At 42.0% G+C, this 144,179-nt stretch overlaps 1 protein-coding gene across 1 annotated transcript; it reads right to left on the bottom strand.

Annotated features, from left to right (window-relative positions):
- Positions 1-29,239: 29,239 nt before the first annotated feature.
- LOC126484206 (sex peptide receptor) lies at positions 29,240-133,623 on the bottom strand. The gene is made up of 4 exons (XM_050107619.1): positions 133,578-133,623; positions 96,110-96,558; positions 79,663-80,079; positions 29,240-36,109 (listed from the first exon to the last, which is right to left on the bottom strand). The coding sequence occupies exons 2-4, from the start codon at positions 96,527-96,529 to the stop codon at positions 35,735-35,737; spliced, it is 1,212 nt and encodes a 403-aa protein (XP_049963576.1). The 5' UTR covers positions 96,530-96,558; positions 133,578-133,623; the 3' UTR covers positions 29,240-35,734.
- Between the last annotated feature and the right edge of the window lie 10,556 nt (positions 133,624-144,179).

Raw genomic sequence — 144,179 nt, 5'->3', positions numbered from 1 at the left:
TTGGTCTCACTCTCGATTTTTACTCCCCCCCCCCCCCCTCCCCGCGCTTCTCACCAGTACTAAGTTGGGCGATCCCTTGACGCCTCAGACACCTCGGAATGCGTCCTACCAACCGATCTCATCTTTTAGTCAGGTTGTAACACAAATTTCTCTTCCCCTCTGTTCTGTTCAGTTCCTCATCATTAGTTACGTGACCTACCCATCTAATCTTCAGAAGTCTTCTGCAGAACTGCTTTACAAAAGCTTATATTCTCCTCTTGTCCTTCAGCCTCACTTGATTTAATTTGACTACATTCCATTATCCTCGTTTTGCTTTTGTTGATATTCATCTTATATCCTCCATTCAACGTTCTGTTAAACTGCTCTTTCAAGTCCTTTACTGTCTCTGACAGAATTACAATCTTATCGGCAAAACTATAAGTTTTTATTTCCTCTCTCTGTACCTTAATTTCTGCTCCAAATATTTCTTTTGTTTCCTTTATTGCTTGCTTAGTATACAGAGTGAATAACATCAGGGATATGCTACAGCCCTGTCTAACTCTCTTCACAACCACTGCTTCCCTTTCGTGCCCCTCGACTCTTGTAACTGCCATCTGGTTTCTGTACAAATTATAAATAACTTTTCGCTTCCTGTATTTTTCCCCTGCCCCCTTCAGAATTTGAAAGAAAGTATCCCAGTCAACATTGTGAAAAGCTTTCTCGAAGTCTACAAACGCTAGAAACGTAGGTTTGCCTTTCCTTAACGTATCTTCTATGAGAAGTCGTAGGGTCAGTATTGCCTCGCGTGTTCCTACATTTCTCCAGAATGCAAACTGATCTTCCCAGAGGTCGGCTTCTACCAGTTTTTCCATTCTTTTGTAAAGGATTCCTGTTAGTATTTTGCAGCCGTAACTTGTTAAACTGATAGTTAGGTAATTTTCATACCTGTGTGCACATGCTATCTCTGGAATTGGGATTATTATATTCTTCTTGAAATCTATGGGTATTTCGCCTGTCTCATACATCTTGCTCATCAGATGGAAGAGTTTTGTAGTGGCTGGCTCTTTCAAGACTATCGGTACCTCTAACGGAATGTGATCTACTCCCGGGGCCCCGTTTCGACTTAAGTCTTTCAGTGCTTTGTCAGATTCTTGACGCAGTATTATACCTACCGTCTCATCTTCCAATACGACCTTTTCCTTTTCCATAATATAGCCCTCAAGCATGTTTTCCCTGCACAGACCCTCTATTTACTCCTTCCATCTTGCCGCGCGGGATTAGCCTAGCGGTCTAGGCGCTGCAGTCATGGACTGTGCGGCTCGTCCCGGCGGAGGTTCGAGTCCTCCCTCGGGCATGGCTGTGTGTCTTTGTCCTTAGGATAATTTAGGTTAAGTAATGTGTAAGCTTGGGGACTGATGACCTTAGCAGTTAAGTCCCATCAGCTTTCACACACATTTGAACATTTTTTTCCTTCCATCTTTCTGGTTTCCCTTCTTTGCTTAGCCCTGCTTTTCCATCTGAGCTCTTGATAATCATATAGGTGGTTCTCTTTTCTCCACAGGTCTCTTTAATTTTCCTGCAGGTAGTATCTACCATACCCCTAGTGATATATGCTTCTGCATCCTTACATTTGCCCTCTAGCCATTCCTGGATATCCATTTTGCACTTCCTGTCAATGTCATTATTTAGACGTTTGTATTCGCCTCCTTCATATACCGCATTTTTATATTTTCTTCTTTCCTCGATTAAATTCAATATCACTTTTTCCCTAGGATTTCTACTAGCGCTCGTCTTTCTACGTACTTCATCCTCCGTTGCCTTTACTGTTTCATCTCTCAAAGCTACCCATACTTCTACTACTGTATTCCCTTTTCCCTGTTCTTGTCGTTCCCTAACGCTCCTTCTCATACTAACTATATCCTCTGCCACTTACAGTTTATACAGATCCCAACTCGTTAAATTCCTGCCTTTTGCAGTTTCTTCAGTTGTATTCTGCAGTTCATAACCAATAAATTGTGGTCAGAGTCCACATCTGCCCCTGTAAATGTCTTACAATTTAAAATCCGGTTCCTAAATTTCTGTCTTACCATTATACAGTCAATCCGAAAGTTTTTGGTGTCTGCAGGTCTGTTCAACGTATACAACCTTCTCTCATGGTTCTTAAACCAAGTGTTATCTATGATTAAATTATGCTGTGTGCAGTATTCTACCAGGTAACTTTCTCTTTGATTCCTTTCCCCGAGTCAATGCTCACCTACTTCTATTCCTTAACGATCTGAATAATTTCTCTTATCTCATCATACATTTCCTCAATCTCCTCCTCATCTGCAGAGCTCGTAGGCACATAAACGCGTATTACTGTGGTGGGTGTGGGGCTTCGTATCAACTTGGCTACAATAATGTGTCGTCTATGCTGTTCATAGCAGTTTATCCACATTCCTATTTTTTACTCATTATTAAACCTACTCCTGAATTACCGTTATTTGATTTTGTATTTGTTATCCTGTATTCAAATGACCTGAAGTTCTGTTCTTCCTGCCACCAAACTTCACTAATTCTCAATATATCTAACTTTCCTATCCATTTCCGTTTTTAAATTTTCTAACCTACCTGCCCTATTAAGGGATCTGATATTCCACACTCAAATCCATAGAACGCCAATTTTCTTTCTCCTGATAACGACGCTATCCTGAGTAGCCCCCGGGACTATTTTACCTGCAGAATGTTTTACCCAAGAGGTTGTCATCATCGTTTAACCATACAGAAGAGCTTCAGGCCCTCGGGAAATATTACAGCTATAGTTTATCCTTGATTTGAGCCGTATGCAGATGTTACAATGACAGATCAGTCTGTCATCCATACTTTTGCTCCTGCAACTACTGAAAAGGCTGGTGCCCCTCTTCAGGAACCACACTTTAGTCTGGCCTCTCAACATGTACTCCTGCATTGTGGTTGCACCTACCGTATGGCCATCTGTATTGCTGAGGCACACAAGCCTCCCCACCAATGGCAAGGTCCATGGTTCATGGTTTATGGGTGGTAGGGGGTGCAGAATAGTATTTAATGTAAAACAACAATAATTTGTTATTTTTATTTTGCAAGCAAATGTTGATTTTTAATTATTTATAGAGAAATATGCTATCTACTCGCTTCAATATTACATAGCAAATGGCATATAGCTTTACTGATGTGACTGGTGAGCCATCTCAAAAAAAAAAAAAAAATCCTCCAAAACCCAAGCAATAATTATTGAACGAATCACCAGAAACTTCGGCCTTAATGACTTTAACCTTAACACATGTGACATTTCCATCCAGTTAACTGACACAATAAAATACACTCCTGGAAATGGAAAAAAGAACACATTGACACCGGTGTGTCAGACCCACCAAACTTGCTCCGGACACTGCGAGAGGGCTGTACAAGCAATGATCACACGCACGGCACAGCGGACACACCAGGAACCGCGGTGTTGGCCGTCGAATGGCGCTAGCTGCGCAGCATTTGTGCACTGCCGCCGTCAGTGTCAGCCAGTTTGCCGTGGCATACGGAGCTCCATCGCAGTCTTTAACACTGGTAGCATGCCGCGACAGCGTGGACGTGAACCGTATGTGCAGTTGACGGACTTTGAGCGAGGGCGTATAGTGGGCATGCGGGAGGCCGGGTGGACGTACCGCCGAATTGCTCAACACGTAGGGCGTGAGGTCTCCACAGTATGTCGATGTTGTCGCCAGTGGTCGGCGGAAGGTGCACGTGCCCGGCGACCTGGGACCGGACCGCAGCGACGCACGGATGCACGCCAAGACCGTAGGATCCTACGCAGTGCCGTAGGGGACCGCATCGCCACTTCCCAGCAAATTAGGGACACTGTTGCTCCTGGGGTATCGGCGAGGACCATTCGCAACCGTCTCCATGAAGCTGGGCTACGGTCCCGCACACCGTTAGGCCGTCTTCCGCTCACGCCCCAACATCGTGCAGCCCGCCTCCAGTGGTGTCGCGACAGGCGTGAATGGAGGGACGAATGGAGACGTGTCGTCTTCAGCGATGAGAGTCGCTTCTGCCTTGGTGCCAATGATGGTCGTATGCGTGTTTGGCGCCGTGCAGGTGAGCGCCACAATCAGGACTGCATACGACCGAGGCACACAGGGCCAACACCCGGCATCATGGTGTGGGGAGCGATCTCCTACACTGGCCGTACACCACTGGTGATCGTCGAGGGGACACTGAATAGTGCACGGTACATCCAAACCGTCATCGAACCCATCATTCCACCATTCCTAGACCGGCAAGGGAACTTGCTGTTCCAACAGGACAATGCACGTCCGCATGTATCCCGTGCCACCCAACGTGCTCTAGAAGGTGTAAGTCAACTACCCTGGCCAGCAAGATCTCCGGATCTGTCCCCCATTGAGCATGTTTGGGACTGGATGAAGCGTCGTCTCACGCGGTCTGCACGTCCAGCACGAACGCTGGTCCAACTGAGGCGCCAGGTGGAAATGGCATGGCAAGCCGTTCCACAGGACTACATCCAGCATCTCTACGATCGTCTCCTTGGGAGAATAGCAGCCTGCATTGCTGCGAAAGGTGGATATACACTGTACTAGTGCCGACATTGTGCATGCTCTGTTGCCTGTGTCTATGTGCCTGTGGTTCTGTCAGTGTGATCATGTGATGTATCTGACCCCAGGAATGTGTCAGTAAAGTTTCCCCTTCCTGGGACAATGAATTCACGGTGTTCTTATTTCAATTTCCAGGAGTGTATCTTGGACTAACCCTCGACTGGCAAATAATGTATAAACGTCACCTTCTAACCATCCAACAGAAAGTCCTCGACAGACTAAAACTGGTAAAACTAGTAACAGGCTAAACTTGTGGATTACACGACTCTAGTATTCTTCACACCAAAAAAATCCTGATCTGATCCATCCTCTGCTATGACAATGTTGTATGGGTGTCTGTTCTACCGAAGTTCTATTAGTCCTTCCTGATCCTCGAACGCCATATTTTCTGTCCCACTTTCTGCATCTGTTTACCTTCCCCTGCGTGGATCCTCTCCCATCACCAACCCTGGTATGCCACTGCAACTTCACAAATGCATCACTCCATCCGTATACCTACACACACTCCACATCATAACCCTAAGCAACAATAAACAGCACCTTTCCCATACAATGAGATCCACCCAGATATTTACCCTACTACTAACTTTAACTCTTCCCCACTTATCCCACTCCACATCAAGGCTCCTCTCTCCCATTCCCCCTACAACCATGCCTCCCCATTATTTCTTGTACCACTACCCTGCCTACATGGTATTACTCCTCTACACCCTCTGTGCTTCCCACCATCTATATTCCTACTATTTGCTACACCTCCTACCTGTATCCTGCATAGTTTGCCCACCTGACAGATCTCTATATCTCTCCACAATCCCCCATCCCCCAATCTCTACAGAAGACATCCTCTCCTCCTACAGTACTACTCATCCAGTTCAGGTCCTTACGATGTTAAGAGAAAGTGCAGTGCTCCACAGACACCTCATCAAATGGTTTTTTTTTTAGTTGCATATTTTTTCATCCTTGTGACTGTCCCTCACTAATTTTTTTTTTAATTTTAATTGCAAACAGTCTTCGTATTTTTATTATTACATTATCTCTGTTATCTCTTAATGAATGCTCTGTACTGAAGAGCGAAGTATTGTACGACTGGCAGCCTACTCCCTCCTGCCCCATATGGGGTTTGGGGGATGAAATAATAATAAAGAGGAAAAAACAGGCGAGCCATACGTTAAACGAGTTTTTGAATGTCAGTAATGCAAACATATTTGACAAAAGAGCAAAATATAACAAGCACAAATGCTTTAGAATCAGTAGCCGCACTGCACACAAATTAAAACTGCTCGAATTGTGGGGGGGATAAAATGAATTCGGCTGACTCCATTACGATGGGTGGGTGTGCTGGGGCATGGGGGCGCTGGGGCTCCGCCCCCTCCTCTCCATAAACTTTTCATGTGTTTTTCATGTGTTGCAGGAATTTATAATGTCACAAAAATAACAAGCACAGTTAACTTATAACTGCAGATGCTGAGTCTTGCTTCCTATCGTTGACATGAACTTTGTTTATGAAATGTGTAGCTGTGTCAGCTGCAATATGAAACGCAGATAAGAAAGCGCGGATGTTAATGTCAGCATATTTTCCACCTGTACTTGCACTGACTCGATGCTGACGTCATCGACAGTGATGGGTCACCCAACGCTTATTCCCACTCATTCTCCCCATAACCCACAACTCACTGCGGCCCTCTCAGGTAATGGATGTTTAAATACATAACTACTTAGAATTCTCTTAACAGTTCTAATTATTCTAGGAAATTACTGTATATAGGATTACTGAAGGGTTGGTGTTGATGTGAGTAGAAAGTAGATGTGTTACCTTCATTTAGTTTAAATCACATAGATTACAGGTAATGAAATTTTTGGCGACATAGCAAAAGAAGCTACTGCGAAGGATAGCATAAGTTAGTCTAAAATTTCTTGTACAGGTTATAGACATCTACTATTGGTAGCAGAGCCAGGCATGGTGTACCAGACTTCACGGGTGCAGGGTGCGCTTGCCACACGCATGCCAAGACTGTGCATGCATCAACTTTGCTCCTTCCTTTCCGGAAGTACTCGGTACATCGCGACATTTCTTTTAGTATCACTGTCACAATGTTTTGGTTGGCACAACTTCAGTTCATCAGAATTAAAGTGTCAGCGCGGTTTACGACTGCTATTTTTCGTGTTAGGACGTTCACACCTCTGGCTATTTGATATAAAAATAGGCCAGTGCTCTATCGCCTCATGCCCGTAAAATGGAAGTGTGGGAAAGGAAATCTCAGTATCTATTATGCAACCACATAAGTGATGGTAATTGCAGATTTGCTATGAAACGATATTACAGTACCATGCAGAAAGAATTTAAAGATTTAGTTGACAATGAAAGAGCAAAAAAGAAAAAAAAAGATAAATAAAACACTTAACAGACAGAATTCATTATACAGTACTTCAAGAAGCACTTTCGGTAAATTATCAGGCATGTAGCACGTGAATAAACTGGATGTAAGAAATAGCAAAACTTCTAAAGTCACACGCATTATTGCACTGTAAGTTGCAATAGTTTTCGATGGAAAATATCGATGAATATGGAGGCTTTATAGAAAGCTGCTGTAACGTTACACTTACCCCAGGCGAGCTCAGGTCCAGAGAGAATGAGCGAAGCGCCGGAAAAAGGTAAATCCCAGAGCTTGGAATCTGGACAGCTGATGCTCGCATTGCCTAAGTAAAGAATATTCTGCAGGAAATCGCGAATGTCAGACACTCTTGGAGATGAACAAGTTTCAGTTATTTGAGATTCGAAAACTCTCGTCAGATATAAATTCAGATCCGAATACATTTACCATCTCAGAAAGATGAGGCGCATCCACTCACACAACAGGATATCAATATCTTCAAAACTGCATAAAGTTAATATCTCACAGCGACTAGGCATTTTCGTAATGACCCTCTGAATATACAACTTTAAATCGCTTCATGCGATTTCTACAAACGTTGTCGTAGATGATAGAATTGCGCTATAGCCATAATCTCTTATATATACGTATCTATATCTATTTTATTTATTGACTTACGAAGTATTTAAGTCCATTTCATCATGCAAATATTTGTCAGAACATCGTATTCTCCACATTTACACGACCAATGAACAGGACACCAATAAGCCACATTTTGTCATATTGGCATTTTTACTTAATGAAAAGTTAACTGTTGTGTCAGTATCTCTATTTCAATGTCGATTGCAAGTGCTTTACAAACCACTGTAATTTAAAAGTGGTCAATCACTTGTGTTAATAGACACCACTGTTGCAAATAGTGCCAAAAGACGCTTCTGCCAAGCAAGCACAAATAACTATTATTAACAATGCTCAAAAACAATCTGTTGTCATTTATCGTGAGCACACTTGCTCAATGCTGCTGGTTTATTTATTCATGAACCACTGATAGTTATATATACTGTAAATGATGTGAGTGTGCCGAATGCTTATGACGTTTCTTTATTTAAATACTGTTGTAGTATATTAGTTTAGTCCGGGGAGTTATATGTGCTTGCTTCAGAGAAGCGTCTTTTGGGACTTTTTACAATAGTGGTGTGATCTACCACAAGCGATTAACCACTTTTAAATTACCGCTTTTTTAAATAGCACTCGCAGTCAATACCTAAATGAAATTACTGGCGCAATAGTAAACTACTCATTAAATAAAAACACAAGTGTGAAAAAAATATGAGGCATTGGTGGTCTGTTCATTTGTTGCGTGAATGTAGAGAATACAATCTTCTGACAAAAATATGCATAATGAAACGCATTTAAATACGTCGTAAATCAATAAAAAAAAACTGATACAGTGCAATGCTATGATCTGTGATAACGTTTGAAGAAATATCAAGAAGCGGTTACACGTTATTAATTCAGAGGGTCATTGTGAAAATGTTTTCTCGCAGTCCGATATTAACTTATGTAGTTTTGAATTTATTGAGATGCTATTGCGTCGCTATGTGCGCCTCATTTTGCTGAGATCGCTGATGTATTCAGCTTTGCATTAATATTTGATGTGAGTTATTTTCGAATCTCAAAGAGCTGCAACTTGTCCATCTTTAAGACTGACACTCTGACATTTCCTGGAGCATACTCTGCACAAAGGCAATGCGAACATCAGCCGTGCAAATTCCCAACTCTGGGAATTGCCCTTTTCCGGTGACGCGCTCATTGTCTCTGCACCTGAGCTCGCTTGGGGCGGAATCGGTCAACGAACCAGACTGCGCGCGGCGAGCCCTGTACCCTTCGTCCGTGTAACGTTACAGCAGCAATCTATAACGTTCCCATATTCTTCCTTGTTTTCCATTTAAAATTGTTGCAGCTCACAGTAGAATTATGCGTGTGGTATTCGAAATTGTACTGTTCATACAACCAGTTTATTCAAGTGCCGCATGCTTGGAAATTTAGCCAAAGTTCTCCTAGATGTGCTGAACAATGAATCATGTCTGTTGATCGTTTATTTATTTTTTGCTCTTTCATTGTCAACTAAATCTTTAAATTTTTTTCTGCATGGTACTGCAATATCGTTTCATAGGTGATTTGCAGTTCCCATCGCTTACGTCACTGCATAATAGATGTTGACAATTCTCATCCCTCTCTTCCATGGTTCCCATTCATTTTGGGGTTGTGACGGTAGAGCGAGCACTAGGCTGTCTCTATCTCTTTTTTTTTTTTTTTTTTTTTACACAGTATTTGTAAACTTACTTCACAACACGCAAAAACGGCAAGGGTAAACAGCGCTGACGGTATGATTCTGTCGAATTGAAGGGCGTTGTGCCAGCCGAAAAATGCCGTACAATGATACTAAATGGAATGTTCGCTGTATCTAGTTCTTCCGGGAAGGAAGGAGCAAACCTGATGGAAGCCAAGTCTTGGCTCGCATGTAGAAGGCACACCCTGCATGCTTGAAGTTTGACACGCCATGTCAGGTACTGCTCTGAATAGCACATGGTAGAATAGACGACAGCTACCAAAACTACTAACAGGCCGAACATAGGAACTACACTCCTCTACTCTTCTTTATCCTTCACACAAACATATCCATAATCCGCCCCATTCTTTGTTATGTAAATGTTGCATGGATATCTCCATCTCCTAGGTTTTGTAAGTCCCTCCAGATACTCGAACGCCATGCAATCCGTCTTGCTTTCCTCATTCGTTTACCTTCCCCCACAAGGACCCTTTACCAACTCATTACATTGTCGCCTCTCCCCACCCACGTTGTACAACCCCATACAATCTACAGCATCCGCAAACTCAACTTCAATAATCCTGTCGTTTCCACTTTACTTTCCTATCCTCATATGCTGCCGCGCCTTCACCAACACATTCCACTAACTCTACAGCTATACACCCTCCACATGCTCTCCCAAAGAAAACTCAACCGTCTCCCCGTCTCAGATCATGAACTCTGCCCCAATACTTACGCCTCCTAACAGCTACTGGTCCACCCCACCCGATCCACCTAACAAGGGCTTCCTTTCCATCCCCTACACCATACCCTTACCGCCTATTTTTTCTTTCTGCCTTTCTTTCTCCATACCCTGTTCTCAACAACTATTACTGTCACCAGACCCCCGCTCTACATCATTCCCTCTTCTGTTCACACAATCACTTATACCCCACCGCTGCAATGCACCATTCCACCATCGTTATACCCGCACATCCCTCCCCTCTTCACCAGACATCCTCTCCCCTTCAAAAATTGTCTCCTTATCCATTGTCAGGTAGTTCTAATTTGTAGTGAGACGATTGTGCTTCTTTTACATATCAGTGTTTCGAAAACATTATTGAAATATTTTAAATGTGGCCTTATTCTATTCATTTTACCTTTTATTATTATAGTTTTTAACTACCAGTGCACAAGGTTACCCACAGTGTATCTCCAAATTTCCATTCTGTTTTCCACCTTTAAAAAGTTTGAAATTCAGTGTATACAGTATTTCTCCGCTATCTGTTTCTTGTTTTTATATCTACTTTAGTACCTTACTGTCCATTGGCTGAAGAGTGGGTTGCCTGCAACACTGAACTCCCGCCCCCCCCCCACCCCCCCCCCCCACCCCTAGCGCATAAGGGGCACTGGGGAAAGTAACAATAAAAGAAGAAAGTCTACCATATGTAAAAAGAAATTCTGTTTAATAAGTCATCAGATGACGGGATAATACCGAAATGCATGGTCGCAAGAGACAATAAAGAAATTCACAAAAAATGGATGATTTTGAGTAACCTTATTGCATTTTTAAAGTTTATTTCATAAAAATGTTTCTAAATACTTATGGATCATGAACAAGAAGGAGAAGGTATTTATTGACTGAGTTAATGAAACCGCGATGGCTATCGGTGGAATAACCTACGACCGTGCGTGAAGATACACCTAGATAATCAAGCGTAAACAGAGCAGCGACGCACCCCTCTGCATCGTACTACGTCCCACACTTTCCATTTTCCCTATAGATGTTGCCGCGGCGTATTATAATCTGATGACTCCATCCCGTTTGAAACGTAATATGATTAAAAGAGAAGATTATTTTCATGAACTTTTAGTGAATTTCGAATGTTATTGGTTTGGTTGCTAATTTTTACTACCACAAATAATATTACGTTTATAATTAATAACAACTAAACGACAAAAACGTATGCGTCAAAGAGGCGACTTACGCAACCGTTCTATAGAAGTGGAGAATCCGAGTTCCAGTTTACCCTTCGACACAAAAGTTTCACTCTCGCCGTTGCATTGCCGCAGTGCCCTGTTCGACTGGAAGTCATGATTCCCTCCTTATCTCTTTCCCATCCAGTTTTCTTTCCATTCCTTTCACCAGAATTACTAAAGTATTTTAAGAACAATTTTGTTTTTAAAATGTATTTTAAGAAAAGGATGTGCTGTCAAAGTTGAACTACTCTTTAAAGAATAGATGTCGTCTCCTACCTCTTGAAAACGCTCTAATAGGCCGTTACCGTTATCATGGTGAATAAATAAATTTAGTAATAGTCCAAGTGGTCATTTTTTTCTAAAATATTGTAGGACAGTGGCTACTGCTAACAGGAAATGACGTTTCTCTAGATTTAGTATTTCGATTACAGTATGAATTTCAGGTTAACTCCCCCGTAGTCGTTTCGTAACTTAACGGCCGGAACTACTCTTCAGCGACAAAAAGTACCATTTACTGCTCGACTGTATTTTCTTTTATTACCTGCTTTAACAATCGTTGGCCTAGTCAGTCCGAATTGCACTGTACGGTTGTATGCAGTCATCTTCGTCTTCCACAGTGGGACCTCCTTCTGCTATTTCTCTCGTAAATTTCAAGCAATTTGGAAGTGATGTGGCTACGAGAGTATCTCGAAGTCATTCTTGGTTGTCCACAGGACTTTTCTTCGATCCGTAGGGCTCTGATGAATATCTAAGTACCTATTTCCTTTTTATGTAATTTTCGTTCTTTTTGTAGTTTTCTACATAAATCATGGCATTTTGAGTCTGAAAATGTTACTTCCATTTTCCATATTTTTCCGTATGTCAAAGTGTAGTCCATATTTTTCCGTATTTCAAAGATAAGTCCGCATTTTTATATCAAAATTCCATAAAAAAGTTTACAACACATCTTCATGTAAAGGTGTTCTTTTTAAAGCGTAACAGCAGTAAATAAACATTAAATAACACTTCAAAGGGCGATTCCTGACCTCGGAATGGACGAGTCGAAAACACAAATCGCACAATCTGAAGCAACCTAGCGTTTCAGATGGCCTCCAGGCTTTTTAGTGTTTCTTCCCATGGATTTTTGAAGAGACAAGGAAGCAAAATCTCTTCCGTGGAGTGAAGCATCGAAATGCCACTGCTGTCAACCTACCCTTTCCTACCAGTCACCTTTTGTAGTGAAAATGTCTCACCAAAGTTACAAGCTTTTGTGAAAGCACATTTATAAACACGTTATTATCAGATGTTGTATTTATTTGTAATAATGAACATGACGTCAAATTATGGCAGCTAAAACGCAATTTCTCTCCATGGCAAAGGTTATCGGTAGCCTCGACGTCCTTGAAATGTACCGTTCGAAACTAGGGTACAAGGGCTCACTAAGAAGCTTACAGACGGTACCTTATACACCGTCTTCGTTGTTAATCTGCTACATGATTTCTGTTCGTCCACGGTTTCTGTTTCGTCATTCGATTGTCTTTCCCGTCAATCACAAAATAGGCCTTATAATCAAGGGGAGTAGTTCATCCCAGCTATGCGAACAAGAAGACTGCGGCATTAAACGTTTCCTCACTGTTATACTCGAGTGTTTCTTTCAACCGTCTGAGGGTCTGACACGCACCTCCCCAAGCAGTACGCTAACCGTATGTATAACTTCATGTCCGTCTCATTTAGTGTTAATAAACACTAGGTTTGCCGCTACTCGTCGTCGTTTTATTTACGCATCTACTTTCTTTCACGTACTGTGCCTTTGGTTTTTTATACATACGTAAAAATGTCTAAGGATAAGCAAACGTTGTGTTTCAAACTGCAAAAATGCACAGATTTTCCAAACTTTACAGATGGTAAAGTACTGTTTTGTAATTCTTGTGAAATCCGTGTCGACAGAGCAATGGTTTCTACTATCTACAATACATATCTACCACAAAAAATAAGGTAAATATTACAAGGAAGGATAAATTCCAACAAAAACTTTTTTTCTTATGTAACAGCAAATAGCTCCCAAAGTTCTTCCTTCTGGAAAGATTTGTGTCGTTCCATGGTTTATGCAGATATATCTTAATGGAAATTAAATAATCCAATGTTTAAAAGCTTCCTAGAGAAGTATTCAGGCAAACATATTCCTGAGGAACCTACACTTACAAAGGGAGCTACGTCATCAGCATTGACGAGGATAGTTGCCGTTGATTGAAAACGTGATTAAAGGTAGCTCTACATGGGGCCGGAATCGACGAGACTACGGACACTCAAGGGGAGGGGGGGGGGGGGGGGGTACATTGGCAATGTCGAAACTGACCGACTACTTGAACCTAAATCCAGCAAATCCTTTTTTTTTTCGTGTGTGAAGAACTTTATAAATGTAACCACCAGACATCAGCAAACCTCTTTAAAGATGTTATGACTGTTTTATGGCCTAATGGCGTAAAATACGAACAAGTTTTCTTTTAGTTGCCGATTCTGCTCCTCATGCGGTTAAAGCTGCTGATGTCCTTAATGTTTAGCTGATTGCATAAGGATACATTACAAGAATAAGAGTAGTTTGACATTAAACGTGAAAAAAATATTTTTGAAAGGTCCCAGCAGGATCTTAAAATTTAAAGAGGCGTATCCTGATATTATTTTGCCACCAGAACCGCTAACGCCATGTCGGGGTAAACAGGGTAAGAGCAGTTAAATGCTGCGTTGAGCATTTCAGTGACATTAAAGCAATTATTTTTCAATTTGAAGATGATTCTGCTTGTATTTCGAATGAAAAAGAACTTTCTGAAAATGATACTCTACAGAGTGATTTATTGTACATAAAAAGCAATTATCGTTTCTTATCGCGTCAGATTAAGCCACTGGAGAAACGTTTAACGTAATTGAAAGAAAAATTAGCGAAGCGAAGGTACCCGTTGCTGAATTGTTCAAGCAAAAATTGAAGTATGTACTCCAGAAAAAATTATTTTAATCTGCTGACAAAAATTAACGGTATGCTGTGCGTAAGAATAGGTAACATATTAGACGTCTCATACTCACTTCCACGATTGTGCAAATTTAAGTTTGCTCCTATCACAACCTGCGACGCTGCAAGATCTTTCAGTCAGTACACAGAAATAGTTTTACCTTTGAGAAGTTAAAAAAAAACTCTGACTTTGTACCGTAACAATACAAATAACGCTAATGAGACTGAAGGAGCATCAAATTGTTTGCTTCTAGTATAATAAAATGGGCTGATAAGGTAAGGAATGATGAGGCTCTGCGCAGAATCGGAGAGGAAAGGAACATGTGGAAAACACTGATAAGGCAAAGGGACAAGATGATTGGACATCTGTTAAGACATGAGGGAATGACTTCCATGGTACTAGAGAGAGCTGTAGAGGGCAAAAAATGTAGAGGAGGACAGAGATTGGAATACATCCAGCAAATAATTGAGGACGTCGGCTGCAAGGTCTACTCTGAGATGAAGAGGTTAGCACAAGAGACGAACTCGTGGCGGGCCGCATCAAACCAGTCAGAAGAATGATGAGTAAAAAATAGAAAATAAAATGTGGTTTATTTGCAAATAGTTATTTGATTTTTAAGCCCATATTGTATCTTCATATTTCGTCATTTCTAATACATATTTATCCGAACTCTATTGATGAGTGTTGAAGATGCTAAAGGTTGCGATATTTTAATTCATAATCTTCTGGTTACATTTAAGTAAGATGAAGTTGTAGGTCACTTCCTAATATTTAATCACTTAGCACATTGAAAACGATACTAGAGATGCGTATCCCTTAATACTGTGCAATTATTTCACCCCAACAGGTTTGGTAGGTCTGCTTATGGGCTCTTATTTATTGGGTACGTACCTCGCTGTATCTTCTGAGATATCGGTCTGTTGTCAGTATTGCTGAGTTTGCTGTATCTTTCTTAAATATTAATGTTGTACGCCTCTTTCTCTCACTGCTAGGTCTACTGTCATCATACGTTGCTCAGTATGTGAATTTCTGTGTGCACCAATGACCCATATGACTATGACCCAATTCGCTCGTAGATGAGCTCCTACAGTATGCACTTTCCTGTTCTGTGGATCCACATACTTATCCCCAATTCCACTTAGGTTTAGGGAATCATACATTCATAAGACAAATGCAGATGATGTTTTGTGAATAATTTAATGGTATTAAGTATTAGTAATGTTGTTTTGTGGAAGAATACTATTTTTACAAAGGAAGCAGTCCCTCGTTAATGTCTATGCCCAGATACTCCCTTAGTTCATTATTGCTCAAAGACACGTGATATTCTCTAATTGCTGCCTCCTTCTGCAGAGTGGGCAAATAAAAGTGGCCAGGAGAACAGAGTGCCAGAGTATAAAGGAACCCAATAGAGGAAAGAAAATACAGTACTAACATGACTGTAGCAGATATTGAAAGTGTCCGTCAGTCATCTCTTGGCACTTTTGGATCCCGGTCAGCAAGTGGCTGAAGGCGTATCGATGCTTGACTGATGGAATTGCTGCAGTCTCATACGAAATGTTCTGCTGCAGTTCTTGAAGATATGGGGGTTGTTGCAGTACATCTTAAACTTGAGGGGTCTCCAAATAAAGAAATCGCAAACCGACAGATCAGGGGACCTGGGTGGCCAGCTAGGGCTGCAAGCAGACTGGCTTCTGCTAACAATTCTGTAGGGCGTGAGTACTGCAAACGTGCTCTACTATTCGGTCGACTGTATGGGCAGTTGCTACATGCTATTCGAAGCAGCTGTAGGTTTTTTCCTCCTTCGTTAATTCTGTTGAAAATGGTTTCTAAATGTTGGCAGCGTAACGCGCCGAAGTCAGCGTCTGATAAAGGAAGATGGGGCCAATAATTTGGCGTGCAGACACTGTACACCAAACCCTAACCTTCTGAACATGCGAAGGTGTTTCGTGGAAGTTATGCGAAGCCTCTGCTGTCCAAAACTTGTGGTTCTGTGAGTTGACGCAACCATTCAGGTGAAACCAGGCTTCATCAGACATAAAGAACAGATCCATGCCGACGCCATTAACTAGTATCTCAGTGAAAAGACACTCACAAAATTCTAGGAGGCCAATACCATCTGTTGGTTTTTATGCATAAACAACAGACATTTGGCAGGGTATTCGTCCGCATGATCGACGTGATATACCGATCTCTTGCGACAGGCATTGGGCTGATTTGATAAGACTCTGAAACATTTTCTGGTAAATTGCAGTCACATTTTATGGTGTGCGGGCACGTTTCGGAATGTTTTATGACATCATTTTCAGACTAATCGTGGCATGGCACTGTTTGCTGGTACTTTGACACCATTACACTTCTCAGTAAACTACTGACCGCACCTACGTCTTGGTAGTCGGGTGTTCTGCCGAATATCGTGTCGTACTTGCAGGAAAAATGGTTCAAATGGCTCTGAGCAGTATGGGACTTAACGGCTGAGGTCATCAGTCCTCTAGAACTTAGAACTACTTAAACCTAACTAACCTAAGGACATCACACACATCCATGCCCGAGGCAGGATTCGAACCTGCGACCGTAGCAGTCACGCGGTTCCAGACTGAAGCGCCTAGAACCGCACGGCCACACCGGCCGGCGTACTGGCACGACATTTCGGTAACATAGATGGTAACTTCCATCACGTCAACGGGCTACGTTACCGAAATATTGTGCAAGTACGACACTGATACCCGGCAGAACACCCGACAACCCAAGATGTCATTAGATCGCCGGGAAAGCCTGAAGAGTTACAACTGACGATACCGGTTCCGAGAGCTTGTCACGCTCCTCCACTGTGAATGCCACCGTCCCCTTTGCACCGCAACACTCACATTGACATTCCACACACTACTCTCTGAACCGCTGTGGATCACGCGCAGGTGTACACGTGATGTGCGCAACATGGGGTGATGTTATATACATACATTAACGTCCAGTCTTATCCAATCGCCTGGGCCATGTATACTGATAATATGCCGTTTAAAAGTGTATTTATACTGTTATATTTGATTGTACCTTGCTGTGCACTACAATCTCTCAGTATTGATAGAAGTTCAGTGCGGTTCTGTGATTTTCATACTAAAAGGCCTCAGAATAACAATGGTGAATACAACATTGAGAAGATGAAATATTCCCTTTTTCTTTAAGGATATAATTGTTAAATGCTTTTGTTACAGCTCGCGGTAAACTAAATACATTTTTTTACTGTTAACTATTATATATTTTGCTCTGACGGAAAAGGTATTAATGCCAAAAGAAGAACTGTGGACGACGATGTGGTGGAGCTTATTATTGTGGTAGTAGATGAGCCATTATTGGTCCACAACTATTTACTTTGAAATTATTAACATGATGTATCAAGTTAATTTTATATAACTGGTTGCTGAAAATGTATGTATTCGTTTTGTTGGTCTTTCAAAACTCAGAAAAGTAGAAAACGCCTTTATATCCGTTAGTGAAGCTGTGCGAAGTGTTTCAAGTTGATGCAAAGGTGGCGGAGAGCTAATGGGAGTTTATAACAAGCAGAGGAGATCGGTGGAGTGCTGTTATAAGTGACCATTAGTTCAATGGTGGGCACACCTGTTAGGATCTAACTGTATTCATACGACTGTTATTCATTTTTCTTTTTATCCTTTTTGTGTAAACCGCATATTAATGGAAATATGTCCATATTTCATTAATTCCGGTTACAAAAAATTAACTTATCTTGCTCTCTCTGCAGGTCTTGCAACAAAGTTAAGTGCAGTGCTATGTGGTATTAAATAATGTAAAGGGCATTTCAGGGTTTTCAACGGCTGGACAACCTCAATCTCGCCGTTCATTTTCAAAACTACGTTCGTCGTTGCAACAAAAAATCCAGCATACCTCAAAGTGACCCTGAACAGGTCGTTCACCGAAAACCGCGCCGCGTCTCGTGGTCGTGCGGTAGCGTTCTCGCTTCCCACGCCCGGGTACCCGGGTTCGATTCCCGGCGGGGTCAGGGATTTTCTCTGCCTGGGTGTTGTGTGCTGTCCTTAGGTTAGTTAGGTTTAAGTAGTTCTAAGTACTAGGGGACCGATGACCATAGATGTTAAGTCCCATAGTGCTCAGAGCCATTTTTAAAACCGCAGTGAAACTTTCAAATATGAACACCCTCCACACATAATCAGTGCTAATTTGGGATCCTTAGCCTCTACTCTCAGAATTTCAGCTCGGAGTATTGTGTACTCTGTTGCCGAGTACAGTAGATAACCAATTCGGTTGACGTATTCCTCAGAAAAATCTTCACTCCTCCCAAACTAATAACGTAAGTGTACATCAGATGTGGCATGAATTCAAAGAAACAGCATCAGCAGCAATTGATGGAATTGACACCTTCCTGAGACACTTTCCAGTCTTTCCACATTAACAATGTAAGTGTAAACGAGACGCAGCATCAATTAAGAAAGCATGCCAGATTTAAATGAACGCTAAGTCCCCAAGACTGATTATCTTTTACAGATGCTTGAACTATAACGTGGACTTCACCGCGAGATGCCTATAATAGTTTCCGCAACAATACTTTGCCTCGAAACATGGCCAAAATTATCTAAAGATATTCTGGTCGTATGTAAAGTATGATAGCGGCAAAACAAAATCAATTTCTTCTCTACGCAATAGCCATGGAAATCCTAACAATGCCAGTGCTTCTACAGCAGAGTTATTAAAGAAAGCCTTCCGAAATTCCTTCAACAAAGAACACGAAGTAAATATTCCAGAATTCGAAACAAGAACAGCAGCCAACGTAACTTAGAAGTAGATACCCTCGGAGTAATGAGGTGGGTTAAATCATTTAATAAAACAAGTCTTCCGGTACATACTGCATACAAATTAGGTTCCTTTCAGAATAGGCTGATACAATAGCTCCGATTCATATACAACCGCTCGCTCGGCGAAAAATCTGTACCCAAACTGGAAAGCTGGAAGTCACCAATATTCAAGGAAGACAATAGGAGTAATCCACTCAATTATACGCCCATATCATTAACGTGACAGGGGTAAAATATAGGGAGTGAACTTGTATAGAAACCAAATGGCAGTTACAAGAGTTGAGGGGCAGCAGTGGTTGGGAAGGGAGTGAGACAGGGTTGTAGCCTCTCCCCGATGTTATTCAATCTGTATATTGAGCAAACAGTGAAGGAAACAAAAGAAAAATTCGGAGTAGGTATTAAAATCCATGGAGAAGTAATAAAAACTTTGAGGTTCGCCGATGACATTGTAATTCTGTCAGAGACAGCAAAGGACTTGGAAGAGCAGTTGAACGGAATGGATAGTGCCTTGAAAGGAAGATATAAGATGAACATCAACAAAAGAAAAACAAGGATAATGGAATGTAGTCGAATTAAGTCGGGTGATTCTGAGGGTATTAGATTAAGAAATGAGACACTTAAAGTAGTAAAGGAGTTTTGCTATTTGGGGAGCAAAATAACTGATGATGGTCGAAGTAGAGAGGATATAAAATGTAGACTGGCAATGGGGAGGAAAGCGTTTCTGAAGAAGAGAAATTTGTTAACATCGAGTATAGATTTAAGTGTCAGGAAGTCGTTTCTGAAAGTATTTGTATGGAGTGTAGCCATGTATGGAAGTGAAACATGGACGATAAATGGTTTAGACAAGAAGAGAATAGAAGCTTTCGAAATGTGGTGCTACGGAAGAATGCTGAAGATTAGAGGGGTAGATCACATAATTAATGAGGAGGTGTTGAATAGAATTGGAGAGAAGAGAAGTTTGTGGCACAACTTGACGAGAAGAAGGCATCAGATGGTAGGACATGTTCTGAGGCATCAAGGGGTCACCAATTTAGTATTGGAGGGCAGCGTGGAGGGTAAAAATCGTAGAGGGAGACCAAGAGATGAATACACTAAGCAGATTCAGAAGGATGTAGGTTGCAGTGGTTACTGGGAGATGAAGAAGCTTGCACAGGATACAGTAGCATGGAGAGCTGCATCAAACCAATCTCAGTACTGAAGACCACAAAAACAGCAACACCATTAACGTGAATACTGAGCAGGATTTTGGAACACATATGGCGTTCGAACATCATGAATTACCTTGAAGTGAACGATCTACTGACAAATAGTCAACATCGTTCCTGTGAAACACAACCTGCTCTTTACTCACACGAAATGTTGAATGCTATCGACCAGGGCTTTCAGATTGATTCCGTATTTCCAGATTTCCAGTAGGCCTTTGACACCGTACTTCACAAGCGGCTTGTAACCAGCATGCGACTGGATTCATGATTTCCTGTCAGAGAGGTCACAGTTCGTAGTAGTTGACGAAAGGGTCATCGGGTAAAGATAAATTATTTCTGGTACTGCCCAAGGTAGTGCTATAGGCCCTCTGCTGTTTCTTATCCATACAAACGATTTAGGAAACAATTTGAGCAGCCATTTTAGGTTATTTCTGAAAACGCCCTAGTTCGATCAAAAGACCAGGACCAATTGCTAAACGAGTTAGGTAAGATATCTGTATGGTGCGAAAAATGGTAATTGGCCCTAAATAACGTATAGAGTAAGGTCATCCACAAGAGTGCTACAAAGAATCTGATGAACCTCGATTACATGATAAATCAATGAAATCTAAAGGTCGTAAATTCAACTGAATACCTAGGCATTACAATTGCGAACAATTTAAATTGAAAAGAACACATAGAAAATGTTGTGGGGAAGGCAAACTAAAGACTGCGTTTAATTGGCAGAACATTTAGAAGATGCTACAGATCTAAAGAGACTGCCGACACTAGGCTAGTCCAACCTCTTTTGGAGTGCTCCTGTTCTGTGTGCGATCCTTACCCGATGCGAATAACGGAGAACATGGAGAAATTTCAGAGAAGGTAGCCGTTTTGTACTACAGAGAAACTGGAGAGAGAAGTTTTCCGACATGATCTGTGCTGGATATAATTAAAACAAAGGGGTTCTCGTTGCGCGGTATATTCTCGTAAAATTTTAATCACCAACTTTTCCTCCGAATGCGAAAATATTTTTCTGCAGCCAACCCACACAGGGGCAAACGACCATCATAATAAAATAAGGGAAGTGAGAGCTCGCACGGGAAGATATAGGTGTTGGTTTTTCTGCACGCTATTTGAGAGTGGGGTTAACAGCGAATGACCTTCTTCTGTGCAGATGCACACATATTCCCCGACCCCCTTACGGGACTGGTAAGAATGTCTTCCACGAGTAATGAGTGTGTTGGGGTGGGACACTACGAATGTAGTGTGTGGACATAGAAGGTGACAATGTGGGTCTCGCGGGAGGCGTGCGCGAGATACTCCCTGCAGTCGCGCTATCCTCTGTGCCCTCGGTGGCTCAGATGGATAGAGCGTCTGCCATGTAAGCAGGAGCTCCCGCGTTCGAGTACCGGTCGGGGCACACATTTTCACCTGTCCCCGTTGATATATATCAACGCCCGTTAGCAGCTGAGGGGATTAATATAATTCTAATTTCGTAACAGAGAAAGTTTGAAGGTGGTTCGATGAACGCTCTGTCAGGCACTTATGTATGTTTATCAGAGTAGTCACGTAGATGTAGATGCAGATAGTGCACAAGTTTGGCTCAATAGGACTCAAAGACGATGAACCATAAATGAAATATGTTGACGACAATTCCTAAGTCCATTTGAACTGCTAGCTACAAAAACAGAACAAGTCTACTTTCACAGATTTTACTGCAGAGACGAAAAACTATTTAATACAAAACACTTGAGCGACGTTATTCTTTGTTCTTGTAAAATATATGTGTTTAGATGATGCCATTTTATTCAACTTTCTTTCACCGGTAGCTTAGATATTTTGGTTTGAAGCTGGACATGTTTCCTTTGTGCAGTAAACAATGTGAAACGTAAATTAAAACTCTTAGAATTGGAGAATACAGATATTGTACTCGTATTTTTCCTCAAACTAAACATATTTAGAACATTATTACATCAACATAAGTTCATGGACGTAAACAATCTTGACCGTTTCATCTCTCTTTGAGGTCAGATTTTTTTTATAAAATTACACATTTCTTCCAGAACGTAAATTAAACTTTATTTAATGCCATCTGTTTTTAAGATGACTTTGTGTAGTTTTGCTTTGTAGGCCGATTCTTTGGAAAGTACTAGTCATCTGAGCATTTCTCAAATAAAAGCTATTAGCTCTCAGCATATTGATGTTTATCTTATATTGAGCTACCTATGGTGTGTCTTTGCGGAAATCAAATTAATTATTGATACGGAAAAAATATTTGGTCCTTTGGAACTCGTATTCTATAACAATCATTACTAATGCAAGTTTTTTGTAGACTCTTGGGCATCAAGTATCGCACGCTGTAAAGTCATATGTTTTCATGAGAACTACACTATTTTTTTCTGAAAAGAGCCCAATATGAGATCTACCACCTCGCTAACAGTGTAATATCGATCCTCGTTTCCCATTCTTCTCTAGATAATTCCAACATCCTTATATTGTTTAGAGCAGAAGGGGAACACGCCAAAGACATGTTCCCTTTCTGCAGTAATTGGTGAATTACACCTGTTGATGGAGGCTCTTTATCGACTGTGGAAAAATTCCTTATCTGGAGCAGACTATGCACCTACCCACTTAAACTTCTATGATACAATAAAGCCAATTTTGAAAATTTGTGATGTGTTTCTTTTCAGCAGTTAGCGATTCAGTTTTATTTGTTCATTATGTTAAGTCACATTTAGTCACCCTATAGAAGGCCAGGCCATATTACCTTCGCAGGATACAAGAAAATCTGACGTAATCTTCTTCTCTCAATTCACCAACTCTGTGAAGGAGTGGAAATCGACAGACTGCGCTCCAGAGCTGCGCTGCTTGAAAGCTAGGAATTTACTTGCTGGCGATTTTAATACTACCGAAGACAGACAAAATCAATGGGAAGAGGCATCACCAGTGTGTGCCCAAGAACTCCCTGGTTCACAGGAAAAGCACTGAACTTCGACTTGGACCTAGTAATGTGGAGCAGCCTCAACAAGATGCGAACAAAACACCGATGAAGGGTGGACGTCCTGTAACGATGGGAACAGGCATCATTTACAGACCGTCAGTGTAATGCCAATGGACTTACATTTCAGCGAACGCTCCTTATAGTCATGCTATGGAATTAAGATGAAGCTGCTGAGAAGAAACACAACGCATTCGTACTTTACACCTGAAAATGGATTAACTGTAATACTAAAATGAAAATAACAATTAATTTAGTACACCATTAAAGCTCCTAAAGCTATGACACGACGATTTTTTTTTGTTAAGAAACAAAGTAAAATTCAGTGCAAAACACTTGTCCAAAATTTGTATACCTACGACCAGCTACTGCGGAAAAGTAGCGGAAATAGTGGCATTTTAACACTAGCAATGATAACGCATGTCATTGTATGTATGTATGAGGCGTGAGAAGCAACACTAGCAGTACAGCTAAATAATAATTGTTTCTATGTCAGTAAAACTGACAAATACCTAATCTAATAAAAGGTGTTGCATGAGAGGAAAGAAGATTAGACTGTGAACGAGACTGGATAGAGGAAACATTAGAAAAGGAGAAAAATTACACGTCCCTCAGTGTAACAGTGTCTGTGTCAACGTTAAGAAATTAATGACACTAGTAGGTTGACAGTAAATCTAAGATCCTCGATAAATATATCAGCTACAAACTGTTAATTGAATTTGCAGAAACTACAATATCGAGGTAAACAAAAAATAACAGTGAATATACAAAACGTCCATTTAGGAGGGCAACGAATTACATAATGTATATTTAGCAGTTAGGTGGTAGAAAATTTCTTACTAAAGGTGGCGATAGTGATTAATGTCGAAATCCAAGACTGTCGGAGAGAATGAGTGGTCATGCATTTGGTCTAATCAGCACGATCATAGTATATGTATATTGACTCAGTCTTTCTTGCACCAGTGGCTGATATGTCAGTTTATTGTGGATATATAAGTTTTGTTTTGTGGTCATTGATTCATATGGCTCAACCAAAGTATAATGCTAATGTGACTCTGTGCAACACAAGACGTAAATTGGGAGATTGTACATGATAATTTTCGGCAGTATATGAACTTATGAATACTACACTAACAGAGGTTAGGAAGATATAGGTAACTTTTAACTTCTTCGTCAACATTATATGTGTAAATGGTTAATCTGGCACACAGGAACAAACCAAATAAATGATGGAATTTCGTACGGCAACGGGTGGTATAAATCTAATCTTAAAAATATTATTTATAATGAAAATTAATCGTTAATTTTACTCATATAAATAAAATAACGCGAAAACGGTTTTTCTGATATCTCCAGTTGAAGAGAATATGAAAGTAAGGGACATCAGTAACTGACTATATCTAGTTTTGGTAATATAATGGAAAATGTTATAATTACTTTAGTGTTTAAATAACACGTTGTATGTGTAGGTGTGTTATTCTTTTGATTTCTCATTTTATTGCATGGAATATTTTCCATGTGGACACAAAACTGGCTACAAAGTGTATAAATTTCTCCTGTTTACTGTCTGTATTCGTGTGTATTCTTGTTGTGTTTCTTTGTAAAGTGTGATGTAAAAACTGTACTTTGTATTAAAACATAATACAATGATCGAGTTAGGCGCATTAATAATATCTGTGAAATATTTATTAAAGTCGAAAGATTAATCTGTTAATGAAAAAGACGGTAATTAGCCAGAGTGGAGTGTGGATACAAAATTGAAGCAGAGAATGTGAATTTCGGCTGCGGAGTAATTTAGCGCCAAGGCTTAATTTTAACTGTGCATTACATTCAGAGCGATGGAGGAGAGGGGTTTGATAATTTCTCCGTGATGTGTGTCAACTCGGAGTTTTGAAATATAATTGAATGTACCGACCTGTTCCGTTATTGAGAGAGACGCGCGTTAGAAAACCGCAACTGCGGCCAAGGAAAGTGTGGGAGGAGGTGGATTAAATAGTTGAAGGGCCAAATGAAAATGTCAGCGATGTTGTAACCTTACGGAAAGGTGTTCGGCTGTAAACTGTTAGTAGAACAGGGAGACCGCTTGACAAATGACTGCATGCTGTAGATAAACGTTAGAGATTAACTGTAAAGACCATTTTCGAGTTTTACAAGTTACCAGCAGGAAGCTAGAATAAATGCCCTCGTTCCGGAATAATAAACTTGAACTGGTTGAGTGCATTACGCTCAGATCCCCAGTGATTTACCTGACTTCCAAACCTACAAAATAACGTTCTGACATATACCATGACTACGATAACCTTAAACATCTTGGGAGCACAGTCATTATCAGCATTACAGCACTGACTTAGTATGAATCAGTATTTAAAAGTAACAAAATTTAATATAGCAAGAGGCGGTCTGCCACTTCGGCATACATTAACTCCAAAACTATTATATTTAATGAAATGGTAGGTGAAATTGTTTCGCTGTAGGCATTTAAGCTATAAACAAAATAACCCGTTACTTAACTGGTTACTGCACTAGTCACAATTTTACTAAAGACTGTAACTTACCCAACCATCACAATACCATTGTCTCCGGTTTAGTCCTCTTGCAGTACTGCTTTTGGAACTCCTTCAAGTGTAGTGCACGAAGCTGTGCATCAGATTGACTGCTTGCAACTGCTTGGGACTTCGTGGGATGCTTTGGCACGTACAAGACATTTTCAGTAGCATGTAACCCCATGTTAAAGTTCCATCAACTGTGAATTCGTTACAACATAATGGTTCAATGTCAATCCGAAGTGAGCTGACTGTTCGTCCTGAGAGCCACAAGCAAGCGACGTACGACAACTCATACCGAAACACTGATTCAGCCAATAGTGGAAAATCGAGGTGGCCTCGTAGTACCACTCGGCTAGTTTGATAGCTACATACACTAATATGCGTCTATATTACGCTGTGCTACAGGTCAGACGATGATTTTCGAATAATGCAACCGGTCGTGAATGTTAAAGTACATCTAACTACAGGTAACGTTGTGTGTTGTATGTATCTTAAACAGCGTAGGTTGCGGTATCATTGCATTTACCGCAAATAATACGTGGTAACTTAACAAAGTGAACTATAATTAAATCTCTTAGTTAGCAGCAGATAACAATTGTACAATCAGGAGGGTAAACTCTGGCTGAATAATTAGCGTGTGCAAGAAAACAGAAATTTGTTGAACTCATACTTGCTTATGGAGTAGTCGAAATGAGGAGCGAGTGTTGAGAACCTCTATTTCCAATGGTCGTATCTGAATAAAATACAATTTACAGTAGGAAGAGGAACACAAAGGCAGATATGAGTTTAACTAAAAATGGTAGATCCATATTTTTTAATGAAACTAAGAAGAAAAAGAGTCACATCGGGATTTGAAGTCGCAGTGTTGTAAATCTCTGTAGGTGTTGTCGTACACCATTTTCGTATGTTGAATTAGTGGTATATGAAATATTAAGTTGGGCATGCTTTTTACAGTATTATTACACAAAAAACTGAAAACAAAGTGAGCTAGAATACTCCCGGCGACCGTTTGACGAATGTTCAGAGAGGTTTGCTAGCTACAGCGTGTTTATAAATGAATATCGGGGTTTTAACGCTTTATAATATTTATTACAGTAAACGTAAAATTATAAATGATATGTCAAGTGAAAGGGAATTCAGACAGTTTTACCAAGAGCCTTATAAATGTTCAATGTGAGAACGATTTGTCACATGGCACACATGAAGTACATAGCCGAGTTCTTCCCCAACTTTGATAAGTGTGTCTTCAGTGATTGCAGCAACAGCTGTTTCAATCCGGTTTCTTAATTCAGGGAGGTCTGCTGGTAGCGGAGGCACATACACACGATCCTAGAGAAGGCCCCAAAGGAAAAAATCGCATGGCGTTAGGTCGAGTGAACTAGGAGGCCATGCATAGCAAGCCCTGTCATTGGGCCCCTTGCGACCTATCCAGCGCTTGGGTACAGTGAAGTTCAACCAATCGCGTACTGCACTACGCCAGTGATGTGGCGCACCATCTTGCTGGAAAATGAAGTTCTCTGGCTCATCTTCTTCCAACTGTGGGAAGAGCCATTGCTTTAGTGTATCAAGGTAAGATGTGCCTGATACAGTAGGTTCACCAGTAAAGAAGCTACTACCGCTGTCTAGCTGATTGCGGTGGAAACATATCACGCTGCGCATGCGCACTGGTGCCAAACAAAACTGTTTGAGTTACTCTTTCATTTGACATATCATTTATAACTGTACGTTTAATGTAATAAATATTATAAAGCGTTAAAGCCCCAATATTCATTTATAAACACCCTGTGTTTTGGTAACCCGAGATCTCCTGTCACTAACTGTTTAAATCTCCAACATGTCTTTCCAGACTTCACAGCGGCTCTCTTCCTTACCTTGCTTGACTTACACTCCTGCAAGCAAGGTTGTAGTGGTGAAATAATAAAGCAACAGATCACCAGTATCATGAGCACATGAGTTGATTTTAAATTTCTGCCCGTCCTCCTGTGATAGATTCGAGGGCCCTGTCAGTATAGTTTCCTTTAATACCTCGCGGCTGGTACTTCAGAGAGCAGCTAACCCTCTGACTGACCACACTGAGCTACCATGTCAGCACCATTTGACTATCCGTCCACAACTCACGCCCGGACGCTCAGACCCAAACTTCCGTATGTCGTCAACCATGCATCTATGACGTGAAATTGTATATCCATTATCTATATTCCCGTACAGGTTAGACGTTGTGCCTGAAAGTCGTTTGCCCGGTTTCGGCAGATAAATACGATATTGCAGTGGCTGTGTTATTCTGTTTACGATGCAAAGTTCCTTTGGACATGCACTGCAGTATGGTACTTTTGTGATCAGGCTCTCCCTCCACTCTCTGTCTGTTGCAAATCCAATTCTGGTGTAGATCATCAGGGGCACTTCCCCATTATTCTATTGTGTACACTGAAAGTGCACCGATATGAGAGCCACAGTTGAGTTAGCGTAAGTTGGTCCTTGACAACTCTAGTATGTTGGTTGTGACAGCTTCGCGCCTCAGCCTGATCCAAAAACGTGACGCTACTTAGTAAACGTCTCTATGGCTACGCCTCACTGTTGTCACATGTCTTTAGACGGCTACTGTTTTCGCCTGCAGCCGTTTCGCAGTTCAAAGCTTGCAACAGCGCTGCTAGCTGTCATGGACCTTCTTACAACGTCTCGACTATAAAAGTCGGTCAAAGAGGGCTGCTAAGTGTTTGTATTGCGACTCACTCACCCACGTCAAGTGGTGTATACATCGTTGCTTTACTTTACGTACAGAAATTAGCAAATACTGACATAGGCGAAACCAGAGAGTGTTTTCCCACAGGCGGCGTGCTGAATGTTCCGTGCGTATTTCAGCCCATTGTAACTAAAGAAGCTAATGGTTTATAAATGTAGGTCCATTTCATTTAGAAACATTCTGTCTGTACAACATGTAAAATTATAAGGAAGAAAGTAACTACATTACCAAATTACAAAAATCTAACTTGCTATCTCTAAGGATAATCTTTGGAGACCCGCAATTACACACACGCACAATCGCACAAACCCATAAGAAGGAGTCTGAGCTACAGATAATGTAAGTAGACAATTCGTAGTCGACATCTTCAAAATGTGGGATAGGTGTACTGGAATAAAGGCACAGTAGCCATTATATTGAGAATAGAACTGTTTAGGTATTCGACATGGATCAAATCACGTTCAAAGATATCTGATATTACATACTGAGCTTAAAGTAAGTGGGGCACAAGACCTAGATGCGTAACGTTTGTCTGGATTGTTACTGTGTACTCTACAGTTTTGCCCCTTAATGACATGTTAGATGGACAGTGAGATTTCACGCAAAACACCATTACACTTAGAGAGCATCTCCAGAGCAGGTGTATTCGATTTTTGCCGGATAAGGAACGTTTTGAGTCAGGGTGAGGAGCACAACAAAGAATAAATTGACAATTTAAAAGGGAATTTATTATATTTAGTGTATTCTGCAGGCCACACAGTAGCATGGTGAACAGGACATGCTTCATAAACAGGAATTGGCTACAGAAGACAGCAACAGGGCTGCCCAGTCTCAACCAGAGAAGTACAGGTTTATTATTACACCACACTTACAAAAGCTCTCGAGAAGACCATGATTCTTTTTACAGCCATATTACTACTTCGCAGTAAATCCTTAAAATTTTTTCGAATGACACTTTTAACACACTTGTAATTAATATTTTTGTACATGAACAAACATTTAGCTCCAGTCAGTTAACACAGTCCAAAATATCTGTCTATTATTATGTTTTATACAAATTTAAGCGTCGTTCGTAAGAGATATATACAGATTTACAAACATAAAGACTCACACACTGTGCCTCCGAGGCGCAGGGCGGTCAGGGGCGACTGGCGACCGCGAAGGGGCTCATCTCGGGGCGCAGCTGCCGCTGACCGCGCGTCTGACGTCGCCACACACTGAGGACGCCGCTCCAGGACCGAAACTTGGGACGAACTTACACGGCGGAATCGCTTCACAGTAAAATGCTGAAATAACTCTTCCAGTACCCTGTCTACATCACTCTTGTCGTAATAAAAACTGTATTAGCGGGGGACTGCTCGTGAATTCCTTGCATCTGTAGATGTTGGATGCTGCTGGTAGCAGCGGACGGCTGTAATCGTATATTAGCGGTAGTCGTAATTTACTTCTTGCCTGATCGGGTACTGTTAATACAGTTTTGGGTTACAGCTCCTCTTAAAATTCCTGGCAGATTAAAACAGCGTCCCTGAGGGAGAGTTGAAAAACGAACCTCGCCTTATTCGGGCAATGCTCCTCCTGGGATATCCATGCGTGATTCAAGACCTGTCCTTAGGGTCTGACTTCCGACAGAACCTCTCCCGTACCCTCCAAACTTCACAGAAGTCTGGTGCACGACTAGCGGAACTAGCACTCCTGGATGAAAGGACATTGCGGAGAAGTTTAATCGTCGCCTCAAAGGCTATTGCACCACTGCCCAATCTTATGTAAACATTTTTTCGTAAATTGTCCCGTAAGTCATATAAAACCAGAATTAAAAAGGTAAGTCAGATCTGAATAATTAATCCCAATCAATGACTGAAGTGTGTATTAGTAGCAGTGTTTGCCAATGCTTAACTAACATAGATTAATTTTTTTTACTGGACTACATGTTCTCCCACATAAGATGCCACTATGACAGTATATTGCACTGGGCTGTAAGCAAGTGGACCTGCAGAAGGCCATGTTGATTGGGCGGGTGTACCACCCTAGGAGAATGAATGGAGGGGACTCGTAGAGAACTGCAGGGTCAGTATCACACAGTCAGACCCACTAAGACTTTGAGGAAGCTGCCATTGGGTGCCAAATAACACGAGAAAAAATGCAATTACTATCTGCTGTGGTACTGGCAAACCAGCAGAGTATTTTTAACAACCTGCATATAGAAGGGGGTGATGTACTCTTCTTGGCAAGATCAGGAAGAACACTTTCGTGAACAGAACCATAAAAAGCTGGCTTCTTCAAAATACATCAACCGTTATTCCACATTCGAAAGTGGACTGAGGACCAAGGTAGTTAGGAGACCTTAGAGGACATGGGACACAACACTCAGCTTAGACGCTGCTTGACAGAAATATTTAACTCACTGCAAGAGCTGTAACGAATGTGCAACGTAAATAAGTTGGAAGTTAAAGAGAGCAGCGCAGCTGTGCTACAGAGGTTCATCCTCATTGGCCATAGACAGAGACAGAAAGAGAGGAGGACACGGTTTTTCAGCATCAAGTGTCATGGAGCATGTTACTGGTTAACCACCTGAAATCACAGCCAGGAAAAGAAACCACCATCTCATAAGACATCTTTGCGCTGGCTGGCACTCGAAATATCCATACTTCAGTCAGGCAAAATGATGTGATGAACGAAAAATGCAGAGTCATGGATTTCAGTTTCAGGAGTCATCATTGCGGAGCATCTCTGTAGCCTGACAGCTCTCCCATCGTGGGTGACTTAGAAATTTATCTGGTTGGTTGGAATTTAGCCGCAGAGGTAAACTGTTAGTAGAAGCTTAATGACTTCAGCCTCCACCTGCAGGTTAACGTGGTGAGTCCTATCCACACCAGCGAGGCGAACTGTGCGGACATGTGTGGCATTTTTACTGAGTTTCAGTAATTCAAGCTTCATTCTGAAGCATGACATGCGGATTGACGGTCGACGCTGTTCCAGGTCCAGCCATAGTTCGAAACGCATACGCTGCTGTTGCACTATTCGCCATTTAGTACTAATCTTTCGGCAAGAATTTTATCGTTTCTTGCCGATACATGTTGATTAGTATCAGACCAATGAATTAGCTTAACACTATTAATATTTGTCAGAAAATGCATGTTATACTATACTGTAAAAAACCAAACTAATTGTGTCTCCTGTTGAAATTTGTAGCTAAAAAATCCTTGATAATAATTTGGGGTGCCACATCTTTATTATGTCAGATCAGTAGTGTCACTATGCATGTCTATTTAACATCCTCCCTCCATTCCCCTTACATTCATTGAGTGCCGGCACTGCCAAGTGCCCTTCAGTTCGCTCATTGTATGGTGATGAGTTTCAGTTTTAGGAAAGATGGCGCTGTTACACATTTACATGTGCAAACCACTTGGCCAACCCGGTCTGCATGCTGCCCCGTACACTACACCTAGGGAGCCTTACTCATTACACAACAACTGTTACCCATTTTCCGTGAATATAGGCGCTTTGCCGCCCACCAGTGGGCAAGCAAGATGGAACAGTGTATGTGACTACTTCCCGAATAACACTTTAACTCTTTATTGGAGAGTACTCTGCTACTTTGAATGTGCCAAATGAGTGCACGCTCTGCTACACAATGAAAGTTTCATTGTGTAAAATATCCCATAATCTGTGCTTAAGCAATGTCTGCAAAGTATCTTTTATTCCAGGAGTGTCAGTACTGCCAGCTATGCAGAACAATATCTTTGGTATTTAGAAGGTAGGAGAGAGGTACTGTTCGAGATAAAACGGTGAGCGCAGGTCGTGGGCCATGCCTAGATATCTCGGTTGGTAACAGCATCGACAATCAAGGGCAGGTTTTTAGGTTTGTGTCCCTGACAGGCATACAGCTTTTATCTGTCGTTAAGTTTCAAAACATTTCACACTCTGACTCAGAGTGTTATTTTAATCATACTGCGTGTTTGCTTCTTTATTCTGCTTGTAAAGTTAGTTTCCATTTAATCGATTAGGTAATATCAGTAATAACCATGCCTAACATTTAGATCTTACTTAGCGATAAAACTGTTATTAAAGAATGACATGTAGCATATTCCAAACTAGGTCAAATAGAAACATCCCCATTCAGTATATGTGATTATCCTTCTCTCCTGCAGTGGGTATAAGCTGAATGAAAATCAGATTTTTAAGGTTATTCAGCTCATCGACGCCAGTGCTTCTCTCTAAAATGACCCAATCCTCCACAATACAAAATGGTGATCACTACCATGACGAAAAATGTAATTTTGTTTTCATGTACCTCAAGAAAATAGTACCACCCTAATGGTGTAGCAAATTATTAACATCATTTTGACTAGTCCTCTTCAGCTTCGAATATATCACACCAGTAGCAGTTTGGGAAAAATACGATTGCAAACAAGATGCACGTATGTGGGGTTGCCATAAACTCAGTATAAAGCTATAAACACAAATTTTACAGCAAATGCCTGAGATGTTCAGTCGAGAGGCTTTAGCTCTGGACTGAATAAACAGCCCAAAGTGAGGGTCGAAACTGGTCTTTTGTTCACTGGCTGGACAAGCATCATGGAAAAGCTCACATTCACGCATCGCAAAGAGTACAAGATCAGTTTCGAGTATTTGCTTCTTAGTGGGCCACAGTTATTTGTACAGTAGTTCAGTACTTAAGTGGTCTAGTGCAGGTTAGTGATTCCTTGACTCCCCACATCAGACATATAACCAGCTTCGCTTCAGTCCTTTCTGAATTAATTCCTCAGGCAGATGGTGAATGAAGGAACCATATCGCTTACCCAGTAACACTCAATACAGATATCTCTGTTTACATTGATCAATTAATGTTCGGCATTTTCTGTATCCTTATGATAAATTTTTTAGCTTCATATTTAAACACATAGATATTTACAGTCACATAGCAAAATTTACCCAACCACATTATTATGTACAGAGCACACACTTGACAGACACATAGCACCAGTTTAAACATTTAACTGAAGGAATTTACTGACCTCATACAATGCAATGTTAAATTAAAAATATGATTTACAAATATTTACAAGTATTATGGATTATACAGTCGACATGTAGTTACGTAACTGAGAGTAAAAACTTTTCGAAGACACTAATTAACTCTTTGTTCAGTCTCTAACACGCAAACACAAGTTGAAGTCTTCTTTCTTATTACAAAATGTGTATCATGTTGACATGCTTTCAGTGAGATTGTTCTTAAGGTAACTCATATTAGTCACTGCACTCAGTTTGAAGTGGGAAATTCTGTTATATTGTTGGTCAGTAGATACTGCGTGACTCTGTTATCTGCAGTCCACGTTGTAACACATGAGTGACTTTCCCCCAAGTTCGCTGGTGACAAATTTGTTTCTTACAGCAACAAAATCCCGTTGCGCAAACGTCCAAATAATTGTGCAGCTGACACCTTACGTTTATGGACAAAGACGAAAACACCATTATATCTTATGAGCGAACATGTGAATGACATTCAAAGCTGAATCAAATATTGAAACTACTGGAAAATGGTGTTGAGATTCCAGATCAGCGGAAAACGCGATTTGTAAGTTATTTTAGCAGATGAGTTGAAAATGAGGCCTTTGTGGATTGCGTCAATCCTGTTCTACAAGTAACGCTATGCACGTACCTGTGACACTTTTTTCTGTACGAAATTAATTTCTCATCTGCTGGACATACATTGTACTATGGCGCATGTTACGCTATAAAGAGGAATTACACGTTTCACTCTTTTTAAATTTAGACGCCTGTCCGATTTCCTGCTTTTGTGAAGGTCGGTATTTTAACAGTTGAATCAGGCTGCATGATCGTCTCTGAACTGGCTGTAAGCTACAAGCAGTTTCCCACTACGTAAAGCATGAGTCAGGTTCTGTCAAAATAAGACCACAAGGACAGGTAAATGACATGAGAATGATGGTGGTGATCCTATAGACCTTGAACCCTGGTAAAGAGTTCTTGGAGGGAAATAGTGTAAACCAATCCCTCTCTAAATGTGATACGAACGTGACTGAAAAATAATGGAGTCCATGCCGGAATATAGAACCAAAAACGGTTCTTTACATGAAATTCATGTGGTCGAAGGTCTCTTAAGAAATGAAACGTTCGCTCTTCTCTATGACCTTTTCCTTGCGTTTAAAGGGTTTAAAAAAATGGATTGGGAACATTATTGCAGAATTAAACCTGTGTTGCAACACCTGAAAGATAAATATCAAACTACAGTTGTCTACCTGACTGCTTAACAGAAACTGGTCCAGAACCATCCAAAGCATCATCTGATAAACTAAAAGTGAAAAACCGCTAACGGCATTTAATTCAAAATCGAGGATGTGTGTTTGTAGACACCACCAAATGGATTTTGGTCGATAGGATTATTTATCCGCGTAATACAGAAAATTATGAATTTCTTGTTGAACAAAATTTGGGGCATGTTACTAACTTTTATGGCTGTGTACGTATAATGTCAAGAGTACCTTGTGTTAAAGTCGATAACTGCGTTCGTTTTATGGAATTTTTTTTTTTTTACTTGCAGCCACACTCATCTTCTTCTCCTGGTGAGGAAAGATGAACATTTGAATCTTGGTCTGAAGTACACGGTCGCTTGATGTGACTCAGACATGTTTGGTTGGCAACGTTGTGTTTCAGTGTAATTAGGACATGAAAATTGGGGAGAGCTCTTGTTAATAATATTGACTAAGGTAAAAAATGTAAGTTACACTGTTGGACTGTTGCGATTGAAGTTGTCAGTACAGTAAGACGGCGGTGCCTACGTTCTGAACCGTCTTCTGCTGATATTGTGAATTACGATGTATGTGGAAGTCAACGGTGCAGTCACAGAAGAAACTGCTGTGCGTTAGAATGACACTCGCTCGTCAACGTCTAGCCGAGGAGATCCATCTTAGTACGTTACAGTACAACAGGACCCTCTCTTTGACGAAACTAGCGTCTGAGAGCAACAAATAAAACTCCAACAGATGAGAAATATCATCAGAGTACCATGGATACCCCAATCCGACCAGATGTTGGATAGAGGGGAAACGAAGACGAAGAGTTAATGTGATGTTGCGGGGGTTATGCTGAAACGCGTTCCAATGACGCCACAGAAGAAGGTACGAGGAAGAGCCGACGCGTCGCATGGACCGTTCACTTGAAGTATGGTTCAACTGCCTCGTCGTTACAACACCGTCTCGTTGGTACACGTACGCGGTCCGTTGACGAGCGAGTATTTGGAACTTCCGCCGTTCCGGTGGGCCACCACAGCCCCACGCACGAACAGCTCCTTGAAGGTCTCTCGGAATTGCCGCGACATGCCGCAGTAGATGGCGAAGTTGATGGGGTAGCTGACGATGATGAAGAAGTTGGTGAAGAGCACCAGCACGTTGGCGACGTAGTAGTCGAGAATCTCGGTGACGCTGCTCGAGATGATGTGGAGGATGGTGACGATTGCCAGCGGGATCTCGACGAGCAGGAAGACCGTCACCACGACGATCAGCATCAGCGTCGTGCAGTTGGAGTCCCGAAGTTTCCTGCACTCGCTCTTGCGGTTCTCCTGCAACAGTCAGCAGCGGTTCGTCAGATATTAAGGTAAGGTTTCATCTGAAAATAACTACCAACCAACGAATGGATACAGCCAAGGTTCATAAAAACGTAGTACAAGACCTTTTGTTCCGGCTCTATGTTTATAAATGAGATGAGAGCTTCATTGTTACCGCTAAAAGCATCGGTTTAGGACAAATTAGGTGCACAGTGCCGAATTCGTCCTAAACGGATGCCGTTAGCGGAAACAGTGGTACGAAAGTAAGACTGTACACGCCTGCGACATCTATTTGCTAGATACGGAAATGCCTCAAAGATAATACAAAAACTTTGCAGTTGATGTGCCAGCTACAGTGTATATCTAGAAATAAATAGATAATGTACACGATAAGGTAACTAGATTAATTAGTAATAAATGAATTTCTTTAACGTCATTTTATTTTGTGGGTATCATTTGTTATAAATCTTGATTCAAATAACCATTCGAATTAACGATAATAAATGCAGAGTGAGCCAAAAGTCTACCGACAAACTGTCTGCGGTGAAAGTATCGACCAAACCACGAAAAACTGTCTATTGAAGATGGGCTCTAAAATGTACACTTGAGGAGTACTTATCCATCTTCGTTACTGTCAAACGCATCTCTTCTATTGAGAAAGTTTTCATAGCCCGTAAAGCATGCATTTTTGCCCCCTTCTTTACTGGACTTTCTTTTGTTTTGATTCACACTACCACCTCCTAAAATATAAAAATTTAACATCCTATAGTAGAAGAAATATGTTTCAAAGTATCGAAGGTGAACAACTACTCATAGCTCTTTAGGTATACGTTTGGTCCATACTACTACACCTGAATGTATGTCGATGGCGTTCAGGTTCTCGCAGAAGATAATGTTTAAATATTTAATAACATTATCCTTTTCGGGCAGCCATCTGTCTTCGGGCTGTAGTTGGTAATGTGAATGTTAATCTACGGAGGATTGGCACAACTAAGATAAATACACGTGAAAATTCCAGAGTGACGTTGAACTGTGTTAATGACGAGAAAGTTATTTACATCTGGATTCCTGTCTCGCAAAAATGATTGGATAGTATGAACACGTACAATAAGGTTCGTGGTACTGTGTTATATGGTGTTATATGCGAACAAAATGGCTCTGAACACTATGGGAATTAACATCTGAAGTCGTCAGTCCCCTAGAACTTAGAACTACTTACACCTAACTAACTTAAGGACATCGCACACATCCATGCCCGAGACAGGATTCGAACCTGCGACCGCAGTGGTCGCGCGGTTCCAGACTGAAGCTCCTAGAACCGCTCAGCCGCACCGGCCGGCCATTATGCGGACAACTCGTTGTAAACGACTTTTGAGCTCCCATAGTAAGGCCAAAACCGTTGCTCCAGGATACACATTTTTAGAACTCTATAGCCACTTGCAGCATATAACATGTAAAAGTACTCCTATGTGAATATTATCACGTGCACAATATATCTATACACTTTTGTCACACGTATTTAAGTGATGTAACACGTCTATTCAAAAGCGACTATCCAGGGACATGCAACCCAGTTCTCGTTGCAGGTTGTCTTCCACAAAGCTTCCAGAGGAAGCACAAATTTGATTTTCAGTACTTCTCGTAGTTATTTACCGAATTTCAAAATTAAAATAGTTATCATAAATTACTCATTACTTACTTTAAGATCTTAAACTTTTCCACTCTGACACCATTCCCCCCCCCCCCCCCTGCCCCCTCCCTCCACACACACACACACACATTAAACGGAAAGTTATCGCGTACTACATTTTAGCTGTTCATGGAGTTAAACTTTAGCATAAACGTTTTAATTTATTACTCATTTACTAACAACGATACTCTCAGCACAGTTTGCATACGCTACCCACGAATACAACTGAATACAACTACAAAATTAACTAATGTCGCGACACACACTTCACGAGATATGTCATAGAAATTTAGCTGCATGAAAACCCAACTTCTGCTTAAAATGATGTGCAGTCAAACTTTATTATCAAGATTGATGTTTTAATTTACCACTGCTTTACATGTAACTCTGTCCTCAGTTCATTTTTTAGGCAGCACGTACGTATCTATCTCAAAGTACCTGAAAAATTATATCAATGTACAACGCATAGACCAAGAGATATGACGTCGTAAACGTTGAGATGCGCGGAAAAACTAGCCTTTGGTTTAAATGGAGCGCAAATTATATTCATCCAGTGTTTCATATTTATGGCATATAGTGACTTCCAACAAACTTTTACCACAAATTCAAACCTCTTCTAAGCTTTCTCTCGCTTACATTTTTAACGTCAAACATCTAAAGCTTAACTCACTTGTAAAGTAGTCAAACGTTTGAAGCTGTTTTATACATTTGAGTTTGATTCTTTAAAGAAACGAAGGGTTACTGGTTCAATATTAGTTCGCTCTTTGGGTTGACAGCAACACTGCAGCTGATATTAGAGGGGGAGCCTCTGCATTAACCAGTGCTCGGATAAAAGTCTTTGCTTCCGTCTTGTATCTTGTAAACGGAAATAGAACATTGTTTAAGTTTCCTTCTTTATCACATAAATCGTATAATTGAGATTCCTTCAATCTTGATCAGAATGGGTGGGTTGCTAACTTACCATGGTTTAAACGCTTGTGTGCGGCTGTTATAATGAATCGTCTGCTTCTGTCGCAATCGGTAGACCATCGACATAATACCATTTCAGCATGCAGCCGGCCATAATGCTCTCCTTTTGAAATCTTGGTTGAATCCCATTGGGTCTGCCAGTCGTTTCTCATTTTTCGATTGATTAAGCTCAGCATTTATTCACAAGAAAGTCTATAATTTAGGATTTCGCCTAATCTGTAATATAGGATTCTGCCGAAGTTAATTGCTAGCTTCGCTAAGCTGTCTAGTTTTTCTTTATGAAAGAAGCCACTGTGTCCTGGAATCCACAAAAACAGTTGCTATTTCTGTTTGCTTCTTTGTGGCGAATTCCTTAGTAATGTCAATAATTATTGGCAACACCTCTTTTGTTCAGTTTTGGTTTTTGACGCTCTTCACTGCGACTACACTTTGGGAATCTGTTAACGTTACCACACAGATTTGGGTGCAAGATCTGGTATACTTCCCTGCTTGCTAATTGCGATGGGTTCTACATACTAGATTACTGCCTTCTTAGGTAGGAAACATTTGATCTGATAAAATTCTGCAGGATTTTATGGTTCAAAATGGCTCTGAGCACTATGGGACTCAACTGCTGAGGTCATTAGTCCCCTAGAACTTAGAACTAGTTAAACCTAACTAACCTAAGGACATCACAAACATCCATGCCCGAGGCAGGATTCGAACCTGCGACCGTAGCGGTCTTGCGGTTCCAGACTGCAGCGCCTTTAACCGCACGGCCACTTCGGCCGGCCAGGATTTTATTTAACATCTCTTAGTTTGTTGGCATCACCCGTCTTCGATCCATCCGTTTTAATCTTCACCAAACTGATGAAGATAGTATTGGGCAGTACGCTATTCTAGTTTGGAAAATCTTTCTGTTACGTGGTATTACGGTAGATTTTGTAGGCCTACGTTTTCACCTCTGTAGCTGACTGGAGCTTCGAAATTTGGTAACATTTCGTATTTCTATGTTTTATTTTCGCACAAGCTCCATCGTTCACGAGATGTCATAATCAGTGGCTGTCCTCTGTTTGCAGTGACACATGAGAGAAGATCAAAGCGTTTCCAGTTAAGGACGTTGCTCCATCGTGTATGTAACAAAGCGCGTGTCGGATGCGGGTACATAAGCACCGACATGCAGCCAAGTGATTAGTGTATCATTCGTGTCTTTCTGATGTGCGTACGGTAAACGTGGAAACATGAACTAGGGCGACATTATTAGCAATTGCGTCCAGACAGGACTTTTCTAGGCTGCCGCAGGACAAACACCTGTAGGTGTCATCGGAGAATGAAGAATGTGTATGGGACAGCATGTTTGCCGAAATCCACAGTTGTGAAATGGTGCGCCTCGTTCCGTGCCGATCGCAGTTCGATACAACTCGTCGTTCGATTTGGGAGGCCAGATCCATCCAATGGGAGACACTGGAGCACCTACCTCACGATCCTAATGTCTCCCCTTAGAAAGCGCCTAAAAGTGTCGACGATTACTGTCAGGCGAGGATGTGCAGCAAGCAGATACGGATTTCTTCACGCGGCAGGACCCTCGTATCTTCGACTGGGAGCGTCGTTGGGATAAATTTACTCAGTGCTCATGACGATATTGCCTGTTCGACCTACCGATTCTGAACTATCCGGCATTCGAAGGGAATAGTTTTGGTCGTCCCTTATCGCTACATGTTTCGATGTCTGGCGAATAATTACGAGGGTGAGTCAAACGGAAACCTTAAATTTGTAATAACAAATTGAAATTTCGTGCCGTTACGCTGTAAGTTGGTAAGCGTGCTACAAACAGCATGCAGAATGGCCTGTAGGTGGCCGTATAGTGCAGATGCACACGTACCGTCGCAGTATCAGTATAAAGATGGTCGCCCCAGTTGCGACTTGCACCAGGGAAGAACAGCGTTCTGTTATTCGGTTTTTGCGTAGTGAAGGTGTGAAACCTATTGAAATTCATCTACGAATGAAGGTTCAGTACGGTGATGCATGTTTCTCACAGCAACAAGTCTACGAATGGAGTAGGAAGTTCGCAAATGGTGTGACTTCAGTGAAAGATGCTCTTCGTTCAGGTCAGGCACAACGAGTTGTGACTCCACAGAACTTGGCAGCAGTTGCAGCCATAGTGAAGGAAAACCGACGAGAGACACTGACATTAAAGCATATTTACAGATTAATCATAGGTCAGCACACCACATTGTGTATGATGTGCTCCAGTTTCACAAAGTGTCTGCAACATGGGTGCCACGGCAGCTGGCTCCTGAAATGGGAGAACGAGGGTTGATAATTGTGAAGAACTTCTTCGGCGCTTTGAACGAGAAGGTGATGGCTTCATTGCAAGAATCGTTACTGGGGACGAAACCTGGGTTCACTTCCACCAACCGGAAACGAAGAGAGCGAGCAAGGAATGGCGCCATTCCTCATCACCAAAACCAAAGAAGTTTCGAACAGAACCATCAGCAGGGAACGTTATGCTGACTCTCTTCAGGGACAAAAAGGCGTCATTTTGAAGCATCACATGCCTAGAGGGACCACTGTCACCAGTGGATCATACACAGAACTCCTAAAAAATCATCTGCGGCCTGCAATCAAATCAAAGCGTCGTGGATTGTTGTCAGCAGGTGTCGTTTTGCAACATGACAATTCAAGCCCCACACTGCCCGTGCAACAATTGTAACATTCACAGACCTGCATTTTGAGTGTCTTCCTCATCCACCGTACTCCCCAGACCTCGCCCCAAGTGATTTCCGTATGTTTGAACCACTCAAAGACGCAATGGGAGGAAAGAAGTTCCGTTCTGACGAAGAGGTACGCCACGCGATGCATGAGCGGTTGCGCGGACTACCAAAAGAATTTTTTTCTCAAGGAATTTATGCCCTTTGCAAGCGCTGGAGGACTTGCATTGAGCGTGGGGGAGATTATGTTGAAAAGTGATACAGCTTTGTACCACTTCTGCACAATAAATAATATTTAAATAAATATTAAAGGTTTTCATTTGACTCACTAAACGGCTACTATGGGGCACGGTCCTACTTGCAGATTTTCTGAATTTACGGCTTCCAGGAGCTGCCAAACTTTGATTTGCAGTATTTCATGCAGTAACTGGACGGACTTAAAAACTTACATGCTGTAATAATCTACTCATTAAGACTTATAATCTTATGTTAACGGTTTAATAAGTACCTGGACTACATCTGTAGGAGATGGGTAGCAGCTTCTTCTGTAGTTGCAGAGGCTATAGTCTGGATCATTGACTAAGCTGATCTTGTAACAATTGTAAGTAGGCTGTTTATGTTTTCTTATTGGCAACGTTACGTAGCGCTCTGTATGAAAATCACTGGCTGGGCTGTGTGCAGTCTGTGGCTAGTTTGCATTGTTGTCTGCCATTGTAGTGTTGGGCAGCGGCAGCTGGATGTGAACAGCGCGTAGCGTTGCGCAGTTGGAGGTGAGCCGCCAGCAGTGGTAGATGTGGGGAGAGAGATGGCGGAGTTTTGAAATTTGTAATACTGGATATCATGAATTGCTATATACACTCCTGGAAATGGAAAAAAGAACACATTGACACCGGTGTGTCAGACCCACCATACTTGCTCCGGACACTGCGAGAGGGCTGTACAAGCAATGATCACACGCACGGCACAGCGGACACACCAGGAACCGCGGTGTTGGCCGTCGAATGGCGCTAGCTGCGCAGCATTTGTGCACCGCCGTCGTCAGTGTCAGCCAGTTTGCCGTGGCATACGGAGCTCCATCGCAGTCTTTAACACTGGTAGCATGCCGCGACAGCGTGGACGTGAACCGTATGTGCAGTTGACGGACTTTGAGCGAGGGCATATAGTGGGCATGCAGGAGGCCGGGTCGACGTACCGCCGAATTGCTTTAACACGTGGGGCGTGAGGTCTCCACAGTACATCGATGTTGTCGCCAGTGGTCAGCGGAAGGTGCACGTGCCCGTCGACCTGGGACCGGACCGCAGCGACGCATGGATGCACGCCAAGACCGTAGGATCCTACGCAGTGCCGTAGGGGACCGCACCGCCACTTCCCAGCAAATTAATGACACTGTTGCTCCTGGGGTATCGGCGAGGACCATTCGCAACCGTCTCCATGAAGCTGGGCTATGGTACCGCACACCGTTAGGCCGTCTTCCGCTCACGCCCCAACATCGTGCAGCCCGCCTCCAGTGGTGTCGCGACAGGCGTGAATGGAGGGACGAATGGAGACGTGTCGTCTTCAGCGATGAGAGTCGCTTCTGCCTTGGTGCCAATGATGGTCGTATGCTTGTTTGGCGCCGTGCAGGTGAGCGCCACAATCAGGACTGCATACGACCGAGGCACACAGGGCCAACACCTGGCATCATGGAGCGGCGAGCGATCTCCTACACTGGCCGTACACCACTGGTGATCGTCGAGGGGACACTGAATAGTGCACGGTACATCCAAACCGTCATCGAACCCATCGTTCTACCATCCCTAGACCGGCAAGGGAACTTGCTGTTCCAACAGGACAATGCACGTCCGCATGTATCCCGTGCCACCCAACGTGCTCTAGAAGGTGTAAGTCAACTACCCTGGACAGCAAGATCTCCGGATCTGTCCCCCATTGAGCATGTTTGGGACTGGATGAAGCGTCGTCTCACGCGGTCTGCACGTCCAGCACGAACGCTGGTCCAACTGAGGCGCCAGGTGGAAATGGCATGGCAAGCCGTTCCACAGGACTACATCCAGCATCTCTACGATCGTCTCCATGGGAGAATAGCAGCCTGCATTGCTGCGAAAGGTGGATATACACTGTACTAGTGCCGACATTGTGCATGCTCTGTTGCCTGTGTCTATGTGCCTGTGGTTCTGTCAGTGTGATCATGTGATGTATCTGACCCCAGGAATGTGTCAATAAAGTTTCCCCTTCCTGGGACAATGAATTCACGGTGTTCTTATTTCAATTTCCAGGAGTGTATATTTGACTTTTAAGGTAAATACATTGTTTGTTCTCTATTAAAATTTTTCATTTGCTATCTATGCCTATCAGTAGTTAGTGCCTTCCGTAGTTTGAATCTTTTATTTAGCTGGCAGTAGTGGCGCTCGCTATATTGCAGTAGTTCGAGTAACGAAGATTATTGTGAGGTAAGTGATTTGTGAAAGGTGGAGGTTAATGTTAGTCAGGGCCATTTTTTTGTAGGGATTTTTGAAAGTCAGATTGCATTGCGCTAAAAACATTGTGTGTCAGTTTAAGCCCAGTCACGTATATAATTTTTCATAAGGGGACGTTTCATATGTCGACCCTTAGCCGAGGATACCTGACTGGAATCTTCTGATTTTTTCTTGTAGTTCGTGTAATTAGTGTAGCTATTGTTTACTGCTAGCGCGTAATTATACAGAGAATTTCCTTTGTAGTAGCAGTCTTTCATTGTTGTACAGTAAAACAAGTGTGGCACGCATGTAAATTTGCACCAAGTATTTCGCAGTTGCGCTTGCAATTAATTAGATATTATTTTCAGTGCTTTGTTAATGTGTTCTCTTATTTTTGCTCTTCAAATTGTGTTTTTCTGTGTTGTCGTGTGAAATATTGTGACAATAATGGCGTGTGAAAAACGTAATACTAGGCTCCAAAGTAAACTGAGAAATGACAGTGAAGACGAAAGCAGTGTGTTAGCGCCACTGTGTAAAGAATTAACTAATGTTCAACATAATAAATTGGTAATTGTGCATAGGGAAATGGAGCGGGAGGCAAACAATGGCGTAGGCAGTGAAACAATTAGTGAACAGGGAAGCATTATCGATCGATCGGTCGGCAATAGCTCGCCTCAGGAATCCAAAACGACAGTTCACAATTTTGCAAATACTGTAGATTCAGGTTTTGCGTCCTCACTGTTTTCTCAAATAAGTCAAGACACATTTTCTCCTTGTCAAAATGTGAATGTTGCCGGTGCAAATGCACTGCCGAAAAGCGTAGAGAAACAGATTCCAGACACTAATGCATTGTTATTACAGCTAATGCAACAAATGGAACAACATCAGAGACAAACAAATCAAAAGCTTCAAAAGTTAGACACACTGGAACAACACCAGAGACAAACACAGCAACAGTTAGACGCAATGGAACAAAATCTTCACACCACGCTTGAACAAAAACGTGAAGATTTAACTACTGAGTTACATAAAATCGAATCGAAATGTCAAAAAGTCTGTAACGACGTAAAAACACAAATTTGTGAGCATTTTCAACCTATTTTTTCGCGGCATGAAAATGCATTACAGAATCACGAAGCAGCCATAAAAGAACTGCAAATTATTGTTCATGAAAATCATGAGACCTTGCAAGCTAAAATTGACTCAGTTGCATCTACCGATTCGGTTACGCAACTTGCAAAAACTCAGGAAAACTTAAAGGACACAGTAGAAAGAGACATGGAGGAAATTAGTTCATTATCAGGAAAGTAGTTGAACTTTCGGATCAGCTAAATAATTTATCTACGAAGGTAGATGATAATCTGAATGACACAAAACTGGTAGTCTTTAATGACACAGAAGAGTGTGAACAAATTAGGAAATTCAAACAAAATCAGAATCAAATTAATACGCAACACCAAAGAGAAATCCGGGAAGTACAACATCAGCTGACACAAGTAATACAAAAATTACATATTTCAGAGGACACTCGCGCTCCAACACGGGAAGAGGGACTTAGAAATACAGAACAACCACAAAATAATAACACAGGACACTTCGGAAATTGTGAAAGAAGTTGGCAAGGTGCACCGAATTTTGAGATGGAACCGCCGAAACGACGTAACAGTGACCGACATGTGACTCGCCAACATGATGATTTTGACTATAAGCTGTTCATTACTACACGTAAATTCAAAACATTTAAGAATTCTGGCAACGACATTCGTCCACAAGCTTGGCTCCATCAATTCTCTCGTTGTTTTCCTCCCAACTGGTCATTAGAGCACAGATTAGAATTTATGTGTGGCTACTTTGAGAATGAACCAGCTGTAAGAATGCGATCGGTCATTCACGATTGTCACAGTGAAGGAGAATTTTACCATGCCTTCCTCTCAGCATATTGGTCTCAAGCTACAGAAGACCGAGTAAAACATAGCATTATAATTATGAAACATTTCGAACAATCTGAATTTTCCAGTCTTGTGAAATATTTTGAAGACATGTTGCACAAGAATCAGTACCTGTCAAACCCATACAGCCCCTCAGAACTCATCCGCATTTGCTTAATCAAATTACCTGAACATTTACGACATATTATTTTGGCAGGACGTTGCAAAGACAACATTGAAGCTTTTCAGGGACTCTTACAAGAATTAGAAATTGACACTGATAATCGCGGAATGCCAAAACAGGAATACAACAATTACAGGTCACATCCGTCGCAATTCCGCGATGAAAGAAGTAATAACTGGACACGACAAGGCTAGTTTCACAACACAAATCGTGACTAAAACAGACACCACCCGTATGACAACCGTTGGCAGAGTAGTAATAACTACAGGGAAAGATCACCTCTCCGCAGTAATGACTATCACAGAGACAATCAGAGAAACAGACAATATGGGAACCAAAATAAATATTATCAAGGGAGACAGAATAACTTAAGACGCAACGGACCAGCGCGCAGTTACGATTCAGGGAGAAGTTCTCCACCACGTGACCGACAAGAAAGAAACTATGGAATCTACCGACATGACGACAGACGATATGATCGTAACGACAGACCTGAATTGCATCAGAACTGGCGGGATTCAAACAGAGCAAGGCCCTCTCGACAAGGTGAGTTTGTAGAAGTTAGGTCTCCTAATCCCAATAACGACGCGCCAACAAAGGAACAGACAATGACTCGCACCGCAGGCAGACGCGTGCGCTGGCTGGCTCAGAGAAAAATAACATAGACGCTAAAATTAGCATTCCTCACCGACGTATACCACGTGATGATTCAGTTCAAGTTGAACCTCTGAGTACTATGAAGAGTAAAGGATTGCACCACATTTCATATGTAAAACCGTTTATTGACAGATAATCTGCTTTTTATCTTTGTCTTTGCCATATAACTTTTCACTTTACATTACCAGTATGCTTTGTCAGACTTAGAATATGTTAACATGCAACAATGTTTGAAGTTAAATATCCAGTCAAGAACCAATAGAAATTATTTAAACAGAAATTACGAATGCATTGTTATTGTGAACAGACGACACAGTGTTATTGTGTGTGTACATTCTTGCAACAAGTTGCACGATTACATAATGACTATCAGGCTTACTTACTTAGAACTTATACTGGTAATGAGATATTAATGCAACATTTTGGTTTACATGAAAAGATACTCTTTATTTGAAGTACATTCAGTGAGATTAAAGATGACATAGCATTTGGTTTCTTTCATAGCTACATGATTATATCACGACGCTATTAATATGTGACACAATTTTGAATGTTGCTTTTGCGGTGTATCTGTTTTATATCTGCACAGTTTTTCTGAATTATTCTGGAAAGTAAAACATGTTTCAGTAGTAACTTTTGTGGTATAGCTACAAGGAGACAGCCTTTTCTGTAGCACAACAATACGTTACAGCACAGTACTTTCTTCATCACGGCAATAAGCGTAATAACTAAGATATCTATACGCAAAGCATTTCACTTTTGTTTATCATGAGGTAAGGACATTGACTTCTGCAGAACTTAGCTTTCGGAGGACGATAACTACGACACTTCCACAGAGATTATCTTACAACAAGACGCACAGTTTAGCGCTACAGTACACGTATTTGAGTGATTAATTTTGTACTTAAAACATTTATTTTTAAAGATATTTGAAGTACAATGATACAAAGGTTTTCCGAGATTCATTTCATTCCATTGCTGTAATCTGTAACACCTGAGGGTATAATTACATTAATCCTCAGGATAGTACACGCCTACTTTGTGTACCATGTGTTTGGCAAGAACAAGGAGCCCTATTAATATGGTATTTGCTTATACAACTTTACACATCGGTACCATATTTCTCTAACACAGAATTACACAGCTATCTGATCATTTAACTGAGAGAGACAAATATTTATTTTACTACATTAGTGACAGATGTTTACGTAATTACACAGTTGGGTAACTTCACACTAATGAAATTGTATTTTGTCTGTACTTTGTGAACTGTTCATATTATTTTGGAACCATTGTGATACTATGAGAGCTTTGAATGATGTATTTGGTATGGGATCATGATTTTAAAGTACGTTTGAGGTAAATGACACTATTGAAATGAGCAGAGAATTTTTTTTAGGTTTTGAAATTATTGGAGGAAGCTACGACGATTTTGAGAGTTGACTGAGGTGTTATGATGTTATTATTATGATGATTATGTGTATTATGCTGTTGCAGTATGTTTATGGTCAATAAGCTGATGCTATATGAGTTTTTTGAGTATGCTACGTATCTGTTATGATGAAATATTTAAGAAGTGTCGACGAATAAGGTAAGGTATAATGAGTAGTGGTTAGGGACTCTGGTTTGTGAAAAAGGTTGTTGGAAACCAAGAATCGTTCTTTAAGAATTATGAAATGTATGTAAATGCGTGAATGTGTTACAATGCCGACGAAAATTTTTTGGACTGTGTTATATCAATAGGATTTTGTTTCTACAGATTTGTAACGCAAATTCTTGACCTGTGAAATATTTTTATATGAGACTGTCACTGTAGCGGAAACTGCTGTCATAAATATTTCCATAAGAAAGTTAAGTGACCACCTGCATGATATGCGTTGTGGGCAGCTGCGTAACAGTCGCCTGGAAAAAAGCCATTAGTGTGTGCCTTTTCAGACGCACAGGTAGAAAAAAAAAGGGAGGCCATTATCCTCGCTATTGACATTTCATTGTCGAAAGCATCGCAAATACGACACGCTCAAACTTGAAAACGTATAATTACACTGTGGAGCTCTTAATTTATGATATTTACTAAAATGCCTAATGAAATGATGAGAAACATTTTACATCTATTGTCTTTCTAGTTGAGAGATTTGCTCATTTTGTTTAATATCTAGTCTCTAGCTGCACTGCAGCATTGGTTAAAATAGAATTTTATAGATGTACTAATATAATTATTTTCTGTCTACAGATCCAGTAAATACTAATTTTGTAATACACTTCCCAAAAAATGAGGGAGCACAAAGACATTTCCCTTCACAGGAACTGCATACATAATTTACTTTTCAAGTACTTGGTAATTTTTATGGTAGAATAAGTTGTGGTGCACCACTTTAATTACATAGACATTAAGATGTGAATAGACATTTCCCTTATCTGCATTGTTGACTTTAGTGCAATATTTTTACTGCTTGAGCTATGTCATATTTAGGTATAAGTTATTGCATTTGCTGCTGCTGTTTGCCAGGCATAGTGCTACTAAATTTCACTTTGTATTACTCTGTTAAGCTGGATTTACTACTGATTTATTTTTCTTGCTGCTGCACATTGGCTCATATTAGTTGTAATGTTGCATTGCTTGGTAATTTAGATTTACTGTAGCTTGCTTTGCAATTTTCCATTTTTTTGTCATTGCTGTTTGTGTTAATTGTTTTGTGCTGCTGCATTGCCTCGTCCCTTAGTTTAGTATCTGAGCTCAGTAGATTTAAGTTAGCTTAAGAGGGGGTAGCCTATAAGAGAATGCGTTGCGATGAATTTGAAGAAATGCACTGAGAGGCTGTACGAGAAAAGTACAGAAAGCAGGTATAGATAGGACTTTTTGGAAATAATGAAGAACAAAGGGAGATCTCAGAGATGTAAAGAAAGTTTTTTTTGCAAAATACTGCAGTAAAACAAACCCTGTCCTTTCCTTGTGTTGTCCCACTATGTGTTTGTGTACCCTTGTGTATTTACGTTCTTCCGGTCTTTATATGTTTATCTGATGAGACTTATGTTGTAGAATTTTTCTAATACTCAGCTACATGAACTATGATGAGGAATACTGTTATCCTCAAATATAATTTGCATTAATAATATGTTATTTACTTTGTAAAGATGTTAGACATTATTAATTCTGTTTTGTTTAAATGCTCATGTGTGAAGTTGATGTTTCTATAATTATTCTGATCTTTTACGTATTTACTTATGTCATAATTGCTGTAACACTGATGTATATGTTTATTTCCATTCCTTTGTAAAGCCCCTATTACTACAAATGTTATCTGTATTATTATGTTTTTAATGCTATATTTTGTACCGTTGTTATTGTATTCTTATGTTATAAAATTGTAATTGATACCAGTTCATCATATTATTAACTTGTAAGTTACATTTCACTGCACACGTTTCTGTTGGTCATAGTATATGGACAATATGAGAGAAGTAGGGACTGTTAGTGTTTGCACGTGTGTTAATAATTCAGCAAGGGACTGGATGACAGCATTGCTGGTTCTAAGGACAATTCCAAAAACTTTGTGAGTGCACAAGTGGTGGTTATGGACTTGCTATATTATCCGCAAGACTCTTCAATGGTGATTGTGCACCTGCACAGTCACAACAGATGGCTGCTGGCCATTTCTACAAGAACTACAGTGGGTCTACACCTTTGCTGACTCACCAGTACCATTATTTCTTCAAGGACTGCAGTGGGTTTGGACCTCTGGTGGCCCACCAATACCGTAATCTCTACCAGGACTATAGTGGGTCTGCTCTGTGATGACCTACGTACCAATATTCTTCAAATCGTCGAATGACTCTGCTGTGGGTTTGCTCTGTTGTGGCCCAATACCTGTCTGCATGTCGAGAGTCAGCACTGTCTTTCCGTTGGAAGGACAACACTACTTCTTCAAAACTGCATGGAAATCCACTACTTCTGTGTGCATTTTCTTTTACTGCTCAGCCTTTCAGAAAAACACTGCAATTTTACTGTGATGAATGATCAGGACTGTCTTTATGGGCTGTGAGAAAATTTTAGCTTTAGACCAACATTGTATCAATAAGTGTGTGCATTTGATTTCTTTGTTATTGTAATTATGAAAAATGTTATCAAATCATTATTGGCCACTGCCCAAAACAATTTGTAAAATTTTTTGTGGGGAGCATGGGGGCTATGTAAGTAGGCCGTTTATGTTTTTTTATTGGCAACGTTACGTAGCGCTCTGTATGAAAATCACTGGCTGCGCTGTGTGCAGTCTGTGGCTAGTTTGCATTGTTGTCTGCCATTGTTGTCAGTTGCAGCTGGATGTGAACAGCGCGTAGCGTTGTGCAGTTGGAGGTGAGCCGCCAGCAGTGGTGGATGTGGGGAGAGAGATGGCGGAGTTTTGAAATTTGTAATACTGGATATCATGAACTGCTATATATATTATGACTATTAAGTTAAATACATTGTTTGTTCTCTATTAAAATCTTTCATTTGCTATCTATGCCTATCAGTAGTTAGTGCCTTCTGTAGTTTGAATCTTTTATTTAGATGGCAGTAGTGGCGCTCGCTATATTGCAGTAGTTCGAGTAACGAAGATTTTTGTGAGGTAAGTGATTTGTGAAAGGTATAGGTTAATGTTAGTCAGGGCCATTTTTTTGTAGGGATTTTTGAAAGTCAGATTGCGTTGCGCTAAAAACATTGTGTGTCAGTTTAAGCCCAGTCACGTGTATAATTTTTCAAAAGGGGACGTTTCATACAATCAACCAACATAGTCTTGATGAGCTGGCACTACTAACGGCTCAATGCAAGGTGCAGTTATAGCCGTTATTTTACCGGAGGTGATGCAACTCCACTATATTGTTACATGATACTGGAATCGTCTTGGGTGAAACATTCCTGTGGTATACTTGGTCCGCCATTCGGATCTCCTGTGGGGTGTACTAAGGAGGGTGCCGTCATCAGGAAAGTAAAACGCAATCTACGAGTGGGAGTATGTAATGCTGTATCTGTTAATTGGGCAGGTAGCTTATAAAATTTAAAAAGATAGATTTTTAGTTTGAAACTATAGTGGAGATTAGTGAAGTTCGGTGGAGGGTGAACAATATTCCTGATCAGCTAGCTGCACGGTTACAAATACAAAATGAAGTACAGATAATGCAGGATTAGGTCTAATACTGAAGAAGAAAACAGGAAAGTAGTTAAGCTACTACGAACATCATATGAGAGAATACAGTAGCCAAGATAGACACAAAGTAAAAAAACTAGCACAGTAGTACAAGTCAATTAGCTCCGCAGCTGAGGAAGAGATTGAAATAATGTATGCTTAAATAAAAGAAATTATTCAGACTATGGAGAGAGAGTAAAATTCAATTGTGATGTGTGACTCGAATTCAATAGTAAGAAGAGGCGAGAAGAAAAATTGGTAGGAGGATACAGACTAAGGAGAGAAGTAAAAGGAGAAGCTGCCTGGTAGAATTTTGCACAGAGCATAATCTGATCGTCGCTAACACTTGGTTTAAAAATCATGAAAAACGTTGTACACGTGGAAGAGGCCTGTAGCCACTGGAAGGTATCAGATTAATTATTTAACGGTATGATAGAGTTTCCAGAACCATAATTTAAGTTTTTAAGATATTTCGGGAAGCCTGATGAGGAGTCTGATCATAATTTACTTGTTAATTGTAGAATAAAACTGGAGAAACTGCAAAATGGGAAGGAAATTAAGGGTATGGGACCTGGATAAGTTGAAAGAATCATAGGTTGTTGATGGTTTCAGAGTGACCACTTGGAAACGTTAGATTAAACAGGTGAAATGAATGCAGTAGAAGACGAATGGATAGCTTGGAGAGATGAAATAGTGGAAGCAACACAGGATCAAATAAGTAAAAAGACAAGGCCTAGTAGATACCCTTGGATATCAATGGGAATTCTGAATTAAGTTGATGAAAGTAGCAAAATACAAAAATACAGCAAATAAAGTAGGCGAAAGGGTATAGAAACGTCTAAAAAATAAGACCAACAGGAGATGCAAAATGCCTAAGCAGTAACGATCAGAGAAGGATATAAAAGTGTATATGACTAGGGAGAAGATTGCTACTGCCTGAATGAATTTAAAGAGATGTTTGGAACAAAGAAAAGCAACTCGATCAATACCAAGAGCTTAGAAAAAACACCAGTGAGGAATTTGACAGAGCACTGAAAGATCTAAGTCGAAACGAGGCCCTCTGAGAAAACAGCAATTACTCAGAACTATTGATATCCTTGAGAGAGCCTACCATATCAAAACTATTTCAACTGGAATGAGATTTTCATTCTGCAACGAAGTGTGCACTGATATGAAACCTTCTGGCAGATTGAAACGTTGTGCCGAGCCGACATCCGAGCTCGGGATTTTTGCCTTTCGCGGGAAATTGCTCTACCATCCTTTTTTAATCTCATTTTGATGGTTATTGATCGTTGCATGTGTTCGAGGCGGACGTCGCATGACACTTCTTCAATTTCATCGTTGGTTGGTCCGGTTACTCACTTTCTTTTTATTACAGAGGGCAGTTAGCCGAGCCACCGTGCCGGCAGCATCCGAGCTACCCAAGAACGACTCTCTCCCCATCTTAACAGCTTTATTTCTGCCAGTACCTCGTCTCCTACCTTCCGAACTTGACAGCTCTCCTGAGGACCTAGCAGAACTAGCACTCCTGGAAGAAAGGATCTTGCGGAGACATGGCTTATGTTAAGTTTGGAAGGTAGAAGACGAGATACTGTCAGAAATAAAGCTGTCAGGACGGTGCGTGAGTCGTGCCTGAGTAGCTCAGATGGTTGCCGGCACGGTAGCTCAGCGTGTTCGTTCAGAGTTCTGAGTGGTCTCTGTAATAAAAAAAAAATTAAGTGCACGGATCAACAACGAACTTCAACGGATGTCATATGACGTCAGCTACGACCAAACACAATGAACAATACCGAACGAAACGAGGAAAAAATGGTAGAGAACTTGCCCGCAAAAGCCAAAGGTCCCGAGTTAGATTCTCGGTCTGACACACAGTTTTAATCTGCCAGGAAGTTTTCTATTCCAATTGATGTGCAAGATTCATGAGACAAGCGACATACCTTTATCTTTCAAGAGGAAATATAGTCTTCCAGTTCCAAAGAAAGCGGTACAAGTGTGAACATCACCGAACTATCATGTTAAGAAGTCACAGCTGTCGAATAATGACATGAAACATTTACAGAAAAATGGAAAAACTGGTGGAAACCGATGACGGTAAACATCTGTCTGGATACCGGAGAAATGTAGAAACACGAGAGAAAATACTGACCTTAAGACTTAAGTTAGAAGATAGGTCAAGAAAAGGCAAATGTACGTTTATGGCTTTTGTAGATTTAGAGAAAGCTCTTGACAAGGTCAACTGGAATACAATCTTTGACATGCTGAATGTAGTAGGGGCAACACAGAGGGAGCGAAACTTTATATACAACTTGTTCGGAAACAAAACTACAGATGGAAGCGTGCAGAAACGTGGAAGGAATGTAGTGGTTGAGAAGAGAGCGACACAGGATTATCACCTTACCCTAAAGTTATTAAATCTGTACACTGAACAAGAACAATAATTTCGAGAAGGAGTTACACTTCACTGAGAAGTCATAAGAGCTTTGAGGTCGGTAAATGACGCCGTCATTCTGTTAGAAACTGCCAAAGGGCTAGGAAGGGCAGCTGAATGGTATGGACAGCATCTTGAAAGGATGATATAAAATGAGCATCAACAAAAGCAAAACAAGGGTAATGTAAATGCAGTTGAATTACATCAGGTAATACTGACAGAATAAGAGGAAGAAACAAGAACTAAGAGTAGTTTATGAGCTTTCCTATTTGGCCAGTAAAATAACTGATGAAGGCTGAAATAGAGAGAAAATAAAATACTGACTGCCTAGAGCATGAAGATCTTTCCTGGAGAAAAGCAGCTTGTTAACATCGAATATTGTTTTAAGTGATAGGAATTCATTTCTGAGTGTGTTGGTCTTGTACGGAAGTGAAAAGTGGACGAAAAATAGTTGAGACAAAAAGAAAATTTATGCTTGGGATACGTGGTGCAATACAAGAACGATGAAGACTAGACTGGCTTTTGAGAAGCTGAATACGATTGGGAGAAAAAGGAATGGTGTGGCTCAATTTCGTAAGAAGGATGTTGTGATCCTTTTTACATATATTTTTTGTTATTAGTTTCTGCAATATTGTAACGTGAACAATATTTTCTACACTTTGAGGCTCTGTTAGTGTCTGCACACAGTAGGAAAGATTGCAGGCTAGTTCTTTTTTATTTCTATTATTTATATGTTTCTTTTATTGGTCTTATGGCGGGCATCCAGAGGAGTTCCGTCATGGGTGCCTTTTCCCGACCTTTTATTTGCAGTGGTAACGCGAGTTTAGCTTCAAATTTATTCCATCAACCAGAGAGCATCTTTTTCCGGCTCTTCTATGTACACTCCTGGAAATTGAAATAAGAACACCGTGAATTCATTGTCCCAGGAAGGGGAAACTTTATTGACACATTCCTGGGGTCAGATACATCACATGATCACACTGACAGAACCACAGGCACATAGACACAGGCAACAGAGCATGCACAATGTCGGCACTAGTACAGTGTATATCCACCTTTCGCAGCAATGCAGGCTGCTATTCTCCCATGGAGACGATCGTAGAGATGCTGGATGTAGTCCTGTGGAACGGCTTGCCATGCCATTTCCACCTGGCGCCTCAGTTGGACCAGCGTTCGTGTTGGACGTGCAGACCGCGTGTGACGACGCTTCATCCAGTCCCAAACATGCTCAATGGGGGACAGATCCGGAGATCTTGCTGGCCAGGGTAGTTGACTTACACCTTCTAGAGCACGTTGGGTGGCACGGGATACATGCGGACGTGCAATGTCCTGTTGGAACAGAAAGTTCCCTTGCCGGTCTAAGAATGGTAGAACGATGGGTTCGATGACGGTTTGGATGTACCGTACACTATTCAGTGTCCCCTCAACGATCACCAGTGGTGTACGGCGAGTGTAGGAGATCGCTCCCCACACCATGATGCCGGGTGTTGGCCCTGTGTGCCTCGGTCGTATGCAGTCCTGATTGTGGCGCTCACCTGCACGGCGCCAAACACGCATACGACCATCATTGGCACCAAGGCAGAAGCGACTCTCATTGCTGAAGACGACACGTCTCCATTCGTCCCTCCATTCACGCCTGTCGCGACACCACTGGAGGCGGGCTGCACGATGTTGGGGCGTGAGCGGAAGACGGCCTAACGGTGTGCGGGACCATAGCCCAGCTTCATGGAGACGGTTGCGAATGGTCCTCGCCGATACCCCAGGAGCAACAGTGTCATTAATTTGCTGGGAAGTGGCGGTGCGGTCCCCTACGGCACTGCGTAGGATCCTACGGTCTTGGCGTGCATCCATGCGTCGCTGCGGTCCGGTCCCAGGTCGACGGGCACGTGCACCTTCCGCCGACCACTGGCGACAACATCGATGTACTGTGGAGACCTCACGCCCCACGTGTTAAAGCAATTCGGCGGTACGTCGACCCGGCCTCCTGCATGCCCACTATATGCCCTCGCTCAAAGTCCGTCAGCTGCACATACGGTTCACGTCCACGCTGTCGCGGCATGCTACCAGTGTTAAAGACTGCGATGGAGCTCCGTATGCCACGGCAAACTGGCTGACACTGACGGCGGCGGTGCACAAATGCTGCGCAGCTAGCGCCATTCGACGGCCAACACCGCGGTTCCTGGTGTGTCCGCTGTGCCGTGCGTGTGATCATTGCTTGTACAGCCCTCTCGCAGTGTCCGGAGCAAGTATGGTGGGTCTGACACACCGCTGTCAATGTGTTCTTTTTTCCATTTCCAGGAGTGTAGATTGTCAACCTGGTTTTCCTTCCGTTTCCTGACACTTTACTTCTGTTAGATTGCATGTTCAAACAGAACTAGAGAATCACATACCGTGTTGGACTAGCGGTTGTGGTAAAAATTTGGTTTCCTGTTTCCTAGTCCCGGGCACGTCAATGATTGGTTTTCAGCGACCTCTCTTCGCAGCGTAGGTGGAAGACAAGGCCTTGTGGAGACCAAGAAATAGGTAGTTTAGACAATTTGCTATGCGGTTTGAGTTGATGGTAACATCATCATTAACTGCCCCTTTTTACGATAAATCGTGTCGTGTTAATTTTGAGTGCAAAGTTTTGATGAGAATTCCAGGAAGCAGTTCATAAATCGAGGCCTTGTTCGTTGGACCATGCTGTACACCCCGTGTTAATGGCGGGAATCAATATTAATCTCAACGCTCAGATGTAGCTTCTTCCTTTCTTTCAATTTATCGGTCACGTGTAATTCACATGTATTTAAAATTTATGACAATTGTGTAAACCGATTAACAAGCGTCCGCGGTTTGAGTGTTCATCATAAGCTTAATCTCTTTCCTTCTTGCTGCTTGTTCGTAATTCATTCCGTTTACCGTAACGACAAAGCGTCTGGTGATATTTCTTAACGTGTGTGCTTTACCTAAGTCAGGAGGAGCTCCTATCTCTTTTCTCCTTGTCTCCCGACTTCTTCATAATTGTTGCCGTTAAAGTGGTGTGTGGTATATTCTCGGAAATCCCCATTTTCTCCGAGTTTATTCTCAGCGCTACGATAGCCATCTTACCGAACTAGGTACAGCGTGTGGCTGCGTATTCCGTGCAATCGTGTGCAAAAAAAAAAAAAAGACTGTTTTGCGAGCGTTAATTTGCTAGCCCCTCTTCGTACATTTTTTTCGCGTTCCAGTAAACGAATAATAAAGTTTATGGTGATGCTCATTCCTCTCTTTTTCAATTCAGAAAATTTAGCTCTTAATTCTTGAGTTGATCAATGCTGCAGATAAAATCTCAAACCCTTGTGGTTCCCTAGATGATTATCCCTTACATGAATAAACTCTCCGCCGGGACAAAAGAAGAAATGTTTCTTTTATGCAGGTGTTGTGGATGAAAGTTAGTCTCAATCAATGCCTCATCCCCTTTGTTCATTCCATGTGCGAGAGACTAAATAAGATTTTCTACAACTCCCCATATGCGGAGTGCGGACGTCTCTATCACACATCACGCGTACATAACTCCGTTTAATACGGTGTACGTTAGGTGCACTTCCACATGATTTCACTATAGCTCCGTCGCGGATCGATTAGGTATAGGATAGCAGCTACGACAGATATCATGTGCCCCCAATCTATTTCACAGAGTCAAGTGCACCTCTCATAACCTGACTAGAAGCAGGGAGCATTTAATAGAACACATTCAAAGACAGCAAGGTATCACTAATTTAGCATTGGAGGTAAGCGTGAGGAGTTAAAAGCATGAAGGGGACCAAGAGATGAATACAGTAAGGAGATTCAGAACGACGTAAATTGTATTAGTTACTCTGCGATGAAGAGGTTTTCGGACTGAAGACCACGACAACATGTCTTGTGGCGACAAATTACCCAGATTATACTCATCCGGTATTCGAGAACGACAGTACCTAGCCACCTCCAAGAAACTTCGCAAATAATTAACAACCTTCATCAAACATTTTCGGACAGCACCCAAAGACTGGTAAAAGGAGGGAGTTTATCGGTTACTATATTTTCGACGTTCATCTAGTAAAACTGAAGCACAAGGCACGACGTTTTAATTTGTTGCTTCTTTACTGCTAACACTATTCCCAGCTCAACTTGCAGAGACTATCCGCATGTACCAGTATATGTAACGGCAAAATTTCTTTCCTACACCTACGGCTACCCCGTGCAGCGTGATTATAAGTATCTGATAGCTTACAATAGTGTTCGCTTTTTGCTACTTAAATGAGGGAAAGGCTATTCCTATCGGAACTCCCTGACCCTGGTGGTGGTATGCAAGCTGCTACTGCATGCAAATGATCTTCCGTAATATATTGCGGTTCTTCATAGTCACTGTAATTCGGAAGTCACAGGAACCAAAATTTTCGAGGTTATGAAGGAGCTTACCAGTTACAGAGGTAACGAGGGTTGAGTACATGGACAATTGACAGATTGTGATGTAACATTTACTGTCAGAGAAGTGCTGATTACGTAATTCAATTGGATTGGAAAATCAGGACGACGGAAGCTGAGGACATGTATGCTGTAACCAAAAGTAATATCCACTAGTAGGTGTGTGGATACTTTTCAACAGACAGTGTTACAGACACATCCATTGATTTCGTCCATGTGTTTTAATTCCATCTACGAGGTTCAATCCATTTGAAACTTTGACATGAAACTCGATTTTTTGTTCGCAAAATGAATCTTCCTCTGAATGGCGTGCAGGTCTACACCAAAATGACCGTCGTCTCCGCCCACATCGTAAGCCTGATATACTCTCATCCACTTCACGATGGTAAAAAAATGAGCTGCCCTTCTTTGTGACTTTTCAATGATATCATCCTTCAATACCACTTGCTAACGATCTCACACTGCACAACAGTTTTCGAAAACTGGTTGAAGAAACATGGTGTAGGTAATCTCTTTTACTATAGATCTCCTGCATCTTAGAAGTGTTGTGGCAATAAAATGCAGTATTTTCTCACCCTGCCACACTGTTGTGGATGACACATTATTTCGCCCATTTCTGTGTAAGTAGAGCTACAATTATAGCAAGAACCACACTAAGAAATTACAGAATGGAATAGTACTGTTGCAAAGTGCTGGGAATCCGAGTCAATCACTGAGAACTTTACGCTACAACAGCGCGAAACCAAGCCCTTAAAATGTATCACAAATCCTGTTGCCATGTCTCAGCTTTCCCAAGCGTGATTTTCTTTTCAAGCATGGCATGCCTTTCGATAAGTAGATGTTCAAAATGGTTCAAATGGCTCTGCGCACTATGGGACTCAACTGATGTGGTCATAAGTCCCCTAGAACTTAGAACTACTTAAATCTAACTAACCTAAGGACATCACACACAGCCATGACCGAGGCAGGATTCGAACCTGCGACCGTAGCGGTCGTGCGGTTCCAGACCGTAGCGCCTTTAACCGCTGGCCACTCTGGCCGGCTAAGTAGATGTAACTCGAATCAATGTGCACAAATATCTGTCCAGGTTATGTTTATCAGAAAATTTAGGCGGAATGTAGGCTGTAGATAGTTAAGATGATTGCAATTTCGCGCACGTGCAGTTCTCGTTTTGTAATTAGACTAGCGATTACTGCATCCCTACAGTTGCCTCTTGTGGTGGGCACGCAGACAGACGCGTATCTGTTCCTGTTGATGAAGGGCAGGGTGACCTGTTTATCCAGGTGTCTCTTTGTAAAGCAATGAACCGATTTTTCGGTGTCGTTTATCGCAGGGTGAATAGCGCCTGGTCTAAAATGCTGTAAGAGAGTTCCTTATTGGTAAATCTAAGGAAATAGTAGAATAAAAGAATTTGGGATGCCAATTCCGGGAAATGCGTTTGTGGAACCAAGTGCATTTGCTGAAGTGCAAACCATAGCCGAGGAGAGCGAGAGTAGCTCACAGTTGTTTAAGAACCGCGCTCAAGGATGTGTAACGATTTGTTAATCTTGTAAAACTTTTGCCTTTATGGGAGATATTGGTCTCGCTGATAAAACTGTCCTTGGCCAACATTTTGTATTTTGCCTTTTACACTGTGCAGACATGTGGAAAGGAGGAAGCACTCATTGTTGATGGCGAATGCTTTTCGGTTTGGTGGAGAGCACTTCTGGGGTTCGTGGGGAGAGCGCTTCAGCCCAGAGCATTAGAGAGAACGCGTGTCTGCAGATCTAATAGAGAGCTAATGTGTTTCAGTCTGCATCAGAACAGGGCACTCGCTACTGTCCGCACAAATGAGTGCTGACTACGGGAGAGATCGCGGTTTGGATGTGCAATGTATGAACATTACCGTGTGACTGTAAGCACGTTGCTGGGATTTCGTAAATTTCACGAATCTAATACTTTTCTCTAGTGACTGAAGACTCAGTCATGGTTTAATCAGCAAAGTAAGTTGCATGTGTAATTTTTCATTCTTCTGGCGGATTCAATAACTGCATAACCACTGATGATTTACCGTTCCATATTTCACATGTAGGTTATGTTTTTACTCCACTCACCTAAGTTATCCAGTCTTCACCGGAATATTCAAGTGTTAGAGTAGTACTGTCCCATGTCAACAACTGTTAATTTTGCTATACCCAGCATTTTTTGTGATGGAACAGCTGCTGTAACTTTCATCAAATTTGGCTGTGAATAATATGGGCTCCTGTTTCATTCCATAGTTAGTTGATCACTCTGTTTGCCATGTTTTGTGAGTTTTAACTTCAACGTCTCACATTTCGTGGGACCAATACTGTCCTCCTAGTTATTGGTTGCATGGCACCTTTTATTAAAAGACTATGAGCCCATGAATAGCGATCTGGCTATTGGCCAGTCCACTTGAAGCGGGTCAGTCTAACATCCACAGTTGTATGTTGAAATCTCTGCTGTAACCTCACAGGATCTCAGTCTCACTGAGTTTCTTATTGACAGAAAATCAACCCCGATAACCACAGTTCAGATATACAGGCCGTCGTCGCAAGCAGAAAATGGAGAGACACAGAAAGTGTACGAGGAAACTGAACAGGTACATCTGAACGTAAAGCGAAATGAAAATCTAATTGTCATGGTGAAGCGGATTGCGGTTGTTGGAGAAAGTGTAGAAGAAAGGGTTACGGCAGAATATGTGCTTGGTAGTAGGAATGAGGGAGGAGGAAGATTAATTTAACTCTGCAACAAAAATTTCAGATGTTAACGGTGAATATTCAAGAATCACAAGAGGAGGAGGTATACTTCGAAATGGCCATGATATACGGGGTTACGTCATGGTCAGGCAGAGATTCCGAACTCAGATACTAAATTGTACGGCGTACCCAGGGGCAGATATAGAATGAGACCACAATTGGTAATGGTGAAGATCAGGCCGAAGTTGAAGAGGCTTCTTAGGAAGAATCGATGCGCAAATAGATGGGATACAGAAGTACTAAGGAATGAAGAGGTACGCTTCATTGAGGCGACAGATACTGCGATAATGAGTAGCTCAGTAGGCAGTCCAACTGAAGAGGAATGGGCATCTCTAAATCGGACAATCACAAAAGTTGGAGAGAAAAACGTAAGTACGCGGATGGTAACAGCGAAGATACCGTGGGTAACAAAAGAAATATTTCAGTTGATCGACGAAAGAAGGAAGTACAAAAATGTTCAGGGAAATTCAAAAATACATAAATAGAAGTCACATAAGAATGAAATAAATAGGAAGTGCAGGGATTCTATGGCGAAATGGCTTCATGAAAAATTTTAAGAAATCGAAAAAAAAAATGATTTTCGGAAGGACAGACTTACCATGAACAAAAGTCAGCTGGCCGGTGTGGCCGAGTGGTTCTAGGAGCTTCATTCTGAAACAGCGCGACCGCTACTGTCGCATGCCTCGGGCATGGATGTTTGTGATGTCCTTAGGTTAGTTACGTTTACGTAGTTCTAAGTTCTATGGGACTGACGACCTCAGCTGCTAAGCCCCATAGTGCTCAGAGCCATTTGAACCATTAGGAGAAAAGTCGACACATCCTTCGGTGAAACTAAAGGGAAGGCAGTAACATTAAGGTTGCAATGGGAATGCCATTGTTGAATGCAGAGGAGAGAGCGGATAGGTGGTAAAAGTAGATTGAGGGCCTCTGTGAAGGGGAGGATTTCTCTGACGACGTGGTAGAGGAAGAAACAGGAGTCTATGTAGAAGAGGCAGGGAATCCAGTATTAGAAACGGAATTTTGAAGTGTTTTGGAAGACTTAAAGTCAAATAACGGGGAAGGGATAGATAAGACCGAGGGAAGTGGCAACAAAATGATTACACACGTAAGTGAGTAGAATGTATAAGACTGGCAATACACCATCAGATTTTCGGAAAAACATTCACATAATTCCCATGATTGCAAGAGTTGACAAGAGAAAAAATTACCGCAATGTCATCTTAATATGTCATGCATCCATGTTGGCGACAAGAGAAATATGCAGAAGAATGGGAAAGAAAAACTGAGTATCTGTTGGATGACTATCAGTTTGGCTTAGGAAAGGTAAAGACACCAGAAAGACAGTTCTGACGTTGCGGTTTATAATGGAAGCAAAACTGAAGAAAAATCAAGACACGTCCATAGGGTTTGTCGGGCTGGATAGAGCATTAGACAGTTTAAAATGGCGCAACATGTTAAAAATCCTGAGAAAATTAGGGATAAGCCGAAGGGACGAATGGGTAATATATGAAAAGTACAAGGACCAAGACGGAACGGAGAGGGTGGAAGACCAAACTGAAGTGAACGCATTAAAAAGGGTGTAAGACATACGTGTAGTCAATCGCCCCTGGTGTTCAATCTATAAATCTAAGAAGCAATTATAGAAATAAAAGAAAGGTTCAAGAATGGGAATAAAATTCAAGGCGAAACGGTACCAATATCAACATATGCTGATGACATTGCTATCCTGAGTGAAATTAAAGGGGAATTACAGCACCTGTTAAATGGAGTGAACAATTCCATGAGTACAGAATAGTAAGAGGAGGTGAAGCAAAGAAAGACGAAAATAAAATGGAGCAGCAGCTGTGAGAATAGTGGGATGGGTAGCATCAATATTGTTGATCACGTCGTAAATGAATTTAAAGACTTCTGCTACCTGGGCAACAAAGTACCACACGATGGACGGAGCAGGGAGGACACAAAAAGCAGACTAAAACCTACCAAAAGGGGATTCCTGGTCAACAGGAGTCTACCAGTATCAAACATAGGTCTCGACTTGACAAAGAAATTTCTGAGAATGTGCGTTTGGAGCACAGCATTGTACGGCAGTGAGACATGGTCTGTGCGAAAATCGGAACAGAAGAGAATAGCAGTATCTGAGATGTGGTGCTACAGAAGAATGTTTGAGGGAAGGTATGAGTAGGTTCTCCAGAGACTGTAAATTCATCGGCTGCAGTTATAATCAACTGTTAAGATGCAGCTGTCAGTATCAGTAAAATGAGCAACACGAATATGAGCCTATGGCTCTAGTCAGCTTTCGTCAGACAGTCTGTCTGTATGTAACAATCTTCTAAAACGACACTGGAAGTTTCTGTGCCATTCAGTAACGTACAGTGCACAGTCGGTAGCAAACATGTAATTTATAAGATTTGGATTGATCTTTTTCAACACTGGACTTAGCGCTTTATTTCTGTAGTTTGTATTCATATGTTGTGTCTTTAGATTAAGCGTAATTTGAATTACTTAGTGCGTTAAAACAAAATGAAATTCTGAAGAAAACCGAAAAGCAGAAAGCTGAGTACCGTACATTTTGTCATTTCACCCCACTTGAGACGTCATTTTTACGCCATTTTGGGGTAAAATAGTGAAATGCAAATATTAATAGTTGTACTATCTTACACAAATTAATCATCAAATAGTCATACTGTCGCAGCATCGAGATATAGGCACATCGTTGCATGTTTAAGAACAAATTCCATCAATTTATGTATACAACACGATAATACGTCAAAAGCGCAATATTATGCATGTTGTGCAGGAAATATTTATTTAGTTATCCGGATTTCTGCTTACAGGACAACAATCAGACTAACTATTACCGTCAGACAAGTTACAGTACAGGTGAGCCGAGCGGTCTTAGGCGCTGCAGTCATGGACTGTGCTGACTGTGCTGTTTATAGCGATAAGAAGTGCAATAGTATCGAAGGAAATTGACGGAGATCCGAAATGTGAAATAATTTGGGTGAAGGTCACGATTGAAGCAGGCTCAGACATGGTAATTGGATGTCTTTATAGGCCCCCTGGCTCAGCAGCTGTTGTGGCTGAGCACCTGAAGGACAATTTGGAAAATATTTCGAGTAGATTTCCCCACCATGTTATAGTTCTTGGTGGAGATTTTAATTTTCCGGATACAGACTGGGAGACTCAAACGTTCATAACGGGTGGCAGGGACAAGGAATCAAGTGAAATTTTTTAAGTGGTTTATCTGAAAACTACGTTGAGCAGTTAAACAGAGAACCGACTCGTGGTGATAACATAGTAGACCTTCTGGTGACAAACAGACCCGAACTATTTGAAACAGTTAACGCAGAACAGGGAATCAGCGATCATAAAGCGGTTACTGCATAGATGATTTCAGCCGTAAATAGAAATATTAAAAATGGTGGGAAGATTTTTCTGTTTAGCAAAAGTGACAACGAGCAGATTACAGAGTACCTGACGGCTCAACACAAAAGTTTTGTCTCAAGTACAGATAGAGTTGAGGATCAGTAGACAAAGTTCAGAACTATCGTACAATATGCATTAGATGAGTATGTGCCAAGCAAGATCGTAAGAGATGGAAAAGAGCCACCGTGGTACAACAACCGAGTTAGAAAACTGCTGCGGAAGCAAATGGAACTTCACAGAAAACATAAACATAGCCAAAGCCTTGCAGACAAACAAAAATTACGGGAATCTAAATGTAGTGTGATGAGGGATATGCGAGAGGCGTTCAATGAATTCGAAAGTAAAGTTCTATGTACTGACTTGGCAGAAAATCCTAAGAAATTTTGGTCTTATGCCAAAGCGGTAGGTGGATCAAAACATAATGTCCAGACACTCTGTGACCAAAATTGTACTGAAACAGAGGCTGACAGACTAAAGGCCGAAATACTAAATGTCTTTTTCCGAAGTTGTTTCACAGAGGAAGACTGCACTGTAGTTCCTTCTATAGTTTGTCGCACAGATGACAAAATGATAGATGTCGAAATAGACGACAGAGGGACAGAGAAACAATTAAAATCTCTCAAAATAGGAAAGGCCGCTGGACCTGATGGGAAACCAGATCCATTTTACACAGAGTACGCGAAGGAATTTGCCCCCCTTCTTGCAGCGGTGTACCGTAGGTCTCTAGAAGAGCGTAGCGTTCCAGAGGATTGGAAAAGGGCACAGGTCATCCCCGTTTTCAAGAAGTGACGTCGAACAGATGTGCACAACTATAGACCTACATCTCTAACGTCGATCAGTTGTAGAATTTTGGAACACGTATTATGTTCGAGTATAATGACTTTTCTGGAGACTAGAAATCTGCTCTGTAGGAATCAGCATGGGTTTCGAAAAAGACGGTCGTGTGAAACCCAGCTCGCGCTATTCGTCCACGAGACTCAGGGGGCAATAGACACGGGTTCACAGGTAGATGCCGTGTTTTTTGACTTCCGCAAGGCGTTCGATACAGTTCCCCACAGTCGTTTAATGAACAAAGTAAGAGCATATGGACTATCAGACCAATTGTGTAATTGGATTGAAGAGATCCTAGACAACAGAACGCAGCATGTCATTCTCAATGGAGAGAAGTCTTCCGAAGTAAGAGTGATTTCAGGTGTGCCGCAGGGGAGTGTCGTAGGACCGTTGCTGTTCACAATATACATAAATGACCTTGTGGATGACATCGGAAGTTCATTGAGACTTTTTGCGTATGATGCTGTGGTATATCGAGAGGTTGTAACAATAGAAAATTGTACTGAAATGCAGGAGGATCTGCAGCGAATTGACGCATGGTGCAGGGAATGGCAATTGAATCTCAATGTAGACAAGTATAATGTGCTGCGAATACAAAGAGAGAAAGATCCCTTATCATTTAGCTACAATATAGCAGGTCAGCCACTGGAAATAGTTAATGCCATAAATTATCTGGGAGTACGCATTAAGAGTGATTTAAAATAGAATGATCATATAAAGTTGATCGTCGGTAAAGCAGATGCCAGACTGAGATTCGTTGGAAGAATCCTAAAGAAATACAATCCAAAAACAAAGGAAGTATCTTACAGTACGCTTGTTCGCCCGCTGCTTGAATGCTGCTCAGCAGTGTGGGATCCGTACCATTTAGGGTTGATAGAAGAGATAGAGAAGATCCAACGGAGAGCAGCGCGCTTCGTTACAGGATCATTTAGTAATCGCGAAACCGTTACGGAGATGATAGATAAACTCCAGTGGAACACTCTGCAGGAGAGACGCTCAGTAGCTCGGTGCGGGCTTTTGTTGAAGTTTCGAGAACACAGCTTCACCGAAGGGTCAAGCAGTATATTGCTTCCTCCTACGTATATCTCGCGAAGAGACCATGAGGATAAAATCAGAGAGATTAGAACCCACACAGAGGCATACCGACAATCCTTCTTTCCACGAACAATACCAGAATGGAATAGAAGGGAGAACAGATAGAGGTACTCAAGCTACCATCCGCCATACACCGTTAGGTGGCTTGCGGAGTATGGATGTAGATGTAGATGTAGATGGTCCCGACGGAGGTTCGAGTCCTCCCTCGGGCATGGGTGTGTGTGTCTGTCGTTAGGATGATTTAGCTTTAGTAGTTTGTAAGCTTAGAGACAGATGACCTGAGCAGTTAAGTCCCTTAAGATTTCACACACATTTTAACATTTAGTACAGGTAAACAATATGGCACAAGATGTTTCTTATCTAGACTCACAGTATATGTCAACACTTACGAAAATACCTTGCATCAGCAAGGTATCATTTCCGCGAATCAGATAAAGGCAACACTTTTGTGCTTTTGAACAAGCGTGGATATTTGAAAACAGTCAATGATTTTCTGATCCCTAAATGCTTCCACGTCCTTCCTAAAGAGCCTACAAAATTATTCACGTATGTGTATATTCAATATTTCTTCTCAAAGATTTCTTATTAAAAAAAAGGTTGTTCAAAGTAGTCCATGAATATCTCTACCACATGTGGACTAAGAGGGAACCCCATAACTAATCCATCCTGTTCATACAGAGCCGCTTGGAATGGAAAGTAGTTTTGCGCTAAGCATGTCTGAGTGGCCATTCACTTCCATACAATTGACGTTGTATCTGTGAATTGTGTCTGTCGGAATATCAACGCACTATAGACTGGTATGTTGGAAAATACATCAGTCATCAAAGGATACTAACGTTGCAGTTGCAGTTGTGTCCACTGAGTTTGAAATACCATGCTTTGATCTCAGTTTAGTATTACTTTAATTAAGGTGTCATATGCAGGGTGGTCCACCTGAAGTTTCGGATGAGATTATCTCGAAAACTATACATCGGGTAAAAATAGTGGGTAAGACAAGTTCGTAAGGTCAAGGGGGCCATCAAATGATACTGCACGTGACGTCCAGCCCCCGCCCCATTGGGTGGGGTGGGGGGAAACCTTTATATCTTAAATGGAAACACCCATTTTTTATTGCAGATTCGGATTCTCCATAAAAAATTAATCGTGTTTTGTCTGAAACATTTTTAAACCATTTTCAGATGGCGCTGAAATCGAGAAAAAAGTAAAATTGCGGAAGGACTCTGATTTATTTAGAATTATCCGAGAAAGACGCATCAAATCGATAAAAAATGTGCACCAGTTCTTTCATTATGTCAAATTAAGCTATTTTTGCACAAAATGTACTGTATCCTACTTCTAGCGTCACCCAGGAACGACGACATGGACGTAGTAGAATGATGTTCCCATTTGGTGCTTCATTAGTGTGAGTCCCCTTGCCTCTCACAATTAGGGGTGTTTAATTAATGAAATTAGCGACGAAGGAATTGTTCAAAATTATCCCCATTTTGCTTCAATTCATAAAGTCAATAGTCTGCGAAAGTTGTCCTCAGTTTTTAGCAACACATCTTGTGGCATGGCTGCGCACGATCTTCGAATGCGTTGCTCCATATCGTTTCGGGTTGTGGGCTATCTTTCATAAACAATATTTTTTAAATAACCGCCCAAAAGAAACAATCAGGAGAAGTTAGGTCTGGTGAACGTGGAGGCCACTGAATTGGTCCACCGCGTCCTATCCACCGACCAGTGTACCATAAATTTAAAACGTTCCGCACATTTTTAGCATAATGGGGAGCTGTTACGTCCTGTTGGAACCACATACGTTGCCAAGTTTCTAAATCAACATCTTCCATTAGCTCCAACATATCATGGCGGAGAAGTTGTAGATAGGATTCCCCAGCAACATTTCGGTCAAAAAAATACGGTCTTATCAAGTAACCGTTTAAAATTCCAGACCATACCATTAACGACCATTTGTGTTGATTGTCAATGGGTCTGTGCCAGTGTGGATTGACAGGGGACCAATAATGAGAATCATGACGATTTAATTCTCCATTGTTTTTGAATGTGGCTTCATCGGTGAACATTACGTATCTAAAAATCATTGTCACCTCTTATCATTTCCAAGGACCATTGGCAGAAATGCACACGTATTTGCATATCCTTCGGGGTTAATGCCTGTGTCATTGTGGTATGATGTGCATGATATTTATGTGCCTTCAAAATCGTCGAAACAGTTGATTTCGGTATTCCAGTTTGTCCCTGAATCTCACGACTACTCATTTCGGGATCCAGTTGAACACAAGCGAGAACGGTAAGGGTACGAGCGTTATTTTCATTGTATTCGCAATGACGAGGTGGACTGCGCTTGTATCCACTTCGAGCTCGTTGAGTGCAATTTCGAATAATGTTTGGGAAACGATTCGCGTACAATTGCGCAGCTGCAGCGTAATTGTTATGGCATTCCACTAAAATTCACATCATATCAACAATCACTGTAGGAGAATAGTCAGCCATGTTTCGCTATAGAATAATTCACTTCCGTCAGTTGATGTTTACGGTTCACAATCTGAAAGTGAAGTGACGTCTGATCGCACTGCACCGACCTTTATACTGAGGCTTAGTTCGCAGGTTGGTCACGGTAGCGCCACAGTCGGGTGAGTAATGTAATTGTGAAGAGTTCCCTAACGAGATTTTAATACCGTTCTGCCTCCCTCCATCAAAAACTGTGGCGGGTAGGATACATTTTGTCAAAAAATAGCTTAATTTGGCGTAATAAAAGAATTGGTGCACGTTTTTTATCGATTTGATGCGTCTTTCTCGGATAATTCTGAATAAATCTGAGTTCTTACCCAATTTTACTTTTTTCTCGATTTCAGCGGCATCTGCCAATCGTTTAACAAATGTTTCAGACCAAACTTGATTGCTTTTTTATGGAGAATTCGAATCTGCAATAAAAATTGGCGTGTGCATTTAAGATTTGAAAGTGCCCCCCCCCCCAAGGGGGCGGGGGCTGGAAATCACGTGTAGTATCATTTGATCTCCCCCTTTGAGCTTACGAACTTGTCTTACCCACTATTTTTACCCCATCTATAATTTTCGAGAGAATTGCATCCGAAACTTCTCTGGAGCACACTATATGTTAGCCAGTATGTGTAATGGGACACAGAATGATGACACAACAGAACGGAAGAGGGCACGTTGCTCATGTAATTTAGGAAGCCCATACTATTTAGGAGGCACTGGGTTCGTGTTATTTAATAGCTATGCTTCAAAATGAAATGGCTACACATTCAATTTCGTCTCTAAATAATTTACTAGGGTGTTTAGGAAGGACTTGGAAACATGTGGAAGTCAGGAAATACCTATTTTCAAATAATCACACTAGTTAAAAAAAAAAACTGTTGCCTTTATCGGATTGTGTGGCAATGATATACACTATATGTCTAGATGGGTAACATCGTTTCCCATATTGTTTATCAACATTGTAACTTCTTTGAAGATGATAGTACGTCTGATAGTGGCCTTTTAAGCCGAAAACCGGTTAACTAAATAAATTAATCCTCTAGAACATACACAATATTTTGCTTTTCGTTTATTATAATGATGTTGTACCAAAAAGCAACGGAAGCAACAGTTAACTTTGTGGTTAATAATAGAACTCCCTTAAGCCGTCGTCACATGGAACGAGTTAGCTAGAGTCAATGTGGCGCTCTGCGAGTTTTATTACGTCACTTTCAGCTATTTCACATTTAGGAGCTATTTCGTCAAGTGAAACACAGAATAAGATCTAAGATAGTTCGGCAGCCTGCCACTTACAGCGGAAGCAATAGGAGGCAAGCACGGTCCCTAACTAACAAGCTGAAAGCGAGATGCCATTTTGTATTTGCCGCATTCAGTACAAGCCCAATTACAGGTGTCGTATGTTATACATGGAATGGTCAGAAACAGTCTGAAAAATTTGTATGAGTGTTGACGGATATGTTGTGGCGAGAAATAGCTGTTAAGTGAAAAATTTGTGCCGGCCGCGGTGGTCTAGCGGTTCTAGGCGCGCAGTCCGGAACCGCGCGACTGCTACGGTCGCAGGTTCGAATCCTGCCTCGGGCATGGATGTGTGTGATGTCATTAGGTTCGTTAGGTTTAAGTAGTTCTAAGTTCTAGGGGACTGATGACCACAGATGTTAAGTCCCATAGTGCTCAGAGCCACTTTGAAAAATTTGTTGCCTTGCGCCCTTTTCGATTTAGTTATTAAAGTAAGGCATTCAGGTCATCGCATGCGCAAACTCAAGCAGCCTGCCAGAGACAGTGTCGCCTAAAGTGTTCTTCGTTTGGTTTCCTCAGACGGAACAAACATAGTTTTTGCTCATCTAGCTTAAATTTATCACTTCCGAGAAAGGCACATATTAACTGCTAATGAGCACTTAAACAAGTGGTAACTCACAGACCCACAGATGTCTGTGTATACCGAATTTGGCGAGTCCAATGGTTTAACTGGCATGCACAGCGTCCTGATTGGCTAATTTCAACGTTGAATAATTTGGAAATGGGCCAACGTATCGATTTTTTTCTTAACAGTTGTTTGTCATCATAGCCTCTCCTGCAGCACTCTTACAAGCTTTTCGGACCACCAAGCAAACTGTTTCTACGCATCACATCATTGAATGTCTCGAGAAGAAATCGTTACTGGTGCGATTTGTTGTAATATAATGACGCAGTACGTTGTATTGATAGTTAAACAATTTTCGTATTCAGTTCTCTTCACACTATAACTCACGTATTATGAAAGTAAACCTTTTTGAAGCTACAGCACATTGAAGATCCATGAAAAACATGTCGTTCTTGTTAGGGTTTGTTATGACTGAATGTGAACTAATAACATTTCAGCAATTAAAGCCTTCAGAAAATGACATAAAATACATGGTCACTCATTGCAGACTGTCAGTACTGCGTAGTTAGTAGAGGCATCACGTTACGGAACTGAGTGTAGGATTCGTTTACCACAATTATTTTTCACCTTTCCATTTTCCAGAAGGTTATGGGACTTTCTTGTGGAATTAATATAAATCATTTCTCCACTATTTGATGTTATGTAAATATAAGTGCTCTCTCTGTGAGGAGTGAGTTTCTGCGACTTGGTGAACCTTTATAAGCTGATGATATTACTGATTGGACATGTATCTTTCTTCTTCGTCTGTGATGTATTCATGGGTACTGAAGTTTTTATGTATGTTTACCATAGCATAGGGAAAAGGGAGGCTTTAGGTGTGCCAGACTCCCTAGACCAGGATAAAAATCTTTTTAGCCACTTTTTTTTAAGTGGCTTGAAGTTTTCCTAAGAGAGTCTATTTTTAAGATTCATTGATACAAAGTGTGCCATAAATTTCAAAATATGTTAAAACTGTGATTTATTGGATGGGGTCTGACGCATCCGAGCACTCTAATGCATCCGATGTAATACTATAATAATTAGAGACGGAATAAAGGTCGTGTTGGTTTGCGATAATATCACGGAGTGGATCAGTATCAACTAAAATACCATTCTCAAAAATATTTCTCTTCGTAACATAATTTGTTTATTGTAGACAATTTGGAAGCACATGCTTGTCTCGCTTCCACTCATCATTTCACCTGTTTTAGTTTTTTGTATATGTGGATAGTAATACGTGAGTTCTTTAAATGACAAACAAAGGTATTTACATGGATGAAGAGGTTAGAAAAGCAATCCAAATCGTGAAAAAGACGCTTTGACTGGTAAGCGGAAGCCAGTTAACAGATACAATTTCACCAAAATGAGAGTATTTCGACTTGGCGAAAAGAAAAGAGCAACTCTGTAGTGTCGGCATTGCCACTTAAAGGTTTGTTTCATTCCAGTACTAAAAAACCCAAATTGAAATTGTAAACGCTTGCTTTTTCAAAATAACATTTTTTTCAACTTGGCGCGAGTTGTAACATATGAAATATATACGCAATCACGTTATTAATTTTTGTAACCTGTGAGCCGGGGTTTTTTTCTTCTGTAGCGTGTAGGACTTTTTTGACAGATTTTGATTTTGATTTTTGGTGCGTGTTTTAGTAACGACTTTTTTGTCAAAAACATTGACTTCTGTTTGAGAGTGCTGTCGTTTTGTTAAAAGCTTTTTTAAAATATCCCTTCGTACTTTGTTACGAAATATTAAGTTTCAAAGCAGTGTTCGACATCTTGGACTAGTCTACAAATTGTGGCATTCAGCCGGCCGAAGTGGCCGTGCGGTTAAAGGCGCTGCAGTCTGGAACCGCAAGACCGCTACGGTCGCAGGTTCGAATCCTGCCTCGGGCATGGATGTTTGTGATGTCCTTAGGTTAGTTAGGTTTAATTAGTTCTAAGTTCTAGGGGACTGATGACCTCAGCAGTTGAGTCCCATAGTGCTCAGGGCCATTTGAACCATTTGTGGCATTCAGAGCTCCTACGAACCACCACTGCATTCAGGAAAGGCGTTTCGTCGCTGTCGTGCAGTGTCCTATGGGTACAAGTTTTAAGTTAAAAAAAAATACCAATGGTTATAATTAAACTTTCCCTGTTTATCACGTTATAACGTGGAAACTAATTGCCGTACGAGTACGATACTTGCTAGTATTACTGTCCAGAGTACGGGGTGCATGACTTCCATGCGTCACAGCGCCACCGTTTAGTTTCAACTATGCTTACGTGGTGCCGTGATCAGTCACCTTGACTCATGGTATCACACACCTGAGCAGTCGCAGTGCACTAGTTGACGTATCAGCATGAACTTGGGTAAAAAAAGCAGGCCATTATTGATGGAGCTCTGTTATCAAAACAACAGTAACGCTGCAGCTGCACTTCGGGATTATTGCCTGGTGAAAGGGTTTCGGAAGGGTCCTCTTTCTTCATCTGCTGTGCGGAGCTTGATGAATTTCGAATCAAGTGGGAAATTGGGCGTCGCTCCAGGAAGAGGCCGATGACCAGTTGCACCACATACGGTTGATGATATCGCTGTTGCTATGGCAGAGAACGCTGTGCGCACTTCCCGATTGTCAGGCAGTACGTCTGCTGTGTCACGACAGTTGAACATCCCGTGGTCCACTGTACGGAAGACGCTTCGAATCATTCTGAAATGGTCCATCCATGTAGTATAGAAGCTTGCATCACACGGCACACAACGACGGGTTGACTTCGCTCTCCAGTTTCACGTGGCGACTGAAGTCGACGAGAGCTGGCCCTGGACCATCTTATTCACAGAGGAAGCTAATTATTCTCTGTTGGGTAAAGGCGAACATTCAGAATTGCCGGATGTGGGGATTTTCACCCCCCACCCTCTGTCAATCAGCATGAAGTTCCTGCGTATGGCGAACCTGTCACAGTACAGGTTAGTGCTCAAGGACCAAAGACGTACAGTGTGACTGACCAGCGTTACTGTGATATACTTCCCCATCATGTCATACTAGCTCTACAGGAGAGATACGAATTGAACTCAACAGTTTTGATGCAAGATGGGACCCCGCCACACATCGCTGATGAAGTTCACGTGCTTCTCCGAAACACATTTGGAAACGATCGAATTATCAGCCGATTGTTTACAAATGCTTGGCCGGCACGATCACCAGATCTCGCTCCCTGTGACTGCTGACTATGGGGCTACCTGAATGGCAGGGTTTACCAAGGGAGCATTCACACATGTGCTGATCTAAAGCGCATCATATCAAGAGAGGTACACATCCAGCGCCTTCAAACTCTTCTGGACACTGATGGGTGCCACGCTGAGCCCCTTTTGTAGCAGCAATGGTACCGGTATGTAATGATATGATGTACATTAGCATTACTTTAGAAGTGTTTCAGTTGATTTTATTCTGCATTATTTTTCTACTCCATGTCTTTGACATTTATGCTCGTACGACAATTAGTTTCCGTGTTATAACGTGTTAAATAGGGAAAGTTTAATTATAATCATCTTAAGGACGTAAAAGCTAAGTCTAAAGTCAGCTTGAGCCGTGCGTGGCTCGTGTTCGTGCCATATATCATTTGACATCTTGTTTTTACTGTACTACCCCCTCGTTATGTTAATTTCTATTACTGATGTCACTGAGTTGCGGCCTTGCCTGCCGTAAGCGGCAGCAGCGGCGCTTATCGATTTAAGCCCTGGCGTATTATCTTTGCTGACTGCTATTACTTCCCGATGGTGGTCTCTGCGCAATGTCGGAGCGTGTGGGGCTGTTCCAATCGCTACGAGATCCGTGGTTCACCGACACTGGACACGAAAGTTGAGTTTGGGTTTAATTTACCAGCAAGTCAAGACCGTTCCATTGTGCCTTTTGGTTCTCGTTGTTGGCTGTTGGGACATTCCCGCGAGCAACAACGTGTGTTTTCGAGTTGGCGAAGGTTTAGCCACCGTCTGGTGGAATCTAACTGTATTTGGTCATTTGCAATTGAAGTGTTAAAAAATCAAATGGCTCTGAGCACTATGAGACTTAACATCTGAGGTCATCAGTCCCCTAGAACTTACAACTACTTAAATCTGACTAGCCTAAGGACATCACACACATGCATGCCTGAAGCAGGATTCGAACCTGCGACCGTTGTGGTAGCGCGGTTCCAGACTGTAGCGCCTAGAACCGCTCGGCCACCCCGGGCGGCAATTGAAGTGTACCAGCTGAATTTTCTTCCTTGTTGCTGTTAACGTTCCGGTTATCTGCCCTGGCTCTTGACGTAAATTGAGGCAGTGTCCTTTCCTCACCATGTTGTCACTGTCCAGCACTGTGTGTAGTTCGACAGCTTAATGTATGCTTGGTTGTGGGCGTCCATGCCTTTTACGTTTGTACTGAACTCCTGGTTGTGTGCTGGTAGAGAGGAGCTCAAGTTACCATGTCGGTGGGTCCATTGACTGTTGGTTGGGTTGTCGTCGGATCGAGAATGGTTGTTAGTATTTCAAGTGCTGGCCGACCCCTGAAACTTCTGAGCACCGTTAGCTGCCCTGCCTTTCCTTATTTTCTGTTGTGTGTATTTGTATGGCTCATAGCGGATGGTTTTGATTTAAAGTTGAATTGTTTTGGTGGTGTTTTAAGTCATGGGCCTTCAGCCGTTTTAAAATTAAAGTTCGTTGCTTTTCAAGTGTAGGATTGTTTGGGCCTTCAGCGTGATTGTAATATTGTTTAAAGATAAAGCCTTGGGCCTTCTGCATACAAAAAATTATTTTAGTTGTGTTTCAAGTCACGGGCCTTCAGCCGTTTTAGAATTAAAATTCCTTGCTTGTCTAGTGTTAGGTTGTTTGGGGCCTTCAGCCTAATTTAAGATAAAGCTTTATTGTTTAAATTTTATTTTACATTGAGCCTTAAATCATGAACCTTCAGCCGTCTTTAAATTAAGGTTGTTCCTAATCAAGTGTTAGATTTTTGTGCCTATAGCCAAATAATATAACTTGCTTGACGTGAGGCATTCGGCCTTCTAAACATTTTCTTTGGCGTCTGAATTTTGAGATAATGGCTTTTAGCTGTTTTTTTTAAATTAAAGTGGTTGTGCCCTTAAGGCATAAGATAGTGTGGCGTATTCAGCCGATAACTACACTACTGGGCATTAAAATTGCTACACCAAGAAGAAATGCAGATGATAAACGGGTATTCATTGGACAAGTATATTATACTAGAACTGACATGTGATTACATTTTGACGCAATATGTGTGCATAGATCCTGAGAAATCAGTACCCAGAATAACCACTTCTGGTCGTAATAACGGCCTTGATACACCTAGGCTTTGAGTCAAACAGAGCGTGGATGGCGTGTACAGGTACAGCTGCCCATGCTGCTTCAACACGATACTACAGTTCATCAAGAGTAATGACTGGCGTATTGCGACGAGCCAGTTGCTCGGCCACCATTGACCAGAAGTTCTTAATTGGTAAGAGATCTGGAGAATGTGCTGGCCAGGGCAGCAGGCGAACATTTTCTGTATCCAGAAAGGCCTGTACAGGACCTGCAACATGCGCTCGTGCATTATCCTGCTGAAATGTAGGCTTTCACAGGGATCGAATGAAGGGTAGAGACACGGGTCGTAACACATCTGAAATGTAACGTCCACTGTTCAAAATGCCGTCAGTGGGAAAAGAGGTGACCGAGACGTGTAATCAATGGCACCCTATACCATCACGCCGGGTGATACGCCAGTACGGCGATGACGAATACACGCTTCCAATGTGCCTTCACCGCGATGTCGCCAAACACGGATGCGACCATCATGATGCTGTAAACAGAACCTGGATTCATCCGAAAAAATGACGTTTTGCCATTCGTGCACCCAGGTTCGTCGTTGAGTACACCATCGCAGGGGCTCCTGTCTGTGATGCAGCGTCAAGGGTAACCACAGCCATGGTCTCCGAGCTGATTGTCCACACTGCTGCAAACGGCGTCGAACTGTTCGTGCAGATGGTTGTTGTCTTGAAAACGTCCCCATATGTTGACTCAGGGATCGAGACGTGGCTGAACGATTCGTTACAGCCATGCTGATAAGATGTCTGTCATCTCATCATTCAGAGGAAGACTGGACTGTAGTTCCTTATCTAGATTGTCGCACAGATGACAAAATGGTAGATATCGAAATAGACGACAGAGGGATAGAGAAACAATTAAAATCGCTCAAAAGAGGAAAGGTCGCTGGACCTGATGGGATACCAGTTCGATTTTACACAGAGTACGCGGAGGAATTTGCCCCCCCTTCTTGCAGCGGTGTACCGTAGGTCTCTAGAAGAGCGTGGCGTTCCAAAGGATTGGAAAAGGACACAGGTCATCCCAGTTTTCAAGAATGGACGTCGAACAGATGTGCAGAACTATAGACCTATATCTCTAACGTCGATCAGTTGTAGAATTTTGGAACACGTATTACGTTCGAGTATAATGACTTTTCTGGAGACTAGAAATCTACTCTGTAGGAATCAGCATGGGTTTCGAAAAAGACGGTCGAGCGAAACCCAGCTCGCGCTATTCGTCCACGAGACTCAGAGGGCTATTGACACGGGTTCACAGGTAGATGCTGCTTTCTTGACTTCCGCAAGGCGCTCGATACAGTTCCCCACAGTCGTTTAATGAACAAAGTATGAGCATATGGACTATCAGACCAATTGTGTGATTGGATTGAAGAGTTCCTAGATAACAGAACGCAGCATGTCATTCTCAGTGGAGAGAAGTCTTCCGAAGTAAGAGTGATTTCAGGTGTGCCGCAGGGTAGTGTCATAGGACCGTTGCTATTCACAATATACATCAATGACCTTGTGGATGACATCGGAGGTTCACTGAGGCTTTTTGCGAATGATGCTGTGGTATATCGAGAGGTTGTAACAATGGAAAATTGTACTTAAATGCAGGAGGATCTGCAGCGAATTGACGCATGGTGCAGGGAATGGCAATTGAATCTCAATGTAGACAAGTGTAATGTGCTGCTAACACATAGAAAGATAGATCCCTTATCATTTAGCTACAAAATAGCAGGTCAGCAACTGGAAGCAGTTAATTCCACGAATTATCTGGGAGTAAGCATTAGGAGTGATTTAAAATGGAATTATCATATAAAGTTGATCTTCGGTAAAGCAGACGCCAGACTGAGATTCAATGGAAGAATCCTAAGGAAATGCAATCCGAAAACAAAGGAAGTAGGTTACATTACACTTGTTCGCCCACTGCTTGAATACTGCTCAGCAGTGTGGGATCCGTACCAGATAGGGTTGATAGAAGAGATAGAGAAGATCAAACGGAGAGCAGCGCGCTTCGTTACAGGATCATTTAGTAATCGCTAAAGCGTTACGGAGATGATAGATAAACTCCAGTGGGAGACTCTGCGGGAGAGACGCTCAGTAGCTCGGTACGGTCTTTTGTTAAAGTTTCGCGAACATACCTTCACCGAAGAGTCAAGCAGTATATTGCTCCCTCCTACGTATATCTCGCGAAGAGACCATGAGGATAAAATCAGAGAGATTAGAGCCCACACAGAAGCATACCAACAATTCTTCTTTCCACGAACGATACGAGACTGGAATAGAAGGGAGAACCGATAGAGGTACTCAGGGTACCCTCAGCCACACACCGTCAGGTTACTTGCGGAGTATGGATGTAGATGTAGATGTAGATGTAGATGTAGATCTCGACTGATGGTGATACCAGGCCGTTGGGATCCAGCACGGCGTTGCGTATTACCCTCCTGAACCCACCGATTCCATATTCTGCTAACAGTCATCGCATGTCGACCAACGCGAGCAGCAATGTCGCGATACGATAAACCGCAATCGCGATAGGCTACAATCCGACCTATATCAAAGTCGGATTCGTGATGGTAGGCATTTCTCCTTCTTACACGAGCCATCACAATAACGTTTCACCAGGCGACGCCGGTCAACTGCTGTTTGTGTATGAGAAATCGGTTGGAAAGTTACCTCATGTCAGCACGCTGTAAGTGTCGCCGCCGGCGCCAGCCTTGTGTAAATGCTCTGAAAAGCTAATAATATGCATATCTCAGCATCTTCTTCCTGTCGGTTAAATTTCGCGTCTCTAGCACGTCATCTTTGTGGTGTAGCAAATTTAATGGCCAGTAGTGTAAGTTCAAGAATTTGTAATGTGACGTTTTGTCAAATAAATTAAGTTATGTGTTCGAGTGTAACTGGCACCCGCTCATTTTGCCCCCTTTCCACAATTCCAACCACCTGTCCTGTCCTGTGGGTTTAGTAGGGCCTATCACAGTTTAAGTAATATTTTTATTTGATTGAAGAAACCTCATTAATATCGGCTCCAAAATTGAGCGTCAGCTTGGTCTACCCCTCTGTTTTCTCGTAATCGTTTCGAACAGCAATTGGCTGTCGGGTATAGGAGGAAGAATGTAACGGGTTTTTGAAACGTTGCGGACGCAGCCAACCGCGGCCTACCTGGAAGAGCATCCTGCGCCGGACCTGGGCGGCGCGCATGGCCCGGAAGAGCAGCACGTTGAGGACGACGAGCGAGATGCAGGGCAGCATGTGCACGAAGACGACGCGGAACATGTAGTAGGAGACGAAGTAGACGTCGGGCGTGATGGCCTCGACGAGCGGCGACAGCGTGGGCACGCACACGGGCACGGCGGGCTGGCCGCGCCACGGCACCTCGCACGGCTCGTACACCGTGTCGACGAAGCGCGTGGACTGGTGCAGCGCGGCGCAGCCGGCGATCCAGCCCACGCCCTTGAGCACGCGCGGCATGGTGCACCATGTGCGCGCCACCGGCGCGTGGCACACGTACACGTACCGCTGCACCGCCAGCGCCAGCGTCAGCCAGATGCTCGCCGTGTGGAACAGCGCCGGGATCACCTGCCGCCACCAGTCGGAACACCGTATTCCACTGTTCTCTACAAATCACATTAAATGCTTAAGTACGTCATTTTATAGAAATTCTTCCAGTCCATATGTGGCATAACAGCAAACCAGTGCTTAACAGTATTGGTTACAAACAGCCTTGGTTGCAAATTTATTTTTATTATTTTTCAACGACGCGTTTCGCCTTATTCAGGCATCTTCAGGTTAACCTAATTTGGTATTTCTTATGAATCCTTTAGTCAGTGTAGCCAAAGGGCATCGTCGAATAGATCAGGCCAACATCGCCTTCGTTAAACTCGAAGGCGATATACTATTTGCTACCGTATCTCCCCCCCTACAACTCAAACAGGGAATAAAAAAAAGAGGATATTTCGGGTTTAGTTCCGGCGCTCCTCAAAAAATGGATCAAATGGCTCTGAGCACTATGGGACTTAACATCTGTGGTCATCAGTCCCCTAGAACTTAGAACTACTTAAACCTAACTAACCTAAGGACATCACACAACACCCAGTCATCAAGAGGCAGAGAAAATCCCTGACCCCATCGGGAATCGAACCCGGGAACCCGGGCGTGGGAAGCGAGAACGCTACCGCACGACCACGAGCTGCGGACGGGGCGCTCCTCAAATGTGGTTGAAACTCGTTCGTAGAGACCAAAATGAGGTAATGGTCACTACTTGCGTTTATTTCTGTGAAAATCATTTTGATGTAAGTAAGTAATCCATACGAAAATTTAATTCTATTAGGTTACTATTAAGTATTATACTTGGGAACTCCAGAGGCGCGGTGCATTATTACGTACAGGTTAGTGGTGCTTCTGTTTAGGTTTTTCGATTAGCACTTCACTATATCACACACTAATGTTTAAAAAAATGTTCAGATATGTGTGAAATCTTATGGGACTTAACTGCTAAGGTCATCAGTCCCTAAGCTTACACACTAGTTAACCGAAATTACCCTAAGGGCAAACACACACACACATGCCCGAGGGAGGACTCGAACCTCCGCCGGGACCAGCCGCACAGTCCATGACTGCAGCGCCTACACCGCTCTGCTAATCCCACGCGGCACACACCAATGATTTATGTCTGATTGAAGATATACCCAGGACATTTCGCCATATTTCAAAGCTTTCGTTTTCTTACAACTTCGTACTAATTTCCAAGTACATAAGAATGGCAATATTCTCTTAATGACGTGCCTTTACGCATAATTTGCGGGAGATGTTTGTCACAGAACGAATGGGCAACCTACACTATGAAAACCGAACAGTCTAGTTGCAAATCTCTCAACGGATACAATAATTGCAGGAAACTGGAGTACCACTAACACGATTTAACCTGACAAGTTTCTTTGTAAACAAACAACACGAAAAGTGTAGTGCATAATGATTTGTGAAAAGTAACAACTACACGGGATGAATTTATGTATTCGCAGGAATTAATCTGGATCCGAACTCTGACTGAATAGGCATAAACATACTATCTAATTTTTACTGTGAAAAAGCACACAAACAGCTATTCTGAAGACCGTTTTTAAAACGTTCTATACAGTTTTATTCGAGTACTGCAGCCTCGGAACGGAACACTTTATACACGAGAGTAGAAACACTGAATGAGTCTTTCACAGATACAGAGAAATCGACAAAAACGTAACGAGAGAGATCAGAAGAGATCGGAGAATGCTAAACATGAGACTGACCAAGGAGACAATCTTCGGCCATTGAGAGAAGACAGCACGTGTGCAGTGCTTGCAGTCTACAAATTTGAACAGAATGCCTTTTGTATTAACATATGAGTGCTTCAGTTAGCGTACCAGCTGTTCTGTTCTGTCCTCTATTTTAGGATCTCATAATTTTGGCCTTTGCTGTAAGATTCTGTCTAATGTCTACATGGGATACAATGAAGAACTTTTGGTTTGTTGTCACGGTGGCGGATTTATCCAACATTTTTCCAGCCCTCATCCAGTCACAATTCCCCGTTACATTATCTTAGCTACCTGATACCGTCGTACCAATGCTGTAGCTGAGCTGCGTTGGTGCTTTGACTTGAAGCTTCCTCGAACTGTCGCGAGAAGACACCTCTTCCGCCTGTGGCGCTCGTGAAGACATTGCGCAAGCGTGGAACGACGGAAGTGGTGTAAACGGTACAGTGGGCTCAGGTAGCAGGAGATATTGGGACATTAATTCTAGTATCAGAAGTGTCTAAAAGATTTCACTGACATAATGCATCAACTCTTTCATCACTGGATACAAAAGTGGTTCAAATGGCTCTGAGCACTATAGGACTTAACATCTTAGGTCATCAGTCCCCTAGAACTTAGAACTACTTAAACGTAACTAACCTAAGGACATCACACACATCCATGCCCGGGGCAGGATTCGAACCTGCGGCCGTAGCAGTCCCGTGGTTCCGGACTGCACGGCCACCGCGGCCGGCCTCACTGGATGCAAGATTGCATTATTTGTAATAATTCGTTGATGACGAGATATAGTTCGGAAGTCTGCTCCCAGCGGCGAGCACGCAAAAAGTTCCAGGGGCACCGGCAAGCGCTAACTTGAGAAGGTGGTCGGTTCTTGTGTTTGGAGGCACATATAATGTTGTCGGTTGCTTGTTGACATTTCCATTGTTGGTTTGTAGCGTGTCCATGCTGATATTAGTATCTTCGTAAAACGGAAGTAGATTGTGCGCTCCCGCCTGTTGTGCTATTTAACTGGCCAAATGAACAAATGCACGGCAATCTTGATAGTGTTCGAGGGAACTCGGCGACCTCATCATTTGTGTGTTCTTTTATTTGAAATCTGAAGAGAGTGATAGCAGTAAGGTATACGTGTTTTGGAGATTTAAATTTATCTGAAACTATTGTAATGCCTGGGGGTATCTTGCCGTAAATGGCTTTTGTGTTGAGCTGCTTGAGCGGACACTCAGTTTGTGTGTGTCTTGGCAACAGGATCTTGTATTTAACTAGGTACCCCAACACTGATTTTCGTACATGCATTTATGTTGTCAAAATATGGTAGAGATGAAAACTAACTGCTCCTCTAAAATTTTATGTAATTTGTATCAGATGATATGCCGCGGTAGTAATATTGCTTTTTTCTGCTCTAGAGCTCTAAAATTTGATTAGCCTGCAGTGGCTTTGAAACCACTGAGACTGCCTGATGATAACTTCTGCACAAAGTTTTCAAACTGAGGCCTTAACGTTCGTCGTCCATTTTTGGCCGGTGATTTGGGTATAAATTACGAGTTGTAATTCGGTCTGTGTTACTGAGATTCTGTCTGTACATCATGTTTGTTCTGTCTGTTGGCACTTGCAAACTATATTGTCAAAAGCGGATTCTGACACGATTATTAGTGATTTTAAATAATTTTGATGTTAAATCATACGCTTAATGATTTGGGATTTAGATTTTTAGGGTTTTTACTGATTCTTTAATTAGTGGTACTTTAGCTTCAGCAACTATCTTTATTCAAATTGTCATCGACCAGATGCACAAATGCAATTTTTTTCCTTAAAAGATTTCAGGCACTTAGTGCCCTCCTTCAGAAGACTGTAACTACTGCTTTAATTGTGAATGTCAACAATACTATTTATGCAGTTGTAATAGCTGTTTGGTTTGTTTATACCATTTTTTAAAAGGCGCTATGAACCGCATGATCACAGCCATATGCTGCATGCATCTCATTGTTGACGCTCGCCAGTAATGTGATAGTTTTCTGAAGAAGGATACTAAGTGCCTGAAGCCGGCAAATAAAATAAAATTTCTTTTCTGCAACTGGTTGCTGATTATTTCGATATATTTATTGGGTCCTACACTATCGGCTCTCTTCATTGTCAACTTAATCCGTTTCATACTTACAATATTTGTTGTATTGTAGAGAGTTTAATAATCATTTTGAAGTCTTAACCCAATGATGAAGTGTGCTCTGGTTACCAGGGTATACCTTATGAAAATTTTATGTGTTAAACGAATTTGTGAAATATTTCTGCTGAGAGTGGGCTCACTCGCTTACCACTCACCGATCCCTGCGTTCTTAAGAATTTCAGTGGTAGCAAAATGGTTGAAATGGCTCTGAGCACTATGGGACTTAACATCTGTGGTCATCAGTCCCCTAGAACACTAGAACTACTTAAACCTAACTAACCTGAGGACATCACTCACATCCATGCCCGAGGCAGGATTGGAACCTGCGAACGTAGCGGTCACGCGGCTCCAGACCGAAACGCCTAGAACCGCACGGCCACACCGACCGGCTCAGTGGTAACAGGTTGCGTCATTGTTCGGCGGGCGGACCAGGTAGTGAGCAAGTGGTGGGTGGTTTGGGTAACTACTGTCTTGTTTAGCCTGCAGAGAATATGGCCATGTGAGCAAGAAAGACGTTGGGACTGACTCATTAAAAAAAAAAAAAAAATAGTTTGCAATACGAAATGAATATTGTAATGAATTTGAGGACGGCCGCGTCAATACGTTATAACAGCACTAGCAGGAAGCATCAACTCCTCCAGTAATCATCACCGTAAGGACACTTTGAGCAGTAACTGGTGCCTGTTCCTGTTGTAGGAAGTTGCTTCCCGATGTGCAGGAAAATGTTAACCTCAAGACTCACACCTACACCTAAACTCCACATGTCGTCAACCATCTGTCTACAACGTGTACTCGTACATCCATTAGGTATATTCAGTACAGGGGAGACATTTTCTTGAAAGTAGCTTGCCCGGTGTCGGCGAATAAATATGATATTGCGGTGCCTGTGTTATTCCGAATCACGATGTAATGTTCGTTCGGACATGCATGTATATAGTAATTCGGAATAACACAGGCACCGCAATATCGTATTCAGACTTAACCTATTGAAAATACTAAAGAAATATTGGTAGTTATTGCGGTTAATTGTTAGATTGCAAAACGGGCTAATGTGTTTGCAGATTCCCTATAGCATGGTGTTTCAAAACATTTATTCCTCAGCGGTCGGTCGAGTAAGTAGGCTAATTGGAGAAGATATAAAGGGTTACTGGGTCACTACGCGGGCTTCGGAAGAAAATCTAGGAACTCGTATACGAAAGAAACTCACTGAGGAGCGTGTTTACGGATACTGACCATGAAAGAGTCATCAGAGCATTGTACTGATAACGTACGTTTAGCAGTGTTGGCGTATTCAGGGGCAGATGTATGAGGGAACGTCAGATATTGTGGCTGTGTCCGCTGATCCAGACGGAAGCGTTGCTTGCTTCGGAGTACATACAGTAGTTTCGCTGTGGCAAGGTGGGTCACAAGGGATGTGAGGGGTCACAGGGACGGCGTCCGAGAAATAGACGCTACCGAGCGTTGTCGGGATCATTAATCGCATTTCGCCACCGAACGGCTGTCGTAGGATGCGCACCGTTATAAAACTGCATCTTCGTTTTGTCTGCAGCGCCCTCGGATCGGAACCGGTTTGTGTTTTGGTCGATTACTGCAGTATGGTTCAAATGGCTCTGAGCACTATGGGACTTAACATCTTAGGTCATCAGTCCCCTAGAACTTAGAACTACTTAAACCTAACTAACCTAAGGACATCACACACATCCATGCCCGAGGCAGGATTCGAACCTGCGACCGTAGCGGTCGCGCGGTTCCAGACTGACGCGCCTAGAACCGCTCGGCCACAATGGCCGGCCGATTACTGCAGTAATGTTTCTTTAATAGTGATTACCGCTGGTATTGTAGATATCGCCAGGTAGGTAAATTTCAAACTTTGCAATGCCTTTCGGAAGAACTGCCTTTCTGTTTCAGGTAATTTATTAAATGCTGCAGGGCAGGCTCCTTTTTATAAAAGAACTGGGGGACTTTGCGTAGTCTAGAAAGTTTATTACTGCCGAAGGGGTTACTGGCGAGGAATTCTTCGGCTGTAATTTTTCTCATGTTACTCAGTGTGCTCTGGATTATACGGGTACTGGTGTGTTCTTGAAGTTACACGCCGAAAGAAATACAGATTCTGAAAACAAGTGAAGATTGCTGGTGTAATTGGTGTTCTGGCTGGTGATACTGAATACACCGTAGGTCACACAACCGAAACGTAGGCGGCGAAGTTACTGTGGCTGCTAGATGAATTTCGTGAAGTCTTAATGGACAGATTACGTGCTAACAATGAGAACCAATACCAGATTCAACTTACTGATCTCAACACTTACTTTTACTCAGCTCCAATGTTTTTGGTGCGAAAACGAAATATTGTAGGCTGTAAGCCGTGCGCTTATTACCATGCCTTATATCAGAAGATGATTTTGGAATCTATTCCACCTCCTGATCCACGTAACTACTTCACGTGGTTTTCAGGGTCTCGCGTTTTTAAAGTGTTGAATCTTAACCAAGTCTGTTGCAATATACACTTCACCGAAGATTCAAAGCCTTTGACAGTGTTCTCCTCTGACTGCCACATTTTTCAGTTTCAACGTACAGTTTCAACGTACAGGGACAGCAGTTTCCTCTGGCCTGTTACATTCTGTGATGGGAGACCTAAAGTTTTAGTGCATTTACAATTACTTAGACGGCGTGGTCATTTATAGTACAATTTTTGTTGTCATTTAGAGCATTTTAGGCAAGGGTTCGGGAATGTGAGGGAGGCACGCTCGAGCGCTGAGCCATCGAAAGAAAATCTGGCCTGCAGGACATATCGTTTTCGGGGCATACCTTGTCAGCCATGGGAATTATTGTAGTTCAGGCCCTTATCCTAGCGATTTACAAGTTCCCGTCACCAAAGAGTTGCCCATTTTATAAGCTAGTTGATTTATTTTAGTTAAGTTATCCACATTTTTGCATAACTTTTGGCTCGGCTTAATCAGCTCATTAGTTTAGAAGAGATTCTCAATAGGCAGCCTTCTATGCCTTGAAACATGCTTTCAGCAGTGCTCCAGCACTGGATACTCCAGATTTCAATATGCTGTTTACTGTGCAGGCATACATGCCCAATTCCGGCGTTAACGCCGTTCTGTTGCAAGAAAATGATGGAGAGCGGTAGCATTTATCTTATGTATCAAGAGCCTTGTCAGCTGCAGAAATAAATTCTTCTGTTTACAATCTGGAAGCTTTGGCTGACATTTCGGCCCAAGGCCAGTTAAAGCTCTGCCTTGAGCATAATGCGTTTACCTTAGAAAATGACAAGAAAACACTAAGTTGGATTCTTGACAGGTCCCGTAAGACTGCAAAAATTACCCGCGCGGGGTAGCCGAGCGGTTTCAGGTGCCTTGTCACGGTTCACGCGTTTCCCCTCCGTCGCATGTTCGAGTCCTCCCTCGGGCATGGGTGTGTGTGTGTGTTTCAAGTTAGATTAAGTAGTGTGTAAGCCTAGGGACCGATGACCTCAGCAGTTTGGTCCCATAGGAACGTACCATAAATATCCCAAATTTCCACTGGAAGAATTACGCAATGGGTGGTTTTAATAACGGCCTTCTGGTTTGAAGCAGTATTTATCAGGGGTAGAAAACCAAGTCGTGGATGCCTTAGTCACACATTTCACGCGAACATACCGGAATCTGCCGAAAAGCAAAGGCGCAGGTTTCAGTAGCAGTTCTTTCTGAGATTCCTTCACTGATTGTTCATCTTACGGAGAGACGGCAGCATGATAGTAAGTTGTGCGAAATTCAGGAGAGGCTAGAGGTGGATGAAACAATGGAAGACGAAGTTTGTTCCTTGGAGTGGGGGTTCCTTGGAGTCGGGGATGCTATGTTACTATACTTGTTACGATAGGAAACTCAAGATCTGTAATCCTAAAAGCTTAGTTATTTTCACCGCTCGTTATGTGGAGCTGGGGAGGGAAGGGGGGAGCGGCACCTGGGGCTTTTCGTAACAGGGATGAAAACTAAAGAACATCTGTCTTGTAAAAGCATCGACTGAGATATTAAGAGATTAATAGACCATATCAAGAACGCAAGTCCGCCGCTATGCCTAACACTAAGAGCAGAAGGTTTTTTTAAATCTTTATTTTTTATTTTTATTCTATTTTTTTTTTTTTTTTTTTTTTTTGGACCACCAGGGAACATCTGCTTACTGAACAGCTCTTTATTGATTATCTGGGGCACTCCCAAGCACCAAAATTGGTAATATTTTAGTGGTGTTAGATATATTTACAAGGTTTCAGTGGATGGTGCATAGTAGAGGAACGATGACTACCGTTAATAACCAGCGCTTAAGAGTTTTATTTGTAATTTTGGACCCCTTAGAGTGTTAGTACGTGACAATGCTCCCACGTTTACGACACGTGAATTCAGACTCTTATGTTTCTTATAGTGTCATTTGTTACGTGTCAAATGAGTTGTATAACCTTAGCTCTCTTTTGTGTAATGTGTTAACAGAAATTTGAAATCTTCCTAAGAAAATTATCGTTCTTGGTCCCAGAATTGGTTTAATCGTGCCTTTAATACCGCCAGCCATAAAGCAAAGACAATGACTGCCAAAATAATGTTCGTGTTCTCTCTTAATTCGCTGCTGAGTAATTTGAGGTCGTTGAATTATCTATTGCTAGCGCATGCTGAGGATGAGGATGTCAGGTGTAAATGGGAGGCGGCAAAAGACAACATTTCTCTTGCGCATCACAGATAGGCTAATAGGTACAATGGAGAGAGAGGCGCTGCTTCAGGGTGGGAGCCAATATCTACGGGAAGAGTATCTGGGGACAGTATAGACGGGCGCAGGGTATCAAGGGGATAGCGTTGTCGCAGTTTCTCGGCCCATGTAAGACTATCAGTGGTTTGTTCCTAGTCATCTTCGCCTTCCTAAACCTTAAAACGCGTAAGAAACCTAACCTTTCTTGAGTTAGCTGAAACCAGACAGTGTCGAAGCAGAAGGTTGTTGTTGTTGTGGTCTTCAGTCCTGAGACTGGTTTGATGCAGCTCTCCATGCTACTCTATCCTGTGCAAGCTTTTTCATCTCCCAGTACCTACTGCAACCTACATCCTTCTGAATCTGCTTAGTGTATTCATCTCTTGGTCTCCCTCTACGATTTTTACCCTCCACGCTGCCCTCCAATACTAAATTGGTGATCCCTTGATGCCTCAGAACATGTCCTACCAACCGATCCCTTCTTCTGGTCAAGTTGTGCCACAAACTTCTCTTCTCCCCAATCCTATTCAATACTTCCTCATTAGTTATGTGATCTACCCATCTAATCTTCAGCATTCTTCTGTAGCACCACATTTCGAAAGCTTCTATTCTCTTCTTGTCCAAACTATTTATCGTCCATGTTTCACTTCCATACATGGCTACACTCCATACGAATACTTTCAGAAATGACTTCCTGACACTTAAATCAATACTGGATGTTAACAAATTTCTCTTCTTCAGAAACGCTTTCCTTGCCATTGCCAGCCTACATTTTATATCCTCTCTACTTCGACCATCATCAGTTATTTTGCTCCCCAAATAGCAAAACTCCTTTACTACTTTAAGTGCCTCATTTCCTAATCTAATTCCCTCAGCATCACCCGACTTAATTAGACTACATTCCATTATCCTTGTTTTGCTTTTGTTGATGTTCATCTTATATCCTCCTTTCAAGACACTGTCCATTCCATTCAACTGCTCTTCCAAGTCCTTTGCTGTCTCTGACAGAATTACAATGTCATCGGCGAACCTCAAAGTTTTTATTTCTTCTCCATGAATTTTAATACCTACCCCGAATTTTTCTTTTGTTTCCTGTACTGCTTGCTCAATATACAGATTGAACAACATCGGGGAGAGGCTACAACCCTGTCTTACTCCCTTCCCAACCACTGCTTCCCTTTCATGTCCCTCGACTCTTATAACTGCCATCTGGTTTCTGTACAAATTGTAAATAGCCTTTCGCTCCCTGTATTTTACCCCTGCCACCTTTAGAATTTGAAAGAGAGTATTCCAGTCAACATTGTCAAAAGCTTTCTCTAAGTCTACAAATGCTAGAAACGTGGGTTTGCCTTTCCTTAATCTTTCTTCTAAGATAAGTCGTAAGGTCAGTATTGCCTCACGTGTTCCAGTGTTTCTACGGAATCCAAACTGATCTTCCCCGAGGTTGGCTTCTACTAGTTAAGGTGATACACACAAAATGAACGAAACTGGGCTGTCCACCCCAGCTCATAGCTTAAGGGTGGGGGGGGGGGGGGTGGGGGGGGGGGGGGGAGGAGAAGATGACTGATGCGCTCTTCTCGATATTGTGGGTAAGCTAGCGGCTGTGGTTTCACCTGAAGCTTATTTGGCACGCCGCGAGTTGACGCCGTAGACGCCTCTACCACATGTTCGACTTTTGACGTCGGTGCGCAAGCGCGGCGCTAGGGAAGGCGGCGCAAGCAGTACGTTGGACTGGGAGAGCGGAAGTCTGCTAGCAGGCGCGAGCACATGAGCGTTGCCCACGGCAGCGGCCAGTGCTAACTTGGAAATGTGATGTGTTTCCGTATTTGGAGGTAGCTGTGTCTAATGAGTGGCACATATAAAGATCATCGTCGACTCCTTCGTGGCAATACCGTTGCTAGTTTGGACTGTTTCCCTGCTGAATTTTATCAAGAAAGTATTTCACTGAAATGTACCTGCTGTACGACGATTGCGGCGTTTGTTTTCATAATATAACGGAAGTTGAAGGTGAGATTCCATCTGTCATGCTGCTTAGTTTACCCAAAGGCAAGTGAAGGTACTACTGATGTGCACCAGGTTTGGTAGTGGCCGTGAGAACTCGTCTGCCTCATTATTTACGTGTTCTTTATTTCAGTGAAAATGGTGTGGCATGCAGTGACTTGTGCGTGTTTTGGCGATTTTAATGTGTCCGTAACTACTACAAAGGTTGGAATGTATCTTGGTGTAAATGCCTTTTGTGTAAAGCTGTATGAACTGACATTCAGCTTAAACGTGTGGATCTCGGCCACAGAGACCATGTACTTAACTATATAACGCAACACTGATTTTCATAAATGCATTTATGTTTTCGAAGTGTAGTAGAGGTCAAAACTGACGCTTCTATTCTATTTTATGTAATTCTCTTTAGATGTTATTGTACAGTGCCAATGTCGCTTTTTTTTAGAGCAGCAGGACTTCAATGTCCTACTGTAGCTTTAAATCTGCTGGAACGACCTATTGGAAACTCCACCGAATGTAATTATGATTAGAGCAGCTTCTGAAACATGTTTAGAGGCTAAGGACGAGTTGTCCGTCGTAGGTTTTGGCCGTCGATTCTGGTATAAATTATAAGCTGGATTTTGGGGCGCTTAATTGCAATTCTTTCTGTACTAAGTTTTTTCCGGTTATTGGCGCCTGTAAACTATTTTGTTAAATGGGAATTTGGTTCAGTTATGTGGGCTTTTAAATGTCTTAATTATTGAGGCTTATCTTTTTATGTTAAGTTGATGCTTTAAATAGTGGTAATATCTTGTAAACTGTTTTGTTAAATGAGAATTCTGGTTCAATTATTTGGGCTTTTAAATGCCTTAATTATTGAGGCTTAAGTTTTTGTTTTAAGTTGATGCTTTAATTAGTGGTAATATCTTCTCATTGGCACATTAAGCCTTAGAGTTTAATAATAGTTGACAAGTGCAAAATTGATTAATTAAATGTGCTCAGGTTAACAATATGTGACTTACGTAGGTCGTTTGTGATAAATAAAAATTGTGAAATTTTTCAGGTGGGCGTAGGCCCACTCGCTTACTGTCTCCGGATCCCTGCGTCTTTAGCCATTTCAGTATCATGTAGTTGTAGTATGCATATTTTATCAAAGGATGTTAGAGAATTACTGAGTATCGCGTATTTTGTTCTTCCATGCAAACATCTGAGTGCTACTGCGTGAGAATTAAGAAGAGTGGATTAAACTTATTCTTCAAATTTTACAGAATTTTTGGTAACATTTTTGGAAAACAGCGATTTTATGGGCTACATAAAATCAGTCAAAAATCCGTCTAGATCATCAGGGGTATTTTATTAAAATGACCGGTTTCTGTTTAGCATTAGACCATCTTCAGAACAGCAGCATCAGCTGAAGTCGACGATGTGTAAAACAGTCAATAGACTCAGTTTCAGCGACTGAGGTCTCCTGACTGTTCTAGACATCGCCAACATCAACTCTTGCTGCTGTTCTGAAAGTGGCCTAAGATTAGGCCGAAACTGGTCATTTTAACAGAATAACCGTAGCGACCTAGACTGCTTTTTCACTGATTTTATATACTTCAGATTTTTTCCTCAGGTGCATACTTTGAACGTATTTATATTCGCTTTGTGGGCGAAGCGCTGGGTTCTGTGCGGATACACTCACTCGTCGGAAACCTTGCGGGATTCAGCTGAATAGTTGCGAGAAAATGGGAAGTTAATGAAGGGAGAACACATCGCCTGCAGTGTGCGGCATGAGGGAGTTACGGCTGGACGAGAGCCGTGTTCAGATGGTAGAGGCGGTTAGGGCAGGCGTTGTAGGGAAGCGGAGCATCCGGTTTCGAGTCCTGGTCCGTCACTAATTTCCACGTAATAGTGCTCATATGCAGTGGAGACTGGAAAATTTCTCTTTCACTTCTGATCATTTGAGCCATAGTTGTCGCCGCCTAGTTTAGTAATGGCGCAGATGACTGCCACCACCACCACCAGGCGAAGTAGAGCAGTGACACTGGCCTCCTTATTCACCCATCGAGAGGTTTACCTAAATAGTGTAAGGCTGATTTCTTAGAAGGGGTAGTAGCTCTTTAGAAAGAGACATGGCTGATTTCCTTACCCATCCTTCTCCAATCTAAGCGCATGCACTGCCTCAAAAAAAACAAACACAAAAGGAATTCCTAGAGGGCTATATGGAAGTTCTCGTATCACCTGGCACAGAGCAGCCCACAGAATACCTGGAGACAGCTACTGAAAGCATATTTCAACCTGCGATTTTGAAATGGGCTTCTCTTTTTGAAATGGTCGTAGATAATGATAATGATGACATTTTATTGATGTACGCCACTCATAACTGGTAGTGACTTAGACTCCAACATAGAGGACAGTGATCCAGAAGGTTTCCATTGGAGGAGAGCATAAGTTAGGAAACCTTACACATCGGTATTAAATCAAGAATGTATTATGACCTTTTCCATCCGTACCGACAGTGGTTTTGTACTAGTAACAGTTTAATACAACTTTTATTCAAGTTCAATCGTTAAGCAGACACTTCAACATGGTTCGGGCGGAGAGGTAAGCAACAACGCCTTCTGGTATTTAACCATCTTAGAGTAAATCTCTACTTGAAAACTATCCTCTTTGTCACGTACTCTTCAGCGAGAGGTGCAGTTTTCTGACATCGGGGCATCCGGTTGAGGACGCCATCTCCTGTTTTCAGAGTACTAACTACTTTGAAAGAGTCGGTGGTCATCAGCTTTCACTCAATTCTTTTGTCCGCCTCGTGGAGTAAAGAGCTGCCTCTGAAACTGTTTGATCAGTCTGCAAAGGACTGGGCTCCCACAGGTGCCATGCTAGGTGGTTGTTAGATATTACATTTATTATTAAAAATTCCAACACTTTAGACTTAGCAGTATTTATCGACAGTCTGCCCTTCTTAGTGCGCTTTCGACATCTATTAGCTCAGTCTGTCAGAATCGTTAAACATGACATTCTTGTACATAAGCCTTCACATTCATATAGGGATATTTTTGGCTATTTTACTAAAACAGAATTGACATAAAATGACAGTTTGCCTGGCGATCATATTATGTACATAATTTTTTGTTTTCTTGTATCCCATACATTGCTTTTGGAACAGGATCTCTCATTCTGATGCACTGAAAAAAGTTACAACCATTTAAAAATAGCACTTGAAAAAAAACACGTCAGAATGAGAGAGTCCCAAGGTGGTTATTGCAGAAATGAAACCGGTAATTCTGCTCAAAAGACTATGAGTACAAGACGAAGAAATGAAAACTTAAAAAAACTACCAGAAATTAAAATCTGCCATTCATTGTACCTATAACATATCCGACACAGCTTAATCTGTCTCACTGAGATTGCTTTAAAAGTTCAGAAGTGTAAGATTAATGGGGCGATGAAAGGTAGTGTCTCATGACTACGATGTCAATGAGAAACGGACTGAATGAGTCACCTATTGCTAATACCAGTTTCTAGCAATTTGCAGCACTATGAAATGAAGTGACCACATTCGCTAAGTCGAAGGTTAAGACATGTCTTTTTGTCACTGCCAGGAGGCTGGGAAAATCCGATCAGTATACAAAAGATTTGTGGATCACAACGTAGAACACTGCTGAAGTGTGTGGGCGTCATATGAAATAAAACTGAGATGGGTTACTGAACGAATTCTTACACGACAGCACGTTTGTCATAGCTTTGTTTGACTGAAGGAATACAGTCACGCTGAAAAAAACCGGACCGGCAGACACTTGAAGAATGATGCCAATTATCCTGCGAAAGTCTACTTACATCTCAAGAACCAATACTAAGTCAAGAATTCAGCCTTCTATGTATCGCCCCTGAAGAAATTGTGAGGACATGATTAAATTAATTACACCGAGCACAGAGGCACTTGCACCTGCACTCCAAACGTTATTGGACCGCGAAGAAATCATAACTATTGGTACAATAGAAGATACCGCTAGCCACGCGTTTTGTTGTGGTTTGTAGAGTATGTGCGTCGATACACTTACATCATATACCAACGCACTTCTTCAGAGTAACATGGTTGAAAGAACTAAGACTTATCAGTCATTAAGCATTTGAAGACAGGTTTCCGGTGGTGGCTTCCCAGGCTTCTAGTACCCTGCCTTTTGAGTCCATACAATATCGACCAACCAACACATAATTATACTAAGCCTTCCGCATATGCAGATGACTTACAGTCAGAGCTGAGGGGACAACATTCGAGGAGCTACAGCTGAAGCTGGAGTCACCACTCAGAGCCTTGCCAGAATACTGTCAAAATAACTCCAGTAACTCAAATTCTTCGAAGACTCAAGTAAGAGCTCCCTACTTCGATATGGACAAGCAAGCCCCAAGCTCAGTGTTTCCTTGGACAATACCGCCCAGGAACACACAGATAAATCAATATATCTAGCCGTGACGTTAGATATATCTCTGATATACAGACATCAACATACAGACACCACCGTGAAATGATCCGCCAGAAAGTGGTCTCCAGAAGTACTATTTCAGCGATCTCGTTAACTGCAAATGGGGAGCAAAATCTGCTATCCTGAGAACCACTGGCCAAGTACTGTGGTTGTCAACGACTTAAAATGCCTACCCAGTATGTACTAGAATTAAGCCTAGAAGGTCGACGTAAGGCTTAATGAAACATATCGAATCACAACAGTGTGTATTTAACCCACGCCCCTACCCAATCTTTATAGAGCTGCTGGCCTTGTGAGACCCAGCTCCCGAAGACCTTCTCACTAAATCACAGAGAGTCACAGACAAACGAGAGATGATAGACACCCTCTCTTTGGCACTGAGTGTGGGCCTAGACGACTGAGATCTCGTAAAAGGCTCTTAGTGCCGTCATTGGAGAACCACCACCTGACTATCCACCAGCACAAGAAGTGTGTGTTTTGGGACCCCATAACAAACTGGTAAACATGAAGAACCACGAACCACATAAGAACACGGGTGGCGCCAGTGAAAACAAATATGATCAGGTGGGTCACGGTGATTTGGATGCTGACATGTGCGAAGGTGGTGCTGTGGAAGTTATTTAACACTTCCTGGCTTGTCCAAACTGTCACTAGAGAGGCAACCTTGACGATTTGTGGCTGGACAACAAAAAATCCCTTGTCACGTTTGGTTTCCAGACACAGAAAACTAAAATAATCAGTAAGCACATAAACATGCATATCTCGAGTAGTCTTTATCTATATCTGGTGCTATCTTTTACGTCTGCCAATGGAGATCAGAGAAAATATTCCATATGTATATGATTTCTTTGGGAAATATGAAAACAAACATTTACTTGAGGAAATAGAGAAGAAAGGACACCACAGAATAGATGGCATGGTATCTCACAGAACATTTTCTCTTTTACGCAAGAAATGAAGTGGCTGCAACTAGTTCTAGATGTAAGCAAGCGACTGACCTCGTTCATGATGTGGTAGGCGTAGCAGGCGCTGGTGGGCGCCAGCGGCTTGTAGTGGTTGCCGAAGGTGTACATGTAGAAGAGCCACGGCGCCGGGAACAGCAGTGTCAGCATGTCGGACAGCGCCATGGCCATCAGCACGACGTTGGTGGGCGTGCGCATGTGCCGCTTGGACAGCACGACCACGATCAGCGTGTTGGCGATGATGGTGATCACCAGCAGGAAGGGCATCGCGTAGCCCAGCATGGGCTGCGCGTACTCGATGGGAACTTCGGTAGAGACGTTGAGGAACGGCATCGGTCTGCTCACGTTACCGCACGTAACCAGCACCATGGCCTTCACCGGTGGGCACTCGACGTCAGCATCCGGGTCCAAGTCGAGGGACACCTCGGCTACGTTGCCACAGGTACTGTTGTCCATTATGACGCTTCTACCACTACCGTCGATACCTGCAACACAGTACGCCGAGGATTACTGAAGGCCTCTGATATATGGTGGTTAATTGTGGGAACAAATCGTGTGATGAATGAAGCGGTTCCATCGTAATTAATAGCGAGAATTGACAAGGGTAAAAGCATACGAAAACAGACGCAAAAACATTCCAGTGGACATGAGTACTCAAAGAGCCTTTTGCAAGATAATTGTGGATGTGTGCCTGGATTCAGTAACCACTATTCCGCTGACAGTATAAATGCATTTGATATGTAAACTCTTCCATCAAGTCCCCATCTAATTAGCTCCAAGTTTCGTCCAAATGGCTCTGAGCACTATGGGACTTAACATCTATGGTCATCAGTCCCCTAGAACTTAGAACTACTTAAACCTAACTAACCTAAAGACATCACACACATCCATGCTCGAGGCAGGATTCGAACCTGCGACCGTAGCAGTCGCGCGGTTCCGGACTGCGCGCCTATAACCGCTAGACCACCGCGGCCGGCCTCAAGTTTCGTCCGTGGCCCACGTTGCAAGAATACTGATTCAGGACACTACATGTTAGAATTTACTGTAAGGGGAAGTTTTGTACCTAGGTACACTTTTCAGACCCTAACCGGCCACATAATATTAATTTGATATACACACATCAAGAGTAGTTTTGCATCACCCTGGTTCCCAGAACTTCTGAACATAGGCGTTGACTGTGGATATTCTATCACAGACACAGTCCCTTTGACTGTTCAGACATGTCACTAAACCCGCCCAAACATATAAACAACTGTTCTTGAGCAGCGCTCATTAGACGGATGGGGTCCGACAGCCTATCAGTTCCAGTCTTTCCACCAGGATGGAGGTACACAGCTCGTGTTGTTCGTAGTTCAACCATGCCTAGACAGTCAATACCACGGATCGATCGCGTCCGCAATGTTACTTTGTGCAAGGAAGGGCTCTCAACAAAGGAAGTGTCCAGGCGTCTCGGAGTGAACCCAAGCGATGTTGTTCGGACATGGAGGAGATACAGAGAGACATGAATGGTCGATGATATGCCTCGCTCAAGCCGCCCAAGGGCTACTGCTGCAGTGGATGACCGCTACCTACGGATTATGGCTCGGAGGTACCCTTACAACAAAGGCAACATGATGAATAATGCTTTGCGTGCACTCACAGGACGTCGTGATACGGCTCAAACTGTGCTCAAAAGGCTGCGTGATGCGCAACTTCACTCCTGACGTCCATAGCGAGGTCAATCTTTGCAGCCACCACACCATGCAGCGCGGTACAGATGGGCCCAACAATATCCCGAATTGATCGCTCAGGTTTGGCACCACGTTCTCTTAACCGATGAGTGTCGTATATGCCTTCAACCATACAATCCTCGGAGACGTGTTTGGAGGCAACCCGGTCAGTCTGAACGCCTTAGACACACTGTCCAGCGAGTGCAGCAAGATGGAGATTCACTGCTGTTTTGGGGTGGCATTATGTGGGGTCGCGTACGCCGTTGGTGGTTATGGAAGGCGTCGTAACGGCTGTACGACTGGTGAATGCCATCCTCCGACCGATAGTGCAACCTTATCGGCACCATAATGGTGAGGCATTCACCTTCATGGACGACAATTCGTGACCACGTCGTGCGTATCTTGTGAATGACTTCCTTCAGGATAATGACATCGCTCGACTAGAGTGGCCAGCATGTTCTCCAGACATGAACCTTATCGATCACGCCTGGGAGGGATTGGAAAGGGCTGTTTATGGACAACGTGACCCACCAACTATTCTGAGGGACCTATGCCGAATCGCTGTTGAAGACTCGGACAACCTGGACCAACAGTGCCTTGATGAACTTGTGAATAGTACGCCACGACGAATACAGGCATGCATCAATGCAAGAGGACGTGCTACAGGGTATTAGATGTACCGGTGTGCACAGCAATCTGGACAACCCCATACGAAGGCATCGCTGTATGGCAGTACATCCTGCAATCTGTGGTTTTCATGAGCAATGAAAAGGGGGGAAGTGATGTTTATGTTGATCTCTGTTCCAATTTTCTGTACAAGTTCCGGAACTGTCGGAACCGAGATGATGCAAAACTTTTTTTGATGTGTTTGTTTTCATTTTCCTCTTTTAAATTATGACATTCACTTATTATATGCTGACGACTTTTTCTGAAATTACAAACGTTACTCCGAAAAACTAAGGTTTTTAAAAGTGTGAAAACATGTTTCATTGTGAGACATGGTCATGTACCTATGAATGAATATTTAATTGAAATTTTGAGGCGTTGCAGTCGAGAAAATTTTGTCAATACTGTATTTAATAGTCTGTACGTTACATTATTGCTCTACTACACACAAAAATCAGTAAGTGAAATCAAATTAAGCAGAATTATTTTCAAAAATTAAATAAAAGTTAAGGGAATTTTGAAATGAAAGTTGTCGGAAAATAACGGAATTTCCATTTATAGGGCAGCTAAAATTTTAAGACATTTAGGAAACTGAATTAATGTGTAAATATCCCATGTTACTTGGTAAAAGACCTTCCGTTTTAATGCAGAAGATTGTGCAAGACCAACGAAATATGATTCAACTGTGCATATGTTATGTAAAATGTATAGAACATTTTACTCATCATAGAAAGCAGTACCTGAAGAATTAAAGACATATTCCAAACAGCATAAACATATTATACAGTACTCACTTCTGTAGAACGCGAAATATTTATATATTCCATCCAAAATGGAGCCTAATGAATAACAACAAAAACTATCGGAAAAAGCGGAAACTGTTTACGGCGATCGCTAGTGCACATTACGTCATGTGATTCTAAAATCAAATACTACAACGGAGTACCGACCAAAACAGCATCCTGTGTTCTTAGGTGCAATATCCGCTAGGTCAGGGTTTCCAAACTACTGGATTTCCACGAGAAATGAATAAACGATCTGCGAAAGTCTATTAAAAACATGGCATATCTTCTTGTCATTTTTCTTTGTTATTTTAAGATTGTATTATCATTTTTGTGGTCTGAGCTATCACTTAAAGCTTCCCGAAGTAATAACTGCAAAAAAATGAATTTCCAATTTTGTAAAATTTTATTAATTTGCAAAATAAACAAACTCTTCTAACACAGTACCAGGATTCTCGTGTGCCGGCCGGTGTCGCCGTGCGCATCTAGGCGCTACAGACTGGAGCCGAGTGACCGCTACGGTCGCAGGTTCGAGTCCTGCCTCAGGCATGGACGTTAGGAGGTTAGTTAGATTTAATTAGTTCTAAGTTATAGGTGACTGATGACCTCTGAAGTTAAGTCCCATAGTGCTCAGAGCCATTTGAACCATTTGATTCTCGTGTGCTCCTTTGGAGGAAATGTTTGGGAACTCCTGCTCTAGTTAAAACACTATCATCCAAAACTGGTACCTGTTACAGGGGGTGCTCGACGTGTTATTGTCGTATTTGGACGCTACGCTGTACTTTTAACTGCTTTGAATTACGGATTGTTTTAAACACCCCAGTAGCTTATCATAAATCTTGACAAAACTTTACAATTGGCTGTTCCACTACTTTCACCATTTCAATGCGAGAGCTGTTCACTTTACTACTGAGACGGCACCAGGCTGAAAATTCAGATGATTAAGATCAGCAAAGCTAGAAGCCTTGCTCTATTTGCTCACCTGAAACTAGTGGCGTGTCGGATGTCGTCTTACGCCGGCAGGTAAATATTTCAGTTTCTCTTCAGGGCGGTACGACATTCCCCAACCATGCCATATGACTGCAATTCAAGCCTAAATAAATGGACGCCTCAACTAAACATTATCTTACTAAATAGATTTGTACTAACTAGGTGAATGGTGTAGATCAGTGGCTGCTTGTAACCACACATTCGCAATTATCTGACAAACAACTCGTTTGCCGAATGATATATACTTGGAAAAATTTATTTCCGCTATCTTATTCTTCTGAAACGGCAAGGAGACTGCTGTGGAGAGTCGTAGTAGAAACGTGAAGGGTGCTGGTGCTTTTACTGGACAAATATCAATATCGCTACATCATTTATTGAAATTAACACTTCATTGTGCGTTTTTGCCATGCTTGATCACAACAGTTTCATCACGAAATATAAGGATGTGCTACTATTCATAAGATATTCCACTGAAGTGACACGTAGCTTCCACAGTGTGATAGCAGAAGGTCACAAACGTTTCAAATGCAAGAGGAACTTAATACCCGAGCATTAAGTACTATAATATTTGGCTGACACTGATATCGGTTTTAGTGACGAATTATGGACGTATTTAGACGTGGTAATATACAGTGAAGCGCCAAAGGAAACTGGTACAGGCATGAGTATTCAAATACAGATATATGTAAACAGACGAAATACGGCGCTGCTGTTGGCAACGACTATATAAGACAACAAGAGTGTGGCGCAGTTGTTAGATGAGTTACTGCTGCCACAATGGCAGATGAATGAGACTCAAGGTGGTGTTATAGTCGGCGCACGAGCGATGGGATACAGGATCTGCGAGGTAGAGACGAAGTGGGGATTTTCCCGTACGACCATTTCACGAGTGTTCCGTGAATATCAGGAATCCCGTAAAACATCAAATCTCCGACATCACCGCGGCCGAAAAAAGATCCTGCAACAACGAGACCAACGACGACTGAAGACAGTCGTTCAACGTGACAGAAGTGCAACCTTTCCGCAAATTGCTGCAAATTTCAGTGCTTGGCCAACAACAAGTGTTTGCGCGTGAAACATTCAACGAACCATCATTGATATGGACATTCGGAGCCGAATGCCCACTCGAGTACCCTTAATGACTGCACGACACAAAGCTTTACGCCTCGTCTGGGTCCTTCAACACACGCATTGGACTGTTGATGATTTTAAACTCGTTGTCTGTTTGCATCGAGCGGATGGACGTGTACGGGTATGCAGACAATCTCATGAATCAATGGAACCTGCATTTCAGCAGGGGATTGTTCAAGCTGGTGGAGGATCTGTAAAGGTAAGGGACGTGTGCAGCTGGAATGATATGAGACTTCTATACGTTTAGATACGACTCTGAAAAGTGACACGTACGTAAGCATCCAGTCTGCATCCTCTCATGTCCGTTGTGCATTCCAACGGACTGGGACAATTCCAGCGGGACAATGCTACACCCACACGTCCAAAGTTGCTACAGAGTGGCTCCAGGAACACTTTTTTGAGTTTAAATACTTCCAATAGCCACAGAAACATTATTGAGCATATCTGGGATGTCTTGCAACGTGCTATTCAGAAGAGATCAGCACCCGTCGTACGCTTTCAGATTTATGGACAGCCTTGCAAGATTCATGGTGTCAGTTCCTTCCACCACTGCTTCAGCCATTTGTCGAGTCCATGCCACGTCGTGTACCGGCACGTCTGCGTTCTCGCTAGGGCCTACACGATATGAGGCAGGTGTACCAGTTTTTTTGACTCTTCAGTGCAGTTTACTTCGGTTACTCCTGTCGGCAAGTGCACTTTAAACTGCAGTGTCAGATTTTGTTTTTTCAGTATTATAGAATCAGTTTTAAGTAAGTTGATCAATTTAATGTATGGTAGGGGCTGGGAATAATTGAGCCTTTCGAAAGCTTATTTCGATACCTCTGCTTTTGGAAACTAGACTTCGTTGCCCAACCGCGTTTTTCTGGCGACTCATGAACGGGATTTAAGCATGCTCGCGGCCTGGGCTTGCAAGTCATGCACGTCCGCTTGCTGCATTTGGATGGCGCATGTTTACTGCTGGAAATGGGCCATTGCCTACTGGGAGTCATCGAGTCCCTATGTGTGTGTGGCAGTGAGTTATACTTTGGAGTTCGACTAGACCTTCTTCCTTCTACCTTGCTTGTTGGATGTCCCCACATGCACCGTCTTTAAAGGGGAACGACAAAGTGACAGCCGAAAAGACTGCTCAAACTCTGTTTTTTTTTCTCCGTTGTAGACAAACAGAGTTTGCTGCAATCAATACGTTGAAGATTTTATTAGTATTTTTTATTGAAAAACATGAATATCATCACTGTATAATTTAGACTTTTCCGAGGCAGTTCTGAAAGGAGGTAGATGGACGGTTTCCCCTGTAACTCCGGTCTTGATCATCTGGAACATGGAATTAACACATCACCCTGATCCTTACAGATGTAGTTTTAGTTCAATTTACAAATTTGCAAAATAATTTTTTGCTGTAGAAATTATAAGCATTTGAAAAAGTGGCTCATTTTTGATCCCTCTTTCGGCCGAAAAAAAAGCTAAATTTCAACATAAAAAGTCGCCTACGATAACCTGAACAGAATTTAATTCGCTTCAAGGAACGCCAAAAATCATTAAAATAGGATGAAAACTGTAGCGTGGGCGACTACAAACACGCCGAAAATCATGGGTCTGGGAAAAACGCGTTTAAAGTTTGACAAGTAATTACCATATATAAAAAAATGAAGAAAGCTTGCAACTTACGAGATATCATTGTGCCTGGTCCATAATAACTGTCTCCCCGGCTAGTGGATGGCCGCATTCCACATTTGACGTGATAGGCTTCCATTTCCGTTCGCAAAGCCCATTTGGTCGCTGAATGCATCGCCGATGGCGTATCTATTTTCACAGAATTTTCCTATTTCACCACCGATCTTGATTTGAAGTGCATTTGACACATGCATTAATGTAGTATGGCCACATTAAATAGACATACGGTTACATTTGAAGGTTTGTTGACGATTACGCTTCGACTGGATGTTATTTTTGGAGCATTTCTCCAAATGAGACTGTTGAAACTGTCTTTCACATTTTGAATAAAACCGCACAGACAACTCTCCAGCAAATCAGGCTTACTCAACCATCTCACAGGCGCAACGAAGTGAGTGTGAGCGCGGAACCGGTTCTCCAATGCCGAGGCGTGCCGTGCGCGATGAGTTTCAAACGCTCACAGAATCGTTACTTCTTGGAGTTCGTTCAAAATATTTGGGGGAATATTTCTTCAATGTATATACATTTAAATTCCGTAATAAAAAAAATTCGAATGTTTTTGACCGTCACCCTGCCGTTCCTCTTAATTCTCCTAGGCCTGACGCAGGAATAACAGTGAGCATCATCCGTTAAATATTCGGCACGGTTCGTGAAAACAACTGTGCTTTATCTAATGAGTTTCGTGTGATGTTCTTGTCGTAATCTACGCTGTTCTGGTTAATTTCGCATTGATTTTGTTATAAGAGATATTCGTGAGAGATTTTTTTGTTATTTGCACTGTTGCTGCGTGTATGTTTCTAAGTTTGTGTTCTTAGAATGCCTTGTTGTCAGTTTTTCCTTAATCGGCCAAGGTCTGCCTTTACCTGGCCTCCTAGTGCGTGTATTATTTGTTGTATTTTTACTCTCTTTCATCACTGTCCATAAGCCTTCGATGCAAAAGAACTTGATATCACCCGTAATATTTGTGAACGTACCTTCTTGGTTTCGATAGCCTTAGAATGTTTGCTTGTCAGTCTACTTTTACCTAGCTGTACCTCCACTACCAGTGCGTACTTCATTTTTTAAGTTCAGGTCTCTTTAACTTTTTATTGTCAGCTATGTTTGAAGGGCCCAGGTGTGTTTTGTGACTTTTTATATTTGTAAATTATACTTTTTTAATGTACTGGTGGGTCGAAAGGACTCTGTTGTCTGCCTTCATTGGGTGAGCCACGTTTCCCTCCCTGCGCTATTAGCCACTTGTAAGTTAGGTGTATGTTTTAGAATGTGTAATAAACTGAGCAACCGTTCTAGGCGAGGGTCTGGACTTCATTACCGTACATTGATAGCCGGCCTTAGTGACCGAGCGGTTCTAAGCGTTTTAGTCTGGAGCCGCGCGACCGCTACGGTCGCAGGTTCGAATCCTGCCTCAGGCATGGATGTGTGTGATGTCCTTAGGTTAGTTAGGTTTAAGTAGTTCTACGTTCTAGGGGACTGATGACCTAAGATGTAAAGTCCCATAGCGTTCAGAGCCATTTGAACCGTACATTGGAACATGCATGCATTTAGGTCCCATTACTTTGCATTTGTCCTTACTTGCTCTTGTAACATTTATTCTTGTTGCTTAATTAGTGCTGACTTCCTTATTTCAAAGTCTCTGTAGGAGTGTCAGTTATTTTGCGTATTCTCTTGTCTTGAAAAGGTTTATTCGCACTGTGGTCTTTGTAACTCAGAATATTAAAATTCTCTGTATTTTTACAGATACTGTAATTTAGGAACTGTCCTTTGCTAGATAAATATGTGTATAATTTTCTTTGTCCTCAGCACTTTACCACTCCCAGATCCTAGCTCCCTATCGTTTGTTTTAACTCTACAAACTGGCCTCATATCCGTAATGGAAAATAGTGGGATGACACAATCTGTGAAACGTAAACATTTACACTTTTGGTTGTAGAGAAGAGAAAGTGTAGTGCCTTGACCTCCTACATAAGCTGAATATTATTTAAAGATCACTCACAAACCCCAAATATAATCTGTTCATAGTTAAAGGCTGTCAGTGAACTGACCTGAAATTTCAGGTAGCAAAGCATAAGCAGGAAGGCTCAACTGGATTCTTCCCAAATCTTCCTTTAGAAAGATACACGCCTACTTCCCTAACTTATTTGTCGCAACTACTCCAAAGGTGAGTGGTATAGATACTAGTGTTAGCGGTGTCGACAAACAGTTAAAAAGGTAAAATTAGAGCAGATTACAGTGACCGATGGAGTAGCTGTCAGGTTCTACGAACAATTTGCTGCTGAGGTAGTTCCCATTTTAACCATAATATGCTGCAGTTTCTTTCTTTCCTCATTAGTCATCTGACTGGGTGCAAATGCTATTCTGAGATGAAGGGATTGTGAAAGGACTGCAGAGGAGAGGAAGTCACAGCGGATCGAATAAAACCAACGTCTTCAGTGGATTATTTCTTCGATATATTCGAGTCTCACTCTTCCCTTTCAGTTATTACTCGCTACATTTGCCTCAACGACTATATCAGTTACTCCTTGATGCCTTAGTATCTGTCCTATCATCTTATCCCTTCTTCTTTTCAACGGCTACCTCATGCTCCTCTCTTGCCGATTATGAGGAGAACGTTTACCACCACTACACCAGATATTCAATATCTTTCTATGACACTACATTTAAACGGCTCCGATTATCTTCTTTTTCGGTTTTCCCACAGTCCATGATTTATTTTCGTACAATGCTGAGCCCCAAACGTAAATTCTCTGATATTTCTTCCTAAATTAAAGTATATGTCTCGTACTGCTAGGTTTATTTTGACCATGAATTCAGTTCTTGCCTGTCCTAGTTTTCGCTATATGTCTCATTTTCTTGCGTATGTAATTTTGCTTCCATGATAGCAGAATTCCTTCGCTTCTTCTATTTCGTGAGCCCCAGTTGTTGCGTTGATTGTTTCCCTCACTCTTCCCTATCTTCATCACCTTTGCCTCTGGTTGACACTCAATCATTGACGCATTTACAGATGTCTATCCCTACGTCCTACTGTGGTTTTCATTACTGAAGTATCTGTAACCGTAGAGAACAGCTGGAAGATCTCATTATCGATAATTACTCCAGTATACCATTTGTTTCCACACTGATGCTTCCTACCGATTTTCTGAGTTCAGTCTACTCTTCGTCATTAATAAATTGTGATCTGGGTCTTTATATATTCCTGGGGACGTTCTTACAGTCCAATAACTGAGTCTGGGCAACATGTGATTCCCCGGGAATCTATAGGCATTTTCGAAGTATACTCGTACTCCAAATTCTTATGGTTTTTGATCACGTTTTCACTGTTACCAGCGGAAAGTTATTGCCAAACTCAGTTAGTCTTTTCCTCTTTCATTCCTGTTACCGCACTACGTCTAGATTTAGTCTTTTCACTTCCCTTTCACGATACTCTAACTTTCCTGCTACATTCAGACTTCTGACATTCCACTATCCGACTCGTACGATGTTACTCTTTAGTTGGTTATTAAATCCTCTCTTTATGATCAGTTCCCAATTTGCAGTTCCCTCCAAGGGATCAGAAGGGGCCACAAAACCGGATCTCTTGCTACTGGGCATTGCAACTGCATTGAACGCCGCCAACATGCCCTACAGGAGGTATCGTCGTACCCGCACAACAGTCTACAAAACCATAGAAAACATTGAACTTACAACAACATCAGGAGACAAGAAAAATCGCATTCCAGTGAAGAGTGTTGCAGCCCACGCCCTCGTCGATGGACCTTGTGTATTTCTTGCATGTTCTCTTAATTTTAGTTTGGATATAAACGACCCTTTTTCACATGGAAATGGATGGTTCACCATTGCCATAGTACGAGGTGGTAGCGGAGTTCCTAGTGTACCTGGTCTTGAAAGTTTTAATAATAGAGATGTAATTGCCTATCGTACCTATCATATGTTTGAAATTGGTAGTAAAGATTTTGGTAAATCAGCTTATGACTCAACTTCTCCGGCACGGTTCGCGAAAACATCTGTGCTTTATCTAATGTGTTTCGTTTGATGTTCTTGTCGTAATATACGCTGTCCTCGTTAATTCCGCATTGACTTTGTTATAAGAGATATTCGTGAGAGATTTTTTTATATGCACTGTTGGTGCGTGTATGCTTCTAAGTTTGTGTTCTTAAAATTTCTTGTTGTCAGTTTTTTCTTCATCGGCCGACATCTGCCTTTACCTGGGCTCCTAGTAAGTGTATTATTTGTTGTATTTTTATACTCTTTCATCGCTGTCCATAAGCTTTTGATGCAAAAGAACTTGATATCACCCGTAATATTTGTGAACGCACCTTCTTGATTTCGATAGCCTTAGAATGTTTCCTTGTCAGTCTACTTTTACCTAGCTGTACCTCCACTACCAGTGCGTACTTCTTTTTTTAAGTTCAGGTCTCTTTAACTTTTTATTGTCAGCTATGTTTGAAGGGCCCAGGTGTGTTTTGTGACTTTTTATATTTGTAAATTATACTTTTTTAATGTACTGGTGAGTCGCAAGGGCTCTGTTGTCTGCCTTAACTGGGTGTCACGTTTGACTCCCTGCGCTATTAGCCACTTATACGTTAGGTGTATGTTTTAGATTGTGTACGATACTCAGCTACCATTCCAGGCGAGGGTCTGGACTTCATTACCGTACATTGATAGCCGGCCGTAGTGGCCAAGCGTTTCTAGGCGCTTTAGTCTGCAACCGCGCAACCGCTACGGTTGCAGGTTCGAATCCTGCCTCGGGCATGGATGTGTGTGATGTCCTTAGGTTAGTTAGCTTTAAGTAGTTCTACGTTCTAGGGGACTGATGACCTAAGATGTAAAGTCCCATAGTGCTCAGAGCCATTTGAACCGTACATTGGTACATGCATGCATTTAGGTCCCATTACTTTGCATTTGTCCTTACTTGCTCTTGTAACATTTATTCTTGTTGCTTTATTAGTGCTCACATCCTTATTTTAAAGTCTCTGTAGGAGCGTCAGTTATTTTGCATATTCTGTTGTCTTTATTCGCACTGTGGTCTTTGTAACACAAATTATTAACATTCTCTATATTATTACAGATACTGTAATTTAGGAACTGTCCTTTGCTAGAGAAATATATGTATAATTTTCTTTGTCCTCAGCACTTTACCACTCCCGGATCCTAGCTCCCTACCGTTTGTTTCAACTCTACAAACTGGCCTCATATCCGTAATGGAAAATAGTGAAACGTTATCATTTACACTTTTGGTTGTAGAGAAGAGAATGTGTTGTGCCTTGACTGACTACATAAGCTGAATATTATTTAAAGATCACTTACAAACCCTAAATATAGTCTGTTCATGGTTAAAGGCTGTCCGTGAACTGAACTGGAATTTCAGATAGCAAAGCATAAGCAGGAAGACTCAACTGGATTCCTCTCAGATCTTCCTTTAGTATGATAACACCTACTTCCCTAACTTATTTGTCGCGACGACTTTAAAGGTGGGTGGTATAGACACTAGTGTTATTGGTGTCGACAAGCAGTTAAAAATGGTAAAATTAGAGTAGATTACAGTGACCGATGGAACCCCTGTCAGGTTCTATGAATAATTTGCAGCTGAGGTAGTTCCCATTTTAACCATAATATGGTGCAGTTTCTTTCTCTCCTCATCGGCCATCTGACTGGGTGCAAATGCTATTCTGAGATGAAGGGATTGTGAAAGGACTGAAGAGGAGAGGAAGTCATAGCGGATCGAATAAAACCAACGTCGTCAGTGGATTATTTCTTCGATATATTCGAGTCTCTCTCATCCTTTTCAGTTTTTACTCGCTATATTTGCCTCAACGCCCATGGAAGTTACTCCTTGATGCCTTCATTCCTGTCCTTTCATCCTATCCCTTCTTCTTTTCAACGGCTATCTCACGCTCCATTCTTGACGATTTTAAGGAGAACATTTACCAGATAATCAATATCTTCCTATGACACCACATTTAAACGACTTAGATTATCTTCTTTTTCGGTTTTCCCAAAGTCCATGATTTATTTTCATACAATGCTGAGCGCCAAACATAAATTCTCTGATATTTCTTCCTAAAATTAAAGTATATGTTTGATACTGCTAGGCTTATTTTGACCATGAATTCAGTTCTTGCCTGTGCTAGTTTTCACTATATGTCCTTCATTTTTTTGCGTATGTTTTTTTGCTTCCATGATAGCAGAATTCCTTCGCTACTTCTATTTCGTGAACCCCAGTTGGTTCGTTGATTGTTACCCTCACTCTTCCCTATCTTCATCACCTTTGCCTCTGGTTGACACTCAATCCACAAACTGCTCACATTAGACGTTACACCCCATTCAGTACGTCCGGCAAATATTACTAACTTTCAATGAGAATAGCAATAATATGAACGAATCTTAATATTGTTATCCTTTCAAACTCAACTTTAATCCCACTCTTGTACATTCATTTTATTTCTGTCGTAGGTTCTTCGATGTATGGTGTGAACGCTAGGGAGGAAAAAGGGCGAAATACTATATTCCCGGATTGCACGGTTTGTAATTTCGGCACTTCGTTATTCGTGTACCGTCTTATTTTTTACTCTTGGTTCTGGCACCCGTCTTTCTATAAGATTTCATCTATGTTTCTAAGAATTTTACAATGTTGAATCAAAATCTGTGAAGGTGTCCTGATTTAAATAAATCTGTCAAGATGATCCGACTTTTCTTAACTCTTGAGTTTATTATGAATCCCAACGTCAGAACTGCGTCTCTGGCGCATTTAAGTACCCTAAAGCGAAACTGATCCTTATTTGACAGTTTCTGATTTTTCTTCTTCGTTCGTCTGTATGTTATTTCCTTTAGCGACATGGATGTCTGAGCCGCTAAGCTGACTGAGAGTTCCCCAGCTTATCTGTTCATGTTAATTTCAGCATTTTTCTTTGTCATCAGCCTTCTGGCGGGTTTGATGCGGCCCACCACGTGTTCCGTTCCTGCGCTAACCTCTTCATCTCAGAGTAGCAGCCGGCCGCGGTGGTCTAGCGGTTCTAGGCGCTCAGTCCGGAACCGCGCGACCGCTGCGGTTGCAGGTTCGAATCCTGCCTCGGGCATGGATGTGTGTGATGTCCTTAGTTAGGTTTAAGTAGTTCTAAGTTCTAGGGGACTGATGACCACAGATGTTAATTCCCATAGTGCTCAGAGCCATTTGAATCATTTCCATGTGGGCACCTCAACAAGAGGAGGAACTTCTTCGTACAGTTGACGGTTGCTCTAGTGCCAGCGTAAACAATTCGATTACCTGCAACAAGCAATGTTGACCACATGACTGCCTGGAGACTGCTACATTACAGCCTGCTGTAACGGTACCATGTACAGTGTGTGCAGACGCTATCAGCAGCTGATTTTCCTGATGGTACACTTTCTTCAACAACGTGTCAATGCTCACTTTAATGCAAATGTGCTGTTCATTGATAAGGCTTCGTTTCCACGTCATCAGCCTGCCAATATTACAGTCAGAACGTATAGGCTGTCGAGAATTCTCACGAAATTGACAATCACGTCATCAACAAATTTTTTCTGGCTGGCCCGGCATTGTTGGTAACTGTTCATGTCTCATATTCTTCCACCCAGCCTCAATGGAGAACCTTAGAATGCTTTCTTAGAGAATACTTTGCCTGTTATGCTAGAACGTGTGGCTTTGCGAGTATTACAAAACATGAACTTCATATACGATGGATGCCCCCCTCATCTCAGTGTTAATCTTCGTAGGCTTCCAAATAACACATTTCGTGACAGATGGACAAATACAGGGATTGGCCTCCACGATCTCCAGATCTAGACCCTCAAACTCTTACTTGTGGTGGCATTTGAAAACTCTTGTGCACATAGCCTCCGTGCCCGTATTGTCGAAGGCTGTGAAACAATAATGACCGGTAGCGTCTCAGACGTACTCCATAGACTGGAGGTGAAAAAAATTTCGCATGCTCTATAGCTACTTCCACGTCCAATGACTGCAACACCGGCTGCTACCAGAATAGTTTTAAGCAACTGGGCGGTGGCAGAGAGACAACTACTGCAGAGTAATTCCATAACGTACACACGTACGCTTATCAGTTGACAGTAGTGATGGAAAGGAAGAAGTTGGATCATCTTATGAAGTGCACCATCATCAAATTATTTTATTAGGACAACTGGTATCAGTATGAAGACACTCAATGTTTTAAACGCACGGAAGTCAATGCAGTCAAGTAAGTCATCTCTCACATTTGAAAATTTATAGGAACTAACGATTCTCGAATTAATATGAGGTAAGGACACGTGTAGTAGCTGATGGAAGTAGCTGACATGTTCAGGCATACTTCAGCATAGCCAAAGTCACCAGAAAAGAGACAGGTAAATGGTCAACCTGGTACAAAAAATGAAAACGGTACAGCAGTCATCGGTGAGGTGCCAGAAACGAGCGACGGATTGAAGTATGGTGTGTGTGTGTGTGTCACACGTGCGCACGCGAATCGCGAGATATGTGGGAAAATGTGACATGTGTAGAGCTAAACGCAAGGGTGGGGAATAAAGCTACACCGAAGACTGCAGGAGCGAAGTGGGAAAATATCAGAAAATACAACGGAAGATTGCTTAGAGATCACATTTGCTTTAATAAACTAAAGGTGACCAATATTTCCTTCCGCAAAAAAGTACGCATAAATAGAATCATACAATGTCTGCTCGAGGATTGAAGACTCTTATTGACTTCATTATCATTAATGAAAAATTACAAGGCAAAGTAAGAGACGGTAGTGTACAGGGGATATGACATAGGTTCGTACTGTTTCTTTGTGATATCTCAAACAGATGTGTACATCAAATAGAGAAACGACAAAAAGTTGACAGAGGAAAAGAGGAATAAAGAATCTACTATTTGCTGCACATCTACTGAATGAACACAGCCTACGAGGTCTGTACCAGAGACCCCTCCCGCTGGAGGTTCGAGTCCTCCCTCGGTCATGGGTGTTTGTGTTGTTTTTGGCATAAGTTAGTTTAAGTTAGTTTCCGTAGTGTGTAAGTCTAGGAACCGATGACTTCAGCAGTCTGGTCCCTTAGGAATTCACACACATTTGGACATCTGTACCAGAGGAAATTTAAACAGGAACTATTATAAGTAAAAGCAGAAGAACGAAACTACACCGTCAAGAATCTTGGAACCGGTTTATAAGGGTAACAGAACATTAAATTATGGAAGGCAAACGGTAGCTTAAAAAACAAAGAAAATGGTCAAACAATAGAAAAACAAGTTGCACAAATAAATAACATCCAACAAGTTAATAGATAGAATATTACAAGGATTTGTAGTGTAAGAAAATATGTTCCACAGAGAAAACACGATGAAATTGACATAGGATGTATAGCTGATTTATGTATCGAAGAACTAAGAAACGACCTCTGCTTCACAAAGAATAGAAAAGATACTAGTATGGTTAGCATAAAAAATGAACTGCTAAAATGCGGATGCATCCAACTACAGAACGGACTAGTTTATTATTTAAATTTCACAGATTCATAAAAAGAGCTACAAATAAATTTTAACATTTCACCTTACCACATATATTTACATATGCTGAAAACATGGAGCTATTCCAGAGGAATGGTCACAACTAAAGTTAATGTCACTGAAAAAAATGACATCGCAGTAATTAAGAGAACTATAGAGGTATCAGTTTACTGGATACCCCACACAATGTTTATAGAACAATACTAACCAGTAGGTTAAAGGCTACCCCTGACAGTTTATAAAGCGAAGAACAAATGGGATGCAGTGTTTATAATTAAACAAATAATCGAGAATCAGAGATATTTTAATAAGGGAACCCATTTAGAGTTCACTGATTTCATTAAGGGTTTCTATAATGATGGCAGAAAGAAACTGTAGAGAATTGTAGGGAAAGATGAAATTTACAATACCTAATAAACTTTTTAAAGGGTCTGTGCAAACACACGATTGTAATTTCAGATACAATTGGTGCTCTAACACAGCCACAAACACAGATAGACAAGGGTGCCGCTTTTTACCACAATTTTTGACATTAATTTAGATGATGAAATTTGGAAACAGCAGGAGATCTTTTCGAAGGAATGAAAATTAACATAACGTTCCGCCTCAATTGCCTTAAATATGCACGGGACGCCCATTTCTGTCGGAGAATGGAGATGTCCAAAAAAGCAGAATGCATTTATTACGTTTCTGAAAAGAAGATAAAATCAGTGGCGTTTAAAAGAAATCAACAATAGAATAACAGAACAGGTGAAGCATTTTATCTATTTATACTGAGACGTCACGTAGGAGCGTGACGAAGATATCGAGAAGAAATTAGCAAAGTTTGGGAATGTATGCGGAAGAATAAACAGATGTCTAAAAAATTTAACGACAAAAGAAACAAGATTGAAATTTTATTACACAAGGGTACTTTCAATGCTTGTTTTCGAAAGAGAAGCGTAAGTAAACGTCAAGAAATTCGTATACATGGAAAAGAGATGGGACTTCTTTCTAAGAGCAGAACTGGGATACAGATGAGAAGACAGATTTCGAAATTCGAAAATTTGATAATAGGAGAATATATTTATTATCCTCAATACAACGCAATAAAATAGGACATACTGGAATGGATATCTCTAGAGGATAAATGGAGGAACATCACCTCTCCAGATAGAAAGATTTAAGTCAGCATGGAAGATAAAGTCAAGGAGGACTGAAGAAGCAAAACAAAAAACGGCACAATGCTTGAAGTGGAAAAAATGACTACGACGACGACTACGACGACGACGACGATGATGATGACTACGATGACGATAATGATATTCCAGCTCCACACCGCTAAACAATGAGGCCAATACTTTACAACCACGCTGACACTGATCGTTTCACTTTATTAATAGACCATTTTATAAATTTATTCTTGTTTGTCAAACTGCCCACGATACTTAAATAGTATGAAAATATCGACAGAGATTTCCACCTGCCAGGGCAGCCGAGAGCGCTAATGCGCTGCTTCCTGGACTCGGGTATGCGCGCCAGCCCCGAATCGAATCCGCCTGGCGGATTAACGACGAGGGCCGGTATGCCAGCCAGCCTGGATGTGGTTTTTAGGCGGTTTTCCACATCCCGCTAGGTGAATACCCGTTCCTCCTCTTACACGACTCACAGACATTTGAAAACGTTCGCACTATTTCATGACATACACTAGTCACAGACAGCTGGGGTACACTACTTCCGTCCCAGGGTGGAGAGGGGGGGGGGGGGTTCGGGGTGGCAGCAAGAAGAGCGTACGGCCACCCTCTGTCATTAACACTGCCAAATCCTTCATAACAAAGCCAACCCCGCGTTGGAGCGGGACAAAAGCCCGGGAAAGAAAGAAGGATCGACAGAGATTTCCAGCCACTGTCAATAAGCTTTGAAAGTAAAGTTCTATATGGCTTATGTGCCTACATCTACATCTACATGTACGTGGATACTCTGCAAATCACGTTTAAGTGCAGGGCAGAGGGTTCATCGAACCATTTTCACAATTCTCTATTATTCCAATCGCGCGCGGAAAGAATGAACGCCCATATCTTTCCATAAGAGCTCTGATTTCCCTTATTTTATCGTGGTGATCGTTCCTCCCTATATAGGTCGGTGTCAAAAAAATACTTTCGCATTCAGAGGAGACAGTTGGTGATTGGAATTTCGTGGGAAGATGCCTTCGCAACGAAAAACGCCTTTCTTTTAATAGTTTCCAGCCCAAATCCTGTATCATTTCTGAGACACTCTCTCCCATATTTCGCGATAGTACAAAACGTGGTGCCTTTATTTGAACTTTTTCGATGTACTCCGTCAGTGATATCTGGTAAGGACCCGACATCGTGCTTCAGTATTCTAAAAGAGGGCGAACAATCGTATTGTAGGCAGTCTCCTTAGTAGGTCTGTTACATTTTCTAAGTATCCTGCCAGTAAAATGCAGCCTTTAGTTAGCCTCCCCACAACATTTTCTATGTGTTCTTTCTGTAGTGATGATACATGTACCCATGATTGACTGTCGAAGTAACATGCAAAACATTTTTAACAGAAGTTCTTGTACTAACATATTTCTGATCTGTTACACACTTCAGCATTGATTAAGACATCAGTCTCCCCGTTTACTTTGTGGAAATTCATTTTATATAGACTGATTTTGAATTACCTTTGAGCCAGATGACATTTGATACAATTTTCTCAACACAGATAGTATCTGACAGTGCCATGACTTTTTTAAATTCAGGAGGAAAGGCCTTAAATAGGTTTGGTCTTACAGTTGCATCTACTCTCTTCGCATCTTTAATACACTCCTGGAAATGGAAAAAAGAACACATTGACACCGGTGTGTCAGACCCACCATACTTGCTCCGGACACTGCGAGAGGGCTGTACAAGCAATGATCACACGCACGGCACAGCGGACACACCAGCAACCGCGGTGTTGGCCGTCGAATGGCGCTAGCTGCGCAGCATTTGTGCACCGCCGCCGTCAGTGTCAGCCAGTTTGCCGTGGCATACGGAGCTCCATCGCAGTCTTTAACACTGGTAGCATGCCGCGACAGCGTGGACGTGAACCGTATGTGCAGTTGACGGACTTCGAGCGAGGGCGTATAGTGGGCATGCGGGAGGCCGGGTGGACGTACCGCCGAATTGCTCAACACGTGGGGCGTGAGGTCTCCACAGTACATCGATGTTGTCGCCAGTGGTCGGCGGAAGGTGCACGTGCCCGTCGACCTGGGACCGGACCGCAGCGACGCACGGATGCACGCCAAGACCGTAGGATCCTACGCAGTGCCGTAGGGGACCGCACCGCCAATTCCCAGCAAATTAGGGACACTGTTGCTCCTGGGCTTTCGGCGAGGACCATTCGCAACCGTCTCCATGAAGCTGAGCTACGGTCCCGCACACCGTTAGGCCGTCTTCCGCTCACGCCCCAACATCGTGCAGCCCGCCTCCAGTGGTGTCGCGACAGGCGTGAATGGAGGGACGAATGGAGACGTGTCGTCTTCGGCGATGAGAGTCGTTTCTGCCTTGGTGCCGATGATGGTCGTACGCGTGTTTGGCGCCGTGCAGGTGAGCGTCCCAATCAGGACTGGATACGACCAAGGCACACAGGGCCAACACCCGGCATCATGGTGTGGGGAGCGATCTCCTACACTGGCCGCACACCATGGTGATCGTCGAGGGGACACTGAATAGTGCACGGTACATCCAAACCGTCATCGAACCAATCGTTCTACCATTCCTAGACCAGCAAGGGAACTTTCTGTTCCAACAGGATAATGCACGTCCGCATGTATCCCGTGCCACCCAACGTGCTCTAGAAGGTGTAAGTCAACTACCCTGGCCAGCAAGATCTCCGGATCTGTCCCCCATTGAGCATGTTTGGGACTGGATGAAGCGTCGTCTCGCGGGGTCTGCACGTCCAGCACGAACGCTGGTCCAACTGAGGCGCCAGGTGGAAATGGCATGGCAAGCCGTTCCACAGAACTACATCCAGCATCTCTACGATCGTCTCCATGGGAGAATAGCAGCTTGCATTGCTGCGAAAGGTGGATATACACTGTACTAGTGCCGACATTGTGCATGCTCTGTTGCCTGTCTCTATGTGCCTGTGGTTCTGTCAGTGTGATCATGTGATGTATCTGACCGCAGGAATGTGTCAATAAAGTTTCCCCTTCCTGGGACAATGAATTCACGGTGTTCTTATTTCAATTTCCAGGAGTGTACAAGCGAAAATTCTGTCTGAGATTAAAAATAATATCCAATAATTGGAAACACGTCCTCTAAGTATTTCACGTTCACTGCTGCTCTGCCCACTGGCCAATTACAACAGAACATTGGGTGCCTCATCCGTCTGATGCAAGTCAAATCACTGTAGTATTACTAGGAATACTATTACCCTCTTTCTTGTTTGTGTGTTCGTTCAGTTTGTGATATACAGGACAGTAAATGACATTCGAATCTTTGAATGGCTGTTTCCGTCAAGATGACATACGAATCCGCACGTCTAAGCCCAGTAATGCAATACATAACAGCTACTGAGGTACACACTGAACATGTGGCTCCTAATGGCTCTGATTAGGACCGCTGTATCTCTCTTGCACATAGACAGATCTGCGGCCTGGCTTGGTCCCAGCTTCCAATTACCTGGAGCGTATTACTCGTCAGAGCTACAGCATCCTGTTCCTCCCCTGGGACGGTACTTTTCAGCCAGCAAGACCCTCTCCACTGCCAGTCATCCGCGGCGACGTCTAAAGCAGCGAAGGGCCGTTCTATTGTGCCCGAAGAAATACCGTGCAACAACAAGAAAAGTGTGAAAGAACTACGTTCGTGCGTGATGCATCTTACAGATAGAACTGATCGCCGGATATTACTACATTTGAAACGAACGTGTGTCAATCTGTAAAGGCAAATGCGTTTAATAGAGCCGCAGGTATTTCGCATTGACGACAGCATGAAACGGCAATGTTGCCCAGCGACCTCGCTTCCACAAGACTTCCAGTCACACGTTCAGCTACATCGACGGCCACCGTTGACGGACAATGTTTGGGGATCTCCATTTACGAGCCGGAAATTTTTACGCTAGCTACAGTAACACAGCGAAATGGACGAAAGAGAACTAAGTACGATTTCGCTACTTTTGGATTCTACAAGCAAAAATTTTATCAAGAAATAAAGAAACCGGGCATAGTGGATGCGTTCTTTGATAAGTAATAAGCTATTTTAAAAATTTTACTCGTTATCTGGTGATAGGTTGTGCCAAGTGTTGGTGCTATTGTGTGGTAGCGCCGCTGTAGTACAGAGGTCGAACGGTCATGCGACGGCTGCAGGCGTCTCTCTCTCTCTCTCTCTCTCTCTCTCTCTCTCTCTCTCTCTCTCCCCTGGCTACAGAAGAGAGAGGAGGCAGTTTTTTGGGCAGTCGAACGGTATGGTTGTGTCTCTCTATTGCGGCTGCCGAGAAATGGCTTGTGAGATGCCCATGTTCAGAATTGCTGGAAAGAGAACAGAGTGATGACCCCTCGTGTTGAAAACCAGTTACGGCTATGAAACTGGACGGTACGGAGGTCCCGCTCGACTGTGGCGGCCAGGTAGTCGTTTGCCTATGTTTCGGAAGTAACGGAGTGCAATTACTTCCGCGTGAAAGCAGCATGACAGCTACACGTAACGAAGGAACTGCTAAGCACGTTTTCCGTCGGGCGGAGCCTTGAGAGCCTCCGTCGGACACAAAAAGTGTGATCAGTGTAATATAACGTATGGCTTCTCTCTCCAGCCAGACGCACGTTGTAAGTGGACTCAACGTCACTTCGTATTTCCATGTTACGTTCTCTATCTTAAGCATTGGTGGCATTTAATATTTGTATGTAGGACAGATTCAGTTTTTTTTCTTTTTTTTCCTACACAGATGCCGCCTTGTTAGGTTGGAATTACGATGCCTTACTGTGGTTGTTTCATGCCTTTTCTTGTTTTGTTCTCCCAGTGGCGAGCGGTTAGTGGGTTATGATAGCGGCTGAAGGCACTTAATGTGAAAGCCGTCTAGCGGCTGTGTATAAACCGATTATTCTAATCTTTGCGTAAAAGTACTTGTGTTTCAGAGAAACTCTACGCTGAAGTAACTAATTAGTTTTGTTGGTGTGTATAGGAGGCATGTCTATTGACAAAATTTCCTGTTGGTGAACAAATACCAACCTGTTCAGCTGCCGAAGCTAAGATCGGATTAATTTTCAGTAAGAGGCAGCTACGACGGACTGGCTGCTGATGTGGATTATGGATTGTGTTCTAAATATCGTGAATTTTAAATTTCCTGTGAAAGGTTGTTTTTAATAAAGATCTTTAATTTAATTATCATTTCCCACTGGGTCTCAGTTCGAAGCGGGACACCTCACTGAAGACAATTCTACTCCAGTTAATGAGATTCCAGCCGAATAAATGTCTAGAGGCGCCCCAGAGAATAAAAGGGTACCAACCTTATTGTCTCCCTCCAAACAGGCTCAGGAACCAGAAGTGTTGGTCTCGGGTGCCGTTTCTTTTGGTAACACGACTCCTTTGGTTGTCATCTACGGCACTCTTACACCACAGCGGTACGTCTACTATATCCACGCCCCGTTTTGTTTTGACTCGTGGCAAGTCATCCTGGGCTTACATTTCGTCAAGAAAATGCCCGCCTACACACAGCGAGAGTTTCTACTGATTGTCTCCTGGGCTAGCAAGGTTGCCGGACCTCTTCCCAATGGAGAACTTTGGGCCATTATGGGCACGGCCCTCCAGACAGCACAGCATTCTGACAGTCTAACGCGTCAGTTGCACAGAATTTTGCACGATATCCCTCAGCAAGACATCCAACAACTCTATCAATGAATGTGAAGCCGAATAACTGCTTGCATAAGGGCCAGAGGTGGACCAACGGATTATTGACTCGCGCAGTTTCTGAAGCCCTTTCGCTTGAATAGTTCACCCAACTTTTCTGAAATTTTAGTCATTTGTTTGCCTGTACTTGTACATCACATCTACTGATTTCCGTCAAATTCGGATAATTCCTTTGTGGTGCGTCGTCTTTTTTCGTTGGCTTAGAACGTGTAACAGCACATCAACGCGCATTCATTGTGGAGCATATCTTGTCAAAGCTTAAAACCTATGATCTCAAGATACTGTAAGTTATCAAATTCAGACAGATATGATCGAGCTACTGCTACAGATTCCAGAGACACGTGACAAGAAAATGGTGGATCGGAACATAAGACAATGTTTAAAAATTAGCCTTTAAACCGGAAGTATGTTGTGAGTGGAGAAGGAGGCAAAGGAGACTTTAGTGTTGCGATGATCGTCAGGATTTACAATCAGGGACGAAGTCAGTAAAGAATCCGTAAACCGTACTTTATTATGACAGCTTTAACACCCGTTCAGAAACGTGGGCAGCATGCAGACTACGTTGGTACTAGCACACGTTCTGCAGACTAAATTACCACGTAGTGAAGAGAGGCTCTCTTATCATTACGAGATACATAGATAGGTTTCTGGTCATGTGGCAGACAACTGTCCAAAAAGAAATAAAGCAGTTACATTTTGCTTAACAAGACGTACACTGGTAAGGAGTGGTCACCTAAAGATTTTGAAAGTTGGTGAAGGATGGCATACAAGAGATACATCTATTTGCAGTTTATTTACTGTTCACTAGCTATTTAGCAGTATCCCAACAGTGCTGAAATGGTTTAGTGGGCAGCATGTCGAATAGCACTCAGCTTTATGACCCACAGATTCATCTTATATTAACATGGATGAGATGTCAAGAAGTACCGTCACACAACTCACAAACCACTTCCTATAGCTCTACAGGAACGTCATAACCAGTGCTTCGCAGCTGGAGACATCTACCTCCATGTTATCACAAATCACTGGCAGAATCGAGGGCACATAGTATTACAAACTTTTCGGACGTGATCAAAACGTCATTTAGATGAGCTTCAAAGTATAGCCTCCATGCTCATCAAGCAACAGGTAAATGGAATCCAATACATCAGGCACTCCAAAAGATAGCGAGGAAGTATGAAGAATGACCTAAGAGCTTGCTGACGGGACTTGAGGTAACCGCGGATTTCAGTCGACAAAATCACTTCCTTTAGGAAATACACTAGCATAATGAGGTGCAGGTAAAGTCCTCGAAATTGTCTTTCTGGGGAAATTTGTCGTATTTACTAGCAGCTCAATCATCTATACGTGATTTCTAAAGGGGTATTTAACTTATTTTAACAACTCGAGAAACTGGGAAGTATTTAACGACTTCCACATATCAATTAATATTTAAAAGACCGTCACTACAATAACCACGGTCGATTTCGAACAGTTTGAAAAGATTTATATAGTTTCAATTTCTTACTGGAAACATCCATTCAACAGAACTGGAATTGTAATTCCTACACCGGTATTTAGCTCTGTCAGCTTTTGTCACTCGCTGTTAGAGACGATCCGTCTAATGCTTCATTTACGTTGAGTTTGAGTTCTTCAGTAATGTACGACGATTCCCACATTATTAGAGTATTTACACTGCAGTACCTCCTAATATTATGTCGGACTGTCCTTTTCCCGGCGTAGTTCAGCAGCTCGAAGTGGCGTGGCCTCAACAAGCCGTTGGTAGTTCCCTAAAGAAATACAGAGCCATGTTGCCTCTGCCACCATCCATAATTGCAAAAGTGTAGGCGATGCAGAATTTTGTGTAACAACTGAATTCCTCGCTATGTCCCGAAAACCTTCGATGGGATTCACATCGGGGTGATGTGGGTGGCCAAATAATTTGCTCGGATTGTCTGTAATGTTCTTCAAACGAATCACGAACAACTGTGGTTCAGTGACATGGCTCATTGTCATCCGTAATAGCTCCATTGTTGTTTGGGAACATCAAGTCCAACCGAAATACCCATTTCCAGTCAATGATCGATTCATTTGGACCAGAGGACCCAGTCCATTTGGGCTTAACATAGCCCACACAATTATGGAGCCATCACCAGCTTGTACAGTAGCTTGTCGACGACTTAGGCGCAAGGCTTCGTGGAATCTGCGTCACACCCGAATCCTACCGTCAGCTCTTACCAACTCAGATCGGGACTCATCTGACCTGGCCACGGTTTTTCAGTCATCTAGGTTCCAACCCATATGGTCACGAGCTCAAGAGAGGCACTGCAGGCGATGTTCTGCTGTTAGCAAAGGCACTCGCATCGGTCTTCTTCTACCATAGTCCGTTAACGCTAGATTCCACCGCATTGTCCTAATGCATACGTTACTCATGGGTCCCTTATTGATTTATGCTAATATTTCACTCAGTGTTGCCTGTTGTTATCACTGACAAGTATGCGCAAACGCCGCTGGTCTCGGTCGTTAAGTGAGGGCCGTCGGTCACTGCGTTCCCCGTGGTAAGCGGTAATGCCTGAAATTTGTTACTCTCGCCACACTCTTGACACTGTGGATCTCAAAATATTGAATTCACTAACTATTTCCAGAATGGAATGTCCCATGCGACTGTCTCCAACCACCATTCCGTGTTCAAAGTCTGTTAGTTACCGTCGTGTGGCCGTAACTAAGTCGTAAACCTTTTCACATGAGTCGCCTAACTACACGTGACAGCTCCACGAATACACTGTCCTTTTATACCTTATGTACGTGAAACTGCCTGCACCTGTAGATGTGCATATCGACAACCCATGACTTTCATTACGCTATTCCTCTCTGTTTTCAAGAGATATTTAATTATTTCAGTTTAGCTCAAGTTTGATGAGTAGCTTTCCCTTACTGATGGAATGATGAGTTGGCCACACTTATGATCTCCATTATCCAGCAAGAAGTAGTATGACGCTCATTTCTTTCTACTGCAAGATCTCACATACGGGTTTAATACTGTCATATTCACAAAAAAAAGAAAAAAAATACATAACACTTCGAACAACTATCGGTAGGACGTTCATATGCACAGTGAAGATACATTAGTAAGTTCTGCAAAAATGATTAGCATATTAACCATGTCGGCCCGCGGCTTTGATGTCAACCTCGCCATCGCGGCGCAGCACCACCTATCGGTTTGCCGCTACAAATAAAGATAATGGATCAGTGTGACTTGAACAAACGTGCAGGATGCCTTGCAGACGAATGGTGAACCATATCGTCAAATCACTGAGTTTGAAAGAGGGAGCATCATTGGCATAAAACAATGTGATGTATCATTCCTGGAAACTCCTGCTCGTGTAGGGTAAAGTTTTTCTGCAACGCAACGGGTGTGTGCAGAATGGTTCACGGAAGGCTTTGGAACACGACGGGGTGGGTCAAGTCGTACGGCAAAGACCACCCCCATCCCCGAGAGGATCGACATCTCATCCGAATGGCACTGCAAGACAGAGCTGTATAGCACGTCGTACACCATCACGGGGGACAGTTTGTCCCAGTTTATTACGGTAGGGGCTACGTACGAGTCGTCCACTTCTCCGCCTTCCTTTGACGAATGTGCAGAAACATGCTAGACGGCAATGGTGTATGGAACGTCACAAGGGGCAGGAATATCATCAGATAATGTTTTCGGACGAATCCAGGTTCCGTCTGCTTAAAAATGATGGCTGCATTTTGGTTCGCCGTAGACAGGGGGAGCGGCGTCAGAGTGACTCCATTCGCACAAGACGTACAATGCCATCTGAAAGCCTTATGTTGTGGGGTGCTATTGGGTACAGCCACAAATCACAGCAGGTGCGTGTCCGGGACACTGTGACCAGTGTGAACTACGTAAATTATATCCAGCGACCCGTAGCAATACGCTTTCTGCTCAACCCCCAGATGCCATTTTTCAGGAACACAATGCACGAGCACATGTTGCTGCACGAACTCGTGCCTTCTTGCTGTCACAGGACTTCATCCTTGGCCCTGGCCCGTCAAATCACCTGACCCATCGGTAGTCGAAAGTACGTGTGATATGGTGAAACGTCGTGTGCAGCTCTGTGACAAAATGACAACCACCACCGATGAACTTTGGAACCAGGTGAATACAGCATGGATGGCTGTACCACAGGAGGCCATTCGCACCTTATACGCGTCGATGCCATCACGCGTGGAATAAGTTGTGAGGACCCTAGACGGACCCTAGGACACATGCTGAACGAGGCGACTGAAATGCTAATCATTTGTGCAGAACGTTCAAATGTACTAGTCGTTCAAGGCGTCTGTCGGTCTGAACATGAGTGCACGTCTCACAAAGAGCTGTTTCTTCACTATAGCTGTGATAGTCATGCTACTTAATACGCCAAAATTTTAATTTAATGATGTTCTTTTACAGTACAGCAAACTCTTAAATGATAGTCATAAAGAATCTGCGATTACACAGCTATTTCATATTTTATGTTACATATTGCTCCATGTTTTCTATCTTAATCCTCATATAATAAACAGTTATGTTTTCATTTAGCTGTATTACGTACATTTATTTCGTAATTTCGTGATAATGACTGTCTAAAACGTTCATCGTCCTAAAATTATTATTTATCGCAACAGAGTAAGTTGAAGAGGTTCTTCTTCTAGTTTCATAGAAGCGAAGCCATTAACACACTTTCAGTTTCTTATCCACAACAATACCACAAATCGACTTTGAGCTACCACATTTCCCTGGAAGGTACCATCTTTTTCTTCCAGTGCAGAGAGTTTGGCAGCTATCATGCTATGCTTGGAATAGTGAAAAGAAACGTACGTTTCACAGTTTAATGACATTCCTTGTGACAACGGCATACTGACAAGTCATTTCAGGGTCATCATCATGCGACTCTACATACTACAATCAATTTCTCATATCGCCAATAAATTCAAAATATAGTCACTAATTTCTACTTCCTACAGCTTACATTCAAGTTTTGGGTGATCATCCAGATCACAAATACTGTAAATTTCACTAAATGTCGTTTTCGGTGTCAAGTATGTCTGTAGGTTTCTCCAAATATGATGGTTTTGAGGTTTGTTTAGTAAATGTGCAAGAAATACTTCCTGTTTCACGTTTGAATACCCAACTAGGAAGTCTGGTACCTCGATACACCACTTCCGATGACGAAAAATCTAGCAAAAAAGTTCTATACCTCTAATGCTATCTGTTAACAAGTTTACGAGCATCTATTACTGGCATTTTGATTTATAATATATACTTATTTCCAAGTACAGTACAGCTCATTTTCACTTGTCCACTTATCCTTTTAGAACCAATCCAGCAGTTTTCCTAGTTGTAAGTAAACAGTATAGAACAGTATAGAACAGCCCATTTGTGTGCTACTGCTTCCTTATTTTTTTGCCCCTGTCACGCATCTACGCAGGATCGTTATTGTTGCTATGCATTTGCACAGTCAATTTAAGGGGCTGACGGGTGCCCTTCCTGTCGCCAATCAGCTACCCCAACGGGAGGTAATGTATAAAAATATTCTGTGTGAAGTGTAATGCATGCGAAAGTTCGCGAACTGTTCTAAATGTTTGCGAATAGTGTATTTGAGGCGGGGCTTAGGTACCGGCCGGGTATTTGCCCAGTGGGATGTAGGAAACAACTTAAAAACGACATGCAGGCTGGTTGGCTCACCAATCCTTCGTGCGTATTAGATCTGGAGATGGAGCACTTTCCGTCACGAAAGCGGCCGTTCAACCATTACGACCATACGGACGTGTGTGTCCTATGAGTATACTAACTATACATTATTTATTTAATGTTATGCCTTACATTTGTACTCGCTCTACTGAGTTTATCTAGTCTTCTACGGCATACGGGAAAACAAGAATCTCATGCGCATTGCGAAGGCCATGAAGATATTCATTGATGCTTACCTTATTATAAAAGTGAGAAAGCCTTTCCTGACAAGGTCATTAAATCAGGAACATGAGTGCTGACTGTAAAAGTATGGTACGTAAAACATAATTCGTCCGTTACAAAGGAGAGAACGATAAGCATTACACTTCGTCCGACACTATAACAGAGCAAAGTGCAAAGCGCTTGAGTCTGAATTTGCTTCACACGGTTTCCCTACTTCAACAGAAGGGCAGAATGGTCACAGTCAGTTTCCTGCTCCCTTCTCCATTTCTATTGAACTCGTCGATGATGGAGTATTGAACCGTAATTTTTCTTTGAATTATTTCTTCAAACTGCCTGTTCCAGTTTTGAATTTACCACTCTCTTGATGTCATTAGGTAATATTTGTGAAAGCTTTGCTACAGCTGACGTTGAGTAAGTACATAACTGCTTGGAAAATTCCTTGCTAGAACTTAGCTCTAGTCCTTGTTACCCTCTTCAGTGTGGAACTGTTACCTCACAACCAATCATTGTCTCATCTCCCATCTACGGCATCACACGACTACAGCTAGAAGGGCATGTGTTGCAGGCGCATTCTCTTATCTGGTTGTATTGTGTCTGCTACTGAAATTCTAGGCATTTCAAGTGGTTTCTGATTCCTCCTCAAATTCAAGACAAGTATCTTGGTGAAGATAAGAATCGACCCAGATCATCCACACTGGTGTCACGCTGCTATTGCCTTTTAGGTATGGTGATAAACACACAGCCGGCCGGAGTGGCCGAGCGGTTCTAGGCGCTACAGTCTGGAGCCGGGCGACCGCTACGGTCGCAGGTTCGAATCCTGCCTCGGGCATGGATGTGTGTGTTGTCCTTTGGTTAGTTAGGTTTAAGTAGTTCTTAGTTCTAGGGGACTGATGACCTCAGCAGTTAAGTCCCATAGTGCTCAGAGCCATTTGAAACATTTGAACACAGCACACAAACAAAGACTATGGAATATAAATGTCTGTGACCTTGTTTACTCTGCAGTTCTGAATTATAGAGCAAAAAGTAAATTAGAGGTCTTTTCTGAAGAAGATATCGGAAGTGTTATAAAATAATGTGGCTACGGTCTTGCCGCAGTGGATACACCAGTTGCCATGAGAACACCGGAGTTAACCGCTGCCGGGCGTGGCCGGCAATTAGATGGGTGACCATCCTGGCCGCCATGCGCTGTTGCTATTTTTCGGGGTGCACTCAGCCTCGTGATGCCAATTTGGGACCTACTCGACCGAATAGTAGCGGCTCCGGTCAAAGAAATCCATCATAACGACCTGGAGAGCGGTGTGCTGGCAACACGCCCCTGCTAACCGCATCCTCAGCTGAGGATGACACGGATGGTTCCGATGGGCCACTTGTGGCCTGCCGACGGAGTGCTTTATAAAATACTGTAAACAGTAAACGCATGGTGTTCGGGATAAAAAAAGTCTTTTAGGGAATATTGCTCCAAACTTTTAAGCTTTACCTGCCATACTAGTTGGCTATGAACTATTAATTGCTTTAGATACTCTGTTTTCGGTGATGAAAGAGTGATACACAAGTAACTCTATGAATTGCTTGACGTTATAGAGTCGTATAACGTCACAATCTTAATTCGTACAAACCGTCTTCATCTTAGGATCCTCACTAGGACGATGGAAGCTAATATTCGAAACCAAGACAGTTGGTCTAATTAAATGATCAATTTTTCTAGGCTGAAGGGCAGCACTGAGCCAAGAAGGAGTTGAGGATTACAAACATGATATTCTACACATGTCAAAATCTTACAATATTACGCAAAAGCATCTACGATTTATACAATAACAAAATTCCACAGATAATGGCAGCAGCGAGTTCCGCATATGTTAGTACGTTATGAATTGTAAGAGAAAAAAATTAACCAGGATGCGCTCCTCTCATATTACATTTATGGGCATAGTTCTGTGCGTCACAATAATAGAATGAGACGGGATGACATACGGCAGCAGATCATCGTCTGGATCTTAGAGGAAAAGATTTTAGGTTACTGTATTGTGTTGGACACATTAATAGTCGACGGCCAAGGGAAGAATTCCTGAATCAAAGTTCCAATATCGTCCAGAAAGAAGACGAAATTTTGGCATACCAAACAGGATGTGCTCTTTGCCGATACAGGCCTCTAGCTGCAATGGACCTTAAGATCTACGGCACGATGAAAGAAACGTCGTCGTACGTCGGTAAATGCTACATTCACTGCACAAACTTTGCGTGCAGATTGCCACACCATGTTTAACACACGTTAACATAAGAGAGTACACGTCTACTTAAAAGAAAATGTGATCGACTAACATCGAACAACAGTCTACTTTGCCAAAATTGTGCAGATGTTCAACGAACGTTTCCAAATCATGTAATTCGTTGATGTATTTTTTCACTACAAGGCTCACCTATTTTCCTCAGTGGCTACCAGAAATCGACGAGTGTTTCCACATCAAGTAATTTGATGAAGCATTTCTTCGCCACCAAGTTTTGTCTTTGTGATTTTTATACTATGTGGCTACCAGAAACCTGTTGAATTCATTCTCGTTATTCCTGGAGTTATTACAGCTGAGACAGAGTAAATAATAACAAGTTTTAGAATAGAACTATGAGGAGAAGCCAGGATATTGCTTTCGCAGTATAGCATTCCTTATTTGAAATACGATAGCACTACCGATTTAATACAGATTATTTGGATGTGATCATGTTTAATACTGAAAGCAAGAAAGAGATAGTAGCTTCTCAAATAAGAGCATTTAAATGCTGCTCTAATTTTAATCAAATTGCACATCAGGAATGTAGTGTAGCGTGTAATTAAAATTAAACTGATGGCGTTCCGAGTGCTGCATTACAGGCTGCATACTCCGCAGGACGCCGAAACATTGTAAATATTTTCACTTATTGGTGTTCCCGCGAAGTACACTGAATAAATGATAGTTCCACTTTCTGTCACCAGCTGAAAATATGGCGCTGTAGGCAGTCAGAATGTGAAATGTTTCCTGTTTTGACGTCAGTTTGCTGTGTGTCACTTGGCGACGAAAGCTGATTTCTTTTGTGAAGTGACCGTTGATGTAAGAGTTAAGAAGACTAAAATTTTCTGCGCGTAACGCAATGGCTATTGAGAAGAAAGACCGTAAACTGCTGTTAAAGTTGTTTCATCAGTACGGCAGCAACAGCAGCGCTTCATTACGGGAATATAGTCGTCAGAAGCAGCTGCGAAGAGGCAGCATTTCCAAGTGGGTTAGAGAATACGAATATGGATTTGAAGAAACAGATGAGTCAGTTGGTGAAGTAGTGCGAGGGAGGCGGTCCATTGCCATATTTGTGGTTGATGAAGTTGGTGTAGCTATAGCTGACCGTGCAGCACATGCTTCATACTTTGCGGCCAGAGTTCGAGGTGTGTCATGAGAATTGTCTTGCCTTTAGTCAACAGGTCTAAAGATTTCTCGGCGCAGTTTACACTGGTCTCCCTATAAGATTCAGAATGCGCACCAAATGAAGCTCAAAGATAGGTTGTAACGCCGTGACTTCGCCCTTCGGTTTTTCGCACTCATGGAAATAGATGACATGTGGCCGGGAAACATTCTTTCTACGAGCGAAACACATTTTACTCTTCACGGTGCCGTGAACTCAAGAACTGTCGCCTGTGGTGTTGTGCACCGTCACGTGTTCTGTAGCGAGATCCACTGCACTCAGCTTACGCCTAACCAGGCTTCACGAGCTCCTTCATTCACCGTTCGTCTTCCTTCGAGGAGATGAGACCTCCTTGTGCAACATGTGACTCCAGTGTGGGACGAACGCAACTGTGTCTACAACCATTACTTTCGTGCAATATGAGACGGCATCACATGCCGTTTATCAGGCGAAATATTTACTTCGAGACCTTCGATAACGACCGCGAAATCTCTAGGCAGTTTCAAGATGTGTGGCCTTCCAGATCCCCCAGAACTAAACCCAAGTGACTTCTGACGGTGGGATATCTGAAAGATCGCGTCTATCATGGATGTATCCGGACTCTTTCTGATCTGATGGATAATAAATGATGACATATCTCTCCGGTTACACCGCAAATGCTAGGCTTAACTGTTTACCATGCCGTGTTACTGATGAAACATGCTGCTGAGTCATGAGACAATGCGGAACACATGTTGTACGTTGTGAACATATCCTAATACACGTGCCAGAACCGCAGTTATCACGTGTTTGAGCGCCTCTCCCCTTTTTTTCTGAAAACCATATTGCTTCTAAGCAGCAGCGCAACAGCGTCCGGTGAAGCTGTGAGAAATGCAAAATTCATGTATGAGACACTTAAAGTAGTAAAGGAGTTTTGCTATTTAGGGAGCAAAATAACCGACGATGGTTGAAGTAGAGAGGATATAAAATGTAGACTGGCAATGGCAAGGAAAGCGTTTCTGAAGAAATGAAATTTGTTAACATCGAGTATAGATTTAGGTGTCAGGATGTCGTTTCTGAAAGTATTTGTATGGAGTGTAGCCATGTATGGAAGTAAAACATGGACGATAAATAGTTTGGACAAGAAGGGAATAGAAGCTTTCGAAATGTGGTGCAACAGAAGAATGCTGAAGATTAGATGGGTATATCACATAACTAATGAGGAGGTATTGAATAGAATTGGAGGGAAGAGGAGTTTGTGACACAACTTGACAAGAAGAAGGGACCGGTTGGTAGGACATGTTCTGAGGCATCAAGGGATCACAAATTTAGCATTGGAGGGCAGCGTGGAGGGTAAAAATTGTAGAGGGAGACCAAGAGATGAATACACTAAGCAGATTCAGAAGGATGTAGGCTGCAGTAGGTACTGGGAGATGAAGAAGCTTGCACAGAATAGAGTAGCACGAAGAGCTGCATGAAACCAGCCTCAGGACTGAAGACAACATCAACAACAACAACATGTATGCATGTACATTAACCGACAACAGAAAGAGACTAGGTGTCCTATAAAACACCTGCATGATCTTTGTAAAGTTAAAGTAAAAGCTGCAGCTGACGACAATGTTCCAACCTATGAACTAAACCTGTACCTCATATTACCTACAACCACGACGAAACGAAAACTCATTGATTACTGCAAGGAGGTAAACAACTGTAGCCATGAAAAATTCTATCCAGAGCGAATCAGATTCTTGACACGATGGCATCACATTGCAAATGATGAAGCTTATTACTGATTCATTACTGCCCACTATATCTTCCATCACTTCTTAATCACATGTGTTTCTTCTGAAGCATAGAAACAGCGACTAGTTAAACCACTAACTATAAAGGACGTTTCCACAGCACCCTCTGACCATCGACCTATTTGTATCCTTTCTGTATTATCCAAGGCCTTAGATCATATAGTCCACGACCAGCTAACAAACTATCTAATCACAAACAACCTACTAGAAGAACACCAATCACGTTTCCATAAACATGACCGCACAACCTCTGCCTTAATAAAGATAAACGATGACCTGGATCTTGTCATGGATACAGAAAGGGTTTACAAGGGTATATGCAAAAAAACTGGCGATTTCTCAAAGAGGGGAACGATCGAGAATGGGGTACCGCAAGGTTCGGTCTTGCGTCCTCTGCTGTTCTTAATATATATTAATGACTTGCCATTCTATATTCACGAAGATGCAAAGCTGATACTTTTTGCCGATGATACAAGTATAGCTATCACACCCAGCAGACAAGAATTAACTGATGAAATTGTAAACGATGTTTTTCAGACAATCATTAAGAAGTTCTCTGCAAATGGGCTCTCATTAAACTTTGAGAATACACAATATATGCAGTTCCACACTGTAAAGGGAATGATACCATTAATGAATACAGACTCCGATCAGAAATCGGCAGCTAAGCTAGAATACTTAAAATTTCTAGGTGTATGTATTGATGAGGGGTTGAACTGGCAAAGACACACTGAAGATCTGCTAAAACGTTTGAGTTCAGCTACTTATGCTATTAGGGTCATTGCAAATTTAGTAGTAGTAACAAGCAGAAAGTAGTAGTAGCAGTGGGAGCAGTACAAGTACTGCCAGTATTAACTTTAAGAGTTCCAACTCAGTATTATTTATTCACACTGTCACTATATACGCTCAAGTAATTTTAATGGTATTTGTCATATTAGATTGTTATTTCGTGGGTAACTACGACGTAAAAATGAGTTGTATATGTGCAACCTTGGTTCGAGGTAAGAGAGGACCTGATGGAGGCAATCAGATAATGATAAACAAATAAAAGACTAAAATAAATCAACATTCTAATTGCGTGAAGAGCTATATTTTCATCCGGTGTCACAAAGTGGAACTAATATTTTTTCAGTATTGTCCACGAGGACACCGATTAATGAACACACATACGGTGTTTCAGCACCTTGTTACGTATACAGCACGCCCTGTAGAGCTCGGAACAAGGTCACTTTATTTATATCCGCCCAGTACATTGTGAACAGAATTTACATCTACACTTGCCGAATGTTGAAATTAGAATTACCAGAAGCTGTGTTCTACCAATGAAAAATACCTTTATCACTGATAATGATACTAAATGCTCTCATAGCATTCTGAACAGTTAAGTTATAAGATTGATCATAATATATACGGTAATCTGACAATGGTGCAAGATGCTACTTCAGCTAACTTTTCACCCTAGCCTTATTCGGTAAATTAGCTTAAACAAGTCTCTGGAAACACAAACGTGCTATAGTGCGTTATTTGCTACGGGAATTAAGGTTCTCCCAATTCTACGTGTTGACTGAGTCCTGGCAGTTGTAATTTTAATGGTTATAATCACAGAGCAAAGAAAGTTTCAATCTCTCGGTAGTATCGTATAATTTCTTGCTGCAGTCTTCGCATCTTTAACGTAAATATCAATAGTAATGGTTCAAATGACTCTGAGAGTTATGGGACTTAACTTCTGAGGTCATCAGTCCCCTAGAACTTAGAACTACTTAAACCTAACTAACCTAAGGACATCACACACATCCATGCCCGAGGCAGGACTCGAACCTGCGACCGGAGCGGTCACGCAGTTCCAGTCTGTAGCGCCTAGATCCGCTCGGCCACCCCGGCCGGCATCAATAGTAATCTGAGCTGAAATATGACGGAAGTCTATAGAACACACTGCTGACAGTTGGTCCTCAGTTAAATAAAGCTGTCACTTTGAGATTCATATACTGATCAGATATGTTAGATGAAGTGTAGAAATGGCTCTTCTGGAGAGTGTCCTCCCTTATATAACCAAATAATATATATATATATATATATATATATATATATATATATATATATATATATATATATTATATTGTTTGCACTGGCTGATTTTGATGACTTTCATATAGCTATAAGCATGAAATCCTATACGAAACTGGAATTTGATCGTGCTATATCTTTGGTTCATAAAACATCAAGAAAATTTTGTTTCGAATGAAATGATAATGAAATAAAACTCCAAACTAAGCTCTCTTTGATTTCGCCTTGTAGAATTTGAACAAGAATACCGAAAATAGTTGACCGATCAGGAAAATCATCGAACTTCTTTAACGTGATGTAGAAAATTGCAGATGGCTCTGCAGATAAACGGTGCAATTAAATGTCAGTAAGTCGACTCAAAACACTCTCACAAAAACATCTCTAACATATGGATGTCGTCTCACAATGTTTTTGAAATTAATTTTTGACTGCGATTACATAAATAATACACACGATTCTGAATACTGCTTCGCTTCTAAATTATGTTTTCAACATACACATAACGTTAATTCAGGAATGAACAGCAGTCAGAAACAGAATCAAATCAACAAAGCAATGCGATGCGTATGACAATGTGAATGCTATTGCTAGAGTCTACATTATTTCGTGACTAATATATCAATGGCGAAAAAACATTCTCGTCACGTTGCCGTAGTTTATACTAAGATGCTACGATTCAGTTTTTCCTCACTTTAACATAATCTTAACGACTGTGCTTTAGCATTAACTATCATTACTTATACTTAACTAAGAAATCATAGAAACTAAGTAAATAATCTAGACTTAAGACCCGCCACACTTATTTTGTATTCCTTCTAGACTTTTTCATAAAAAATATTGTAATGGAATGTGAATTTGAGGTATCCTTTTATCTATGAACGAATATGATACATTGATTTAATTTTGCATTAAAATTTTTTGGTTTATCAGAAACTACACTATAGTTTTGTCGAACTGACCATCACTTACCAGAGATATGGGGCCATCATTATCGTTTTCCCTGCTAGTGAGGTATCTGAAAATGAGAATAGAACATGCGTTAGCTGGAGTCTTCTTCAAAGCTCGTGGAGTTCGTTAAGAAACAGGTACCGAGGCCACTCCAAAAAGGGAGAAGATTTACATTTCGTAATACATATCCAAATTTTGACATCGAGACCGACAACGGAACGACTAAAGTACTTAAGAGAGAGAAAAAAAGAAAAATTATGCTTGTTCTTCGGTGAAGATGTAATCGTCGCAGCACCAATCTGAAAAACGAGAGGAAGTGGAAAGAATTTCGTTCGCTGTGTCACGGATTCTAGTAAGAGCGCCCCCCCCCCCCCCCATGCCCCCCCCTCTACACCAATGCTTCTGTTTTTATCCTATGGATACACTGGTTCTGCGTTATGTGAGGCGAATACCATGTTCATTGCGCAAAAAGTCCGTTCAGTGTTCGAAATTCCCCCATCGCACTTTGCCCGTCCAAATACTCCCGTCTGAGAGGTTTATTTGCCATTCAAAACTCTAGAAACGGACATGAAAACTAAGCACTTACGAGCGCAAAAGCGCAACTCTCTTCTTAATGTATTTTTTTTTTTTTGGTTTAAAGCATGTGTAAGATCTACGCAACGTGTTAAAGTCACATCACACAAAAGAACACGTAAATTTCCAAACATACTCTACGTAAGTTATTGATCGTATTCCTTTGTCTTGCTAAGATGGTTAGTGATTTCTAATATAATTCCTGAAATGAACATTGAGAAGGAAAAGACACTGACATTATGGAGATTACATGTCCATGTATGTTGGCCCCTGTTTTATGAATTAAATTCATGCCACTGTAGGGCGAGAGAGAGAGAGAGAGAGATAGAGAGAGAGAGAGAGAGAGAGAGAGAGAGAGAGAGGAAGAGAGAGAGATAGAGAGAGAGAGAGAGAGAGAGAGAGAGAGAGAGAGAGGAAGAGACTGAGTGGGAGGGGGAGAGAGATAGTGAAAACCTCTCTTGCAATACATGTGGCTTAACATCCCACTAAAACGCGAATAAAATAATAAAAGAGGCTCGTTACACTAGGATGTGTTATTTAACTTCCATTTTGTGGCGTGCTCGGTTCATAAGATTTTTTTAAGTACTTCTTGACTGAAACTAAGTGTTGATTTTGGTTCGGCTCCCTCGCGGCACGACGACATAAAATTAATTCTCAGCCTAATGGAAGTGTCGTCTTGTGCCGCACTCAAAATGAGATGCAAGCTTTCATACCGCATCAGGCTTCAATTGTAATGACTGAAACATGATTGGAAAGAAACTTTGACCAGCATTCCATACGATCTTCAGTTACGGATTAAGGCCTAATTTTGCAGTCTTGGGATATAGAAGCAATGAAATACTAGTTCTGTGTGCTTTAATAAACATACGCAGTCATCACTCCGTAATCTGTCTTTTTATTCCCAACTCGCAGATGGTGCAACGTCTTCCATGAGTTAAAACACAGTAACGGAGTTATGTGTACGATCTTCCTCATGTATGTGTGAGATGTTCACGATGATATAGAACTTCTTTTCCATTAGTAGAGTAGGTGACATGGTACTCCTTGCCAATTACATCGTTTATAGCTGTTCCAAACCCGTGATACAAAGTTGTAGAGTTAACGAGCAGGGCTAGTAGGTGTGCTTCACTAAATGGTCTCGATAACGTGGAAGTTCTTTCCTATTTCACGGTATACAGAGTGCTTAACAATACATGCCAGACATTTCGAGAGTTGTAGAGAGGACTTAGTAGACAAAGTTTTTCATCGAAACCTACATCCGCAACGTCATCCTACAATGCTACTGATCGTCAAAGTCATATGCGCCGGTGCCTGTAAATTTATGCATATACATGTTGATTCAGTGATGATGTTACAAAGTTCCTAGAACGGTGGAGATGGATAAATGTATCTATTTGATGTATCAGTCCTTGTACCGGAAACAAAAGAGTTGAAAGCTACAACAGAAAATCATTCTGATACCTCAGACTGGAATACATGTACCGGTACTGTTGTCGCTAAGAATGCAGCTTATTCAACTTTCAGAGGTGAGTATGGACCAAAACAAGAAGAAATGTCAAGTAAACATGATTTCCAAAACGCATACCTGAGGAGAAATGAGCAATTGCTCACCAACGCTAATGTGATTCATATCTCCTCTCTTGAACATGTTGGTTGGTTGGTTGGTTGGTTGACGTGGGTTAGTGGTGGGGAAAGGGACCGAGCAACGAGACCATGTATCTATTTGAGGTATCGGTCCTTGTACCGGAAACAAATGAGTTGAAAGCTACAACAGAAAATCATTCTGATACCTCAGACTGGAATACATGTACCGGTACTGTTGTCGCTAAGAATGCAGCTTATTCAACTTTCAGAGGTGAGTATGGACCAAAACAAGAAGAAATGTCAAGTAAACATGATTTCCAAAACGCATACCTGAGGAGAAATGAGCAATTGCTCACCAACGCTAATGTGATTCATATCTCCTCTCTTGAACATGTTGGTTGGTTGGTTGACGTGGGTTAGTGGTGGGGAAAGGGACCAAGCAACGAGACCATCAGTCCTGTCGGATTAGAGAAGGATGGGGAAGGAAGTCGGCCGTGCCCTTTCAAGGGAACCATTCCGGCATTTGCCTGAAGCGATTTAAGGAAAACACGGAAAAACTAAATAAGAATAGCCGGGCCCGCGTTTCAACCATCGTCCTCCCGAATGCGAGTCCAGTGTGCTAACCACTGCGTCTTCTCGCTCAGTATTGAACAAGTGGTTGTAGCCTTTAAGGTATGCATTTTAGAACCCATGTTTACTAGACATTTAATTCTTGTTTCTGTCCACCTCAGAAAATTGTCTATCCTACAATCTTACAACAGTACCGGCACATGTATTTCAGCGTCAGTGGTATCAGAACTATCTTCGCTTATAACTTTCGACTTGGCGTTTCCGGTACAGGGACCCTTCCTCAAACGTATACATTTATCTTTCTCCATAATCCCAGAAAGCTTGTAACATCATCACGGAACCACCGTATATACACAAACATTTACAGTCGCCGGAGTCTATATTTTTTACGCTCTTTAGCGTCGCTGGAAGACATTTCCGGACGTGGGTATCGATGTAAGGCTTTATCTACTAAGTTTGTGGAAGTGCTTCTTCGCTCGCAGATTAGCCCTTAATGTTTATGGTCATTATCGTCAATTTTGGGCTTTAGAGAGAGTACCTGCGCTTTTTCTGTCGCACATAGCGACTCTTCTGTGGTGGAAAGATCAGCCGGTTGTGGGTAATTCTAACTGTTGCGCAGGAGACGCACGAGTGTATGTAAAGCGCAAAACGCACACTCTCCTTGGAGGCTCTCTCCGTGCCCGTGAGAAAGCTCACAAGTAGCGGATGGAATGTCCAACCGACAGTACTCAGAACATTAACAGTTGCATTATGTTACTCTGCCACATAAAACGTCTGCCCTGTTTGGTAAAGTTCTGCTCATGCCAGGAATACGGAAGTTGCTCTCAACGAGACATGTAGAATAACGTCAGGATAACTGAGAGCAGCTCCTACCTACAAGAAAAAGAGCCTGGTGGGGATAGCCCTGTTTGGTACAGTTCTGCTCATGCCAGGAATGCTCTCAACGAGACATGTAGAATAACGTCAGCATAACTGAGAGCAGCTCCTACCTGCAAGAAAAAGGGCCTGGTGGGGATAGCCCCACCATATGTAATAAGGGAAGTTGACGCGAACTCACAGAGAAGCAAAGTGGAACTAAACACTGCCCACCCGCTCCATGGTCACCAACCTCCCCCAGGCAGGCTGAAATCTTGGAAGAGCTTCCCAAAAATTTCCTTCAAAGACAACACATCAACGTCAATGGTACGAGAAAACCTGTGGACAACCAGAAACGCAGATATCGCATCATGGATTCCACCTTCGTATGTCTTCCCCCCAGGCGGAAACCTGCAATGGAAAACTTGGAAATCCCTGAACATGAACAGACTAAGAAGTGGTGTGGGTAGAACAAAAAATAATGTGGCCAAATGGAACTGTCTCGGGGACCCATCAACTTTATGTGAATGTGCTGCTGTGCAAATCACCAAGCACCTGTACATCAGAATACATTATGGGAGTGAACAGTGATAAACGTTGTTACAAAAATTTAGTATCAAAAACAGTCTTGATCACAAATTATTTATTCCGATGACCGATTTTGACCACAACTGTGGTTATCTTCAAACCAATGAGTAAGTGGTAAATTTGTTGTAGTCGAAACCGGTAACCGGAATAAATAATTTATAATTAAGACTTTTTTTGATAGTAAATAGCTGTATATCTGTCCTCAGTGCCCAGTTTCCTGCACGCTGGAGGACCTGCTGTGGGCCAGGGACAACGCTGTCGAGGTTGCTAATTTTTGGTTTGATTATGTTTAGTGTTTGTAATCTGTTCATATATAAATACTATTATTTGTGTCTATTGGCCTCATATTGTATCTATATTTCCTGGATATGCATAAATTTTTTATATTTAGCTTGCTCTTCTTTTTTTGTCTATCTTGTATGCAATGATTTTGACATGAATAAATAAGCAAATCTACTAAGTCCCCTCTACAACCGCTAGAAGTGTGTACTCCAAATGTGAAAGACCCTGTATAGTGTGATCACCACATAACGTATCATATGTTGGATGTTAACACTGAAATGAGTAGACGTGAGAACTGAGTGCTTTGCCTTGACCAGCCATTAAACATTATTGTCCCCCGTAATTGTAGTTGAACTTCGACTATACAGTTCATCACTATTTTCCGTTTATGGTATTTGGTAAATTTTACACGCACACCTCTTCGTCGTACTCTTGCTTTCTATTAGCAAAGCCACTCCATTTGCTGCGCCTGATGGCACGTTCCTTGCATTCCAACGCTTATTTAATGCGCAATTTCATTGGCACGTTCCTTGCGTTCCAACGATTATTTAGTGCTCAGTTTCATTCACATTGAAGAGAAAATACTGCGCTATTCAAATTAAAATATATACAGGACGAAGTCAAGCATAGTATACGACTGTGAAGAATTGTGTAGGCATGACTCCTTATGCGTACAGGCAGAAGGCAATCGCAATGTGAAGATGGTATTAGCAGTTCTAAAAATGATATAAAAGCTATCAGAGAACTGCTTTTCATGACTTAACAGTAACGTTAATATGTCGCTAAGATCAATTAGTTCCACACGATATTCCTTTATTGCTTTCAAACTTCTTGGCTCAAATGGTTCAAATGGCAATGAGCACTACGGGACTTAACTTCTGAGGTCATCAGTCCCCACACTTCTTGTTAAGTATACGTAAGGGATTGGGGAGAGAATAATTATATGAAGTTCTGATGTTTCGTCTTACTCAGTACGACGTGATATGTAGGTTATACTCAATTTATTACAGTTAGAAGTTTTTCTCTTGGAAAGTACAGTAAGTCCACGTATACATGTTGTTGGGTTCTACCTCATATTGTAGACACAAAGTAGGAGCAATTCATTTTGTCCCTTTAGTACTATAGCTATTAATTGGTATACGAGTTTTTGAGAGTGTGGACTTACAGCTTTTGCTGCCATCCATTTTGTTTAGTAAAGAGATGCTTTTTAATAGGAGTGGCACCTATGTACATTCGTTTACCTCATGATTGTGGCACGTTATTCCAACTCGCCTTATGTGTCCCCACTAAATTAAAAACTTACATGACACTAATGGAATGGGGCCGGCGATTATGGCCGAGCAGTTGTAGGCGCTTCAGTCTGGAACCGCGCGACCGCTACGGCCGTAGGTTCGAATTCTGCCTCGGGCATGGATGTGTGTTATGTCCTTAGGTTAGTTAGGTTTAAAAAGCTGTATGTTCTAGGGGACTGATGACCTAGATGTTAAGTCACATAGAGCTCAGAGCCATTTGAACCATAGTGGAATGGGCAAAAGTTTTCGTTGTGTCTTACTGTTTACACACAAACTGCTGTTACACCGCGTCCATCAGGCACTCAGGGCCACAGCACAGAGTGTAAATGTCCTGGCGTTCATTGCAAATTTCTTTATCCAGGCAGTCGTCCATAGGATTGTCAGGTGTCGCTTTGCCTTTGACTAATGTTTTACCACACGTAGCCCAACAACTGTTTTCTAAAATGTTATTTGGAATTTCTTATTCCATTTTTCGTATGCATTACGACTTTCAAAAGTTAGTAGAGCTTCGGGCTCTTGTTTATTTTCACTATTACACATGATGATGGGCGTGTAATAGCCCGAAACAGATCGTGCTTTTAGTACTGAAAAATAAAAGGAACCTTGGAACCGAAACTGTACCGTGAACCTCAGCTTAACAGTGAAAAATGTAATGCCTTCAATAAAACAGTATCGCTGGGAGCGATCCTTAATAAATATTTTTTACCCTGTGCACAACAGACGGGATGTAGTAGGATTTGGGTCAATGGCCTGTACATCTCATACAACGTTGTCAATAGGATTTCGATCAGTTAATGTTGCGAGGAGGTGTAGGAGAAAGGAGGCAGATAACTTTAACATCTGTGGAACGTTAGCTGGTTTCATTCGGCGCTCCACGAATTCCTCTCCTGTGGCCAACCTCTTCATGTCAGAGTAGCACTTGCAACCTACGTCTTCAATTATTTGCTGGATGTATTCCAACCTCTGTCTTCCTCTAAAGTTTTTGCCCTCTACAACTCCCTGTAGTACCATGGAAGTCATCCCCTGATGTCTTAACAGATGTCCTATCATCCTTTCCCTTCTCCTTGTCAGTGTTTTCCACATACTCCTCTCCTCTCCGATTCTGCGCAGAACCTCCTCATTCCTTGCAAAATCTGTCCACCTATTTTTAAAAATTCGTCTGTACCACTAAATCTCAAATTCTTCGATTCTCTTCTGTTCCGGTTTTCCCACAGTTCATGTTTCACTACCATACAATGCTGTATTGCAGACGTACATTGTCAGAAATTTTTTCCTCAAATTAAAGCCTATGTTTGATACTAGGAGACTTCATTTGTCCTCCTTGCTCTGTCCGTCATTTTTTTCCGGCCTAGGTTGCATAATTCCTCAACTTCATGTATTTCGTGACCATCAAATCCTCATGTTAAGTTTCTCGCTGTTCTCATTTCTACTAAGTCTCATCACTGTCGTCTTTCTTCGATTTATTCTCAATCCATATTCTGTGTCCATTAGATTGTTCATTCCATTCAGCAGATCATGTAATTAATCTTCACTTACACTCACGATAGCTATGTCATCAGTGAATCGTGTCATAGATATCCTTTCACCTTAACATTTAATTCCACTCCTGAACCTTTCTTTTATTTCTATCATTTCTTCTTCGATCGGGACTGATGACCTCAGATGTTAAGTCCCATAGTTCTCAGAGCCATTTGAGCTTCTTCGATGTATAAATTGAACAGCAGGGGCGAAAGACTACATCCCTATTTAATCCGAGCACTTCGTTCTTGGTCGTCCGCTCTTATTATTCCCCCTGGGCTCTTGTTTATGTTGTATATTACTCGTTTCTTCCTATAGCTTATTCCTATTTTTCTCAGAATTTCGAACATCTTGTATCATTTTACATTGTATAATGCTTTTTCCCGGTCAGCAAATTCTATGACCATATCTCGATTTTTCTTTAGTTTTCCTTCCATTATTAAAAAAAAAAGTGGCTCTGAGCATAAACAAAAAGTAAATTAAACTTATACTCACCTGCAAATTGGGCTGACACTGGTGGATGGGTGACGCTTCAATTTCGCGTCCCACTACAAGTGCTGGGAAGCTAAGACGAAATGGCTGCCGAAAAAAATCGAGAAAGAAATGATTGTCAGAAGCACAGACTCAGCATACACGAAAGTTAAAACAACCTTCGGTGACTTTAAACGCAAGGGTGGTAACATTAAGAATGCTAAGGGAATTCCAGTGATAAATGCCGGGGGGAGAGTGGATAGGTGTAAGGAATTCACTGAAAGCCTCTATGACGTTGAAGATATGTCTAATGTGATAAGGGAGGAAACAGAAGTCGATCCAGAAGAGATAAGGGATCCATTATTAGAACCAGAATTTGAAAAAGCTTTGGAAGACTTAAGATCAAATAAGGCTGAAGGGACATTAGAATTTCTAAAATCATTGGAGGAATTGACAACAAAACGACTATTCTGGTTGGTGTGTAGAATGTATGACTCTGGCTACATACCTTCTAGATTTCGTAAAAATATCATCCACACAATTCCGAAGACTACAAGATCTGACAAGTGCGAGAAGTATTGCACAATCAGCTTAACAGCTCGTGCATCCAAGTTACTGATTAGACTAATATACAGAAGAATGTAAAAGAAAGTTGAGGATTTGGTAGATGACGATCAGTTTGGCTTTACAAAAAGTAAAGGCACGATACAGGCAATTCTGAAGTTGCGGTTGATAATGAAAGCCGCCCGCGGTGGCCGAGCGGTTCTAGGCACTTCTGTCCGGAACCACGCGACTGCTACGGTCGCAGGTTCGAATCCTGCCTCGGGCACGGATGTGTGTGATGTCCTTAGGTTAGCTAGGTTTAAGTAGTTCTAAGTTCTAGGGAACTGCTGACCCCAGATGTTAAGTCCCATAGTGCTCAGAGCCACTTTTGTTTGCGCATACCAATTGGCCTGAGTGACGTAATTCTGCGCATACGACTCAAATGATGATGTTTTACAGTTTCGTTCAAGAACCATTCAGAGACAATTTAAAAAGAATTTAAATAATTTTGAAGTGTGTTGTAACTGACGTAGGTGACGAAGTCTGCACATGGTCATATGTTAAAAGAAAATCATTTATACAAAACTTGCGTCGTTACACTACACCGTGGCGACCTTATAAACAGGACTTGTGTGCAACTAAGACACACAGGTACGAAACAAAACATGAAGAGTCCTTCGGAAGTCAACGCGAGTTTCGTGGAGCCTTCACCAGCCAGCGGCGACTTCGCGGGTGTGGGCATCTGACGGAGCGCAGCCAAGCAGTACGGTCACGCAGTTATTCCACGAGAAGGCGCATCTGTTGGGCAGCAGCTGAATGCTGCAAACCCCGACAACCTTTTTCTCCCTAAACTAACGGGCCCAGTACGTCAGCTGGGGGGCGTTCTTCCGGCTGGTATTAGAGGTGTTACTGTGAGAAACTTATTAGTAATGTATATTTTGGAAAGAATAACTCTAGTAAATGAATAAAACTTAAACTAACCTATCACAATTTGAACGCTCTGTCCTAATGTAACAACGTTAAAGAACGTACTAAATTATTATTTACTAGCAACTATTAAATGAAAAGGAGTAATCTCCATATATTCGGTTATGAATCACCATAATAGTCACAACAATATCGTCATAAAAGGATTGAATCTATCTAAGAGCTAGAACTTTAGATTACGGAAAATGTGAGAAACATGTATAATATTAACAGTTAGATATTGTATAAAGAAGAAGTTTTATTTTCGGTTAAAACCTGACAAGCTGAGCATGTGGGTGGGGTATGTAGTGGGACGCGAAATTGAAGCGTCACCCATCCACCAGTGTCAGCCCAGTTTGCAGGTGAATATAAGTTTAATTTACATTTTGTTTATGTATTTTTGTAATATTTGTAATGGTTGTGAATTGTCTAAAGTTTTGTATTTATTTTTTATGTTTCATGTACGGAGAGGGCGGCGCAACGAACGGAGACAGCATCTTCGCTGCCGGGACCAGAGAGAAAATTGCTGGCCACTATACGTCGCGGGTCGACAGCCAAAGAGCAACAGAAGATCCTGAAACCGAGTTGTTAAGTCGTGCTTCTAAAAACTGAAAAAATAAGATTTTGTAATTTTGTACAACAATGACGCCATAGAAAGTTTAATCACATTGTAAATGTTCAGTTCTGTCTTGTCAAGGCTCAGGTTCGCATCTTTATGTAGGAAGATAATAAACTAGTGGATGCTACTAAAGTTTAAATACGTGTTCCGAGAATTTATTTATGAAGAACTATGTTACGTAATTTATTTGACAAGATTATTAATTTTTGACAACGTCCATCACGAGTTTGAATCTCTAAAGTTTATTCAGTGTGGTTCTAATATTTATTAAAGCAGATCACTTCCCATTTACCTAATTCCTCAGCGGCTTGTGTTTCTGTATTCCTGAGCGTTCCCAAACATTTCTTTACGTTCTCCTTTCATCGATCAACTAAACCATTTCTTCTGTTACATATGATTTCTTTGCAGTTACCTTCTTTGTACCTATGTTTTTCTTTCCATCTTGTGTGATGGCCGTTTTTAGAGATGTCCTCTTCTCTTCAATTGAACTGCCTACTGAGCTATTCCTTAATGCTGTATCTGTAGCCTCAGACAACTTAAAGCGTATCTAATCATTCGTTTGTATTTTTGCTTCACACTTCCACAATCCAGTATCTGATTTCGTAATCTCTGTCTGACCATGATATAATCTAACTGAAATCTTCCAGTAGCACCCGGATTTTTCAAAATATACCTACTCCCTTGTAGTTCTTGAACGAAGTATTGCCTATTACCTGCCGAAATTTATTACAGAACTCAATTAGTCTTTCTCCTCTCTCATTC

Source organism: Schistocerca serialis, chromosome 6 (genome assembly GCF_023864345.2).
Source record: "Schistocerca serialis cubense isolate TAMUIC-IGC-003099 chromosome 6, iqSchSeri2.2, whole genome shotgun sequence".
NCBI lineage: Eukaryota > Metazoa > Arthropoda > Insecta > Orthoptera > Acrididae > Schistocerca > Schistocerca serialis.
The sequence above is the reverse complement of the archived record's forward strand: the minus strand, read 5'-3'. Positions and strand labels throughout refer to the sequence as shown.

Bases quoted from the DNA above. Each gene is read 5' to 3' on its own strand.
- LOC126484206 (XM_050107619.1), bottom strand. From the start codon at position 96,529: ATGGACAACAGTACCTGTGGCAACGTAGCCGAGGTGTCCCTCGACTTG. The intron at 80,080-96,109 runs GTCAGTCGCTTG...TGGTGGCGGCAG, and splicing joins CCTACCACATCATGAACGAG to GTGATCCCGGCGCTGTTCCA. The intron at 36,110-79,662 runs GTAGGCCGCGGT...TGACTGTTGCAG, and splicing joins GGCGCAGGATGCTCTTCCAG to GAGAACCGCAAGAGCGAGTG.